Here is a 144,179-nt window from a genome sequence, read left to right as displayed (position 1 = left end):
AAAAAGTCAGTCTGGGGTTGCAGACTAGACGTACAACCCTCTTCCACCTTCTGTCTGGGATTGCTCCACCAATACCTCCTAATGGGTAATTTAAAACTGAAGAACTGTGAAGGGTGTATTCAAGTCACCTCCTCCTTTGCTTTTTCTTTATCATCTTCCTCCCAATCTTCCTCTTGGTTCTGTGGGTCAAAAGGGCATAACTTCCTGCCTGCCTCCTGAAACTGTAGTCTTTTTTACTTTGAAACAAGAATGAGCTGAAAATGAATTTTATTTTGTAGATAGCTGAGCACGAAAGCATTTGAAATAAATAGGAACAGAATTTGAGAGCTTTTATTAAAAAAAAAAAAAAGGCAGGCGAAGTGATTCCCTCAGAATACTTGCAAAAAAGAAACAGATGTGAAAAAAACTACATGTGAATATAAAATAAAATCCAGACCTGTAAACCCTTCTTTTCTTAACAAGGAAAGGCAGACTTATTAATAAGTCTTCAAAATACAGAAAACATATATTCGAAGTAGGGAAAATAAGGTGAAAGATAGGCCTGAAAAATCAGTGCGAAGAGCAAAGTGAGGATTTGTAGGGGTCAAGGAAATGTCAACATGACTTGAAAAGAGCAAATAAGAAAATGCTAGCTAGAAAAAGAAAATCTCTGCATCTCAGCTAAAAAGAAATTAGAGAAATGACACTTTCAAAGACTATCAATTGATCTTTCATAAAAACTTCCATACTAAATTCTGACCATATTGAGGCCACAATATAACATTTCTTCAGCTGATTATTTTGTTACTTAAGAGGTTGTTTGTTTATTTTTTATAAATCACAGACTACGACTACTTTGAAGTTTTCACATATTAACAACACATACACTCCACCACAGTGTGTGGGTTGTTTCCAGACTGAAAGTTTTAGAAAAAAAAAATGTGTAAGTGATCTGCTGAGCATAAAATTCTTCCTAATGAGATCTGGAAGTTAATCAATTCCACATACACGAAACTAACTTTGTTTTTTCTTCTCACTATTTTGAGGAAGAACCTAATAAAAGCCACACCTGAAAACCCCCACACAGAAAGCATGGGGTGAGAAACTTGATCCTTATCTGTGGAGTACCTTGTACAAACAATTATTAGCCTCATTTCCACTAGCAAATTAATTCTCATTCTCAGGGAATTTTGATGTTCAAAATTCAGGCTCACTCCAAAAATCCCAAGTATGTGTCTGGCTAAAAACAGGGGTTTGATTGTTATCCAATTTTCTTCTTCAAGATTTTGAGGTATGTAAGATGTTACACACACAGGGGTAGATGCTAATTATTTGAATTTGGCTTATGATATGCAACATGCTAGTGGCCAAGATACTAGAATGAAAATATGAGAACAATTTTGATTTTTTTAAAAGAGGTTTGACTAGGAATTAGTTAGGAATTAACTCCAAGGTCTTTCTGAAATGACAACCCAAAGCAGCATCTTCTAAACTTTCCTCATTTCATATCTTACAGACCAATGATTTTCAGCAACCGCTAATGCTGGCACTGGTAGTTAACTGTGATCAACTAGAGTAGCATAGACAATATAGGGCTTCCCTGTATATGAGCATTCATATTTGTTATCAAATAGAATTTCTATTGGATTTATAAGCCCACGTGCAACTACGTTTGAAATTATAAACCTTCACCTGGGATATTAGTGTATGTGGAGTAAGACGTTCAGATGTACCTGAACACAACCTAAATCCCTTGATTCCTTCTCTCTTCCACTTCCATAAAACATGCTGTTTGCTTTAAAGATCTTCAGAGTAGACCCTTTCTTTGCGTGTTGCATAGGTGGAAACTAGAGATATTAGATTAAATGTCTTTCATGCCCTTTTCATCTTTGATATTTCTTCTTCTATATCCTAGAAGAATCTCATCCTCATCTCCTTGATAACAAATAGCTTTGTCTCCTCATTCCCTGGAGCAAAAACGACAAATGACTCTTTATGTGCAAATCTTGCATAAAGTCACCCAACTAGTGTGAAACTGCTATGAAATGACAGGGCTATATCTTATGTGCTGAGAGTGCCCTCCCTTTTCTAAGCAACTTAATTGCAAAAGTTTTCATATAATGCCAGCAGCCTCAACTTTGATTTCTGAGGCTCCACCTCCTCCTTAAGTCCAAATATGTATATTTCAGACACACGGCCTCCGTTTTTTCAACAGACCCAACAAGAGTGACCATACATTAATTTCCAAATCACTGCAATAGATCCCTTAAAAGGTGAAACATTCATACATCTCAGAAAAGACTTTGAAACAGCTAAGTTCTCCATTTCTGAAGCAAAGGATCATTAACATTAACGATAAGTCATCACTTCCCAGCACCCTCCGCATGAGACCCACAAGGGCTCAGTTCCCTCTTTCATCCCACTCAGCAGTTACACACAGTGTTCAAGAGAGGTGCTGAAACAACATCTTGGTAAAAAAAAATGGCATGGAGATCTATCTCTCGAGAGCTCAATGGAAAAATAAACACTGCTGCTCGTGAGCAGCAGAACTCCTTTAAAAAAAGGGACTGAAATATGAAAATTTTAGACTTTGTGCCTAGAAGTTTATTAAATGCCAAAATCTGTACCTACCTTAAGAAAATCTGGCAAAGCTGGATGTAGGCAAGGCTGAGGTGATTCTTGCAGGAAGAAAGGCAGGCATTGTAGAAGTTGCTGCTTCCTTTACAATACCACACATCCTCAAGGGCATCTGTTTCTAGATTATTAAATTAATCTTTAGCCTGTGACTCATTTTTGCTTCTTTGCAAACACAGGCTCCCCTGGCAGCTGCTCTGCTGGACCTAGGAAACTGTCAAGCCACAAAGGAGAGCTTCTGAACGTGGGAGAGAAATGGAAGTGGAGAACATGGAAGTCACAGGGACAGATGCTGCCTTGTGCTAAATACCATGCCATGTGCTAAATGGCCATGATTTAGTGATGTGACCCTTGAGTACATGCACTGCACCAAACCAGGCTCATTGGGGAAGTCCAGGGAGGAGGAAGGAAACCCTTTCAGCATCATGTTAAATGGCTGACTCGGTTACCTCCCACAAGAGATACGAGGAATGACTTTGGCTTCACTATGTGCCAAATTAACTTGCCTTTTTGATACACCTGTCACTCCATAAGATCCTCAGAGAAACACATATAAAGATTTCTTTTTTAATTTAATAAAACTTGTTAGACTGCTTTTGTTTTGGGAATAAAGAAATAATTGTCTGGAGAGGTTTGTTATGAAATTTAAACAAATGAGCAACATGAGAATTCAGACCCAGAAGTAGCTGTCAAACCTTCAAGAGTTATTTTTCTCCAGTAAAGAGGTTTTATTCTGCTTCCAATCTGCTCTTCACTTGCATAGAGCACTGGTTCTCCCTGTGACACTGCCAAACAGTAATTCAGTGATTTAGCTATGCCAGGTACTAGCACAACCACCAGATGAAACCAGCTAGCTAAGTGTCTCATAGCACCATTTCTGCTAATGCAGAAATGATGTTTGGGAAGATAAAGATTTGCAGTTGGCCTGAAGGAAGCAGTGAGGCTCTGATGCATGTGGGTGAGCAAGGGAATTGGTTTAGAAAGCCACTGACCTGAAGACTGCCCAGGCGGATGTGCACCAAGAAAACTGTCTAGAAACTGTAGAAACTGTTCACTCAACTGCCTGTTTACTTTTTGTTTCCCTCTATAAAACTCAGCTAAAAATGTCATATCTAATACAGTTGATCAGAAGTGCAACTCTGATAAGTTAGGGTAAAATACCCATTGCTTTTGTTTTCATTCAGTTTTCACCTTGTTTTTAATAAATGCTGCTCTTGTTAAGCTCACTTTCATGTGTGTAATTTTAACCAGATGTCTCCAAGGAGTGAAGACTCCTGCAAGCTCTGGTGGAAGGTATTGAGCAGCATGCATGGTTTTTGATCATCCAGAGCACAGACCAGAGTTATCTATACCCCCTGAAATGCGGTTCAGCAAGCTTTGATAAGCAAACCAAGACTATATGGTAAACCAGAAAGACCACAGAAAAAAGATATAGAGGAGGAGGAGTCAAAGACTTCTACATCATCTATGCTTAGGTGGCATCACCCTCTAAAGTTCATGAAAGTTCATCTCTTTTCATAGTAGCCTCTTGGGCACATTAAATGAGAACAAGAATATATATCCATGGAGCTGTGCAAAACCATTTTTTTTTTTCCTAGAAGAGGACGAAACCCACCTTCACACAGCATTGACTTTTCTCAACAGGTTTTCTGGTGCCTGCTAAGTGAAAATGTCAGTTGACCCTGATACCATGGTTAAAGGATTTGGAACATCTCAAGACTGTGCAGACTCCCTGGTGTCCGTGACTTTTTGAGTTCAGTCATACTCCTCCCTGATGTAGCAATAACAGCTTCTTTTTTTCTTTCTTTTTTTTTTTTTTCAAGAGCTGTTTTTCATGGAATTTTCGTGTTATATAAGACTGTTTCTGTCAGTTTTTCTGAAACTGGAAAGCAGGCTTTCCTGGTATTAGGGAGACCTGACAGACATGTACATCCACATCTACACTCACATGGACATACATCCACGTGCACTCAAAATACTCGTGGTGCATGACCACAGAAGCCTCATTTCTTTAGGAAAATGTGATAAGACCTATATGCCTCTTCAGCTAGGACTGGGAAACCAGCATTTATTTATGTAACACCAATAATGGTCTGACATTGTTCATATTTAGTCCTAGGAAAATTCAGACCACCAACAATTTAAGTACAATTCCCTTATTTCAGACTTATGGAGCAGAAGAGGAATGGGATTCAAATGCATTAAGCACAAAGACAGAGCTTTCTAACACATTCATAAAGGCTTGTCACACTCAGAAATCTAATTCCCAGTGCTAATTGTGATCTTGTGAATTACTTATGGAAAAAAAAATACCCCCAACAATTTTCAGGGCCACTGTATCAGTTTTAAAAGTTGCCCCTTTTTTAGGGATCATTCCTTGCCACCTACTACCTTTGTACTAAATCAGTATTCTGTGTATGAGTTTGGAATTAAAGAAATAATTTTGCATAAGAATAAATGTCAAACAAGTGCATTCATCTAATGTATAAACAAGTATAATAAAATGTAAGTAAATGTTAAATTGTTATGTGCTTCTTAATCAGTTTGGTAATGAGTAAAGGCACATATTTTAAATATCCTACATCCTTATTTTGTTCTGCATATTATTCATTTCCTACAAATCAAAACATTTCCCCTTATTCTATTTGTCTGTTCTATTTAGCACAGAAAGAAAGATAAACAAACCAATAAAATATATACATTACAAAAAATGTGAAGGGGAAAATAAGCAATTGATAACTATTAGAAACTTTTGACTTAGAAAACATCATCCATTCAGAGGGATGGATTTTATTCTGAATTATTTAAAGGACATTTTTAAAAGTATCTACGTTGTCTTTCCTATGTGTTTCAATAAATGGTCTGAAGTCTTCGCATTTTTTAAAAACTCCTATTCAAAGACTTTTTTTTCACTTTGATATCCCTTGATGGATATCCCTATGGAGCATATGTACATACAAAAAACAGGCTTCTGACATAAAGAAGAACAGCAAAATGGTAAAAGTCTACGCTGTCTTCTCAGGAATAAATTCTGTTAATATTAACTAAAATTTTAAAGTTCTTGCCCCTTTTTATGGAAAGTTTTGGATTTTAGAATGAATTAAGGTACTGGAACTCAGATCAAAGGCCCTTGCTGATTTCCTTATTTATTACTGGGAGTCAAGAAATTTATCCTGTACAATTCCCACAAGGATACAGACAGAGTCTGGACTGACAGACTGGTGAAAAGTGGGAGTTAATGAATATTGCTCTAGTGTCAGACAGGTAAAGCACTCCCCCCTTCCTGTTAATTCAGTCGAAACAATGAAGAGAAAAACCCAGCCCACCCTTGTCTTGTTTGGCTTAGACATGAACCCTTGATAAGACTCTGGAAAACAAGAAACTCTGAAAAAGATTTTAGCTACCTTTGACTGAGAAACTCATATGTCATAAAAACATAAGAATAGTGGTGTACTTCTCCAACCAATGTACACTCAGCCTCATTTATTGCAGATAACAAAAAATGACTGAGATAAAGAATAATACCACATTTTTACTTGAATATTGCATACTTTATACTTTACATTTCTCTACAGAAAGGATATCCCAGCAGGAAGGAGAAAGGTGGAGTACAATCCCTGTAGCATTTCTTGTTCTGCATTGTGCAAAACTTTGCGGGGACACAGGAAGAGGATACGGAAGTTTCTACAGGAAAACGGAGAAAAGTTCAAACGTAAACAGCATCCAAAAATTTACCAACAGCTTATAACATTTCCTCTTTCTCTTAAATGTTTAAAAACACCTGCATTAAAGTATGTTCCCTTTACTATATATTTGATGTGTATATGTATGCGTTCTTGCAATTTCTCTACTGTACTTTATCTCAAAGAAATTTTAACATAGATTACGTAAACTGTATTACATGGAGTAATGTAAGCAATAATCTCTTTGGTTAGCACTCTCATTTTAACAGAAGGAGCTAGTGTTAGATTGAAAACCTGCAATTACGCTACAAGTTTGCACTACAGAACAGGTAGGATACTGGAAGACGCTTGACATTAAAACGAAATTTTCCTGCAGAGCATTTCCACAATACACATCTAATTGAAAGCCCATTGAAGTCAAAAGAAACTTCCTGTAACTTCAACAGGAATGCCATTTTTTGCATTGCAAAAAAAGCCTTTTGCATAAGGCTTTGCTCCAGCAAACCTTTAAGGATGTGCTTAAATCCAGGCTTGCATGCAGCTGAAATGTGGATGAGAGGGTTATGCTGTGGCACAGCAGAGCCCCTCTCCTCTCACTGGAGCTGGCTACTGCAGCACCTTTAGCTGGTCCCAGGAATCGGTGGTCAATTGAATTCCCTTTGCATTAAGCGCAGCATGTAAGGACATAGTTAGCTCTAAAGTTGTTGTTGAATATGGCTGATCTTAGGCTTGTGTTAATGGTATTTTGCTAAGTCTGGGTACAAAAGAACACCCAGTTTGCACCAGAAAAGCTGTCCATGTAGATGTGGCATCTCCTGATAGCACCTAGTGGACATCACACAACAGGAGACAATGAACTTAGAACAGTATGAATAAACTGGTTTCTGGAGGAAGAAGATGAAGTTTTTACCATGAGCCTACCTTACCCGAGCTTTTAGAAGAATTAAAATGCTACTCCTTTTAAATGATTGAAATATATGTCTCTACTGAAACCTTTTCCCTTTTATTTTAAATTTATAATGAAAAAAAAAACTCTGAATGAAATTTCCTTATAAATAGCTGAAGAGGAATGTGACATTTTTAATTGTACCAAAGGTAGAATAACTCTAACTCTAGGCATCTAACACAGGCAGCTGAGTTTTCTGGCTTCTCAGGCTGCTGGCGTAGTCAGCACAGCAGAGCACTCCTCCTGGTCATTCACATCAGGGTCCTAACTTACACATCCTGAATTGTTTTTTGACATCTCTTTACTGTACGGTACCTCAAGACAAATAAGTGCACATGCACATGTAAAGTATTAAGACATATTTTTTTTTTACTGCTTCATAAAATGAGACTTAGAAAACACAAGCAAAAGGCAGGTACAATTATGTTAACGGTAGCCACTTCCCATAAGAAACACGTAATGCATGTACTTTATGATTTGCATTAATAACTGATCAAGGGATAGATTTGACTTAAATAAAAAGACATTGTAAAGATCTGTTAGCTCTTCCCGAGTGCCTTTTACTTGAGGCTTGCAACTATAGTTCGTGAATGTGGGAAAAAGGGGAAATTTTTTATATTCTGTTGATGGTCTTACTTGATGGAAAATACACATCACCAAGAACATGGATAAGTAATTTTAGAACTACAAACACAGTAATGCAACTGCTGAAACATTACAATCAAATAAACCATAATTAAAAGAGAAAGAACTACTGTCATACGCACCTAACTGAAAACAGTTACAGAGAAATGGCTTCCAAAACGAATATCATAGTGGAAAACATAAAAGCTATATGGTCCTATGTTGAACATGAAATCTGCACAATTTCATTCATCACGTGAAAATCCTAGAATTAGTGTGGTCTGAACAGAAGCAGCAGTGAGTTCTCCTGCATTTGGCCAAAAGCATTTGAGAAGAGTAAAAGCACATTAATTGCATTCAGATGGTATAGTGATACTCAGTGCTAGAAATACCTTGGTTAAGTTATACTTTGAAGATTAGGATAGAATAAAATAGACAGATGGGAGACAGGAAGGAAAAAAAAGACAGATAAAATACAACTAAAGTGCTAGCTCAGACTTTTAATTAATTAGCCTGGAAAAGAACCTGCAGAAGAGCAGAAAGATTTGAGAGACTCACACTGACCTCTGAAGTAGTTAATCTTTGCAGCTAGATTACACTACATGGGTCTACAAAAATCCTTGGGATCCTCTTTCCCTGTTTTCATCTATTGTCCCATTTAGGTGCTCTAGGCTCCTTCAACACACAGCAACACAGCATTCTTGAAATGACAGAAAAAATCACAGGCAATTACATTACACACAGGAGGTAATTCCCTATAAATCTTTCACTAAGAGGGCAAACCTAATGAAATAATATATGTAAATCATGGTTTTAATCTAAACCGCTGGGTCATGTGCTCTCTGCCACAACAAAATACAGGGAAAGCAAAACTACAGGAAAGCAAAACTATGCTGGAGAAAGAGGAATGTAATGGCAGTAATTTCCCCAGATAGGCCTTCCTCATCCAACACCATCTCCTTGCACCACAGTCTTCTGCAGATGAGTAGGGAGAGGAGAAAAACTTGGGGTGCCCGCAAGACCATCGCCCTGAGGCTGAAGGCAGGTCTCTGACTGCAGCCTGGCAGTAACTCTCTGTTCTCTGAGCCTCTGCCACAAGGGATGCCAGTGAATCTGTCTGCAAGATGAGATAAAACTGAGGCACCAACCACTTTGTGAGCAGCATGGATCTCCTGGGACCTTTTCCAATAATGAAATTGTTGGTTCTGAACCCCATGTTTGTCCAGCTACAGGAAAGTGTGAAAGAGAAAAGCCAAACCTGCTAGAGGAACATGCATCAATATAGAGGCAGTGCTTGCAAGGCATTTCAGTTGTATGTTGTGAAGGGAAACCCCAAATCCTGCCTGCAGTAGGCTTTCTTTCCAGCCCAGATAAACAGGTACAGCATAGACTCCAAAATCTCTTGGAAATCTCCCTGTAACCTGTGAGGTGGTGACTCAAGTTAAAGTTACTAGGAATTAAGAGAGGAGAACAATTAACACCAATTCTGCCACAGAACACACAGTGCTGGTCGTCATGAAGGCAGGCAGAGATTTGAAGCCTCTTTAGTACAGGGCTTGTAATTTACAAAGAAACACAAAACATTTAGAGAGAGTGATACAAAAAAGGCGTATATATATTAAATGTATTTGCAATTAAAGCAGTAAATGAAATGATAGTTATTTCCATTTTGGTTTCACCTTTGTTCTTGATAATTGTGTATGATCATAGGCATCTATGGACATGTAAGGAAATAGAACATGTACTAGAAAGTGACATTACAATTATTTTATTTTATTTAATAATTTAATTATGGCAACAGTCAAGACTCAGAGTGAAATTATGCTACATCCTAGGCCAATGCAGACATGAACCTCAGCCTGAAGAACTTAACGAGAGATGGAGAGCACAGAAAATGTACCTTTGTTTTAGAATGGTTAATTATAGATGCACACGAGATTTATGAACAGTTTAAAAATACAGTAAAAACAACCTTAAAAGACAGACAAAGCCTGGTTTCTTAATTGAACCAATCTAATAAAAATGAGGCAGAATTATAGCCACTATACTCAGGAATGCTTTGGGGCAGGTTTTTTTCTTTCAGCAGGAGGATCACCAGATTTATAAACACGGGCTCTCTTACAAAGCGTGCGATCCCTGCATAAACAGGACACGGAGACATCTTGGGTGCACATGTGCGCTCTGCGTTTCCCCGCGCCACCCGACCGGCGCTCCGCGGAGCCTCAGGAGCTGCCGGGGGCCGGCTCTGCTTCCTCGGCGCCCTTTACGAGGGTCCCGGCGGTGTCTAGACCAGCGCCGAGCAACCAACAGCCGCTCATTGCCAGAGCTCAACCCCCTGGTCTTCACAACTCGAGGACGGGACTCGGGCTTTGCAGTTAGCGGTCGTAATGGCAGTATGTCCTGAGGAATGGGCATGAACAGAGCCACACAAGTCGACTAGTGACTGTCCTAAAAACATAACTAGCATTTTTATGACAACACTTACTGTGTTTTTAAATGGAATTGTTGTTGTGGCTCTACAAAAAGGCTCTGCAGAAGAGAAACCTGTAATTTCCCTCGTTCACCATAATACAATTTTACATGTGATAATTCTTCAAGATAACATAGGTCTAGATTAATTTAGCCAGGCAGACCTCAAGGATGAAAGAGTTTTAACAACTCTCATAAAGCACAGTATTTTTATCAAGCATACAGATAAAGTTTCAAAAAAGATATTTTTCCAATGATATCCATATTGTTAGAATCAGTATTCCTGGCCAAATACTACCAGCAGAACTTCGTGAAAACATCATCTTCCCAACGCATCCTCGTGGCTTTATTCAACCAAACAAGTCGCACATGCTTTTCATCCCTGGGCTAATATGAAGAGCTCTCTCTCAGAGACCATTGAACCTTTGCATGGCACCTTTATCTAGACAAAAGGGGACCTTCTTAAGACAAAGGGGTCCAGCGCTAGCAAAATTTTTCTAGTGTTGTCACTCAACTTATAGCATACTAAATAAAAGAAATGTTTTCTCTTTAAACTTTTTTAAAGGATAGAGTATTATTTTTTCTAATAGGAGAAAAGAAGTCACTGGACTAGGTTGGGAAATCGAATTTTGAGAGTTTGTCACTTCAGATGTCCACATCAACAGATGATCAATGCAACTTTGAAATGTCTCTGGTCCTTCTCTTTCTCACAAAATTAGTAAAACAGAAATGCAGACGATGAACACTGTCAGCTTTCAGTCCAATGTTGTATTATCAGCATCATAAAAATTTCTCTGGCTGCCCTTCTTTCACCAAGCTAGATCTTCAGCTGTGCTTCCTGGAAGAAGATTGACTTCTACATCCCAATGTCTTAAATTAACCCTTGGCACAAAGAATTCATCCACTCCACAATTTAATCTAGAAAATGTGTTCTTTAAAGTTATAAAATTTAATGCCTCTTTATTTGAGAAGCACAAAGTGAAGTTAGTAGACCTCACATCTGTACTGTAAAATTCACAATGACCTCTAAATCGGAGTTGTTATGGAAAATAACAAAAAGTTACCTAATTTGCTGTGGCAGTAACATGTTCTTCTTGCTGCTCCCCCTGGCACAGCAGGAGACCGGAGTGAGGAAACCTAGAAGACATGCACGAGAGACGCATGATTTGCTCATGGCGAGCTGTGAAGATGCTTTTGACTAATGCTTAGTGGCAACCTGTGACAATCTCTTCCTGATTTCAGTAGAGCGAATTTTTGCACCCAGTGACTTTCATTGTAAGCAATAGCCCAAAAAAGTGGTTAACAATAAGCATCGTTTCCATGTTGTTTCATGTCAAGTGCATTTTGAACTTCAGTTATCACAGAATGGTTTTGGTTGGAAGGGACCTCTAGAGATCATCTAGTCCAACCCCCCGCTCCAGCAGGGTCACCCAGAGTACATGGCACAGGGTGGCATCCGGGTGGGTTTGGAAGATCTCCAGAGAAGGAGACTCCACAACCTCTCTGGGCAGCCTGTTCCAAATTATGGTGTTTGAATGCTACATCTAAGGGTTGTTACAAGAAATAACAGGGAAGTGTTGATTTTAAGGTGTTTATTACTTATTGAACGTCACTGATGCACCTCACGTGGGGCAGCCCGATAAATGAGCAGAGAAACGTGGCGAGCAGATGCCACGGAGCCGAAGCACGAGCTACGGGAAGTGCCGTAAGGGCCACGAGCAAATCCCTTAGCCAAATCCGGGCATGGAGGTTGGACGCGCGGCCCCGGAGCAGAGGGTGCCCCTCGCCCGCCACCCTGGGCGCTCCTCGGCTCCCGGAGTGGCCACGCGGCCTCGCGCGGGCGGCCCCGCGTGCGCCCCGCGCCCGAGGCGCTGGCGCCGGTGGCGGCGGGCCCGGCCCCGGGGCCGCCTCGCCGGGCGGGCCCCAGCTCCTCCCCGGGCCGGGGCCGGCGCTGGGGCGCGCGGAGGCGGCGGGTGTCGTTGCCGTGGCCGCTCCGCCATGTGCGCGCGTGTGCCCGCCGCGAGGGCCATGCTGCACATGGGCGGCCGGGGAGAGGGGAGAGGGGAGGAAAGGGCTGTTTACACAGACTGCAAACCGCCTGGGGAATAATGCAGGAAAGGAAGTGAGCCGGCTCTCTGTCTGACTGCTCTGACTTCCTGCTCTCTCTCTCTCTCTCGCACACACAGACACACACACACACCCCAACCAAGAAGAGAGAAAAAAATAAAAAAAAAAAAAGGAAAAAAAATCAGGATCTCATTACAAGAGCAACAGAGCGCTTGCAGGAGGCTGTCAGCATGGAAAACCGGGGGATTTTACCCGGCTCCCTCTAAGCCGCGAGGAGAGGTTGGAAAGAAAAGTCCCGCAGGCTCTGGGTAGGTGCAAGTGCTCGTCGCGGCGGGGCTCGCCGGCCGCCGCCGCCGCAAAGTTTCGGGGCGCCGCGGGGGTGGGCAGGAGGCGTCCGGGGTCGGGGACGGCGTGTCTGGGGGCGAGCAGGGCGACCCGGCGCCATGCGGGGCGCGGGGCTCGGGGGGGCTGCGAGCCGCGCACGGCGCGGGGGGCGCGCGGGGGGCGGCCGTTGCGGGGGAGCAGGGGCCGTTGCGGGGAGCGGCGACCGTTGCGGGGAGAGCGACCGTTGGGGCGCGCGACTGTCTGGGGGGAGCAGCGGCCGTTGAGGGAGCAGCGACCGTTGGGGTCGCGGCCGTCGGGGGCGCCGGGCGGCCGCGGGACGGGGGGTGGCCGCGCCGCCTCAGGGGACTCCCGCCGTCCTGACAGGGCACCCGGCGGCTCCCCGGTCGTGTCGCGATCCCTCCGGAGCCCTCTCGGCCACACGGGCCTCGCTTGTGCGAGCGGCATCCTACGAAGGGCGCTGGGGAAGGGGGGGCCGCCCGGGGTCTGTCACCGGCGAGAGGCGCCCGCGGGGGCGCGCGGAGCCCGGCGAGCGGCGGCGGGGGGTGAGCGGTAGGGAGGAGGGGAAGGAAGGCAGAAACTGCAGAAGGGGCTTTAAAAAAAAAGTGTCGGGAGAGTTTCTGGCTTGTCTGGAAACAGCAAGACTAATTGCCATGCGCTTCCGGTTTGAAACTGGCAGCAGACAACATCTTGAAAATGAGTCACTGCAGCTCACAAAGAAACTCTGTGGTTTTCTCCTCCTCAGGTTTATATATTTGCGCGTTTTTTCAGTTTCCTTTGTAGTCTTCAGCCCTCGGCGCTGCCTTCCCCCTCCCCACTTTTCTTAGCCGCCCCCTGCCCCAGGACCCTGTGGCCAACGTGTATAGTTTCCACATCAACTTAAAAAACATAAAAAGTATTTGTAAAAAAAAAAAAAAAAAGAAAGAGAGAGAAAGGGAGAGAAAGTGGAGAGTTGTTTTTGGATCTGGCTTTGCTGAAGGTTAGAGGGACTCCGATGCTGCAGGGGGAAAAAGTTCCCTGAATTTTCCACTGGCTGCAGGAAGAGAGCCCATTTAGTCATGGCTAAGTAATGTCTGCACACACACCAACTAATCTCATTAGGAGTTTCCGTTCCCTAACACAGGAGGGTTTTGTGAAGCCCTGTCAGCCTTTCTAGCGTTGCAGTTGAAAGGGAGACAAGTTACATCTTTATTTACTTAGGGAGGTAGTGCTACAACAAGTTTTTTTACATCGCAGCATCTTTGCAGGCTCGAGGACTCCTGCTTCAGAAGTCAATGTTTCACTTAATTTCAAGCGGAAAGCCGTGGTTTGTCTCATACTTTGCTCATGCGGGTTTTTTGAATAGTTCAGATTGAGCAGAATTTAAGCCTAAATGCTGCTTTAGGATGGAGCATGAAAATGGGATGTTGGGAAGGCTGTATTAAGATAATTATGTCTTCGCATGTGGGATAATTGTATGTAATTGCATGATAAAATGACGCTCTACTGCCATGATACTGAAGGGGGTGGACACTTTTGAACTGTGTATTGATCCGGGTAATCTGGCTCTATTGGTAATGTACATATTTAATTTCTGAGTGATATTTTTCTTGTACATGTAACTTTCAAATTAGTGATTTCTGTAATTACTTAGCGGTTATTTATTTTCATGACAATCATGGAAAAAAAATCGAAATTAAAAGAGTTTTCCTTCACTCCAGTGATTTTTAATTTGAACTAGAAGTTAACAACTTAGGCAAAAAAACATGTCCGGGGCAAACAAAGAAAATGGAGTCTTACTTGCAAGTGGTTTTTGATTTAAAGAAAAGTTAAAAAAAAAAAGTGAAGAAAACTAAATAGAGAAAATAATACTTAGCTACTTACTTAAATTTGTCATGTGATACGCTTAAGCAAGTAATTGTGCAAAAAAAAGTAGTAGTTGGATGAACAAGTAATTACAGTCAACCACGTGTTTACCTTTGAGGATCTTCAGTTTCCTCTACTTTCTATGTCCAAGCTGTACAGAAAGCTTTTTCCCTAAGCTAATTTTGTGGAGTTTTGTCAGTGGATTAGTGACCCTAAGCACTATTGGCCTTTTGATTCTGTACTGGAGCAAGGAAGAGTTTTAAAATTTGTGTACGAAACAGAAAATGTCTGATCTCTGTTTCAGTCAAATGCAGTCAGTTATCAGATAGATATATTTTCTGATTTAGGAGTTTGGATTCTTTTGTAAAATTCCAGATTTTGGGGAGAAGTTGAATATAATCTCAGAAATTCAATGTCATGGGAGAGCTAGTGTGGCAGACATACAACACCAAAACTCTTATTAGAGAGACTTCCCACAGCTCTTATCTCTGTTTGAAATATTCACACTTAATTATCCTGTTGTTACATTAAATATTGCTGAAATTTCAGTGTGACATCCATTGATCAGTATAGATGAAGCATACTCATTCATACATACACATCCATATATCTACACTAAATGAATTTTGTATGTAGCATTCACTCAGCATAAGCAAAAATATCTTGGTGTCCTCACAGAAAAATAAATGTAATAGTAGTATATAAGTTAGATTTTCAGTGTATTTGAAGAGAGGATGAAAATCAGTCCCTAAATGTGTTCAAAAAGTAAGCAGTTCTGTCCAGAAGAGAAAAAATGTGAACATCAAATTGTACATGGTGTTTTTTCATTTAAATAGTGAAAATGTATTAAGGGTGTTCCACTATAAATATGATTTTTTCATTACCTGCTTTGATTTATGAAATAAAAAGTTTGTAAAAATATATATATACTATCAGCTAAAGGATGAGCTCCTATCCACAACATATATCTCGATGTTCTGAATCGACTCCAGGAGCTGTTGCTAAAAAGAAAAAATGTACGATTTTATGCTATTCGATATCGCTGTCTCCATCTGGATGCAACCGATGAAACAAACAGCACAATCTCAGAGACATAAACGGAGCTGCCTCTTTCCTTGTAACTGTGCAAACTCCATGTGTTTACCCGGCACTGCACGCTAGCATGGATGCTTTCATAGATAGAAATGAAAATACATTTCATTTCGCTCCTTGGCAATTCTTGCTGCTTATTGATTCACGGTGCTTCTTTGCTCCTTTTAATTAAGGGCATTTCATTGAACTTCAGCCCTGAAAACAAGCCTCTCCACAGAGCGAAGCGTGCCCCTTTGCTGCGCGCTGCGTGAACTGCACCTCCCCTCTGCACTGCCGGTCCTGGGCCGGGGTGGGATGCGCGCCAGCTTCGGGCATGCTAGGATACAGGTATTGTTGTGGCATTAGGGAGCAAGGGGCTTGCTATATCTGAAGCTGAAGTCTCGTTTAGTTTCAAAACATGTTACGGAGGATTTATCACAGTGTGGCTGGTATTTTGCAAGTTCTCCAAGGTTGCATGGAGCCTGTCGTTGTGCTGGGGGTCGTGCGTACGCAGGCAGGAGGATAGGGGCATGTGAAGTTATGGACACCGGGTGCTGTCAGCTGCATGAAATGCCAATCTGAGCTTTGGAAATGCAGTTACATGACAAACTGTTTCTTCAGAAAAACAAAAGAAAAGTAATAAATGTTTAAGTAAAAAGGCATTTGGCTACAAAAGATACAGGAGATTGAGCTAAGCCCGAATGTAGTAACATACAGTTATTTGTGATGCATATGAATGTATTTTAGCTGGTGTATGTCTTGTTAGTAACACTGTATGAAACTTATATACCTGTGCGGTTACCTCTGTAGGCTGAGTAATTCTATATCACAGTACTGAATAGCTTAAGATAGACTAGATAAGACTTGTTAAATTGCTAGTGATTCCCCCAAAGGCCTGGCTGGTTGGACTCATTTGTGCAGTTCAGGTGATCTGCCAGTCCGTGGTTTTCTTCTGGTGCTGATGGCTCTGATCTGCAGCAGCTGAACATTGCCTTTTGAGTCCATCGTAGCACCAGGTTGCTCAAGAACTATAGGGTTTGACTTGATGTGCATCTTATCACCACAACCAGTACTTTGTGCAACAGGCTGTCACTTACAGGCTATTGAAAATCATCTAGTACTGAATATCGTAGGATGGGTTCATCATATACTATCCTGTGGCTTTCTCCGCAGTATTTTCCACAATAGGGAATCTTTTGCAGTTTTGAATCATTAGACAGATGTTTACTTGGTCTGTGGCTTGTTAAATGAATCAAGTGATAGTCCGGAGGCTGTTGAAAGCTCTTGAAAGGCTGACTGTATGTTCTCATGTTGAAGTATTTTGCTGAATTATGTATGATTTAAGAATTAGTCATGATCTTCAAGAGAATGTCAAGGTGTAGGTGCAGGAAGTCCAGCTCACTGCATTGCAAAACTGAGTGCTGCACGTATGGGGGCAGAGCACGAGGCACACGGTGCCCCTCGAGTGTGCACGCGGCAAGAATAGCGGGCATCCTTGCACCTTTGTTTAAGTGGATGTGTTTGGGGGTTTCAGAGCTACTAACGGCTTTGTCAGGATGCAGGTTTTAAGGATTTGCTTTTAAGTATAGAGTTTAAACTTGAAGCATTTTCAATGAGACTTTTACCGCTTTTCTAATAGCAAAATCTAAACAAAATACCTGCCATAAGAATTGCCATGAAAATATCCCAAAGGCAGTAAATGCCAGCTAATTCAATGCCAATTAATATCTATGTGGACATTTTGCTTTTCATATGAATAACATGATTTTTGTAGTTCCAAGTTTAGTCAGTGTAATTGATAAGGTCCATATCTCCCAGTGTCCTGAATAACTACATAATTATTTTAAAGTTATATTATAGTTAAGAACATAATATAGCCATGCCTTAAGCAGATACAACTCCACGGAACTATATATTTTTCTTAATGCTATGGAATTACAGTTGCCAATACCACATCCGGTTTTGGCCTGCTTGCTCTAGTAGCAGTGTCGTGACTAACTATAGTAGTTTTTGTCCTCCTCAGGTTTGTGCGTCTGTAATCTTTCCTGAGTGGTCGTGTAGCTGTCCATGTTGCAGCTAAGTGGACTGTTGTGCTGCTGTGGTACTTTCTTGCCTTTTGCCATCCTTTAGAAGGAATCCACTGACCCCTGTACGCATGGGCTGCCTGTTGAAAATTGTTGACCTGTATGATGACACCTATAAACTTTGAATATAAAAAAAAATTCCAAAGACTTTGCGTGCCCCTACATGGGAGAAATCAGATAGTTCTCAAGGTGCTGAGAAGACAGCAGGGAAGAAATTCTGTAGTGTGCCACAAACTTTCTTGTTTTGGTCTTGTAAAGCACTTAAGTGTGTATTTATTTGTGAGTGTGTCAGCCCTCCTGTTAATGCACTGAGAGTAATTGCATGTTGCAGACACTTAAAGGCTTTGCTCGATTAGGCTCTGAGCGTAACCTGGGTACTGGAGTAGCTCCTCCTAGCCCTGTGCCAGCTTCCCGCTCTGTGGAAGTGCCCCCCGAGTGTCTGTCGGCCTTGCTCTAAAACCTGCCCGTGTCAGGATGTTCTGAGCATGTGAGTGACATTTCCCTTCCACGGACCCTCCCCGAGCCCGTTTCACAGAGTCATTTGAACCATATCTGGGTCTCCGAGTGTCAATTTATCATAAAATAGTTGGAGGTTCTGAGTAGAGCTTTAGAGACCAGTTGAATAATCCTTGCAAATGGAGATGAGTATATGTTAATACAGAGGCAAACAATAGAGGCTTAATTTCTTCCTCTGCAAATGTGTGTTCTTTTTCTTTTATCTTGTGGATCCCAACTGGAAGATCAGTTCAGGTAGCAGCAGAGGAAATCTCACATCATTCAGTATCAAGTTGTTACATATAATTTTAGTTGATGTTACATGATATCTTAAATCGTTTGAGTTTTAATCTTTCTGACTCTCACCAATTATTTAAAGCCAATAAAGGCTTTCTTATCATTAACCTAATTATTAAATCCTGTCAATGAGATTTCACAAGATGGATCTTCCTTTGAAAATATTAGCGAGCAAGCAAAAATAAGTTTATGTAAAATCTGCTTCACAGTCATACAAAAAAGAATAGACAAAATACATAATTTCTCCACAGAATCTAAATGTCTTCAGTCTAATGCACTCCCGTGAGTTTTCCATCCTGGCAGTTTGTCTACAAAACAGTTTTCTGTCAAGCATCCATTTGCCTCTAATGTGGTGGCAGCACCTCTTTACTGTATCTCTGTGTATCTCTTTTTTTAACTTATTTTTATTTGAAGAAAATTGATCACATGTATTTCAGTTCAGGCTTTTGGGAAAGGATCCTAATGAGCATTGTTATTGTTTCTAAATGTTTGCATTGTGGTCATGCAGAGTGGCCTCTCTTGTATCAAGTCACAGTACAACACAAACAAGAAGTTTATAGACTCAAGTAGCGCTATTACCTCTGCCCAGCAATTTACAGTAATTCATTAGATGAAACAATCTTTAAAAAGCACTTAGGAGCTTAGAGCAGATTCCTGTTTCAGTCATGGCAGTGGAACCTGGAGAAAGTCGACCGCATTGCGAGGATTTCTTCCAGGCTGTGCTCCCGCCGCCGGGATGGCAGCGTGGGTTTAGGCTGCAGCCCGAGGGCCTCTCCCAAGCCCGGTGACTCAGAGCACGTCCCGGCCGCCGCCGCGGTCAGCGGAGCAGCCTCCAGCGCCGCGACACAAAGTGTCACCGCAGCTTCGTGCTGCCCTGAGCCTGCGCTGCCCCGGCAGCAGCGCGCAGCAAAACTCACGCTGTGATCGGGTCCCCGCTGAGGAGAGCGGACGGAGCCTCTGCACTTTATTTGAGCCTGGAATCTCCTCCAGGACCTGCTGTTCTAATGAAGATAACGGCTGCTGTGTATCCTCAGCCGCAGAGACACTGACAGACCGATTTGTGAATTGATGCCATTTCCGATCCGGGCCGTCCAGGCGCTTGCTCTGCAGTGAAGTTCACAGTAATCACTGAAATACCGTCCCCCCACTTGTCTTGTCTTCATGGTTTGCCGCAACCAAGGGAGTTGGTTTAAGTACCCAGGACGCTGTACAGGAGAGTAACAAATGGATACTCTGTTGGCTGAAATCACCTGTATTTTGGATATGTTCTGTTGGGTGTTGCAGCGTTTAAAGAACGATGTTAGGGGAAAGGTGTGCGTGTGTGACTTTAGATTCCTATTGGTATACCAGAAAAATGAAACATGCTAGAAAATAAAGCAACAGTTTGTTCTTTTAGTTATTTTTCAGTTTAGTTTAGCACGTGGTAACTGTGTAACAGAGCTCTGACTAGTACTGAGGAAGGAGAAAGAGCCCAATTTTTTGAGACTGGACATGTAAGCGAGATTCTTAATTTAGGTTTTTACTACAAGACCGTTACACACAGGATTAACACAGCGTGTAAAGTGAAAAGGATGCGCCTTGGCTAGTGCTATGAGTAACTCCTCGTTATTTATGACTAGGGATCATTAAGCCTGGCTCCTGCTCCAGGAACTATTGCCGTGGTGCTGGCTTCCTGGGGGGAACGGGCCAGGGAGAAGGGCTCTGTGCCCATGCAGCTTGCTATCTGCTGAGCGGCGCTGCGCCGTTCTCAGAGTAACGCTCCAGCTTGCGACGTGACAGCGCACAGGTTAAGCGCCTTATGTTACTTAATAGTTAATGACTCATCCGGCTAATCCAGCGACTTCTGAAAGTGCGGAGAAGGCCAGCCCAGGCTGCCAGGATAAGCTGCTATCGTCTCGCTGCGCTTCAGGTCGCACAGCAGTTGGCAGCCACCTCGGCTTGCCGCAACAGAATGACCGGAATTGCATTTCCTTTCATTTTTACTCTGTTCCTCTCTATCCACTGTAGTATAAAGGTCTGCTTGTTTACCTGATTTTCTAGTCTAGGAAAAATCAGTCAAGAGGGGAAGATCAGTTTAGAAATCTAAATATGAAGGGTATGAAAAGTAACATTTGATACAGCTGGTTGCATTATTACAGTATTTACAGCGCTAGGGCCATTAACAGGAGTTACAATACTGGAAATTTTAATACTTCAGTTTAAGAAACACGTACAGATAAGGAAAAAGTATTCACATTTGAGAGTAACTGTCACCTGATACATGTGAAATGAACTTCCTAGAGTAGGCCATGCTCTTGTAGTCTCTATCCCCGGCCACCTGTGTCTTTGGTTTTTGTTTGCATGCACGTTTTTCCTGAATTCACAAAAGGGACTATTAGAGATTTTGTACAGGACAGTCAAGGAGTCGTGAACTATGTCCTACTGATGCTGGCAAAAGCATAAGCGAAGCTCATATGGGGAAAATAAACACGTAGAGCTGGCTTTGAAGGCAGAAGCCGCTCAGCTCGCAGCGCCGCGCACTGCCGCGTGCCGCAGATGGGCGCCACATGAGCGGCCGCGGGAGCCGCCTTCGTCTCGCTCCTTCCCCGGGGTGGGTGCCTGGGGCTGTTGGTGGTTTCTGTAGTTCCGTCCATGGCCAGCTTTGGAAAGAGCTGAGCAGGTTGTTCCTGAAGCCTTTTGCAGGGAGGCGACTAGCCATGTTCCCTCCTGATAAGGGCTTTTACTCTCTTCTGATGAAAACTGTTCCTTGATCTGCGTCCTTACAGAGAAACCCCCAAATACTCCTGTTTTAAGGTTGTGTCATCGCACCTCTCTGTGCCAGGCAGCCCTTCCTTCATTGTGTTAATTTGCGGCCTGTGGAGCTTTCTTCCTCTGGCCATCTGCCTCGGTCTTTCTTTGATTTATTAAGAAAAAATACTGGGGACGTAGTGCTACATCAGATCTGCCTGCCAGAAGCACATCAGGACATGTGTCCAAACGCTTTCTTTGCTGCCGTGTCACTCAGCATCATCATGCAAGATTTTCCTGGGTCTTGCCGCTCTCGCTTTTGTGCTCCTGCAATTGCGGGAGTCTGATTATTTTCTTAAACACACCGAGGCCAGCAGGTGTTGCTGCTTGAGAAGGTGACCCTGTATATTATCACATGTATTGTAAACAATCTTTTAAAATGATAATATAACTTTAGGGGAAAACTGTTAAGCAGAGGTGGCAGAGCAGGGAGCAGGTGTGCATGGAGTGGCTCTGTTAAGTACAATGATCAGTAAGGACCCTCCGTGCTTTTCCGGTGCATCCTTAAACCCCTGGATTTGTGTTGGGATGTTACTGCGGTCCCAGGGGCGAATTGGAACTTGTGTGCTGGGCAGTCTTCAGCTTTCTCTAATGTTTCCACTGGGTGGTGCTGCAGGAATTCCGATTTTTTTTACTTGAATCTGCATTTCCCAGAAAGACGCCCCTAAAATATAATAGGAGGAAGTCCTGATTTAGAAAGTTTTTGCAGTTTCAACACAATAGAAAAACTCTGAGGATGCTCTGGCAGGAAATGTCCCGCTTGCTGGGTATGGAAAAAATGGTAGTATTCTGTATCACACACATACAGCAAGTTCCCTAAAGTGCTGTGAACACGGGTTGCACCATTAGCGTGATTTATTACCATTTAGCAGAGAAAGTTCTGCATAAAATTAAAACAGATATATTTACATGCTTGTGTGTTTATTTTTTCAAAGTCACTTAAACTATCATCAGGATGATCGCCTTTGATGAATATTTGACAAAGTTTCTAAGTAAACAAACTGATATTTGTTTTTCCTCCTTTCTGCCAGAATCGCTAACTTTTCACCAACCACATCCTCTCTATCATCCTTGAAGCATCTCTGTTGAGAAAGAAAATGTGAGGACTGACTCAGAGTTTTGCCTTGTTCTTCTAAATTTTCCTTAGCAAACATTTGGATGCTTTGGGCAGTCCTCCTCAACTTCTCATGATAAACTGCATGCTACACAGGCCAGTTTTCAGCGGGAAGGATCAAGTTTTGCTGATTTTTTTTTGATTATTCTAGGATACTATTTTTTCTTGATCGGCTCACATTTGCTTCTGGAATTAAATACAAAATAAATATGCTTCAATTTTGTAGAAGCAAAATGTAAAATAGAAAAATTGGTCTGGGGCATCTGCAAGCTATTAAGACTTTCCATATGAACATTCACTTTAGAAATATGTTTAAAAATACACAACTAAAGCAACTAGTCTGTGTTATTCTGTATTTTTCTCTAAATACATAATTTTGTCTTTGATATTTGTCATTATGGAATTTAATTCTTTGGTAATTTCAGAAAACCTTTTAAAATCACATAGCTGTTTATTTTATAAATATTTTTTAATTTGGAAATGAGTGCAATTTAGCAATAGCTCAATTTCCTGTAATGAGAAACTGGTCAAAAAAATCACCTAAATAATGTGAGTAATGACAGAATAGCTGTATTCTTTCACACGTTAATTCCAGAGTCACCTCAAGGGTTAAAATGAACCTGAGACACTTAGAAAAATAAAACCAGAGCTGCTGTTACAAACTGGGACAGATGTAGGAGGCCAGGTTTCCTGTGGCCCATTTTCCAGTTTCCTGGCTGCAACCTGCAGAAACGAAGGAAGCGGCGAGCTCTCGTGAAGGAGCCCTAACGCTGCCCGGCATCGCCCGCTCCGCAGCACGTACAAAGACGGCAAGTGGACGTACAGAAAATACACACACGTTTTCCAGAGCAGTTGGAAATGGGGCGGAAAATAGCAGGCATCTCTTAGGGAGAGATGCGGCCTGCTTGCAAACGCACGCACTTCCCTGTGGGAACAGTGGAAATAGAGGGGGTGCTGCTGCAGAAAAGGAGCTGGGTCTTTTGCAGCTGCTTTGGCTACAGGAGGAATTAGTTGTTTTTTCATGTGCTCAGTGAAGGTAATTTCCCCGCTCTGACCGGTGTCTTAATCCTGTTCATGAGCAGGTCTGATCGGTCTGGGATTACCTGTATTCCCTAATGCTGGCTAACACCTGCTGCGTCTTGCTCATTTAATTGATCTCCAGCTGATTTTTTCAGCCCTTGGGCTTCCCTGGTAGTATCTCTTGCACCTCTGTCCCTCATCTTTCCTTAGTGCAATGGCTCAGTCTCATCTCTGAGTCCTAAAGTGCTCTTCTGCCCTCTTACTAAAGTGAAAGAAGGCTAGTTTTCTTTTTAATGATTGGAGGGATCCCCATTTTTCGCCTTCAAAACTTGTTCAGCAATAAATATTTATAAGGGGTAAGGAGGAGCTATGAAGAAAGAATCCTGTTACAAAACATGGTACACTGGGGAGATGGGAGGGCTTGCAGGGAGATGCAGCAAGGTCTTCTGGAAGCTGAGGACCTGCGCTGAGGTCCTGGGCCCTGCGCTGAGGTCCTGGGCCCTGCAGAGCTGCTCTCCAGCTTTCTCTCCTGCCTTCTGTTTTTTTTTTTTTTTTCTAACGAGGAGTTCTACTGAGCTCAGTGCCTCAAAGAGGCTCTGTTTATCTGTCCTGCAGTTCATGTCATAAATCTTCCTGCTAATGAGTGTTCTAGTTAGTTTTGCCTGGGTGACTCCTGCTTTTCTACTGCCTGATTTTTTAGATGAGTTGCTTATTTGTTTTATTTTGCCCAACAGGTTAATGACTTATTTTTGTAGCCTTAATGCCACTCAGCTAGCACTTTGTGGCATGGGAAGTCAGGTATCTTGTCTTGATCACAAAATGGCAATACGGCCCATCAGCATGCACGTCTTAACTATTTCTAGTGCAACTTGCCTGATGTAAGACTTCCAGCTTCTGCTAAACGGCACCCTCATACCATGAGGCTGAGAGCCAGTCTTTGGCATTTGGGCCCACAGTCACCTTACCTTGGGGAGCAATTTGGCCTTCTTTGCAGGAAAGGCAGGTCTTAGATGGGGCAGTTTTGCCCTTGGAAGTGCCTGGTCTTTTCTGCCTTTTCCTTCAGGGAGGGCTTGCAATGTTGACTTTGCCACTGTCACCTCCATCCCATCTCAGTCATGAACTTTTTAAAAGTTTGGTGTGTGGAGGTCACATTACCTCGTCCTGATCATCCAGACAGGGCCATCTGAATGAATATGAATCGCTGTTGCAAGTTATGTGTTAGTGTGCGCAACTGCCACCATTGCTTGAGAAATGGACTATCAGGAAGCTGCATCTTGAAATATCCTTTTGCTGTGTAATACTATATTTCCAAGTCTAATCCTTTTTAACTGTGCCAGTAATTATTTGGAACAAAGGCAGTGAGTGGAATTGATCAGGAAGTAAAATTACGGGGCTAATCAAGTCAAGTCAGCCTTGTAGATTTGTTTCATGGATTAGGAAATATTGATGCTTGTCAAATGTATTGTATAAATGTTTTTAAAACAGTGTGATTGCAAAGCTATGTGTGTTAAAGTTGGACCACAAAACAATTTATTTGGACTCCTTTGTCTGGATCCATTTGATTACATTTTCTGTGATAAAGTCTATATAGGTTTCCTGTCTTGTTTTGTACCAGGAATGTATGTTACTATCTAAATAAGTGACTTTTTAAAAAACTTCTTTTCTTTTAATCATTGTTCACATTTTAGAGAATGGGCATAAGTAACAGAGATTAAAGCCAAGTTTATCAAATTCAGGATAACTCCATGTGAGATGCCAGAAGTCTATTTAAGTCTATTTAAAATTCTGTATGACCATATAGGCTAAGCATAAAGCTCTCTTTAAGGTTGTTGCTAGTGTGAATATTCCTAGTTCAGCAAATCGGACCTGAAGGCCATTTTTGGGGTGCATAGAGTAAAAGAAACATACGATTCATGATCAGCTGGAAATGCAGTTTGCATGATTTGCCTCGGTTAGGACCTATACATCCAGTTGCTATATAAACTGCATCCAGTTGCTATATAAACGTCATACAAAGCTTTATACAGGAACTCAGTGGCAGATGGGGCGTTGGGATCTAGTGCAGCACTGAGCTGTTTTAATCCTGTTGCCGTACGGGCAAACTTGGGTGACATCCAGTGGAAGCCGTCTGGACGTCCCACTTAAGCGCTCTGATACTGGGTGTTTGGGTGCAGAGGTTGAAGCCCCGTGAGAGCTGTGTCCTTGCAGAGGTCAGCACAGCTCTCACCCGGAGGAGCCCGACGCGGGCAGATGCTGAGGAGCTGCCAGGGCCTAATTGCACCACCACCGTCTCTCCGGGGTGCAGAGGCCCCCACATTATGTGCATATCTGAGCTGGTTCAAAGAACTGGTCGGGATGAAGCATCATTTTCAAAGGATGTAACCTTTTATATGATAACCACTGGAAGGCACCTCCAGTGGCCAGAAGAGCCTGGACAGCCGCCGAGCGGGCGCTCCCGAGGCCTGCGCTGCCCACGCAGTCTCACCCAGCTCGCACATCTGGCACCACGCACGCGGCTCGGTCACTGCGAGGCCAACGTTTATTCAGTAAAAAGGAATCCCAAACTGTCTCCATCTGGTAAAACGAGAGCCATCAGCAAGCAGGTTGGTAACGGAAGGCACAGCGCGAGGTGGATGCAGCGTGAGCGCTCCTGGCTGGAGCTGGATGGGGATGGAGGAGGCTGCAGCAGGAGCCGCGCGTCCTGGGTGCTTCCACCTCCCTCCGTGCGGAGACGGGGTCTCCGCTGAGCCCAAGGAGACAGGGCTGCGGTCTGGAACGAGGGAGCTGCGTCTCGGAGGCGTCAGGTTGCAGCGAGGGTCACGGGGTGGAGTTTGCACTGGTGCTTCTGTAACCCTCTTCCATCTTTCGTTTCTTCGGCTAAAATTCAATGGACAATGTTTCTAGCCTGTGACCCCGTGTGTATTTTAATATGGTTTTCAAATGAGATATTTTTAATTTTCCAAAGCAAAACATGCTGCATTTGTGATTCCTTATTTAAAAGATCCATATGATACGAGCTGATATTCAAGCTATCCCTATATAAAGTACCATATGTAGAAACCATGATTATTTTTAAGCAATGCGCCTGCATATACTCACATTGTAAAATAACTTGAACAACTGAGAAGTTAATGCAAACATAGATGTGATACCAGATGAATAAAAACACTTTATTAGCTCTGATGTTATAGATAAATAATCCATGAGGGATGCTAACAGCCACAGAGATTGTCCAGTTTAAAGGAAACTGTTAGTACTGTGAAGCAAGTGGGTTACTTTTAGATATACTTAATTGCGGCTATACAATTTCCTACTCTGGGTGGAAAAGGATTTATATATAAAAGTGCTGAAAAAATTGCAATAAAGTAATTGCAAAAAGTGCCAAAACCTCCACATAAATATGTATTTACTTGCCCTTAAACACCCGTTCCTTCATGTGTACCTAGCAGCGCTGCGAGCCTTTGCCATCCCTTGAGGTACTGTGCAGTCGGCCTGTCGCACAGCTGGGTGTCATTAGATGTTTATTTCTGCCCTGCCCATTCAAGCTGGTTTCCCAGTTATTTAGGGAAATGCGGCTTTTGCATGGATAATAAAAGCATGGCCAATTTTTGCAAACTCCTTTTTGGGCAGTTTACTTAGAAATTATTTAGACCAAAGTGAGTCTCCAACTTGTCTTTTCTGTAAAAATATTTACAACATCCGCTAGTATCTTTAACTTGTTTTTACAATAGCTTTGGTGAAGCTTATGTAATTTAGTTTCATTAACCACTGTATTTCCAAGATGAGCATGCAGTGAGTTAGAAAAAATAAATGGGATTTCTTTAGTGCTCTAGCAGACTTGAATGGGCAAATCGTATTTCTGCGAGCAGCTTGTTACGTGTAATAGAATAGTTAGCAGCTTTATGCCCTCTTGTGGTCAACACACCGAAGGAACTGTGGGGCTGTAAGCTTTCTCTAACTGTCTCTGTAGTGTAGCAGGATATACAGAGTAATATTTTAGAAAACAAAATGAGTAAGAAAATTAGTAATTATCACTTTGTTTGGGTAAAGCCAAAAGTAGCCACTGCTGCATGAACTCTCAACTAATTACTCTCAAGTAATACCTAACCCAGTAGTCAATTGCTCCAGTAATACTGGCATTTTAAAATGTGCATTAGTTAGATATAACACATCAGAATTAAATATCAGAAGAGACAAGAAAAAAAAAGATTTGCTGCACTGTTAAAATGCAGTCAAAGTTATGGGGAATAATCTCAGTTTGTTTAAAAGGTCAGTTGAAGCTACATCTTTTTACAATAATGAATTGTCTTTGGTGCCAACAATTCCAAGTTTTAAGTTGTCTATGGGCCTGCTGGTATGTTGTCATTCTTAAGTTTGTTCACGTATTATAGTACAGACAGAGAGCAGGAAAAAACTATTCAAACATCCTTAACAGTGATATTCAGGCACCGTTAAAATGTATTCCAAACTTTCATGTATGACAATGAAAGAAGAGACCCTTGTTACACAAAGATTCAGCATAAACAGTGCTTACTTTACTGTGGTTAAGTCAAATGATCATTCATCATCTCTGCCAAATATATAGTATCTTTTGAGCTGGTTGAATTAGCAAGCAGAAAGACTGGGAGCTAGGAAGAAAGAGCCTGGTTTCCGATTGTCCACACCAAAAGCAATGCTTCGCTCTTCCTCTTTCCTTCCCTTTCTCCCAGTGACATAAACTGACAAGTTCAGTCCACTCATCATGAGTCAACAGCATTTTTTTTCAAATTTATTTCAGTGCGTACTTATGTCCTTTTTTTTTTTTTTTTTCCTCTATACCTTTTTTTTGAAAAGTGGCTCCCCACACTGAACTGGAGGCTTCGGCTAGAGATGATCCTGTACCACATGAACTAAATGGGTAATTCTTACGGAATTTAGTTCTCTTTTCAGACTAAAACCACGCTGAAATATGGGGCTCCAGGGCTTGCTGATCTTGTGGGGGTTTAGTTGCCAATGCTGCAGTAACTTCCTTTGCCAAATTGCACTCGTGGCAGAGCCTATTACCGAGATGAGCGCTGGCTATAACACGAGCTCTCAGATGTTTTTCACACTGTCGCCTTCCTTTGTCCCCTCTAGGTATGGAGAGTGCAATCACGCTGTGGCAGTTCCTTTTGCAGTTGCTGCTAGACCAGAAACATGAGCACCTGATTTGCTGGACGTCTAACGATGGCGAGTTCAAGCTACTCAAGGCAGAAGAAGTGGCTAAGCTGTGGGGACTCAGAAAAAACAAAACTAATATGAATTATGACAAGCTGAGCAGAGCGCTCAGATACTATTATGACAAGGTAAATTTTGTTATTCTCCTGCAGACTAAGAACATAGACACACTGCCTTTTAATATTTCATCTCTATGTGGAAGCTTGTTAAAAGTTCCCCTAATTAGCTGTTACGGTGGATAACACTGCGGAAGGCAATCACAGCAGAGGTAAGAGGGCAGCTAACACATGCACAGGAAAACAAGGCACATCTCTTTCCTAAAAAGGGGAAGTTATGACCTAGGCTTACACTGACTGCTGCTTACATGTGTTTATGCATTTGGCTACCCAATACTTTCTGTAGCTTTTGACAACAATAAAGTACGTGTTGCTAATGAAGGACTGTTTGATTATTGCAGCCTGTGTTAGATCCCCTGGAAGGCAGGAAGGTGGTAGAAAGCAGTAAAATTGGGATGCAGCAGATACAGAGTGGCAGCTTGGCCAGCAGGTATCTACAGCTGTCTTAGGACAAGGAAAAGACACACAGAAACCCCAACAGAATGGATAGCAGGGTTGAATTTCAGAGTTTTTGTGGAACACGGTCAGTTTTTAGCTAGCCTTGCCTGATCTTTCCTGTGAAACTTTTTGTTTTACAATTGCATTGGGTCCTAATTCTTTTAGTTGGCTACTATCAGTGTTCAAACAATTCCAGAATTATTATGGCAGTGCAGTTTTACTTCACGAGAATATCACTTCATTTGTTAACATGTAGTGTTTCTTAAGAGTTTGTAAGTCTTCCACTAAGTCATTTTTAGGACAAAATCTATGTCAGGTTCAATAGTAGTCTAGATTATATGTTGTTATGATTTAATTAGCAGCAAAATACACAAGTGAGCACCAATTCAGAATCTTACTGGAAGTGCAGGCTAAAAATGGCAAATAACAGGAAAAGCAGCTTGCCAGGTGGTGGGTGCCAGAACAGGGATGTATTTGAGTGTATTTGTCAGGGTAATAGTCTCACGTTGAGCTCACCTCAGGTGAGAACTATTTTTGTGATAGAATCTTAAATTTACACACACTTGTGACGTTACCTTCTGGGTATCTCATGTAAAAAATGGTAGAGTGCATATTTTGGTCAAGATTTCTACCTTAAATTTATTTGCCCTTGCAAAACCTATTTAGTTTTGCCCCTTCTTCATGTCGACTGAGGAGGTCATGGTTACATCTGTTGAAGTTTCATAGAACTAATTAGACACACGACATCAGCACAGTTTAGGCTCCAACCTTATAAATGGCAATTTGCCTGTGTTGTTTGTGCTATGCTGTATGCTCTCATAAACCGCTAACAGAGAGGTATTGTAGACATGTGTGCATTCAGCTCAGAGCCATTTTCAAACTTTATTTAAAACTAAAATCTGACATAATAATATCTTGGACATAATGCAGAACTGTTTAGATCTCTAAATTTGCTTCTGATTTTCAGAGGTTATGAACAGGCCTATAATCTAGAAGTCAGCAGAGGATCCTGGAGACCAGTACCCCTAAAGATCAGATTTCTTGAATTTACTGGCAGTTAATAAGATCCCTGTCATGACTAAATCCTCCCTCACTTCAGCAATCTTTGGACTCAGTTTTAAGTGTGGAGGCAGCAGTATTGCAGAGGACACAAAGATGAGAACAGGAAGCAAACACAGTTTGTATTAAATTGGCTAGACTAGAGTGGAAATCTCTCAGATGTGGCAAGACACTAGAAGATAAAAAAAAAAAACTGCGGCTCTGGAGCAACTAAAGTTTCTTGTGTTTTCTCCTTTCTCAGTTTCAAACTCTACCAGGTTCAAGGAGTTTCCAATTGTTTTTCCAACCCTTTTTTGGATTAACATTATGGGGTTTTTTATTAATTAAGTCATTTCAGGATTATTTCCTCTTAAGTGAATAATTTTTTAATGCTATTCCCGAATTAATTATTTTTACTAATTCCTGTGTTCTTGAAGAATACATTAGAAAGGTTGGCTCTTACAGGTTGGTATACTAAAAAAGGAAAAATACATAGTACATTTACTTGGTCTGTTGCCATCCTGATTTTCAGGAAAGAGAGACGATATTAGTCAGTGACTAACAGTAACGTTCAGCACGGTTGCGGCAGGCTAGCTACCTTCACAAGGCAGAGGAAACTAAATATATTTGTTGTTGAACTGAGTTCAAAGTATAGTTGTTTACTGTGTGTTATTTGTAGTGTACTAATTCCTGAAGGGCCAGTTTTGCTGCGTACCCAGGCTAGAACAGCGACTAAAAATATATTCATTGCCAATTAATTTTACTGAGCACAGTTTGGCAGTCTTGCTTTCTGTTGTTCACATTAGAATTAGGAAGGGCCCTTTCTAATGTGTTAGGAAAGTAGTTCTAGTTTCAGGTTTAGAGCCATAAGTTTTGAAACAAAATCTTTGGAGTATTTTGTGCGGTAGAAGTCAGATTTTGTGCTTGAGACCCTCCTAAGGTGGCTGCCTGGGCAGGCACAAAAGGATCCAGTGAGGACAGTGTAGCGGGTGTTCCAAGCAGTTAACACGGTGAATTCCCCTACACCGAGGGCTAAAAAGGCTTCTCAGCATGGGAAAATTTGCTTCATTATATCCCTCAGCCCTTCTGATTAGAGACTGGGATTGGTGCAGGCAGAGAGCCTGCTGGGGAACAAACGGCACATCCAGGCAAGCCCAAATAGGCGCCTAGTGACTGAACAGATACTGCTTGAAAATAGGAGGTAAGGTATTTATGGCACTTGTCCTTTAAGAATTGTCTCTAAAATCTCTTTTCTTCAAAACAGTAGAATGCAGTGACTTCTTACTTGAGGATCCCTTTCCCCTTGCATATCCCAGCCCTTTACCTTTCTTTTTTCTTTTGTTTTTACAGGACAGTGTTTTCAGTTGCTTTGCCCTTGCTTGTCATCTCTTTTCTCCCTGCCCTGTCAACACTGGCCACAGGAGTGGCTGTACAGTCTTTTTGCCAGGTTTCTTGCTGAGCTGACTGTTCTTACAGGCATATATTCTGCTTTTCTTGTCTTTTACTTCAAATTTTATCTAGCTATGACCCAAGAATTTTGGCCATTTTTCCTCAAGTTTTGCAGCAGGTGATTGTTCCTGCATGGAAAAAAAAGGATAAGCTCCTGCTTAGCAATTTATTGTTATCTGGGTTTGAGCCGCAGCCCAAAACATGGCTATTGCTATTTACATTGCAGGAGTAACTCCTTTAGCATAAAAAGCAGCAGCAGCCCCATGGAGGAATGGCCTGTTGTGTCCTGCAGGGTCACAGGCCACAGAGAAGGGCGGATTGTGAGATGAGGGCAGAGGGGCAGGGAGCCTGTGCAGGGCCTGAAGCACAGGGCAGCGCATGGTGAATGCAGGGGGGCCAGAGCCAGGGGCTCGGCAGCAGATTCGATCCTGAACTTCAGATCCTGAATCCTCCCCTGCCTTCACTTTGGCCAGTGCTGAGGCAGAGCAGAGGAAGACGTTGAGGAGGGAAGAAACCTCCTTGGCTTTCTCCTTTCCTTTCTGCACAACAAAATAGCAAGGGCTCGTGAAGGCAGACGGCCCCCGTGGGCTCTTGTGCTCCCTTTCCCAGAACGCTTTGCCCGCTTTGGGGGTTAGGCCGAGAGCAGGCTAAGCCCTGAGGTAGCCGGAGGGCGCGCTGCAGAACCTGGCCACCTTCCTCACCCTTGAGTGTCACGCACGTGTGGGCAGGCGGGTGTGCTGGGGACGAGCAGGGTGGGCAACAGGGTGACCACGGTGCTGGGGGGCTGCAGGAGAGATGAGACACAGGGCCGCTGCGTGAGCCCCGTGGGTGCTGGTGTGGTGTCTGGAGGGACGTCCCTACCTGTAAGCCAAGGGATCTGGCCAGCAAGTGAGTTTGAGATGGGGGCAGTGACCTTGCGGCAGCGGCACAAGGGAAGGGCATTTCGTCCCCGGGCTGCCCTCTGCATGAGGTGATGCTAACTGAGCTAGTGCCTCATGGTTTGTCTTTGCAATTATCCACTGTAGAGAAATAAAACCTGATCACTGCATAAATGGAGGTTTATGGGCTCTGCTGTTTTGCTTGGGGGGAACTGGCTTGTTAAAATTCATCATATGATTCATCTGAAGTTAAAAGTAAATTAATTCCAGGATTGGAGCAAAATAACACAATTAGGGCAAGTTCCTCAGCCTGGATTTCAAAGCAAGCATGATGTGCTGTTAAGGCTGATGGCTGGAATTATCTAAAATTCAGATATAAAGCACCCCAGGAAATGTATAGCATGGCATGGCTCAGTTGTAATTTGCTACCCTGATGCTGGTTGCTAAAGGTTTGTAGATAACCTAAAGCCTTTGCATTTCCTGCTTCATTTGTGCGAATAGGTTACCCCATTTCTCCTCACCCCTCTTAGTGCGTTTCCTCAGTTGCCGTAACAGGGCGGCCGGTCAGATCAGAGTGAGCTGGAGAGAAGGTGTCCTACACGCTCTCTATCTGCAGTGTGAGCACCAGGGCTGTTCCATTGCACACGCTGGCTAGTCAAACACTTTTGGCCAAAACAGTAGCTTTTTGTTGGTAAAGCGGCCCCACTGCTTTGTTTTTTCTGATAGCTGAAACCTTTGGGAAGTCTCTACGGGTTTCATGACTGCCTGAGGCACCCCCATGCATATATCAAGGTGGCAACACAAGAAGGAAGCTCGTGAGGTTCCCAGTGAGGTTTTTTTGAGTGGGAGAAAGGTAATGACAGGGTGAAGTCCAGGAAATTACATGCAAATAGCTACATTAATTGGATGCTATGGTTGTGAAAATCAAGTCCTCAAAATTTAGGAAATGCAGGTCTCACAGTTACCTGTGTACACTGCATTTTTAATTACACATTCATACTGTTGTCATGAGTAGTTATTTAATATTTTCGTATCTTCTTCGAATGATATGTGGCCTCAGGACTTACTCAGGGCTGTTCAGCCTCTCTTCCAAAGACAAGAATAAATCATTTTAGTTTCAGGTAATGGCTCCCTCCTTGTTTAGATGAGCTGAGAGAATGACATATAGTATATAAATAAAATGAGATTCTTGTCCATGTTTGGAGCAGCACGGGGCCAAGACCTTTTAGGTGTTTGCTCTTAGTATTCAGGGGTACTCCACACAGTTCCCTCTCTCCATACATGGTCAGACTAAATAGCCTGGTTACTATTTCATATTTTTAAAGCCCAAATGTGGATGGCAGCATGGAAGAATTGTCTGGGGAATAGGGCTTCTTGCTTGGTCTGTTTGCACAACTTTAAAAATGTGCAAGCAAGCTATGAAGTGATAGTGGAAATCACTGCTTTGCTTTTGGGAAGGTCCACCCTTGAGTTAGCTCAGGGGAAAAATCCAAGATTCTGCTTGCCTGCACACTGATGTAGACACACATCCCATTTTTAAGAGCAGACTTTGCAACCACAGCTACATCTCCTGCCAGCTTACATATTTCAGAGTATGAAGATTTCTTAGCTTGCTGTCTTGTTTTTATACAGATGACTGTAATTTTACCTTTCAGAAAGAGAAGGTAGTTATTCCACCCACAAGTTCTGGTAAATTCTCATGCAGGCAGACAGCATGCCATGGACCTGTCCTCTTCTGCAAATGTATGTTAGGTGCAAGGAGTGGAGCAGAACAACCTGCTCCCTCACAGGCTTCCCAGCCTGGGGCAGCCCTGCTCCTCATAAAGCCCTAGAAGGAATCTGTCTGATCTCTGGGACTTGCAGAGCCAGACAACTTGCAAGACATCCAAATGGGAGTTAAAAGAAGCAACTACAGCTCAGGCCCATCTCCTTCCATCCCAAGCAGGGGCCTGGCAACAAGTTTGCCCTGTTCTGCTATAATTTGGGCACCTCTGGCACCCTGTCTTTGTTGATTACAGGTCGTTTTGTAAGAGGAGGAAAACATTCCTAATCCATGTGCCTGTCTCTGGAATTTGAAGTCCCACATTAGTCTATGAAAATAGAAAGTGAGTCCCCAATCCTGGCTCCCTCCTCACATGGTTCCTGCAGGCACAAGATTTACTAGCTCACAGGGCCGAGCTAATCCACTAAAATCCTTATGTCACCTTGTCCTATGGCCAAGCCTCATCTCCAGACAGCTCAAGCAGCAAATAGGAGTCAGTGTTGATTAGATTAAGAACCAAGAAATGTTTGAGCCCCACACACACACAAAACAAGAGGAACCTAAGCCTGAGTTGCACTGATAGAAAATGGATGAAGAGCTCCCATTTATTTCTGCAGGACTCCTAGTAGTAGTACACTAACAAAAAAGAAAACAACCCAGCAGCACCACCAAAAAGCCCCAGCGTCCCACATTATAGCCTGGTTTTAAGGTGCAGGGGAACCCAGGTTTCTGAGTCTTTGGCCTGTCGGTGAGCTGGGAGGAGAGGGGGAGACGCTCCTGCAGACGGGGGCCCCGTGTGCCCGTGGAGGCTCCTGCTCCGACTCGCTGCTGGAGGTCTGTGGAGAGGAGGCTGCGGCAGGTGCCGCTATCCCCGTTGTGAGGGGTGTGGGGAGCTGCCAGTCCACGCTGGGCACCCAGGGCCTGCTGGCTGGCCCGGGCAGGTGCCGCGGGTTCATTCCACACTGCATCATTTCGGAGTCCCTCAAAGGTCTCCGGCAGCGGCTGGGGCCAGGCAGTCTCCTCTCTGGCAGTTCATTGCAGCCAGACCCAGGGCACTTGTGGCACTAGTGGATTCAGAGAGATGAAAAAGAGGGGCTGAAAATGCCATGGTGCTGGCCTGCTACTAAGCCAGGGGCTTTACCTCCCTGCAGAAGCAGTGGTCAGCGTGAGGAAACCTTCCCTAGCCTTCCATATCCAGGGTAGAAACGGTCTGATCTGTCACAAAATCTGTCACTGTCTTCCATGGGCTGAGGCGTCTTCTGTAGTTCTTGATGGTTTTGACAGACCACAGAGGTGAGGATATATATATAAAAAAGCTGCTTTTTACCTTCAATTATTTGTCAGAAAAATTCATAAATGACAGTGGCATTTCAGAGACAGTTAATTAATTTGCATCCTTATTTTCCTTTACGTGCTGATGGAGGTTTCCTCAGGCGCCACATTTAATAGAAGGCTCCAAAGTGCTCGAGGGAGCTGCTCTTGAATCGTTTTAATCTTCAGCCCTCATTAGGCAGGCCTTTGCTGCAGGCTTATGGAGATGGAGGAGCTACAATGAAAGAGAAAGACCTTCCTAAAATACAACTATATTTAATAATAACAGAGGAAATATAAACTCACCAGTCTACTTGGTTGCTTTTTATAGCAAAGGCCCCCTGTTTCAAGCCTGCACCAGTGTAAAAATGCTGCCCTTAATCTAATACACTTAATCTTTCCCTGCTGAGAGTCACATTTTCCAAGTACTATCTCTGTTCCCAGTGTTGGATGCTGCAATAGCTCCAGCTGGCATGAGCAGAGATGAGGGATTATTTTAAATTAAAAGGAATATATTAAAAAAGGAAAACAAACCCCGCTCTGGATACTTCTTTTCATGAGTGAATTGTGCTGTTTCTTTTGCATTTTTAAAGAAAAATGTAGTGTCAAATTTGTGAATGAATCAGAGTGCAGATACAGCGTGTTTATCTGGTGTTTCTTCTGATCGATATAGCAGTGCAGTTGCCTCTTTCTACAGACCAGCCCTGCTTTTGTGCCAAGCATGGCAAGCCCTCAGAGTTACATGATGTACACATAAAATAGGGATGATGTTTGTGTTCCTTTTTCTTCTTTTTTTTATTTATAAATTAACATAACAAACATTTCTTCTATTAGTCTCTGATTCTGCTAGACAGTTCCTGGATGAGATACAGTTTTTTTATTAAAATATATTAGATTTTTAGCAATATTGTGAATATTCATATTCCGTTATCTACTGATGGCAAATGTCTGTTTGCAGAGTATTAGCAGGAATTGTTGTAGATGAGTCCTGGCAGGAGAACTTGCCCCACCAAAAGGGTAACTAACTCCTGAGAAACTATTATTTTATTTTATTTTATTTTATTTTATTTTATTTTATTTTATTTTATTTTATTTTATTTTATGAAGAGAATTACAGCAAACTATACACCAGGGACTTCAAGAAGAGATAAATCACTATTTAAATCTGAGGAAATACTGCTCCATGGCACTTGGCTTAGGGTGGCAAATACTGTAGTTCTTTCATAGGCCAGGCCCCCTGGTCAGCATCTAGTGTCGTAATGTCCGAGTGAGGCACGCTGAGCCCTTTCAGATACAGTGTATGGTACCAGAGCAGCTAACGAACGGGCCCATTTTGCAATGGATAAGACCAGAATCAGGAGAGGAGGAGAGGGTGAGTAAATGGAGCAGGTAGGAGGGCTTGTTTTGTCCATACCAGACTTTCCAAGAGAAGTGTTTCATATTGTGGGGTAATTGGTCTCAGTTTTGAGAGGTACCAACGGCAACATTTGCCGTCCTTGTGAAACACGCTTGGCAGAGTGGCCTGAGTCCGAAATATAGCAAAATTGTTCTTACTAGAAGGAAAATATTGCCAAGGTGTCTCAGAGGAAGCGGGAGGAAAGGAGCCTGCCAGTGGCTCCGTAAAGCGCAGAAATGGTAATTTTGTTAGAAATCCCGATGCTCTGCTCGAGCAGAGCCTGAGTCCAGACGCACTTGAAGCCTCTCTGAAGTGTCGCCATGAGCTGGAGGAGGGAGCGGCGGCCGCCTCCCCCTCTGAAACCGCTCAGGGCTGTGATCCTCAGTGCCCTCAAAATACTGATCCTTCTGGCTGATCTGCTTTTGTGTTTGCAGAACATCATCAAGAAAGTGATTGGACAAAAATTTGTCTACAAGTTTGTCTCCTTTCCTGAGATTTTAAAAATGGATCCACACGCCGTGGAGATCAGCAGAGAGAGCCTGTTGCTGCAGGACAGCGACTGCAAGATGCCTTTGGAGAGCCGGGAGCAGCACAAGCACAGCTTGTCCGCGCTGAAAAGCACAAGCCGAAATGAGTACATCCACTCTGGCCTGTACTCCTCTTTCACCATCAACTCGCTGCAGAACCAGCCAGACCCCTACAAGCCAATCAAAACAGAAAAACTGGAGGAGAAGTCAGAAGGAAACACACCTGTCGAAGAGGTTCGGACTGTTATAAGATTTGTGACAAACAAAACAGACAAACAGGTTATGAGGCCCATTGTGTCGTTGCCTTCTACTTCCGAAACAGCGGCTGCCTCTGCTTTTCTCAGCTCTTCAGTATCAGCTAAACTGTCTTCCTTAATGTTACCCAACAGTGCCAGCATTTCCTCTCCTTCATCATCATCCTCCCGGTCCCCGTCTCTGTCTCCCACCTCGCCGCTCCCTGCAGAGCACAGGAGCCTCTTCTTTGAGTCCAGTTGCCACGACTCGGATTCGCTTGAACCTCTGAACCTCTCCTCAGGTTCCAAGGCAAAATCTCCATCGCTTCCCCCAAAGGCTAAAAAACCCAAAGGCTTGGAAATTTCCGCCCCACCTATGGTTCTTTCCGGCACCGATATTGGTTCCATTGCCCTCAACAGCCCTGCGCTTCCTTCGGGATCCCTGACTCCAGCTTTCTTCACTGCCCAGGTAAGACTTGCCCCATCCTGTGTACTCTCGCTTCAGTGAGCTCTCCCTCTGTTTGGCCAAGAGAGTTGGCACTGTGGGGTCTAATCATCATATTTTGGGGGGGAAGAAAAGAAATCATGGGACAGAGGAAAACAGAGCAGAGGCTTGAATGAAAGAATAAAAATAGGTTCCTCACAGCACTGTGCTCCTGGCTTCCCACATGAATATGGAGAAAGTCATTCCAGTTCACAGGGCGCCTGGAAAGATAACGAGACGGGCAGATGGTGACATGAGTGAATCACCAATTCAAACCAGCCTCCAGGTCTACGAAGCGAGCAGAAAAAGGCCAAGAAGAAACACACGGGATTTCAGCAGGTCTGAGCTTGAGCATGCACATTATGGGATGCTTGGTTAGCTTTCTCTCCTAGGTGTAGTATCTGTTCAGAAACTGTGACATTTTCATTAGCTGTCAAAGACAGAGCAAATTAATTGGTTTCTAAGACAAGGCTCTGAAGCCAGCCTCAATTACCAGGGTTTTGCAAGTCCATAGGGTGCTTGCAGTAGCCTCCTTTCAGTGCAGACCTCTTGCAGAAATGTTTGTTTTTGTTCTTTATAAAGCTAAGAAATATGTGATCACATATTTCAGGGTATGTCAAAGTCGAGTTCTCATTTTTGGAAGATAAGAGTCCATCAAACAGCAAGTCCATGAAAAAAGTCTAGCAATTCAGAGGATAAGAGGAAAATCACAGAGCATAAAATGGTTTAGTGTATTTTGGTGCAAATACCATCATCAAATGAAGCAGGCTGAATGTTAAATAAATACACAGATGTGTGTTAAAAGGTCTCGTTTACTCAGAAAACCCAGGCTGTCAAGGGGTCAGTCCGTATCCAGACTTGCCCTTATCTCTGCCCTATCACAAGAGCCCAGTACAAACGGAGCTGGCAGCGCGGGCAGGCGCGGGAGCGCGGGAGGTTGTGTCGCGCATAAGGAGGGATCTGTGGCCCTTCATCTGTCATTTCTGTGCATTGCCTTTAAGTGATGTTGGGTTTGGCAGGAAGAACAGAAGTGTGGCAAACCAAAACTGAGGTGCCTTGACAGGCTTTTATAACCTCTAACTGTAGCATAACCACAGTTAAGTATTTTGCTTGCAGGGAGCAAATTTGATGAATAAATCATGTCAGATGCCAAGCAGACACAATGACAGCATGAGTTATTACAAGCTTTCTTTAATCTACTATTACCCCCAAATTCAGTAGGAACAGAGCAATTTCTTTCCTCACTGACATGCTCATTTTGTAATTATTTCTTTAGACACTTTCTCATGTATCTCTAAAATAGTATAGCTACTCTTGAAACTAGCAAATGGGAGTCATGTGGATGACTGTGGGTCTCGTTTTGAAGGATGCTTAGCTAAGACATTGATGATCTACCTCTAGGTCACTGCAAACCTAGTTTTGGGAAGGTGTCTCGTGACAGAAGAAGCAGCCAGGTGGGGTAGCCCATGGGTCCACTTATTTAGACATTTGGCTGTGTAGCAACATAGCTTCTGTCTCTGTCTTAGCCTTCCGTTCAGTACCTGCTTCTTTATGGATTACTTGCACATTTTTTTTTTTCTTTGGCCTTGGCCCTCTCTTGGCCAATGTGTTCATGTATTTTGACCAACTGTTTTCTTCAGGCCTCTACTAGCATTTGTGACATCTACACCATGCTGTTTTCCCAGGGCACCTGCAACCCGTGTGGTGTGAATGTCTGTATGGTTTCCATGTGCGCTACCCAGGCCCCGGTACATACTAGTGTGCATGGGACAGCAGTTGTCCTCTATCCGACACATGCAAGGAAAGACTGTGCTCACCTGCATCCTCTTTCACAAAAGTCAGAAGCCAAGAGCGTCACTGCTTAATATGACCCTCTTGGTGCAATGAATTACTCCTCTTTAAAAATTTCCTATGCTTAGACTATAATGATGTTCTTTAAGCAGGAACTCAGCACTTGGTTTCAGATCCAGTATCAGCTATGTGGCTGTATGAGGGCAGAAAATGAAGTGAGCCCATCAGTTTCCCCATGTGTGTCCCCGTGTACGTCCCCACGGTGTAAGGACAGCCTGTGCTGGGGTCGTGTTTACGTTGCTCTTCCTCTGGGCGTTTTGGTGGCCAAACTGCGCACGAGCCGGGAATACCCTGTGTCCTCCTGCAGGAACTGCTGGCGGGTTGGAGCCGTGCTCCGGCTGCCCTTCAGGAATACCCTGTGTCCTCCTGCAGGAACTGCTGGCGGGTTGGAGCCGTGCTCCGGCTGCCCTTCAGGAATACCCTGTGTCCTCCTGCAGGAACTGCTGGCGGGTTGGAGCCGTGCTCCGGCTGCCCTTCAGGAATACCCTGTGTCCTCCTGCAGGAACTGCTGGCGGGTTGGAGCCGTGCTCCGGCTGCCCTTCAGGAATACCCTGTGTCCTCCTGCAGGAACTGCTGGCGGGTTGGAGCCGTGCTCCGGCTGCCCTTCAGGAATACCCTGTGTCCTCCTGCAGGAACTGCTGGCGGGTTGGAGCCGTGCTCCGGCTGCCCTTCAGTATCCCGCGGGTGTCAGCGCCGGGCTCTGGGGACGCGAGCGCTGCCGTGTCGTGGGCTCACAGGCCCAGGCCCGAAGGAGCACAGCCCCGCTTCACGTCCCCTCTCTGGCTGGATGGAGGTGTGAGGGAACACTCCTCATTTTCTCTATTTCTTTTCAAAGAACTCAAGAACTGCTTTCTAGTTTTGGGTATCTACAGCTTCACTGAAAAAAAAAAAAAAGGCGACAGAGTGTAGCTCATTGGACTTCTTCGTTCAGTTTGCACAATACTGTGAATGTAGCTGGGTCTGGCTGCTTGCATATTTGGCCTTAAGGCACTGCCCTTTGCGAGCACAGCTCTTCTGTAAATGGGTCTCAGTATTGGTCCTGACCTAGTTAGGCGGGCGCTTTGCCCATCTCACAAATCCCGTGGACAACCCTCTGCCAGGGCCCGTGTCCCAGCCCGCAGTGCAGGGCGAGGGCTCCCACTGCTGCTGCTGCCTTCCTGCCACGGGGAAGCACCGCGGGCCGCAAGGACTCGTCACACGGGCCTGCTCGACACGCGCTTCTTCCCACATAGCTTGTCAGGAGCTCTCACGTAACAAGATGGAGCCAGAAACTCCCTCCTCCCTGAGCCTCCTCTCCTTTGCCCTTGGGTGTCATCACCAACGTCACCAGGATCTGGGCACAGGAGCTGGGGCTTTTCCCCATCCACCTGCAGCCAAGTGCTGCCATCTCTTCATAACGCGTGCAGCACCAGCTTCCCTGGTGCCCCTGTGGCCACACTACGTATTATTTTACTGTATGAGCACCAATCTTCATCCTTCCAGGGCATCTCTAGCCTTTTGCAGCTCACAGGACAAGAGCTGCTGAATTGTTCCTCACTGAGGTGGGTGACCTTCTGTTCCAAATTTCAGTTTTTCAGTGCATCAAACCCAAGCTCTATGATCACTTTTTGAGGCTCTTCACAACCTTCCTGCTCCCTGTCCACCTGCTTTTCCAGCACTGGGAGCCCTTTGCTCTGCGAGCACTACTGTGGGTTCATTATTCCTTTGGATGTAGCTGCAGTTTCTTCGATGTGGTTCTATATTTACGAGCCACCTTCAGGACGAGGGAGCTGCCGTGTCCTTTCCCTTCACATTTCTCTGTGAACCCTGTTTCTTTCAGGAGTCCTTAGAGAAAGCAGCCACTTAAAGAGCAGCCAGGATCTTTATACAAAGCAGCCTTCCAGGTATCCTGGGACAGGATTGCTGGGAGGACCTCATGGCTGCTGCTCCCCCACTTTCACTTTCTTCTCTTCTGCTCTTGTTAAACTGACTGCCTGTACCTTGGTTGAGCCCAAGGCAGAGCCACGCTGGGGATTGCATCTGTGCAGGGCCTAGACCGACAGAGCCGGTCCCTCCGGCAGATGCAGATAATGCATCCGTCCCCTGCTAAAGTGTCCATGGCTTGTTGCACCTGCCTTCCCGATGCTGCTCGCCACGGAGCCGGAGCGACACAGCGCGAGAGCCTCCAGGGAAGCAGCTGTTAGGCGGGATCCCGCTGGCACCGCTGTCTGTGGGAGGCAGAGCTCGGGTTTTGGCCCCGTGGGAAGCTTGCAGGTACCGGAATGCAGCTACTGGTGCAAGAAAGGTCCCGGGGAGCAGTCTCCATTTACCTGGTTTAAACGCCAGGCAGCCGAGTGGAGCCCACATTGGGCAGAGCACTGAGGCACCATCCTACGCAGGGACACTCGTGCCTGCCATGAGGAGCTGCTGGGCTGAAAGGCCAGCGAGCGCTTTGCTAACTTGGACTGGTTGGGGTGTTTGGCATCCAGGCTGCGGGAGAGTCTAATTCAGCGTGCCAAGTACTTTGTTCAGAGCTGTCACATCGCTTTCATGTTCCTTTCTGGAAACATAAAAGTGACTCTGGGTACAGAATAATTCATGTGACTCTTTGCCTTTGAACACAGATTTGCATGTGATTTAACTGTAGCTTCCCTCCAATTGTGCCTGAAAACGCCGGAGAGAATTCGCAGCTCTCCTCGTGAGCCCTGACATTGGAGAGAGCAACCTCAGAGCTGAGAGAAGCCTTGGCTTCTTAGTTCTTTCAATTTGGGTTCTTTTCAAACTATTAGCTCTGTTCGCTGCAGTCCCCCGGGCACTCGAGCCTGCCCCTGGCCCTGCGAGCCGCTGCGCCGCTCGGCTGCTGGATCGGCTGCCATCGCCAACAGGAGCCATCAGGGGAGTAACTTCAAAGGGCAGCAATGGATCTTTTGACTCCACACACAATTGCGTTTATGCATCAAAAGCTGCAGTTGGTTCAACTTACTGCTGTCCTCCAAAAAGGCAAAAAAAAAAAAAAAATTCCAGGGGGAGCCGAGGCTGTGTGTACAGACATTGTGGCATGCGTGGCGTTTTACAGAGCGACACGTGCGGTTCCAATGAGCAACAACTCTGTGGGTCCATAAGCGAACCTCAGGGTAAACAAAATCAACCTGCATGTGGCGGAACACCAGGTGGGTGGGCGTGTGGTACTGCCCTCCGTGGGGACAGGACGGGAGGGACAGGAGGGACGGCCGTGCCAGCCCAGTGCAGTCCGTTGGGCATGATAAACGTCTGAACTCCTGCAGAGCCGAGCCACAAGGTGAAGTGTTGCGCTTAGCTGCTGTGAACACCCTGTACAAGGGCTGTAATCCCCAGGGACATGCATCACGGGGTGTTCTTTGTCTTGCAGACCCCGAATGGATTATTGCTGACCCCGAGCCCGCTGCTGTCTAGCATCCACTTCTGGAGCAGCCTCAGCCCTGTCGCTCCTCTGAGTCCTGCCCGGCTGCAGGGACCAAACACTCTGTTCCAGGTAGGTGTCTCTTAACACACAGGCTTGGTTTCTGAACGTGCACAAAGGGAAAAAACACCAAGGGAACATCTCCTCGCAGTGGTCTGGAGGTTTTCAGGCAGTTTGACAAAACATGGGGTTTTTAACAGGCATTTTCAGAGCCTGTACCTACTCACCTGTGGCAGCACTGTAGACCCTAATAAGCTGTGGCTGTAGCATGGCGAGCACATACATACTGCATTTAGAAAAAAGAAAGAAATACTGAATCCCTGTGAGAATAAGTAACTGAGCCCTCAGAGCTTCAGAGCCTGTGGGCCAGAGAGGGACTGACTAGGAGAGCAGTGAAAAATGGACTCTGGAAAAATCAAGACCAAGTTTGGTCTTGTGCAGTGCAGATTGAGCCTACGGTCTCACTGAGACAGGTAGGACATTTTAGTATTTAAAATAAGATAATTTTAAAATAAGGTCTGAAGATTAGGGCTCTGTTTCCAGCTCTTGTGTAAATCATCAATGTGTCCTCAAAAAAAAAATCACTTCATCTCTCTGACCTCCGTACATCTCCGTGTGTAATTGGAGAAAAGCGATGTTGTCCTCTCTCGTACAGGTACCATGAGAGTGAAAAATCTCAAGATTTTGTAGAGATGTGTTAAATAGAAACGGTGCTAAATAAGCCACAAGGGTTGCAAAGCTCAGCTGCAGCTTTGGAAGAGGAGCACGGGGATGGACGGAGGGTGCAGCAGCTCCAGCTGGAGCTGCTCTAAAACAGCTGACTCAGTAAGTGATGGGAGCAGTTATGTGGATCAGTTAATAGGCAGGAAGCAGAAGAAGCTGATGGCCATTGGGGCAGCTGAGGAATGCAGGGAAAACCCCTGGAATGAAGTCCCCGAGCACTGTGGCTGGCAGCACAAGTGCAGCAGGGGGCTGACAAGCAGAGCCCATTTCAGTCTCTGACGCTCTGGGGGGACTGTCTGTCCTGCTCTGGGTTGGGCTCCAGCTCAAGCGCTCGGCTCAGATATGATCTCACTGGGCTACTAGGTCATTCTGCCTCCAGTGGGACAGCTGAGTGGATTCCTGAGGCTGCACTTCACACAACTCATTCCTGCATTTCTGACCGTAGTTTTGCACGTGTGATTAGCACCAGGCCCACAGTTCCTTAGGGAGGGATATGTCGGAGGCTTGTCCTGGGATGAGCCTGTCAACACAAACGCCCAGCAGCCCTCCGCGGTGCCGGGAAGCGAGGAGCAGCCCTGGCCCCTTCACGTCGGGAGGGCCCAGAGGGCCTCGTGGAAGTAGCGCAGGACGCGGGCGCAGGCCGCGCGCCCCTGGCCGCTCAGCGCGAGCGCTCGTAACAGCCGGCAGCCGCGGCAGCCACCGGGGAGGCCCGAGCGAGGCCCAGCCCCGGGGCCCTCCGAGCCCAGACGTGTCCCGCGGCACACGGCAGGCGAGGGGAGCTGGGGGTGCCCGAGGGGCCTTCGCTGTCCCTGGGCTTTCCCGCTGAGGGTCTGGAAGAAGATCAGTTCCTTCAAAAGGAGCCAAACTCCTGCGAGCAGCAGGAGGCCGGCGCAGCTCCACAACCCCTGCCTGCGCGGGCCCCCGTGCTGCCCATTTGCGGGCAGGTGGGTTTAGATTCCTGTGTTTGTTCTTTCCTCCCAGGGGTGCCCTGCTCCTTGCAGAGGAGCTGTGTTTGCCTTTGGCTATCGGTCTTCAGCAGCAGTGTTTCTGCAGCACAAAACCAGGGTAAAATGCACTTGAGTCTGTGGCCCCACTAGGCCCAGGGCACCCGATGGGAAAGTTTGGTGCTTGCCTTAGAGTTGCTGGGTGCACCCGTGTGAATGCTCCCTCACAGAGCTCGTAGGTGCTTATTAAGTGGGAAAACTCTCCTTCAGTGCCTGTAAGGAGAAGGCAGATCCCATGCATCTGTGCCTACTCACCCTGGCAGTAAATGCAAAACACCTCTGAAATCCACCGTCTCCTTCCGCACAATTTGCCTTGATACACTGACCTACCTGGAAAGTCTTCCCTTTGATGCAGTACTGCTGTGTAATTAAGCTTATTTTAATGTTTCATCATTAGTTTGAGATTACCACATAAATGGAAGAGTGAGAGACTTGCACAGGGTTGGTTAATCTAAGAAAGTGCAGCCAAACTTGTGAATTATCAGCTTATCTTAAATATTGAATTAAGCGTATATATTTCCTATGGTAGTGCCACACTGGTGGTAGCGCTGAGGGCGTAGGCAGGTGCCGGGCTGCATCGCAGCCAGACGCCTGAGTGAAGAGCCTGGTCGTGGGTCGCTTAAGCAGCCTGGATTAGAAGGGCCGGAGTTCATAATCAGGTTCCGTGTTTTCACGAGCGCTGGCAGAAGCAATAGAAACATTTCCTGAGGATTTGTTTGGTTGGAAGAGCGATCCCTGGCACTCCTGGCTCCGTGCTGCAGCGTGAGTGTGGTGTCCAGGCCCCTGCAGCCTGGCACATCAGCGGCCGGCGCGAGTTTCAGCCCGAGGCTGGATATGGTGCCGAAGCGGAACAGGAATCCAATCCAAAACAGATGGTGCAGAGATGGTTACACCACAACACTAGATTTAAATGGGCATTTGCTGTTCAAGGGCTGATCCAAAGGGGTGAGAAGAAATACACAACTTCACTGGAAACTGGGATTTCTGCTGTTCAAGTCTTAAACTGACTGGTGCTTAAACTGACAGTACCTGCTGGTGCTGTGATACTGCTGGTGCTGCAGTACCCGCTGGTGCTGCGGTACCTGCTGGTGCTGTGATGATACTGCTGGTAGTGTGATACCACTGGTGCTGTGGTACCTGCTGGTGCTGTGGTACCTGCTGGTGCTGCAGTATCCGCTCGTGCTGCGGTACCTGTTGGTGCTGTGATACCACTGGTGCTGCGGTAGCTGCTGGTGCTGCGGTACCTGCTGGTGCTGCAGTACCCGCTGGTGCTGTGGTACCCACTGGTGCTGTGGTACCCGCTGGTGCTGCGGTACCTGCTGGTGCTGTGATACCACTGGTGCTGCGGTAGCTGCTGGTGCTGCGGTACCTGTTGGTGCTGTGGTACCCACTGGTGCTGCGGTACCCACTGGTGCTGCGGTACTGCGGTACCTGCTGGTGCTGTGGTACCTGCTGCTGCTGCAGCAGGTTCCCCGTCCCCACTGCCTGCCTTGCTCGGTACCGGTCCGTACCGGCGCTGGGTGCCGGTCCGTGCCCGGCCCTGCAGGCCGGCGCCGCGGTGAGCCGGGCCCGCGCTGCCTGCCGCAGTGCAGAGCGCTGCTGACGCGGACGTGCAGCCTGCTCTGCTGCACGCGCTGAAGGGCCCGGCGGGTTTGCAGCCTCGCAGCGAAGATCCAAACTCTCATTACTCGTGTGAGAATAATTTTGGCAATTTTATGTATCCACAACTGTGTTTCTTTTCTGTCAGAGAACTACTTCTGGACTTCCATTTTTGCCACTATCTTTCTTGCTTAGCCTTTTGAAGGGCAGATAAAAAGCACAGACGCAATTAATATTTTGAAAGCTGAAAAATATTTGTGGATGCAGGATGGGTGACAAGCATTTCTTTGTATTACCTGTTTCACCAGCTTGCTGGCAGCTGTGTAGTTATATGAACTTTTATATAAGATAGACCCGTCAGTACTGTCAAACCTTACACGTTTGAATTTTGTCCAATTTTTGCCCTCTGTTTTACACTGCTAGTGCCTGCTGCACACATTCGGCCTTCGGGGCAGAACGGCTGGAGCTCACCCTCAGTATTTGCCTTTTGGTCTCTTCCAGTTTCCCACTCTGCTAAATGGCCACATTCCAGTGCCACTTCCCAGTCTGGATGGAGCCTCCTCTCCAGTCCTGCTCTCGCCAAATGCCCACAAATCCTGATGATGCCTCAACACGTCAAGGACTCACTGGTGGATTTAACACTTCATTCCTATGGGCTCCTTTTTCCTGTGTCATGAGAAGGACATTGTGAAACCCTCTATTACTTTGGTTTGCACTTTTCATTACATGGATAATCTACTTTTATTATGTTAGCATTTTAAAACAGTGTTTATATATAAAAATATATATAAATCTGTTTTGCATTAAATGAATTATAATTTTTTTATATCATAGCTCTCAAGTGTTGAACACTTCTGTTGTTGATGAAGTACTTCTCTTAATGGATTGCAACAATGTATCTAATAAGGATGTGAAGCTTCTTTTAATCCCTTTTTCTGCATATTATGCATTGTGCTTGTGTAAACTATAACCGGCTGTGCCTTCTTTTGCATAATGTCATGTAAATGATTTATATATTTTCTAGTATTAAGATAAAAAGTTGAAAGACAAAACTAGTATTGAAGAGCCCTATGGTAGTATTTCAGTATTTTCTCCACAGATAGGCCGTATGATGCAGTGTATTCATGTAACTTTGTATTAAGTGCTTTCAAATTGTATAAAAATAGCCTTATAACTTTTCTTTGCTGAATTGAAAGGCGTAATAACTGTTACAGTCAGGAAGTGCATTGAAAAGAAACAGAGCCACGTTCACCCGCTCGTGCCCAAGCACCTCTGTGGAGTTGCAAAGGGAGGAACCGGGCTGTGGCCATTCCCGAAACGCTTCCAGCACTGGGATTTGCTTGGCATGTGCTTCCTGCAAAGAGCCAGCGTTAGAGCTGGAAAGGCTGCAGGCCATCGCTGTTCTCCCAGGGAATGAGGCCCGTTCCTCACAGACCATTTCAGGTGCTTTGTTCAGTCATGCCAAGTGCCTTCTACTCTTTCCCTTCAAAGATTACTCTAGCTCAGAAGGTCACATTTCCCCCTTCTTCCAAAGCTGGAAAAGTTGTAGGACTGTAAATTAATGTCTGGTGCTTGTGAAGAGGCATGCTGTACCTGTGGGAGGTTTATACATAAATATCTGAGCGCTGGATTAGAGCACAACACTGTGTTACTCTGGGTTTGCAACTTTAACTTAGGAGGTATGTCCTCTGCCTTGAGGTGATGGGTTTAGTCATCTAAATGTCAGGTTAGGATTAGGCTAGACTCCCTGGCACCACAGATTCTAATCTTGGCAGGGCTGATGCAAATCTCCACCTTTTCTGAGTCGGCTAAATGGGATTGAACACAGTTTTACCGCGCAGGTCTTTAAAAAAGAGACCTTAAAAAATGAAAAAAGAAAAAACCGCCCCCCAAATCAAGCTCCTTGCTGCAGATCATTAAGGACTCGACTCCGCTTTCTGGCCAAGCCGCTGGTAAGAAGTCCATTTTTTCCTGATTTTTCCACAGTGAGTTGTTTGCTGATTTTCTGCCTGGATGCGTTTCAGTGATGATGTGTGTAGTTAAGTTGTAAAAGTGCTTTTGGATCCCTCAACATGAAAGGTGCTAAATAAACATTTTATTAATGCAGCTGTGCTGTTTAAAAGCCATTTTTGGGGCAGAGGTAGTCTGACAAAAGACAGCAGGAATTTTCCTCAGGCTCCTGGGTTGCACAACCAAAAATGACTCCTCAGTTTCACTTAAGAGTAATTGAGTGACTAAAAAACTGCCATATCTACAGGGAGCACCGCTGCTGATAAACATAGCAATTAGATGCAAGGGATGAGAAAAAGAATAAAACAAACAATTTTTCCACTGGATTCAGCACTTTAAGATCTCCAAGATGTCCCATCCCGTGCATTCACAAAGAGCCTATGCAAAATTTATGAGCAAAAGGAAATTTTAGACCTAGTAAACTCAAAATAGGGCGGGAGACAGCACGTAACCAGTGGGACTGACCAGCCTAGTGGCAATTAAATCACAAAGACCTGCAGATCAAACGTTGCCCTTTCAACAGATGTATTCTCTCAGGTACCTGGAATTTTCCTTCAGTAATGACGTTACATGCAGGCAAGTATTCCCACTCCAGGGCCAACTATCTCCTCATTTTTTCCAAAGCTGTAACTCTTGACTGCAGTGGAGTTGCACCTTGCATATCCTGCTGAAGTGGGGAGGAGAACACAGAGAAGATGTGTTTCTCACTGAGTTCAAACATATTCATGCAGTATTTGGTCTTAACCTTAATAAAAAGCATTGACGAACATCACACTGCAATTAAAGAAAACCCCACACATTAAGATGAGAGAGTGTTTGACAGAAAAAAAAAAGATTCTTACAGCAAAAGGCTTCCAGATTCTCCTAATTCTGTTGCTTCCAAGGTTTTACTCTTAATAGTAAGGCCGAATTTTCCATTTTAAAAGGCTGACAATCTCCCCAACTTTTTCAAGATGGCAGAAAATAGCAGTGCTAGGAAAAACAAAAATCTCAGTAGATTACTCTAAAGGATTCAAGAGAATCCAACAAAAAAATCCCCACAGAAGACATCCAGAAACAGGAAGACGCACTGTCTTCTCATCTTTGTGTGAATAGAAAATAGGACATCTTCTTTTGCTGGTAAACTTCACAATTAAAAAATAGGTTGTCAAAATAAAATCTGCCTTGTAAATTGATCAATATGGGGAACAAAAACTCCGACTGTTGTGGACAAAACAGAATTTTACAGGGTAAGTCCTGCCTCTCAAGTCAAACACTTATCCGAAACACTAGGTTACTGTGCTTTAGGCTTCAAAGGAAATATTCTACTGGTAATTTTCTATTGAATTTTGTTAACATATCTTTTTAACTGTAGAGAAAAAAAATCAAATAAATGTTTGTAAAATAAGAGCTTTGAAAGTGTATTTCTGTGGCAGTGGAGACCTCCAAGACCTGTTACTTGGGGAACAACACTAGGGTTACCCTTCCTTAGGTATTATTGTTATGAATTGCAGTTTAATTGCGCTGGAAGGTATTTTTTTTTTGGATATTTGGATGTTTATGTGCACTTTATTCCCAATTTGGCAATCTGTGGAGGTTTCCATATTTGACGGGCTGTGTACTAAGTAGTCCACTGCAATCCCATCTTTAAACTGGTTTTCCAGGGAAGCAAAACAGCCCTGTGAAGGACACGGCTACCGCTGGTTTGGCAGCCGGTGACACGTTCCTGCTGGCTCCCAGGCAGGAGGGCTGCAGCTCCGAAGGCACTTCCAGAGCGGAGGAACAGTGACAAGAGATAAGGAAGCAGAGAAAGCGAGAGGGATTCGACACGTGCCCTGTTACATCAACAAAGGACAATTTGCTTTGCGTGAAGAAAATCAGCCTCATCAGATCGAAGTTGGCCGCGCTGAGGAGAGCTACCAAGGAAGCAGCTGAGTGCCACAAGATGACTGCTTAAAGGGGAAAACAGACTGCACTAAAACAAACTCTGTAATTTTAATTCTAAAAGAAAAGAGCCTCTGAATTGAGAGACTGTGCAAGCTTGTGCCTGAGGGAAGTATCTTTAGAAGCCATCATGACCACCAAACCAATTTAGAAAAGGCACAGTAAGTGTGGACAGCCTTTTATGTAATGACATTGCTGCTCCCCTCTGGCCTTGAGGCCGGCTGGGTGTCCTGTAGGATAAACAAACAAAGGCCATTCTGAAACCTGCCTACGAAGTCTTCAGAAAACCAGAACTTTCTAAATTGCTTTTAGCCCCAAACAGTGACTGCCCTTAACAGCTAATACACGAGCGAGCGCTCTGCCTGAGGCGCTGAAGCACAATCCTATTTCTTGAGGGCTAAGTGACTGACAGCAGTGTTGAGAAGGAAGATAAATTTATCAAGATGGAGGAAAAAGAGAGCGAGCGCCCGGCGAGGCCTGCAGAGCACTCGATCACAGAGCCGGCCCCAGGGCGGGTTGTGAAACGGCTCCCTAGGCAGGGCGGGCTCCAGGGGATACTATTGCGTGTTTTGTCCCCAGTAGATTCCTATCATTTCATTTTGTGCCCATGCCGAGAAGGACACACAGATAAAATTAACCGTAATTATTCCTAATGGGGCTCCAGGCCAGCTTCCTCCTTTTGTAAATTAAGGAAAAGGACATGGAAAAGGAGGGGGAAATAACCTTTGAGAACAAGCTAGCAGCAATAGCTGCATTTAGCCGAGAACAAGCTCATGATGAGAAAGAACAGCGGGAGGCCTGGAGGGAGGCAGGGGGACAGGGAAGAGCCCCGAAATCCCCAGCAACACCCTGCCAGCCCCGCCAACCTCAGCAACATCTCTCCTTCCAGCCCCGCCATCCTCAGCGACGGCGTTCCAGGCAGTAAGCGGATCCCTCTACAACAAATGAAGAAACTTTATAGCTCTCCGGGGGATAATTTGCTTCAAGGTATGGCATGTGAGGCTGAGCGAGGCTCTTTCATATCAGGAGCACCCTGAAAGCAATCTCCTTAAGAGGGCCTGCTTCTTAAATGAATTGAGAGGGTAGAGCCACACCAATAAATTAAGCAGCTATTTAAATCAGTACGTATGTGCATGGGGGTGTATTCATGGTTGAAGTTGGCTCAAAAATTATGGAAGTTGAACAAGGCAAGGGATTTTAGAGAACACGTGAAAAAAATCATGGAAAATTTTAATGCATATATTTTTCCACTGACATCTATCTTTTACTCAGGGAATGAGAGACAGTGTTTTCACACACACAAACACACACACACACACACACACACAATGAAGAAACATCTAGAACAGCCAAACTCTAATCCCACCTCTGACAAAACAAACTGTCCCACTGCGGCCTGGAACAAGAGTTGGATTTCTGTGTTTCAACTCCACAGATGAAAGAGCTACCTGTAGGAACTACAGGGCAGGAATTACAAAGCCCACATATCTATTTGGCAATTCTGCTTTTCAAAGTAATCCTACCTGTGTAGTCAGCTCTACAATATATCAGGTAGCTAAACAGAGTGCTTCCAATATTTTTAAAAATCGAAGTTATTTTGTCAATCTCTTAGACTGGTCTGACATAAATGGTGAGATACAAGTGCTGACCCGTGTGTGTGCACACGTAGCATTAAATCTGTAACAGCCCAGATTCTGATTTAAAAAAAAAAAAAAAAAGCTCTGAATGAATGTATGTTTGTTCCTATCAAAAATTAAGTAACTTAGAAACAGATGTAACATTTCCTTCAATCATTGTCAACATTTCAACAATCATCATCAAAATGTCAGTATGGGCTACAGCTGTACCTTTCCATACCCTAATTTGTTTGGATTTCTTTCAAGTCTGACCTTAATTCTAGGTATTTCCTGGATTTCTAATACTTCGCTTGTGGATGTTTACAACATGTATTTCATGTATTTTGTTCTCAATAACCGAATGCACTCTTAACCTTAATTCCATCTGAACAATGTCAAAGAGAAACAATATACTTTATTAAATTGAAAAACTCATGCACAAACAGCAAGCAAGCAGCGCAGAGAACGCTACCTTGCATTCTCCGTTTCAAATGACTTGCAGATACAAAGCACATCAACTCTTTCATTTCGACTTTTATTGCCGCGCTCAGGGATACACTTGGCTCCTTCACGCGGTGGCAGAGCAGCCCCAGCAGCGCGGCCGTGTCACGACTCCGCGTTTCCCGAGCGCTGCCGGCAGCTCCTGCCTCCTCCTCGGCCTCCCGCCCTCCGCGGCCTCCTGCTCCTGCCGCGGCCTTCGCCTCCTCGCCACATGCTCCTCTCCTCTCTTCAGCCCCAAATTCTCCTCCTCATGACTACGGACACCCCTCTGGCCTCCCTACAGCCAGGTACATGGCATTCCATAGGTACCTCCTAAAGGTGATCCGGGGATAAGCAACACATGCGGGCCCCTGCTCGCTACATGGCTCCCACCCTGGAGCAGGGCCCGTCACAGGGGCCTCCCAGGCCATCCATGTTCAGCGGCTGCTCCAGCCACATGTTCCTTGTAGTGGCGCCTTCTGCCTCGCTCCCTGCGTCCTCAGCGACAGCCGCGACGGACCCGCGGCACCCGGCGCCGCCGGGCGGCAGGAGGGAACATGGAGTCGCGTGGAAGCGACGCCAGAAACAGGCCCGGCGCCCCCGTCTCGCTGAGCGCTGCGGCCACAGGCCCGTCCCGGCGACGCGGGAACCTCAACCGCGGACAAGGCAAACACCGCGCCGGCCGCCGCTGCTCAGAAGCGCACGGTCAGCGTCACCGCCTCGCGAATTAAACCCATTCACCCGCCGGTTCCGAGAAAAATCACCTTCTATTCAGAGCACTGCTGCAATTTCTTGTGAGACCTTTTCATCTGTAACAAAAAAGCTGAATTCCTGCTTTAAATGGAAAACTCCTTTTGTCAGCTGCAGCTGATCCCAATCTAAATTTGTTAATGCACTCCATTTTAGCAGTTAAACCTCCAAGTCCTTTACTCATTAATATCACAGTACTCCTTTTTCTTCTATGACCTACGAACGAAATGTTACTGCGCTAGAAATGCTAAATCCCACATTTACCACCAGTGAACATTTACCCTGCATCGTCACTACTTCTGTAAAAAAGCAGCTGTTTCTCTGATACTTGCTTCTTCAACACTATCACATCTACGACGTATTTCCTACAAAGTTAATGAGTATAAAATCTAGATCAGATCCATATCAACTATACAAAAATATATAACAGCTATTTCAGGACAAGGGTTTTTTTCTTCAGCACCAAATCTGCCTCTGACACACAGGTAGCACTCACTGGTATGGGCAGCAGAGCCATGCAAGCATCCGAGACACGTGCTAGCCCCTATGGACCTAGGCACAACCCCGGCACCGCGCGACATGCAGGACTCGCTCGCTAGAAAAGCGACTACAGACCATGCTCCTGTAGATCCCGAATGGCCTTGGGTGCACGTGAGGCATCTGCTTTCACTGCCTCCACTTCTGCGTTGCACGAGTTAAGCAGCTGCTAAGTTCAAAACCGATGACTCCTGAGCACACAGATTTCACTAAAAGGTGCCAGCAATGCCCCAAGAACTGCAAGTTCACTAAGTCTGTATTTTTAACAGCACAGGGCCTTTGTTGTTATAAACTTCAAAACAAAACCAAGGAATTCCACATAATATTTATACTTTCAAAAGTACAATATTAATACAGGTCGGTCAGTTAGAAATAACAGCAGTTTGTTAGGTCTACAAGATTTAACGTAAAACCGGTTTACAAATGCTGAAAAGCAGTAGTGGTCCAATAGTCACCGTTACACATGAATTTCTCTCTTCCAGAAAATAAAAAAGTCCCAATTCAAATTTACCAGTCTCAATGAAATATTAATAAAACACCCCCAAACATGCCACAATCACTATTCACAAATAAAGTTAAAATGAAATATACAAAAATTCACTTAATACTGTTAAATAACAATAAACTACAAGATTTCCTGAACAGAAATGGTAGGACCCCTGAATGTTTTACAGTGAATGTCAGGAAAAAATTAAGTTATCTATGACTATTTTCATGATATACCAGCCAAAGATTTACATGACCATTTCAAAATATACCAATAAAGATTTACAGTCTCTTTAAGATGCACTAAACAAATAAGTTCATAAAGGTGAACACAAATGCTTAAAAATACTGTAACCATCACCAAGGGTGTACTTATGATACTCACTGAGATGCATAAGCGTAGTAGTAACATGTTTACTATCGCAGGTAAACAGATAACATCTAAGATCTGAAAAACTCTCCAAGTTCCCATTTCAGAAGTTCTGTAGCATAGTGAGTTCTTATCAAGTACAAACTTGCATCTTTCCAGTTGATTTCAAGTGAAAAATGTAAAAATGGGTGGGCAACAAGATGGGAAAAAGTGACATTATTCCCATACTCTTGTCACTAGTCATCCTGTTCTTCTGTAATGAAGGACAGGAAAAGATTACAAATTTCAAAAGTAAACCTGGGTATAATGTGTATGAATAATCTTTTTATTTAACTGTATTTTTTAGTTAAAAAAGGTAAAAAAGTCATTGCTTCTGCAGGTCCCATATGCACAATAACGTGCAAATATTGTATGCTGGAGTAACCGTGACACAATTTATCATCCAGTCTCCATGCTCTGATTTCTCAGTAATTAATATAGGATCTGAGAGCAAAAAACAGTTAACTGTTCACTTGTTTGAATCAACTTTCACACCATGTGCTCTTCAAAAACATAATATGCTTCATAATTTTTCAACTATTTTAACACATACTTCCAATGTTAAATAAGGAATTAAGTGCCATGAACTTAGAGCGTTAAAGATGGTTCATCTATAGCCAAGCAAAGCTATGTTTACATTCCAGGAAACACTGCAGTTTAAGAAATACAAAAAAACCCTGCAGCAGTAGAACATTTTATGAAGAGAAACAGATGCATTCACATATTATAAAGCCATTGCAACTTCTTCAGGCATGGAACTGTTGTGTTAACTATACAGACAGTAGTTATTTAGCAGCAATGATTCCGCAATAAATAATGCACTGTGTTTCTCAGTCCTGCACAAAAATTGCAGCTACAGTTACATCAACAGCTGTAACCTACTGGCTCTAGTGGCAGAGGAGACCTTAAAACCAACTGTACAAAAAATTGTCACACTGTGACAACAAATATAAAAACATAATCTGCAGGTTGGAAATAAAAAGACTCCACTGTGAAGAGGACAGTGTAGACAAACTGCGATTCCAAGTCCACCAACAGAGAGAACTGCCTTCAGATCCGAGCCCTTGGCTGCCAGGATGGCCTGGGCTTGGCCTCCCTAGAAGAGCATGCTCTGCCTTCTGTTCTTCCCGTGTCCTGCAACAGAACAGCACCGTGGTGAGAGACCCAGCACATGCACAACCCAGTGGCCAGTCCCTATCCACCTCGTCCTGCGCCAGCAGAATATTCCTTGTGTTTGATCCACTATCAGGGTATTTTTTTTGACTGCACTCACTGCATTTTTTTTTCCTTTGCCACAATTCAGCACCCGCAAACAGCCCCTCCGCCCATCTCTCTTTCATAACTCATTTCCTCCTGTACATTCAGTGTATGTTTCCAGAAGTCTCTAGGCAAGCCATTTTCAGGATGAGTTCACTCAGACAGACCAATTTGGCAGAGTATTTTTCAGTTTAGAATGTTTTCATGGATGTTTTCAGTTCAGAAAATACTGAGCTTCCCATACCTGTCTCTGGGTAAGTGGAATTTCGAAAGCCAGGGTCTTTTTGCAGCTGAATCTCTTTTAGACTGAATATTGAAACACCTGGAAGAATAACAGAAAAAAAAATCACATCCATGCACAACTCTGCTCTACTGAGCAAAGTTCTATTCTCAATTGTACAGTTTAAATAAGGAAAAATATTTCCTATTCTCAAATACTTTAAAAATATATACACCAGACTGTTTATGGATAGACTTTTTCTTTTTCTTAAGAAACAAAGTTATTTTTAATGTATCATCTTAACAATACTCTGCTGTTTTATGGCTCCTCTTACTTTCCGGCAAAGTGTGTATCCTTGTTCCAAGACTTCTGAAGTATGCATGTTTCATAGCCTCTTCCGCTGAAATTCTCTTCTTTGATTCATACTATTAACATAAATGGATATATGCACATTGTTTTTTATTAAAGAATTATTTGCATCAAGTGATTCCTCAAAGGAAGGAGTTCTACTTCTCAGTGTTTCCCACCAACTCACTAGGACATCTTTGTTGTCACTGCTTTCACTTCACACATGAAAACCTAACATATGTTATCTAAATTAATATTAGCAACATGTAACAAGATTGCTAAAATAGTCAAAATAATTGCTCTAAATGGATGCAAATGTAAATCAAAAATATGCTTAAACTTTATTTATAATTTTAGCAACAATCAGAAGACAGACTTCTGGCCTCTTTACACTGTCACATTAAATTGCAATAAAGTGCTATTTCATGAGATTAAAATAATTTTTCTAATCAGAATGCCTTATGTCGCAACAGTTTGCATAAAAAGGGCCTTCGAGCTATGCTCAACACCTCTTTGGGTTAGCATCTCTGAACAGCAAAGATGCAGACATGTCATTAAAATTACAAAAGCAAGAATCAACTTCAGCCAAGGAGCAAAAGTACTATTCTTGCAGGTTGTGGAGACAGATGAAGGACTCGCATAAATTTAAAATTTTGGTAAATGCACTCCATCTTAAATATTAAGAACTTGTAAGACGGTGAAGCTATAGGGCTTCTGCCATCCACTCAAGGACTTACAACAGGCCTTCCATCTTGCTTCCCAGTACATGACTCATTTTTAAAGTAGATTAAAAGATTAAACACACATACTACTTAGCCACCTGAATAGAGACGGGTGCAAGAGCAGAGTTGCAGTACACCTTAGTAACTGCTTCCCTAATAGTAAACTACGGCCACTGCTGCAGAAATGTAACATTAGTACCTAAAGGATTTTTAATACCTTATTTCACAAGAGCTTAGATTTTCAAGAAATTATTAGAGGCCAATCGTAATCTTACAAGATCGAGTAAAAATACTGCTCTTCTGGCAGAGCAATAGTTTTGCTCTCCTTTCAGAAGAAATTAAACATCGGCTTTTAAGTTCCTAGATCAGGTAGGTTAACAATCACTCTTCCCAAATCCATCTTCCACTACGGACTCAGCTGCATATTCCACTTTGAGATAAATCTACCAGATATTATAGCTTGCAATAAATTTTAGAAATAGTATATTAAAAGCTCTAAACTGGCACTTTTAAAAAGCAAAACTGCAAAAAAGGTCTTACTTGAAGAAACTTCGCTATCAATTCAATTCCTTCCGTGTCTAGCCTAAAAATAAACATACGTTAAAAATTAAAATTTTTTTTTGAAACATATTTTCCAAAGCAAAGTTGCAAAATAGCTCATTTCATTAAACAATAGCAAAATTGAAAATAAAACTTAAACAAAATAATGTTTTCACTTGAACATCTTTCTTGCAAGCTAACATGTATCTGTACAAATGCCAGTGTCTCATAACCTGACTGCCAGCGGAACACTGGTCAGATGTGAATCCTGAGCTTTGGATTGTGATTTAATAGGAGGATCAGGTCATTTATTTTAGAAGTTTTTTTTTTCTTTTAATAAAGCCTAACACTCCTCCTTTGTTGGAGGACAAAATATCAAATCATTTTCTGTAGAGTCAAATCATTAGGCTTTGCTTCTGAGTTTATTTATGGTAACTGTGCTGTTAACAGTACAGTTCAGACCTTTCAAAATCTCATAATGGCTTTAGCATTATCTCAAGAAACTGCTCTAGGAAATTCTGCCATTCTAACAATGAGCCTGTTTCCTAACAGGAGAGATCTGGGCTGTTTAGGAAGTGCTATTCACACAGCACTTCCTACCATGGCGCAGGCAGCATTAATCGGAGCTGACAGTTCTGCAGGTCATTATGGAGTGGCGGGGCCTTGGGTGATCTACCCACAGCAATCCTCGAGTACCAGAATTATGCTTTGCCCACAGGTAACTGCACAGCGATGTGCAATTTTCCAATTCACTAACACACTGAACTTAGAAACATGCTCACATTTACAAACAGCCAAAGCCAGAGATGCATATTTTCTATTAACAAAACAAAGTACCTTGGTGCATGGTTGATTAGGGGCTGTGGTTTATATTTGGGAAAGTTGTAGTTTCTAAATTCATCACTGGAAGAAATGCCTGGCCATGTTTCTTGACATGGAGTTCCTACATTATAAAAGGAAGGAAAAAAGAACTCGATGACTGTGCTGTACAAATGCAGCTATGTACAAAGTGATTAAGAATTCAGATACTCTCATTCACCTGGAATAGAATGGAACACAAAATGTCACTGTTTATGGATAAAGACCTACAGCTCTCAAGGAAAAGGTATTTAGAAGAATAAAGTAAATGTACAGATAGCAACATGGCTGCTAAAATCATTCACTTACCCAGAAGTCTGAAAATTAAGTGCAGTTCATCTTCAACAGTCGAACCAGGAAAAAGAGGCCTTCCTGATGCCATTTCAAAAAATATGCATCCAACACCCCTTCAAGGAGAAAACAAAGAAAAAGATAAATAAAACACAATCCATCAATTAAAATGATTAGGTCTTCAAGACTTTTGTGATTCCTCTTAAATTAAAACAAATGATTAAATTAGTTGTTAACCACATGCTGTTATTAAAAATACTGTTTTGAAAGAAGATAAGCAATAGCAAAAAGTCACAAAGGACTAGACAAAACCTGTCATAGCTATATTAGTTCTTCCTTCAGAAGTTAAGTTTACCAACTGCACTCTACGAAGTACATGCACTCTAAAATACCATGTGAAATACCTGTGTAGCAGGAAGACTGTGAATTTCTTTTCTTAATGCAGTGGTCCTGATGCATGCCTACTCTAAGCAATAAAAAGATACTCTGCATTTTCAAAGAGCAGAGCAGCACCTTCCTTGTGGGCTAATCCTATCTGTAAAACCCAACCCTTCTGTATCTTTCAAAAATGCAAAGGATTAGTATTTCAATGCTGCTCTCTGACACTTTTCAATTGTTGAGAACTAAAATTAAAATTTAGCCAAACTATACAAACCACATGTCAATTTGAGTTGAATACTCTGAGGATCCCAGGAGAACATCAGGCGGTCTGTACCACAACGTGACAACTTCATTGGAATAGGTCTTTGTAGGAACAGACTTTGCCCTCGCCAGCCCTTGGAAGAAAGGAAATAAAAGGTAATGTGCTGTTTCTTGGCATAATTACTCCAAATCTAGTACATCTCTGCGATTTCATTTTGTTTAAATGAGGAAAAAGTATCCAAAACTCTGCATTACTCGCATCTTTTTTTTTTTTGGGGGGGGGGGAGGGTGCATGGAATTAACAAAACATAACTTTTAAAAGACAAATTTACCTTAATATTCTTGCTAAATACCTTTAGGATTATAACAGAACAATAAAGCATCGGATTAACAGGATATCTTCCCTCACAGACTCTGACACCCCCCTTACACACTATTTCCATTTGAGAAGTGTGTTGCAAGAGCCAGAATGCAATAGATGAATAACAGATGAATAACGAAATGGTGGAAACGGGCCAAAGCAGTGTTGGACTGACAAGGGTCTTCCAGCAACACTGTCATTTTATCAGCCATAACTTCAATAAAAAATAGTTCCATTTTGTTACATGTAATCTTTGGAGCAATCCCTGTACAAGCACAACTCTTCCCTGGAATACAGTACAGAGTAGAGCACTAAACTCATCCACACGAGTGTCCCACCCCATGCCAAGGGCTTGCTAGAAATCCCAGAGGAACTTGGTTTATCCGTGACAGAGGATGCAGTAACATCTGGCAGTTCAGCACGTGGACAGACCCCTTCTGTCCCCCAGGTTACCCTGCTTGGGAGTGATTTTTAGGAAAATTAAATGGGATAAGGACACAGTGCTTCCTAGGCTCCTGCTTAAGGGTTTGACCAAGCGCCAATTTCAAAGGAAGCTGTAAAAATTACTTGCAAAACTCAAGCTACAGCACTGAGTGCTACAGCACTACCTATATGCATATTATTCTGATTACTAATATCCTGTAAAAGGTTGGCTTTTGCTGAAAACGCACAAGACTACAGAGATGATGTCCTCCTCTTGCCTTTCCCAGTGTAGCTGCATACAGCAGTTACAGTTCTATGCAGCGTATAGCAGTAGATTTCTCTCCTGCTTCTTCAGATGAATTCCAGAATCCATTATGGCTGTTTCCACTAATTCATACCAAAGAAACACAGGAACCAACACAATGGCTTGTGGAATATTTCCGTGTGTCCAAGACTGAAATTATAAATAGACTAAAAACACTAACTTCTACCGAAGGTTGTAAAACTTAGGGAGACTTGTGTTGAGACCACACGCAACAGATTGAAAGCTACTGAAACAGTTCAGCAGTTACTAGGAAAAAAGGCTACAGGAATCTGGTTTATAACAACATTCAGAAAGCAGGCTACGATTCACTTGCAGAAAAAAAATCCTTCAAAAGTGATAAACTATGGCAATACCTAGTGCAGGAAAGGTAATTAAAATACTGAAATAAAGAGCACAAAAATCATGTAAGAAGATTCCAGACCAGACTGAATGGCAGGACAGCTATTAACAGATGATGTATGAGACTAGAATACTTTGAAAGCACACACACACAGAACAGAGCAGTGCGTCACTAGGATGAATTAACTGAAGTCAGAGTGCTGGAGCTAACCAACATTTGGAGATTCTTCATTTTAACATGAAGCATAACTTAGGCTGAAAACTGAAATAAGCAAGTGGAAAAAAAAATCTTTACCAAATGAGATTCACGAACGAAAAGGATTTAACCAGAAGCTCTGAACCCCTTTAAAATCCCCTGTAAACCTAAAAGTCTTTTAGATTAAGGCCTATTCATTTACTACTTCCAGCACCCTAGCTAAGAAGGGGCATTCAAGATGTCCTACACACATAATTTTTTTTTCCATTCACCTCTACTCATGTCAGCTTATGCTCCAAACAACTCAAACTCTGATAAAGATAGCAAGAACTACTTCAAATTACTGACACCAAGTTGTTACCTGGCAATGTTGCCTAAATAACATTTTACTTTTCCAGTTACTGATAAAGCAAAAAGCAGCAATAATGATGACAAGTTCTCACTATAACCAGGAAGATCCAATACAGGTTCTGCGTCCCAGTCTTTTCAATGGGTGAAAATGTAGAAAAAAAAAGATGTGCTAATATATATCTTAATGTTTTTGCTGATGCTTACAGCGGTTTGCAAATGCATATTCCCCATAGCAAAGGATTTCAAAGTTCAGTGAAACTTATTTTCAGGATTTCATTAATGCTGAATGAAGAAAATGGTTGTTACAGAAGAATTCCAATCCATACCAAAATCTGCTAGCTTCAGTTCTCCTTTTTCATTAATTAGTAGATTTTGTGGCTTCAGATCTCGATGTAACACCTTTCTCCTATGACAGTATGCCAAACCACGAAGAATCTGGTACAAAAATAGCTAGAGAGAGCAAAAGAGAACATTTATGTAAGTTAGACTGAAAATATGGATTTACAGATTACCTATCATTCTGACAGCCCATTTGGGGTGCTGGAGAGTTACATCTCTGCATTGTGAGCAAAACAAAAAATCCATCTCAAAAGGTAAGTTTTCTCCTATGAACAGATTCCGAGTATTTTCATTATTGCTTAGAAATCTAAAAGCCTTTTATGCTAATGCATTATTTTTACTCAGTACTTTAACACAATGACTTTAAGAGCAATTTGTTCTGCATAACAGAAGAGAATCAGAGCTGCTTTTTTTTTTCCCCAAGTCATCATTTACCAATGCTTCTTCCCACACTACTGTTAAGTAATGGTCTCTGTCTAGAGATTCTATTCTGCTACAGAGTCCCTTCTTAAAATGCAGCTCAGCATCCTTATCCAACTGTGCACAGCTAGGTAAATAACACTTTTGCAGGCTACTAGAAGCATACACTTGGATTCCTGAGTTCACGACAGAGACACCCGAGAAAATGAGGATTACCAAAATAGCCTGTTTCTAGCATTCATGTTCATCCCCTCACCTTGACACTTGCAGGTTTATTTTAGTCCTCTGGGACGGCAAGCCGACCAAGAACTGCAGTCATGCATATTAATGCTGCATATATACAGACACATACATAGTAAGGGCATGGAAAAACGCTTTGCCAAGGCAGCTTGCTATACCACTGCTTTAATAAACAGTACTTTGCAATTCCTGAATGCATAGAGGGCCTGCCCTTGAACTCAGGACTCTGGCATCATATACAGCACAACAGTCCAGAGCTGGCAGAGGTGAGCAAGTGGACAACGAACCACTGAACACAAAATGCAGAGCCTTAACAGTTGTAAGTCTACCAAGGTGACAAATGCACCACACAGTCGGGTTGTTGAGGAGACATGTTGCAATGCTTTTCCATCATCATTTTCTAGCAAATGAGCTTATTTTTGAACCAGATGAAACTCCCAGATTCTTTTTCCTAAACTACACAGATACACAGCAGGTATATTTTATTTTACATCCAGCTGCTCCCAGGCTGCTTATACGGGGTTTATCTCCTCCAGGAGACCCAGACTGCAGGGGGCAATCATTCACAAGCGACCTCAGCAGCACAGCAGTGGGAATCGATGGCCACCTCTGCGCACGGTCACAGCAAGGGATGGTCAACGAGACAGAGCAGAGAAACCAGGACCTTCATCCTAGTTAGCACGGGTCGTTTTGGAAAGGCACAGGGCAATACGTGGGAACTCACAATTCTGACTGAAACGGTAACACCTGCAGACGTCACACACACACACAGTACTGCCCACCGTCATCTTGTTAAGAACTCTAAAGCTCACAATAGCTGAGGAACATAAATGATGGGATGAATGGGAAGGTCTCTCAAATATTAATAACTAACTAATAAAAATTAATGGAAGGACAGGAAGTGGTCAAAACAATTATGCATTTTTTTAAGAAAATGTAACAAAAATGTAACTTCAAAGAGAATGAAATCGGATGAGAAGTGATATAATCTCTTTTTTTAAAATGGTTTAAACACTTAAAAGCTATGGCAACTAAACAAAATGACTCCCCCGACATGAAAAGTAGGTGAACCAGACCCAGAGATGAAAATGTTTCTTAACTATTTTTTTAAAGTCCCTACCACTAAAAACACTCACCTTTACATTGTGCATACTCATGATGTTACCACAGTCATCCATGTACTGCTTCAGATCCTTATCCTGTGAAAACACCACCATCATTGTTCAGGGTTATTTTGGACAAGAAATTATGTGAATATGATTTCTTGTTAGAACTGGCAAGAAATCATACATTAGAAAGCAAATTTTTTTTTTAATCACATTTTTGACAAGCAAAGGCACAAAAGCTGGAACATGCAGAAAACTGGCTTCACAAAGGCTAGAAATACCACCACCCATGCTTTCCAGCAAGTTGCATTATCCCAGCACACATTATTTGTTTTTCCCTTCCCTTCCACCTTCTGCATCAGCAATCTTCATGAAATGTTCCCCAATTACACTGAGCTTCATCCCTCTTAGTACACATATATTCCAGCATATTATACAAAAATAGCATTACATAATGCTTCAGAAAGCAGCTATGATGGGAGAGGCAAGCAAGCAAGGTAGGTAATCCTGGACACTTGCTTGAAAAGGATGCAGCATAAAATGGTTACCCATGAAGTATGCATTTTTACTTAAAAAAAAAAAAAAACGTGAAAACTGTATCAGAATAGAAAAAAAAATCATTTGGATAATAGTGTAATTGTTTTTGTTCCTTACTGAATTTGGCATAAGAAGACATTTTCCTCAGAAAGAGGTAGGGTAGCTCACAGTAAATTGCTACTCATTGGAAATTATCAGAACTATATCTATGGTAAAGGTACAACTGAACTTTCTGCTAACTCTACCTATAGATGAAAAATTTTAACAATCACAACATTTTTAAAGAGATGCCACATGCATATGCCTGTATTACTTGGAAGCGATATTCTCTAAGGAGATGCATCAGTTAGAGTAAGCTCAAGAGTTGTTTCAATGCTTACCAGGTATTCAAAAACAAGAGTCAAAGACTTCTCCGTGTGAACGATATCATGTAACGTAACAATATTGGCATGTTTCAGATCTTTCAATAATGACACTGCAAAAGAGAATTTTAAGTGGAAAGTGAGTAAATGTGAGACAGATTAAAAGCAAATGCAGTACATGTAGCGCATTTGTACGTATAAGGTATTTGTTTATTTTTTTAAGGTTAAGGAGATATACTAGAAAAGATACTATTCATATAGCAATAAGGTAACTGATACAACAGGTATTGAACTTTAAAACATTCTGAGCAACTTGTAACCAGAGAACTGCAAACATTTTCTAAATCATACATTTCAGGCAGAAACAGCCATTTCCTAAAATGTATTCTGAATCCCTGAAAGCAGCTTACTACATGTATATAAATCAGTATAAAACCATCCACACTTTAGATACTGTGTTTGAGAACACAGCGATCACCATGAAATAAATACACTTGAAACATTAAGAACTGTCTCAATTTCAATTTTATCAGAAATTACATGAGTTTCTTGTAGTCTGTGTTTCTCTACCAATAGTACTTTGGACAAATAGAAAGCCAGAAATATCTGAAATTCTAGTACGCACAAAAAAACATTATCACCTTCTCTTATGGCTGTGCATGGTGCTCCCTCTTCGTGTTCCAGACGGATTTCTTTCAGTGCTACCAGGTTCTCTGTCAATTTACTTCTTCCCTTATAAACTGTTGCATAAGTACCCTAGGCAATGGGGGAAAAAAGGGAAAGAAACTCTTAAAACCTGTTTCTTCATTGAAAGATCAGTTAAAAAGAAAATATAAATTTGTATCTGAACACATTTTGGATATGATTAGTGTTTGTTTTCTGTTTTTCATACATGCAAAACAAATATTATCTTTTGCAAACACAGAAGGCATCTATGTATCTACTGAAGAAGTGTGTGTTAAGCTCCCCTGGTTCACCGCCGTGATAATTTACTATCTTGGAAAGCTGTATTTTGACTAAAACTGGCTTAAGTATCCCTACCTTTGTTATATATTTTCTCTAATAACTTCTTTTTTTTTCCTCGGGCGGGGGGGGGGGGCAGGGAGAAGAATCAAATTTTTGTTTTTGTTGACAAAAAGAACATGGAATATCATGAGGTTCATCTTTTTCAATTTGCTCTACTTAAGGAATAGAAGATTCAAAACTCTTAAGACAGTTTACAAAATAACAAGAAATAGTTACTAAACAATAAATTTGTGCAACTAACTTCAGCAATTGCAGAGAAGCAACAATACCAAATTACAAAAACTGTCCTGCTTTAGAGTACATATCTGGTATTATTTGTTACATTTACTCAGTAATGCAAATGAGACAAAATTCATCTACAAGTAAGACTCAATTAATATTCCCCAAAGACACACAACACTACACCATGCCTACTGAGCCATCTAACAAGAAATAGAGGCAAGACTTCAAAATAATAATAATAAAAAAAGCATTTTGGAAAACAAAAACCCACAACAAGCAAACAGAAGAGTGCAAATGGAGAAATAACTTGGAGAACTAACTGCAATATTCACAGCTCATAGGCTGATCATCCCCGCTTCCTTCTGCGGTGCCTGGTGCCTACAGTCCTGGTGCTCCTCGCTCTTCTTAATCAAACTGGATAGGTGCTAAACCCACACCCTTCCTACCTCTTCTTTCCAAAAATTCCACAATTTCTCTGAAAATCCATGTCTATCTGGAAGAAAAGCCCAATTTCTGCCCTCCCAGAAGCAGCTTTCCCCAGCTCAGCAGTGTTGTGCATGCTTTCCTTCCTCGTTATGTGTGTATAGAACATGTGTGTGGCTGTGACACTGCCAAACACAGCAAATATGTTTAATCTCCCGAAAGGAAGACAAATCCAATAGGTATTTCCAAGCATGCAGATGCATTCTGTGGACTTAAATAAATTATACACAGAACCCATCAAAGCAGTAATCGATTCAAAAGAAAGCTATACGCACCTCTCCAAGCTTTTCTAGCTTGATATAGGTCTCCATTTTTCCAAAACCAATTTCGGACTGAAATAAAAATAAACGGTAAATTACTCACTGACAGTAGTGACAATTTATCAGCAAGCTAGACTTCCTTTTCAGAAAAATACCCCACAGTACATGGTGTAGTCTCTTCATTGTTGTTGTTCACCAAGAGTAAAAAAATTAAAGTCTTCTTTAGACCATAAAATCTTACAATATTTCTTACTCAGAGAGGCCAGATATTCTTTACAAGCTGCCTGCACATATGTTTTCACAGCATTGTTACATTTTAGTTGACCACCATTCAAAAGGAAAATCTTGTTTTTAGACTCCCCAAACAAGTAAGGTTTTATTTTTCTTTCAAACTAATTTTTCAACATGTTTTTTTTTTTTCTGCCATGCATATCTGGTCACCTCAACTTACATAGAAACATTAATACAGCTTTTCACATCTCTTATTCCTAAGGGCTGATGTGTAAGAGATGCCTGCATTCTGCTGCATATGTAGTACTGTACTGGCACACACAAAATGAACAACTACCGTAAACACTATTTTTTTTGGTTATATTTCAAAGAAATACACCAGACCTGAAATATCATAGGTCCTCACTTGACACATTTTAGTGTTTTTTTGCTTTCATTTCTACTAAACCTTGGAAAAAGAGAAGCCTTTGAAGAAGAGCACAACATTCATATATCATAATTACTCGTCTGCTAGCAGCCTTTCAATCACAAGCCAACAATAATGAGTTTGTTTTTATTTTTTTTAAGTTAGTTTGAAATAATAGAAGAATCCTGGAGCAAATGCCTGCCTGCCTGCCTGCCACAGCGCTGCAGATAGGTTTTATTTCAATCCCTAAGCCCTGAAAGCATTTCTGAAAGGCAAAACAAAATCTTGTGACAGGAAGTTGATTCTGTACACAGATCGCATTCATTAGAGGGCACTGTTTTTCTTTCTTTTTTCTAAAATACAAGAGAAGGGAACTTCAACTGCCGTCACTTAGGGCTCAGTGGTAAACGAGCAAGGAAGTTTAATCACATGGGAAACGCCTTCTACCCCCAAACGTTATGTTCCAGCACTGAAATGGTTGTATCGAAAAGGTTACTTCAGCACGTCGGAGCCCAAAAAGAGAAGTTCTGAAAAATACATTCTTCAATTCAGTGCTAATGCACTAACACAAATACGTGGCTAAGGATATCCAAAATTCCGAAAAAAAGAAACATTTAAAACTTGCCACATTATTACTATTACTTTCAGTACTTTAATCCAATCTTTTCTTCTCTTAGAATTGTTCATGTGAAAGGTAAAATACAAATCAGAGCTTCAGTCTGGAATTGCTGCTTATTCAGAGGAAAGATATACTGTAAAACACATAACCATTGATTTGTTATGCACATTATAAATTCAGGAAGAGCAAAACAAGGATATTTTACAGTTAACTAAATTAACTCTGTATACATATTTGCTGAAAAATAAATACGAAAACAAGCCATTAAATCAATATGACAGAAACCTAAGTGGACTTTATAAATATGTTTTTTCTATACAAAGCAATGAATTCTCACCAATGAATCTGCACAGAAAATAAGTTAATGGGCTATTAATGGGCTAGATTATCCAGATTATAATTAGGAATGATGATGGATCAGTTATGATTGAAATTTGATGATTTTGGTGAGAATAGTTTTGAATATCTAAGAAATACTTAAGAGAAGCATCATAGATTTCTAGTATTTATATTGTAATCAGAAACATAAGGCTCCTCCTCCTACAGTCTACAAGATGAAACTTTCCTTTAAAAGAAAGTGAATTGGTAAATATGAAATAACTAATATCCTAGGAATTCATATAGACTTAGCCCCCTCCCCCCCAACACTACCATACCAATGGCAAACTAAGAGCTCAAAAGAAAACTGGTTATCAAATACAAACAGAAAAAGGAAGAGTGCCCTACAAATCAAGCTGATTTAGGACCTTCCTATCCTGACTGATGACCTTCCTACGACAGCACACAGGAGCTGCAGCCTTGATCTATGGCTGTGCAGACTGACCTTTTTTGAGACAAACCATCCCTGCTCCAAGGAGCTTACGGGTCTACGCATGCACTTCTGGAGTTGAGTTTTGCCACTCATTTCAGTGGACCCTGACCTCTCATCTGGCAAATGACAGGGCTAAGTTTGCAGAAGCAAAAGGAAAGGAAGGGAGACTCTCCAAAGGATTTTGGCAGCTGCTCAGTACACGCTGGACATGCTCTACATTTCAGGGCACAAAACCCCAAGGTGCTAAGGTGTACTTTACAGGCCACAGGGGCATCCGCACTGAATCGAAACCTATGACACAGAAGAGGTTGATTTTGCAAGGCAGGTGCATGAGACTTACCAGAGATGCTCTACGAGAGCGCCGGCTCATCGGCTGGTCGAACGGCGGGCTGTTAATCTGCAGCTTTTCCAGGTAGCCGTCAGGTATCCTGATGTCAGCAGGCAGCGACAAACGCTTGTTCAGATCCTGAAGTAAACAGCAGGAAAAGGAGAAGGGTCACGTAACTTAAAAAAAGAAAGTTTTTGTTTTAATATATGTAGTGTCATTATTACTACAGTATTATTATTTGAAAATATTTGGATGAATGAAAAATAAGTAATCTTAGAGAAATTTTTTTAATAGATTATGTACCCGTTACCAAATTGCTTAAATAATAAGTTCGGAAAGTTCAGTGTCTTACAATCTCATTACATCCTCATTAGAAGGAGGAATGGAAACTATAATTAATTACACTGAGCATAAATATATTAACTTGAACACTTATAAATATCTGGAATACAGAAAATTGAGACATCACAAGTTGGTAAATACATTTTTTTCCATACAATAATTAAATCAGAATAACAAGAGATCTTCACAATCCAAGATGAACCATTTTTAAAAAAAATTTCAAACTCTTCAGTCAAACTCAAAAGACCTTTATAAAACCAATCTGAAATTAACATAAATGCAATCTTCCCCTAAAGTTTTCAGTTTTCATCAGGATTTTTTTCAGCAATATGTATCATCTCTAAGACAAAAGGGAAGAAAATGACTTTAGCTTTCAGCAAACTTGAAACAAGACACAAGACTGTGGGGCTGCACATTCTCACCATTTTTATATTTTAAGGTGAGCTTTCCTCTCAATCATGTGAGAAAATGAAATCCCAAATATTCTCTTCAAGTGGCCAGTTGCCAACACAAAGCAACGTGGAAAACAAAGCCAAACTCAAAAGAAGGGAATGTGATGGTTAAAACTAAGGGCTTGTTGGTCAGCAAGGGCAGTTAGTCCAAGTAGCGTCACACTCAGTACGGAACTGTACAATCCATCCACACAACGACTAAGAGAACATCTCGGAACCACCTCAGCTTTTGCACTTTTCTCCTGCAGACAAGGCAGGACAGCTGGCAGATCCCAGATTTAATCAGTAATGACCCAGTGGCAGTAGGGATGCTCTTGATGTTACTGTTCTCTCTTATCTATCATCACAAGCCTTGATTTCTGGGCATCCTAAACTAATCTACAAGGCTGGCAGCCACAGGCTCATGCCGTTCCCCCCAGTCTTGGCCATGTGTTCCTACTGCTGTCTCTGCAGCAGCTTTGAACTATTTCAGCACGCTAAATCATTGGGAAACTATCTCGCACGGAGCGCGGAGCTTCCTGCCAGCTTTCTGCTGGGAGCAGGTTCAGCGCGAGGTCAGACGCGCTGGGAGCGGAGCGACGGCGAGGACAGGGAGAGGTGAAGGAGGCAGCAGGGCAGCCCCGGGAAGCGGCCGCTCCGGGGCTGGGGCCGTCGGGGACCTGCACCATCAGACTGGTCAGGGCTTGAGATCTCTGTGGAGAGACTGGCAAGCTCCCAGCGTCCGCACTGCACTGAACTGCGTCCACGCACAAACGGGTCGTGTGCCCGAAACAGCTGCTGAGCACAAAATATGACTTTAAAATGTATTGTAAAAGTGAACAGAATCCAGCAACTCATTGCAGGTTCTGGTAGGGTGGAAGTGCACTCCTCGAACGATGGGTGTCCACACGCTATTCACCATCACCACTGGCTACGGACAGAAATTCCTGGACTGAAGCCACCGAAGCTTGAACTTCTGGCGGTTGACTCTCCTGTTTTTAATTTCACTCCTCATAATTAAGTAAAGAGAATAAAATCTGCTAGCTTGCTCTTTGCAGCCCAGCATCAGCTTCTCTGCCTAACGGGAAAGTTCACTGCCATATTGTATTTTGTGTGGAATTGTTAAATTCGGAACCACAGCCTTTAAACAAAAGCAGTACTGTTGCCATGCAGACTGAAGAACAGAGAATGGCAGTTTTGATCACCATTTTGCAGATCAATTAAGGGAAATCCCTCAAGTTTTGGCAGCTTCCTATTTCTTTACTCATTTTCAGTTTCTGCATTTTGCAGTATTTGAATTACTGACAATTTTAAAAGTGCCTGTGTGGTTTTGGGCAGAGCGGAGGAACTGATTAATTGTAAGGAGAGCTAGTGGTAACTCCTTTCTTGAAACTTTTTTTCATTACAGAATTTGCCTTTCTTGCTTTTTGGAAAGCTTGTTAATGCAACAGGCAATTAAAATTCAGTACAGTTAGAAAAGTTAGAAAGGAGAAATACCTTCCCCCCTTCCCCGGTGGGCTCCAGAATATGATTAAAAAAACAAGAACTTTATTAAAAAGACACCCTATTATGTAGCACATTCTTCAGAAAGTTCATGCAGCATGTCAGAACACCCCAGCTCCAAGGAAGGAGCTCCCTATTGCGGCTGGATCCCAACACCGCTGTGGCAATTCCCATGAGCTGTTGGGACAAGTCCAAGATGGCTGAAAGGACCCCCCTGATCCAAAAGCTGGGCAAGATCCTGCCTTTCTTTCTCACACTCCTCAAGAACCTGAAGCTTGCCAAATCCCAAGACGGCAGAAGTAAAGAAAACTGGGCTGAGTTCTTCAAGTGCAACCTGGACATGGCAGATACCATCATCAACCTATATATCCTGTGGCAAAATAGCCATCTCCCACTCCTGGCTATTATCTCCAGTAGCAGGGAAATGTGTTCCATACGACTGTTCCATAGTGCTAATTTGACAGCAAGCATACTAAAATCAGGGACTGCGGTGCAGGGGCCGCACAAGATGCCGACGGGGCAGACGACATCCCGGAGCTCCTTCGTGGCCGTCTCCTCCTGCCCTGCACCCGTCCACAGGCAGAGAGGGCAGAGGGCTGCTCCCTGACGAGCCCATTTCCACTAGTGAGGGTGAATGGGATGTAGGAAGAGAACGTGAAAGTGGCTTTGAGCCCTAACGGCAGCCCTCAAACTGTGAGGGATTCGCGGCTTTGGAGCCCAGAGAGCACCAGTATAAAACTGCTGGTGGAGGTAACTGTACAACCTGGAAATAGCTACACCTTATGTACAGGAAAACATATAAAGAACATCTAAGAATTACTGTCTCTTCATCTTCCCTATTACTTACTTCAGAATTCCCTGTGACTTACCCTCAGCTATGAGCTTACCCTCAGCTATGAGCTGGCTTAAGCTGTGATTTGCTGCATGTGGTGCCTCGCAGAAGATGTGAAGGACAGTGTTTGAATGCAGGTACTGACCGATGGTAAAGACCAAACCCTGACCAAGCCTGGGGGTGTGGGGGGAGTTAAAAAGCTTTCTTTATGACACCAATATCCCGAAGTATAGATAAGGATACTTGTATGAAGTCCAGTCCATTAGCCTTTAGCTACTTAAAAATGGTAAAACCAAGGGAAATGTTTTAGACTGTACACAAAGTATGAGAAAGACAGGAAAACTGCATTTTGCTTGTCTGTGCTACCTTATTCCTACCCAGTTTTTGTAATAAATGAAGCAGCATTCTAGTGGAAAAAAAAGCAACTGGAATTACCCGCAACATGAAAGGGGACTCATTAGAAGTGCATGGCCAATAAACACAGTGTTTCCTAGCAGCTAAGTAGCAAAACTGGAAACTAAAATTACATCAGTTTGGCACAGCTGAAAACCCCAGTAATTTAACAGAAATTACATTAAAAACAAAACAAAACAAAAGCCTGAAAGGAACTCCATATCAAACACCAACCAGGTTTGAACCTGAAGTGTTCAAAGGCTCTGCAGCCTGTCGACACTTACAAAACTCAATCACCTGAAAGGCCATAAAAATTTCCACAAAAGGTGAAGTGTGTGCAGGGCAGTAAAGCCAGCTGGAGAAAACCACCGGGTTCCTTCGCAGGCTGGAGGCCTCTTTTCGGAGGCGAGGGCACCCCGGCACGCAGGGCCCAGCCTGCCCAGGCACCGCACCGCGGCGCCCGCCCTCCCTGCCGCCCTTCCCGCTCCTGGATGTTCCCGTCCCCGTCCGGCTCCGGTGGCACCAACAGGGCCCTCCTGAATGCTGCTGTTCACGGTCACCTCGGCACGATGCCCGGCTGCTCCAGCGGAATGCGAGCAGGAGGAAATAGCATTTTTTTTTTTCAAGAGTTTCTAATTCTCTTAAACCTCTGTGGAATGCCAGGAAGCAAAGGAAAAAGGGGCTTCTTGGGACAGAGAACTTGGTCTAGCCTGATTTCAATGATCAATCGATCCTAATGAAGTGTTAGCAGTGCTGAAGACACAAGTGCACAAGACAGCATTTATCAGGCAACTTAAACATGCGGGCTGTTACAAGATCCTGCTATGATGATGTTTAAAATAGTAATAAGGAAGCACATGCAAAATTAATGACAGGATTATTTTCACTGTCGTCTTTAATTTTTGATAATTAAGATTTTGACCTTGCGAATACTACACAGTTAAGCATACAATTTTAACACAGAAATAAATTTTGCATCTCTCTATCTTTTAAAAACTTTGCTTCATATTTAAGTTAGGAAATTAGAATTCACTAGATTGCTTTATGTATTAGTTTTTAAACACAACAGGTGGGTTCTTAATATATACATGATATTCCCTCATCTACACAGATGGAACCTGGGTTCATTTCTTTGAAACTGAAACAATCAAAGGTTTACTGAAATGCAAAATCTTTCCCTCACCCCAGAGCATAAAACACATCACCTAAAATAAACCACCCAAAAAACAAGTTTTCTATATATTATTTTAGACCTCATTTGGAAAAATAAAAGTTTAATTTGTGGAAAAAATCTTGTGAATTCGTAACATTTTCCAGTCTGACTCTTTAATGGCTATCTTTAGGGTCAGTTTGCCACAAGATAAATCTAAATGTTCAGTGGATGTAGTACTGTTAAATGTCCAAATGCCTACAATTAACCATACTGTTTAATGAACTTCTTTTTGATCCACTTCCAAACCATGTTCTGCAGAATACATTCAAGAACACATTCAATGCATTCAAGCAGCTTTGCGAGCTAATCGGAATGCTCAGGTGGCCCTTCTTCCCTTATACTTTCAAGAACACATTTGTCTCTCCTCATGTATAATGCTTAACATGTAATCTTGCTTTATCAGCAGCAAAGAAATGTATACTATTTTTATAACTTGTCTGAAACCAGAATAACATGTGTTCTACTCTGCTTGGCTGGAGATAAAAATGACAGCACTTGTGACTCTAATATCAGTTTCTTGCCTATGGAGATTAAAAAAATCTTGACTTGTCCTAATCTTTGTTATTTCTAACACGTGCTGTAACAAATGCCCTGGAAAAATCTGGACTTTGTCAAGCCATTTCGTTGGTGTGGCTAGCATACAACTGACATCATGTAACTTCACATGCATCTCAGCTCTATCTATCACAAACTACTTTGGGGCAAGAAAAACTCGGGTAGGTTTTACAGCTTAAACCCTGCAGGTTCTGTGAGCTAAGTATTTTAACATAAGTAAACAAATACAGCTTCTAACTCTAAACACCAAACAGCTCCTGTTGTTTCACATATATTTAGAAGTAAAAAGGAAGTCTACTTTTCAACTTCTTCACCTTTTGGTGCCCTTTTGGACATCCCAAAATACCCTTGCGAATACCAGCATCTTCACTTGCCATCCACAGTAGACCCTTCACAAGGGTTTAGCACTAGTATTTTGCTACCACATTTTGCTTTCCCATTCAATTCTATAAACTGATTCCATTTCTTTTCTACCTACCCAGATCCGGCCTCCTGTTCTCCTTAACACAAGCTTACTGGATACTCCTTTTTCTATTTGGTAGCCTGGCCCATAAAATACTCTTTAATGCCATGGCATGAGACTTTCCAAAAAGTCTAATTCCTAGTTAACAGATCAATATTCACTCCTCTCCAAAATCCTGTCAAAAATATATTTGCACAAAATGTATCTATTCTCATTATCTGTAAAACAAGCACTGTTCACTTTTTAAGTGTTGAACTGAATACTAAGAACAACAACTTCTCGTCACTTAATTCACCACCGGTATTTTGCACTATACACTCCAGTAAATCCATGTGTAAAATAAAGATACTCATTCGGGATATACAATGTTTGAACTCTACAGATTAAACATAGTACAGAAAAAAAGCAATTTCATATAACACGCTTTCAAGTCTGTCTTCTGATGACACAAGTCACTGATTCATGCAATGCACATTTAGATAATAAACACTAATGTTTTGCACAAAATAGAAGGCCAGTAATCAAGAACAGACAAAACCAGTAAAGACCCAGGAAACGCTCCAGCAAGGAATCTGTGGAGGTGTTCCTGCACTCAGTTCTCACTACGCTAACATAGCAGCAGCTCAAGTGGGAAAGAAGTAAAACTGAGACGACTTTCATTTTTATCATTCACTAATGTGCCAGTTTGCAGACTGCTGCCTTCTTCCTGGAGTAGCAACAATCTTTCCCTGTATCTATTGGGCTGCAAATGCCACTGCTTTTTTTTTTTTTTTTAGCCGCAAGACTATTTCTAGCAGTCCTATAGTACTAAGCGAAGTCAGAAAAATCAGTAGGAAAGAACAACATGCTATACTGACTGACACATCATCCACATCAAATCATTACTCCCTCCGTGCCAGGCTAGGCATCCTGAGCATCTGCAGCCTCCAGAAACCAGCAGTCCCCGGCCTGCGGCCACACGTGCCCATCTTGCTCCGAGCTGGCGACTTGGTGACGCCGTTCCACAAACTCAGGGACACAAGACCGCGCCTCCAAAGCAACGGGAGGCACTGGCTGCAGGTGCAGGAGCAGGGGACGAAGGAGGCCGCTCTCTCGGGAGCTGCTCGCAGGGCACCGGCGCAGGCGGCACCGTTGGGCGCCGCTCCTCGCTGTGTCATCCCCTCAGGTCACCTCGCAGCCAGCAAGCTCGGACCCCTCCTCTCTCCAAAACTTAAGCTCGTCTTTTAAGAGGCAAGATTTTTCAATACCTCCCCCAACGTCTTGTAAGATCATCATAAAGAAAAACGACTGCCAAGTCTGAAGTCATCATCTTGACGGCCCAATAGTCCACTACAGATCAGATGAAAACAATTTGCTCTCTTGTGCAAGCATGGGCCTGAACTAGCCTTCTCACTGGTTTCAGCAAGCACCAGAGAGACTTGTCAGCTGCAACCACAAGGTGTTTGCTAACAAGCCGCAGTGCTTTTGTCCCCTGCACAACGCTTAATGAGACCTTAACGGCTGCATCTCAACCCTCTATGCAACACCGTTCAACTCCGGCAGGCTTGCCAGAGAAAAAGAAATCTTATACTTTTCTCAACGTATTTTGAATAAAAAATGTATATTATGTGTTACTTAATAACATGCAAAGGAAATAATTTGAAAAACACTTGGATATGCTTATGAGCATAAGGCATATACAACCTTAAATGCATGTACTTACTGTGCTGTTTTAGTATCAGGTATCATATGGAGATGTTTTCTGAAGGCTGCCTTATCAAATTTCAGTGCATTTTTGTCAAATGACAAAGTTAGCATACTTAAAGCCAACTGGATCCTCTAAAGAATTCTGTCATATTACAAGATTGCTAGAGGCAAAAGCAAATAGAAAGAAACAACCTCAAATCACAGAGCATGTTTATAGAGAATTCTGCTGTTCAGTTACAACACTGCAGACCTGGAGACCTCCAAAGTCTTGACGCAAAACACAAGCTCACACATCCACCCTAAGATATCTACACAAACTCGGCATCATGTTTTTTCACATCCTTTTAAACAAGACTCTAAACAGGACTCGGTGATTTTAACCAAACTCACTGTTTTAACAGTTGGACTCAGTTATTTATGTCAGTTCTCTTTTAGGTATATAAAACCAGTTAATGTGTGTATGTGTGCACGTATGTATGTGTATCAGTGCACTTCTTTTTCACCGTACCATGAGATGACAGCCTACTGAGATGTTTTTGCATAGTTACTCGTATCTTCACACATAAAATGTCCTAAACCAGAAGACATGAAAAGCCAATAGGAATGAAATCTCCTAAATATGTCCGTAATGCAGAAAATAAAATTGAGATATCACCACTTTTTGTGAAGCTACAGAGAGCAAGCATATGAATAAAAAATATCTGGAACACGCTAACACTTATGTTCTAGTTCCACGGCACAGTGCGGACAAAATTGCTTTAGGATTAGGGGAAAAAAATAAAAATAAAAAAGCTAACCCCTATCTAATTCCAGGCTTCCCGAAAGGCTCCGTGCTGCAGCGTGGCTCACACCGCAATGCTCCTCTTACAGCAGGCCTGTACCAAGCGGGTGTAACCACTTCATCGTGATGCAGAAAAGGGAGTTTTTCCTTCCTCTGCAGAATGGTTTGTACCTGAATGTTATGTATTGCTTCTACACCCAAATGTTACGTTTTCATTTTACTGAAAACATTAAATCACAATAAATCAATTATGATTCTATTAAATTTGAGAAAAGCGACAAAGAGCCTTTTCTTCTACTACAAGTAGCAGCAGTGAAAACACAATTTTAAGCCCCATCTGCAACAGATCACTGCTACTTCTCGCTCCATAAATCCAGGCTGTTCTTCAAACCGGCTGCCAATGGGCAACACAGTTCAAGAAAGGATCAGTTTCAAGTATTCAATTTGACATGCCTTTTTGGAATCAGGTGGCTTGAAGCTGTGTTTCTTCATTTCCCAAGGAATATCAAAAGGCGTGGAATTCATTAATCGATTGTAAGATTTTTTTTTCTCCCTCCAATATACAAGTCAAAACAAATATTCAAAATATTTTCAGGAATTTTGTCATAAGGCCGAGCCCACAACCTTCAATCCCAACAAACAACTTTCCAGTGGCAGATGTAGGGGTGTTAGGAAAAGATGAGGAGCTAAATGTAATCAGTGAAATACGGGTATTACTATGAATTCAGAGCCTTAGTCTCTATTTTGGCCTTAGGAGTCAGATTTTCCTGGGCTATTACAGCTACTACCATTAATCAACAAAGCAAGGACTTTACTGCCAGAAATTTTAGAAAGTTATCACTTTAGCCACTCAAACAAGAGATACATGGAATAACATAATAACTCAGAAGCGTAAATAGCCAGCTTTTGTTCTATTTACTTGAGCATAATGAAAACCTTATAAAAATAAAACTTGTCAATAACTTCCCAGGAATGTTCATAACAATTATTTTTTTTAGTTCACAAAGTGAGCATCACAGTTAAACAGGTAAGAATTTATGTCATGTAAGCAGGTAAAAATGTGATTTTTAAAAATACTTTCATTTCCAAATTGCTTTCGGCAGGAATGTTAATGTTAAAGGCTGTTTAGACACCCAAATATCCAAATAAAAACTGTTCTTTCATTCTTTTCTTCTTTTTTTCCTGGCAAAAACAACACATTCAGTTTTTGAATTTACTTCAACTCTTTCAGCAGTTTTAAGGTGATGGGTTGAAATTCTTTAGAACAAGTATTCAAAAACTGCGTTCCTGGAGCTGCTATTCACAACCACCCAAATGAACAAAAGACTCCCAAGATTTTGAAAATTTTGAAAATATTGAAAAATCTGAAAGATGATAAATAAGACTCTAACATTAGAGATATCACTTTATTTTTGTTAAGTGTCTAATAAATACACTGAAGAAATGTTACAAATTATGCCAGAAATGCTTTGAAATTCTTGGGGGTTTTTTTTGCAATTATTTTATTGTTCTTCAGAGAGGCTTATAATGAAGTAAACATAGAGATACAGAAAAGAAGGGAGGAAAAAAAGTAGTATTTCTGGATTTTGTTTCTCAGTGTTGATCAGCTGAGAAGGCACCGCTCTAGGGCAGCCCTGCAACGTGAGCCCGGCTGAACCCGAGCCTGACGGCTGCTTGGGCCCGTGGTAGGTGCTGGGCAAGGACAGATGCCACCAAAGCGAGCCCTGCCCTCACTTACTGCCTCCCTTGGATTTTTAAGTGTTGGTTTCTGAACATTTTGAGCAATTTCTCTAAAAAAGCCAGAGGAAAAACTGACCCAAAGTAAAATGCAACATCATTAGCTTACAAGGAAGAGCGAGACAGGGAAAGGGCACTGGAAAATAAATGTGATGAGACACCAAACAGAACATATCCCCAGTAAAACAGTAAGAAGCCTGGATAAAAGAGGCAAGCGTCCTGAAAGTCAAGATCAACTCTTGCCTCTCGAGGCCTTTCCTGCAGGTTCTCATTTCTAGGTAGCTAGAGCACAACAGATAACTGAGGATCTCTCCCCAGAATAAACCAACGAAGCTGCAACGAAGGCAGCGGCGAACTCAAAGCCCACAACCCAAGCAGTCTAATGTCATGATTCCTCACACAAGACACTCACGTCAACACAAAGCTGCAACTATCCGGTAATTGAGGAAAACGTCTGGAAATCAGGAGTCTGGGCCTGTGACATCCTAGACACAAAAGTAAGGCTGGAGGTAACAGGGTACGAACTGCGCCCAAGCCCTTCGCTTCTCCTCTGCTTTGCAGACTGCCAAACATTGCCAACGAGGCAGATTACTTTTAAAGGGGACTTTAAAAGACCACAAGAGGAACAAAAATTACAAAACATATGAAACAAAACCTCCAAATTAAGACAATCTTTATAAAAAATATATTTATTTTTTAAGAGAAGGGAAAGCAAGAGACTTGGTAGAAAGAAAGTAGGAAGCTGCAATGGAAATGTAAGAACCTTTGGCATGATGCTTACAGATGTCCCTAATAAAATGACATAAAAAGCATCACTAAATTATCCTTATTCCCCCCAAATCTAGTAATAGGCAAGTTCAGAAGTCTGCTTGCTATCTAGTCTGAAATAATTTTTCTTGTAGCAGCAACAGTAACAGTGCTTCCCGCAGGCACAACGCATTGCGACGCAAACCAAGTCATTCGATCTGTGCCAGCCAAGATTGCTGAAATTTGGGCAACTCTGCTAAATGTGCTCAACTCGCCAAAAAACACATTCCCAAACTACAGTATATTGTTTTCTGAAGGTACCCAGTAGGACACATGCTTGAAATGACCTCTTGGTACTGCTTTTAAGCTCGAGAGAGAGAAAACACAACGGCCAAACCTGCAGCTAACCATCTCAGAGGAGAACTGTACCCACAAGGAAGAGGCCTGACCTAGAACAAGCTCCTGTAGCTAATGCAACAACCATTCCTCAGGATGAAATATCTGGGAAACAGGCTGGTGAACAGCAAGCTCTGGCCCAAGGCCAGTTCACGTACGAAGGTGGCTTACAGACCTCTGACTTCTGGGGAGGGAAGGCAGATGTTCAACTTGCCCTTTTTTTGAATCCACCACAGTTCCTAATGAAGCAGCCAGTATCCAGCGCATGGCATGAGGCCTCCAATGAGCACTTATTACCTCCAACATATTTATATTAGTATATTACTGTCCAGGTCTTCTTTTCAGCAAATCAGAGTGAAAATGCTTTAAGCTGTAAATAACTCCATGATCTGGAGAAGTGTTTCTCATTATACGATGAAAGCATCTACACTTAAAATACACATATACACACACATACATATTTACGCTTAGGCTATATTTTTTCTTGCACTTGACAGATTACATAAACAGGTTTTGATAAACAATTTTACTGATTCACTGAATGATCATTAGTATTAATATGCTACAAAGATTTTTAATTAAACAAGAACTGCTGTTGGAAGCCAAGTTCCAAGCATAATAGATGTTTGCAGCAACTGTCTATATAGCTGCTGAATGAAAACATATATAACATGAATGTAGAAAAAAGAAAAAAATAGTGCTTTATAGACCATCCATAGCCTGTGAATTACAGGCAAAATTACTTTTTTTCTGTACAGTATCGTGCCATTCTAGTATGTTCTTTTTCTTTTCCAATCATATACCAACTGAGATTGGTAATTTGGAAAGAATCTAATTCCGAAACTGCAATGTTGTCGAATGCAGAAGCAAAAGCAGATCATTTCCCTGTTTATACCAAGCATGCTGGCCTAAATTTCATGTCATTTGTGGCGATAACCCATTGAAAGCTGCCATCTCCACAGCCACTACTGTGGCTGGAAAATATTCATCCCAGATGATTCTGCACTACAGATCAGGATTCTCGATGCAGTGAAACTGTTTATCTAAAAAATGTGTCAAATTTAGGCTACACGCAAGTATGACTATTTCCTGTCTAAAGTGGGTCAATTTAGGATTATGAAATTTTAACTTTCCATCGCTAAGAAGAGTCCACTAGTAGGAAAGGGGAAAAATGTAGCTTCTAGACGTGTCTGTGTTGTGCATCTTCCATTTCTCTACTTTTCATAATGTCTGTGTGGGAAAATTTTGGAAAGACTGAGGTTTATTTCTTAACAAAATATTTCAAGTGCTCTGGATAAGAAAAGCTGCCTGCTCTGATTTAAAGAAAACAGCTTTATTGTACGATACACTGCAGTGCACACTGACACTAAGGATCAAGAACCACAACAGCATAAAGGAAGGGATAAGGACTTGTGATACTGGACTTTGAAACATCGCAGTCATCGTTTCTTCGTGTGCTGATCAAAGGAAAAACTGTCACAGTCGGCCTTGTGGCCCTCTCAGGGCTATGCTTGCTAAACTACACATCATTCAAATATCTAACAATTTTATGTAAAATAAATTTGCTGATATACATTTTGGGTCAAAATGTGTATTCTGAAATATAAAACATCCCTGGAATATTCAGTATCAACAATTAGCTCTTAAGTTTATGGCATACATGTTTTTAGAAGGTATGTAATTTCTGTTTTTTAGGGGGGGATGCATGGCTAATTTGCATAAAAATAGTCCACAGACTCCTAAAGGAAGTTCAAGTGAAGCACAAAAATCACTGTTATATCCAAAAGTCTAAAAGGAAAAAGGGATATTCCAAGTTCTTAGCTTTACCTGATTAGTTATCTTAATATATATATATATATGTATGTAATGTACATAAACTTATTAAGTTTATCTGACTTTTCATAGAATTTTAATCAAGTATCCCTTGCAATGGATTTGAAGTATGACTGATTAGCAAAAATCAGCAGACTGCATCAAATAATCATCAGGCACATACTAACTGACTGCTAAAACTATACAGACAGTATACGGTATATACAGCATACAGCACCCTAAATGAACTAATAAGGAATATGTCTTTAGACTACACAGTGATGCCTAGAAATGACAAATCCCCATACTCCCAAGTGCTAACAGCTCGGTTCTACATAAAGACTATTTTTCCTTCCCTTTACATATCCAATTCCTGAACCAGCCGGGGCAAGGCACAAAGCACTCAAGCCAGAGGAGCACAACCAACAAAACCCGCATTCACGGCCCTCGACGGCCACGGACACAGCAGTGCCCGAGCACCAAGGGCAGGACCAGCGTGCGGGCGCTGCTCTGCACGGACGTCCTCCTCGAGACCGAGCTCGCGCACGGCTGCTGCGGCGCGCAACAAAGGCTGCAGCTTTTCTAGCAATGGATGCAGTAGGAGTTTCTCCTGATTCAGAGGGTGTTTTTCCTCAGAAATCAAGAGGAAATTCGTATGTGAGGTTTCCAACATGGCTGAAAAAGACGCACAAGAAGACTGGAAGGAAGAAGACAGGGAGACGGTGTAATCCCTCCAACTCTTCTCTCTGGAAACCAGCTACATTGAACACTACACTGGAAAGATTACGATTTGGAAAATATTTTAACCAAAGCTACAAAGATAGTTTTTCCTCTGACATGAACTAATAGGTTAAACAAAACACACAAAAAAACCCTCAACCAACCAACCAAACAAAAACGCATGAAAATCCCACAAACCACTTTTACATAGTGAAACTTCTGTCAACTAAAAATATTTATTGAAGATACTGTTCTAAAATTCAGAAGTGAGAGTGTTTTCAAATGTTAGCTTAAAACCTTACTTTGGAAGTCATCATGCCAATACTGAAGCAATCTTGGAGAAAAACTACAGTTCTCCCAGCATGTACAAGAATAGCTGCCAAAGGGCTGCCGTGCTCGTCAGCTGAGCCAAGCAACAAAGAAATAATGTTAATTTTGAATCCCAGAAACCAGCATTTCAAATTTGGAGAATAATGAAGAAATTAACACTGGGCAAACACAATTTACATAAAAGAATTTTCATTGTCTCTGAAGCAGCAATTTTAAAACTGTTTTACAATGTAAGCAGCCCACTGAAAAGTTGTTTTTATTTGATATCTATCCTATTTTTTAAAAATTATTTTATAGCTCCTGTCAGAGTTTCATGAGCTAAAAACCTAATCTAAAAAGATTGTAACCCCGGCTCTTAGCCCCCTCCGGAAGACTTGACACATTTTCATTTCAGTTTGCTAATTTCATTATCTACCATTAACTTCCTTATTTCTTTCCTGTTCTAAATGCATGTTTCAAGGCAGAGAAAATGGGTAATGAGTAAAAGGAAACCCATCAGGAAAATAATTTAGACGATTTCAGGTTTCTCTAGCACACATTCTGATGTACAATCTTGTTTGTTCATATTTTAATTTAAGCATTCTACAAAAATGTCAGAGAGACCCAAGCCAACAGTCCAACTTTAATAGGCTTTAGTTCAAACCTGAGGTTAGCACACAAACGCAGACAGCTTGAAGACAAAAAGCACAGGTGCTAGAAAAGATATAAATAATTAATACAATTAATTCCTGCATTCTTGGAATCTTACCAGCATTTCATGCTTGGAATTTTGGAATTACAAGCATAACTGAACTCCTTACAGATTAAAAAAAAAAAAAATTGGCATGCACAGTGTACTGTAACTTATCCAGATTTGCTTCTCAAATCCTTTATTTGATATCATACTTTGAATAAAGATTTTGAAGTCTTACAAAGTGTGTATGTTGTACGTGTTATAATGCGACAACTACAAAATTCTACGTGCTACTCGAGTAGTATGTAAGGGCTCCAACATAATTATAACTTTTGCACACTCTAGAAGCAGGGAAGTGTTCTGTTTTTTTTTGCCAAGGGAAATGACAACAAAGCAAGCACAAGGGTGGTTGGTATTCGTAATGAGACTCATAAATAAAGGAAATTATGTGCACAGTTATTCAAAAGGTACTTTTCCTCCTTTTGTTTACCATCCTGTAAGGTTCCGTTCATTAAAAAACAGGAAGAGAGAGAAAGGCTGAAGCAGGCAGTACCATCTCTTCTGTAGCATTTGTTTTACAAAGATTAGAAGCAGTTCTACGTGAAAATATGCAAATACTACCTAAGTTGAATACCTTAAGTGGCACAGAATGTGAAGCAAAGACACTCTTGACTAAATTCAACAATGCCCGTGAAAATTCTTGCAGAATTCTACCATACACACATTACAAACTATACTGCTATACTTCCAATTTTTCTTAAAAACTGTAGTTTCAGAACTTTGTTTTTCAAAATGGAACAACTCAAAACAATTAAAGAGAATCAACAGATTTCTGTGTGACAAATGGAAACAAAAGTTTAAACCATAGCATAATAACGCTCTCCACACTAAATATATGTCAGCCTGCTTAAAGTTAATTGAGAGGAAGACAAACAGTTATATGGAACAATTAAAGCAATCCCCAAGTCTCTTGTCAATTTAACTGTTCCTTATGTGAAAAGTGAATTACCTCCATAGAGATTCGCCTGTGTATCCGGTTTCTGAGACAAACACCTGTGGGAGACTGAACTTCATCGGATGATGTTCCAGAAGCTTGGTCACTTTCACCATCCGACCCCATTTTCAGATTTTCATGAACAATATCTAACAAAAAAAGCAGCAAGTCAATTGTCAATCAGTAAATCAGCATTCCACTAATGTCTCTCAAACATACACAGAAAAAAAAGTATCTTTATTATGAAGTACTTTTTCGTGTCAGCATCAGAAGTCCATTGTAGTCTTGATTTTTTTTTCTTTTATGGCTCAGGAATCACAAGAATGAAAAGTATTAAATTTACAGAAATACCTACCAAGACAGAAGTTATACATAAATTTTACCATTATTTTATTTGGTTTGTAGCACCACTTAATCTCCTGAAACAGATACAGTTAGTTAACCCACAATGTCTAAAAGCCACCTTTTCTTCAGGTCTTCAGTTCCTGTACTCCTTCATTCCACCTTTGCAAAAAGAAAAACCGAGACTCACAGAAAAATATAAAACAGTTTTGAGAAGATATGATAAGATTTCCAAATTAGGCTACCTGATGTTAAGACACTTAAAGATTTCCTCAGAGAGGTTAAAAAAAAGAAATCCTCAAAGTGTAGGTGCAGTATCTTTTAAAATGCCCATGTGGCACTCTGGGGGTCAGGGGCAGGAGATGGGGATGTTTTCTGGTTGCCTTAATAGAGACCGCCAGTGCAAAAAGGGATTGGACAGAGGACTTGACTCCTTTAATTACTGAAGTCAAATTTAGAGTCTTTCAGAAGAATTTATGTAACAGCCTGCCCCAAATGTAGGGTACTGCAGAATTTTTATGTGAACTGAAATTCATACTTTCATCATAATCTTGCAGAATGATCCACGTAAATGAGTTTACGTATACAATGTTTTACTTTTTTATATTACTTATTATCATATTTATATTACTTTTAAGCACTACAGGGCTCCAGAAGATGCATATTATAGCGGATGAAGAAAAGAATCAAGACGGTGTCATTGAGAGGCAAGACACACAAAGAGAAAGCGGTCCTACAAAATGATCCACTATGATTAATGCTCCATCAACATCTCTGAAAAAATCAATCCAAAATCCTACAAAGACTAAATACTTCAAATTAGGGAGGGCCTTCAAATGACACCAATATCCCTGATCTCTCCTGTTCCTAGATATTATGCATGATCTTGTATAGGGTAAAATTGGGACCTGAGGGACAACTAGAATCCCCGAAATCTACTCACAAAAATACTAATATTAGCAAAATATGCAGCACTCAATACTGTCTTACCACCAAGGTACCTGAAAATGTCATTTGCACAGAACTGCGACAATAAAAAAGCAGAATAGAGTATGCAAGTTTTATCACTGCTCAACCAGCAGGAAAACTTGCTTTTCTAGAAAAGAGCCTTCAGGCAAAAGTTCAGTCATGAACACACCTTCTAAAAGGTTTGCCTACATTGGCTCATAGAACCACGCAGACTTCAAAGGATCAAACCCTTCCTCAGTACAAAGAATTTCCCTTTTACAGAAAAAAAAAAAAAAAGGATATAAAAAGATGAGCTCAAAGGTACTGGCAGCACATAATTCAACTCAAAGCCCATTAGGTAAGCACACGATCTGAGCCTGTATCCTACACACAAAGTTTTCAGAACGCATGGAGCAGCAATATGGATCTAAATTGGGTTCTAATTAAAAATCCCTGTTGCATGAGTAACTCATTGCATGAGTAACTCACAAAATTGGACTGAATGAGAGACAAAAAGCTGCATGCCTGTTATAATAAGGAGAATCTGATGATTTCAAACAAGATAAATCCTCGTCAGTGCTTCTAGGGGCATGTTAGGCTGAACCAAAGGAAAAGATCAGCCAGTTCAGCAACTGGCTTCTAAAGGTCAGCCTGAACCTTAAGCTAGGCAGACAAAACGTTAAATTAACCTTCTTCGCAAAATCTGAGAGAAATTTGTCTCATTCTTCATTCTAGCTATGTGCTTAAAATTCGAGGCAAGTTGTATGAAATTACTGCTCATAATACAAAAGTGTTATTGAAACCATTATCTGCAGCAAAGCTCTTGATCTCAGCACTGCAGAGTGCTGGAAAACAGCACAAGTGCTAGAAAACAGCACATTCACCATTTGAGTTCTCTTATAAATACTCTTTAAAAGATTCCTCTGTGAGTCATGGTATCCATTTTAGCAACTACAGCTCTCAAGATTCTGTCCTATAAAATTATGTGTAACAGCTACCGCTGTTCCCCAATCTCAGTTAGTGTAAGGCCCCTTACAGGGCTCCAAAGCCCTGCGAGTCTTTAAAAAAGCTAGAAAAACTATTAGGTGAGCAACCTCACAAAATAAAGCAGATAAAAAAGCATTATATTCTCAGGAAAGAAGTAATTATGTCATTTTTTGAGAGGACTAATACATAAAACAAAGGAGTCATGTGCCTGACACCTTCATACAGTTCAACATAAATGTTCAATTCACAAAGCATACATATTATGGAATTAGTGTAAAATTACACTTCTTTGAAATGTAACATTCAGAACTAAAAAGAAGGTCCCACCTGACAAAGACAACTCTCTACTACAATGACTCAATATGAACAAAAATATACAAGTAAGTAATATTTCAAGAATCAGTAACACAGAATCTTACATTTGGGGCAGATAATGTAGATGGGCAAGAAGATTCCAAATCATGAATGAAAAAGCAAAGTGGATCTTGATCTGTGCCCCACGAGTCTATATTCTAGTATCTTCAACAAGATCTAGTAACTTCTAGTAACTTATCTAGTAACTTCAACAAGATGAAGGTCAATCTAGTAATACTGTAATATAACTACTTTTGATAATCTGCATATAAGCTGTATACCCATAAGGGACCCAAATAAATATTATGTATGTAGGGTATATCTTTATATATATATATATATACACAAAATGTCCTATGCAGGATACCACTAGTAGCATCTAAAATCAGGAAACTCTTGCCTGAATTTTTAATGGGCTGAATATCCAAGTGCTCCTGTCTACAAGGGTTTTCAGATGCTTTGAACATTAATTTGTTATCTAATTATGGGTACTTTATGATTTTTTTTTAAATCTTGGTTGTGTTACCACCTAATATAAACATGTCCTTTTATTTTATTCAATTAAAAAATGTATTAGTTGAGCCATATGTTCATTATTTTAATAGTATAAAAACTGGGAACAAGGCATTAACCTAATCATTTAAATCGTTTTACACAGGTGCAAAATGATAATGCTTGATCAAGCAATGGTTAAAAAAAAAAAAAAAAAAGCAAATACTTCCCTACTTTCACTAACTTTTTCTCTATAGACAAGTTCACCTGCACCAAAGCCAGACTGCACGGCTATAATGTCTATAATCTCTAACGGTTCCATAATGTACCGAATTGGTCTCACTGAATACCATAACCACTCTCTCATGCAGATGTTTCATGCACTCTCATTCCTAATTAAACACCCTGGGTGCTCTTGCAGTCAGAAGGTGGAGGTGACTACAATGAAGCACGAAAACTACAGAAGCACATTTGAAAGAAAATGTTGCTGTTATTTCAGTTATGAGGAATTCAGAACAGAATAAATTAGAAAATAAGGAATCCTTAGTGCAGCAAATGAAAGCTCATCCAAGGGAGCTAGGATAACACCCCCTGATCAGTGAGGATGTGTGCTCTTTCAAACTTACTTTGAACGCTTACAGAAAAACCACATGGCTTGCGTATTTAATTCCTTGCACTCTTCTAGAGCTTACTTTCCTATGAACTGAATAAACTTTATCATCAGTTGCACTAAAAACACTCCACATTGAGGCAGGGACTGGTGCGAAACTCCCTTTGTTGTTAACATTATAAAACTCCAAAAACAGTATGGAAAACTAATCCTTTCTCATTTCTCACAAAGAAACAGAACATTGCCATAATCATATTAGTGTAACTGGGAAAAGCATGGGCAAACTGCACTGAGGCTGCTGCTCACGCTCCCTGGCATTTTGCTCCCTGTTTGCTCCAGTTCAGAGCTGGCCAGAGTTGGCTTTGCTTATTCCAAGGGCCTCTTCAGCATTCCCAGTTACACAAACAGGGAACAAGGACATCTCACTTGGCTCTGCATTCAGCCAGAGCAGGCCTCATAAGGTTTTTTTTTTTTTTTTTTTTTTTTTTTTTTTTTAGCACCGGCTCCATCTGGACTGCAGCAGGGAAATGCTTCTGGGGCTGCAAGACTCTTGAAGCTGTACAAACATACAGGAGCTTTAAAATAAATAAATAAATAAATGCAAGTCTGTCAAGTGCATCAGCAACATGGCTGATTTGCAACTTTACTTGAGACATGGACATTATGCAGTATTACAATAATTAGGGAGTATTAAAATAAAAATGACTGCAAAATTTTAAGTAAAGATAAACTCCTTGGCCAGAAATTCTTTTTTTTCCTTTTTTTTTTTTTTTTTTTGCCTTTAAGAGAGATTTATCAAAACCTAGAGTCAACAGAAACGTTTCCAAGAAGAAAAATCTTAAAAATATCTTGGGATTAACACTACAGTAGAAACTCAAGTTCAATACTCAAAAAATAATCCTGAATCCCTTATGCTCCTCAAGCAATTTCTGCACTGAAGATCTCATTCAAAAGCAAGCAGCATAAACCTGCACCTGCGGCAAGTCTTGTTTCATTTTTATTTTATTTTTAAAGCAAATAACCTTTCTCTTACTGCCATCATTTTGTGCTACCTCAAGGATTTCTCTCTGATTGCATGTTCCCACCACCAGAATACAGGAAAAAGTGAAAAGAAAAAGGATGAATGGAGAAAAAAAGTTGTATGTAGTGTGGAATATTTGACCATTTCTGACATCACTATTCCCATGTAAAAAACCTCAGCATCCTGCTGAGTAACGAGCATTCCCATATGGCAGAAACAAAGGGAGGAAAGATGTGAAAAAGGAACAGAAAGAGCACTAGTGATTTGTGTTTGTTCACATGCATACCACCCAGCTAACACACAAAACTGATTTAAATTTTCATCCTATGACAAAGGTTAGAAGGAAAAAAAAGAAACCGGATAAAGAACGTAACACATTATTGCAAAAGGATGTTCTAGCAGCAACTGTGTACCCAAAGCAAGAAGACGTATAAATGTTTTAAATCTATTTCTTTCTACTTCAATGAAACTTCAAATTCTTCAGGAATATAAGGCTTTTAAAAATAATATAAAATATTCCAATTATGGGTTTTATTTAGAAACACTTAACTTGTCCACCTAAATGAAATAAATACCATGCTTCTATAATACTTTCACATCAGAACTTTCAGTTGAAAAATACTGTTAACATAAAATATTAAAAAAAGGAAAAAAAAAAAAAGGAAAGTCAATTTCTTCTTCTGCAAAGCTGATTTGAAAATCACACTGAAAGTTTTAAAAGGAATAACTTATTGATAAATTTGCATTAAAACATTTATAGTACGATACTTTTTAGGCAACACAAAAAAGGAGCACACAGAAGCAAACAACTCTCTTGTATACAACTTTTATATGCCTGATTTGACAGAAAATCCATAAAAGACTCAGTACTTGTGACCAGAAACATAAAGTACACAACTTTTTTTTTTTTTTTAAACTTTGTCTCTTCATTAGATTCTTGGCGATCGCTACCTACGCAAAGCTTGGCCAGGCAAAAAAAGGTCAAGTGAAGTGTGGAGAACCCGGTGAAATCAGGAATTGAGACTGTACCCAAAATGTACTCTGTCAAACTCTGACTGGAGTTTAGCAACGGCTGCTAAACTCCAGTCATGAGCAGGGAATGCTCTTTCTGCTATTCTGACTGAATAGCAGCACAAACAGTAAAAAGGTCTGGAACAGTTTTGAAATTGATGTGCGGTATTGTAGTTGAGGACATCTATAGCGGATATCCATAAGCGATTAGTAAAGTTTGAGAGATCAGCACCTAAAAACCGAAGGAGCTCGGTCGAAATATCACCCATTTCTAAAGGAGGGTGTAAGACTGCAAAACTCACAGCATTCTAATTAAACTGTGACTTGCTCTCATTTTCTACGATCAATTAATTAAGCATAATTTAACATAACACAAAAACAGGGTAAAACATTATTGGTGACTGGAGGCAGAAACATGAGAAATTACTTGCAGGAGAAAAAAAAAAAAAAGTTTTAACTGTAATTCAGAACCACAAATATAGCTCCAGACCACAACAAAAAGATAATTACAGTTGAGTGGCCTTAATTTATCACTGAAAGAAGGTCATTTTTTTTCATACTGCTAAAAAAAAGGCTAGAGTAATACACCATTTTTAAAATTCCATATATAAGATTAAAAAAAAAAAAAGATAATTTAACACAATTCTAGTTCCCAATGATGCTTAACTAAGATGGACATTCAGGTTCCTTACGTGCCATTGCAAAAGAATAATATTTCATTTATGCATGTCAAATAGATTTATGGATGATTTCCATATGCTCTTTTTAACTGGCCACTTAAGAACCTTAAAGAGGCATTCAGCACCTTAGAGTTTTCTGTAACAACCTTATAGTAAAAATTATTGCATTGCCAGAAATCTCTTAAAAGCATCAGAATAACCATACATCTTGCTAAAGGATCAACACAGGCATTATTCTTTACAGAAAAGAAAACGAAATTAAAAATAACGTAGCAAATTACCTAATCTGCTCCCATTTCTAGGCATTGCCATGAAAGAGCCGAGGCTTCCCCCTATGACGCTATGTGGTCTCCGCAAAGGGGGCTTCTTGAAAGATCCCGTGTACTGGTGGAGGAATGAGTGCATGCTGTGAGACGTTGGAGGCCTGCCATTCTTCACAATGGGCTCTACAATTCCCAAGGACCAAAATATTCATTCCCACAAGCAAGCAGGAGGGTCAGGAACATGCCAGAAGGACAAAAAAAAAAAAAAAAAAGAAAAAAAAAAAGAAAAGAAAACAAAAAAAAAGAAAAAAGAAACAAAAAGTTACTAGACAGGAAATCACCACTTTGGTAAAATTCTTTCAGCAAATTAATACAAAACATTTCATTAAAAGCTACAGAAGTTCCATTTTATTTAGATCTGTCACTCTGAAGCTGGATCAGTGTATGGTCCGACACATTAGATAATCTTCCAAAAAACCCCAGTAAAACCAGAGAGTAGCCCTTAACATTGGCAATTTTTCTCTCTTGAAATAGTGTCTTTTGGCACAATGTTTCACCTTCACAATAAGTTAAATAGACAAGCTGATACATCAACTCACATGAAGAGCAACTTCATCAGAAAGTATTCATAGTCTTTCTCAAAAATGTTGAGGGTCAATAGTAGTGAGGTGTTGCTAGGGGAAGTCCTTAGAAGGAAACATACCTGACAATACACCCTACAGCAGTTCTGTCAAAATTAAGGTTATTAACTTAAAGCATACTGGAACCATGAAAGATTCGATTAATTATTTGGGCTTTTCCATTGGTTTGTATCTGAAACAGTTCACAGTTCCTAGACTCAAAATTAGGACTGTAACGCTTCATTACTGATAAGCATAAAATAATTCTTAAAATCAACAGACAAAAGCATCAAGAAATTATGAGCTAGGAGGTTCTCAGCAAGCCTCGCTCTGCACGTGCGAATAGCTCTAACACTGCTCTGAGACTGGAAGCAGTCTCACTATAAAAGCACACAGGATTTACACACAGGTTTATGTTTTCTGTTGCTTGCTTGGTTGATAATTGTTTTTATTCCATGTTATCCCATGCTGCCACTGCAGGTACCCTTCTCTTGGTGCTACAGAGCAGCTGGAGGAGGCAGAACCCAGGGATTCAACAAGGCCAGTTCCGAGCCCTGGCACTGTTGGGCTCTTCCCTGAAGCCACTTGCTGGGACAAGGAGCCACTTTTATATAGACACACATAAAAGACATAAAAGACGTATCAATATCTTTTTGGAGATATTCTTCTGACTGCTCTAAAGAAAAGTACATGGATAGAGATACCCAGGGGCAAACCAGTAACTTTAAAAATAATCATTCAATATATTTGCATATACACATGAATTATATATTAAGACAAAAATAACTTTCACCCAGCTGATGCAGGAAAGAGAAGACTAAAAAATTGCTTTAGGCAGAAAGCAGAATGTGAAAGGACACGTTGGCTCTGCTGCAAGCCTGCCTGCAGCTCCCAGTTCACATCCTTCATAAACAAAGCTTCAGACAGGGCGAGTAACAGTAAAAACACACCGTGTGTCTGTGAGCAGGCACATGCAGTATGATTGGTGTCTTCACTTGCAAAGCTCTGCACATCTCTATCCCAAACCTTTATTCCGGTTTCTAATATATTACATATCATCTCTTTTGATTTAAGAGCAATACCAGCTTTCCTGTCCTGCATCTTCAACATCAGGTTTACAACAGTGAATCAGATAGTAATTTTCTATCTCATCATTTTTCTGCTAAAAACTACTGCTTCTGCAAGACAGGAGACCCACAGATGCACAAACAGCATCACTTCTATGGCATTTTTTCCCCAAAATTATAACTTTATTTCTGCCTTTCAGATCCTTACTAACCTCCAGTTTGAATTTCATCTATTTTTGAACTAAAGACTAAAAACTTCACATAGGTTTTACATGCAGGACTGAACAAATTAATGCTAACATTGACAAGTCAAAAGTTGGGTTGACTGTTTTCAGAGAGCGTCTACAACTATAATGTTTCATGAGTTTTAGTTGATAGGCAGCATAATTTTCAAATTACAACTTTATTCTTTTTTTGCACATATATAGGCAATATATAACATTTAGCACACTTCTTTTGCTTTGTTACAATTGCTTCTAAAACTAATTACTAAGAACAAAAAAGTCAGCTAAACATTCCTTTATTCCACTGCAGATTTGGGAAATCTCCCCCTCTAACCAAATCTTGCTATATTAAGCACCTGAGAGATCATTTACTTATTTATTTACTATTCTGATGGAAAAAAGCTCTCAGAACATTTCTGAATGTTGAAGCGTACTGTTAAGATCACTTAAATAATTTTAGCTCTGCCGCTAGTGTCAACGCTTTCACCTTCTGGAGGACATCTCTGACAAACAAAAGGCTGAGACAGCCTGAAGCATAGCGCGTGGTAGATGAAATAAACACCTTGCATGTAAAACAAAAAACAAATTCTGCCTTAAAGGCCACCTTGCTTTCCCCCTCCTGCGGTGAAACTGCAGCTGCCAGGGCGCAGTTCAGCAAGGGGCAGAGGCTGGAAGCATCGAGGGCCACCACGCAGCAGCGCACGGGCACGCCGAGCACGGCTACGGCCGCGCGTGTGCGCGGCGGAAACCTGCTTCCCTCGCATGTCTTCTGCCTGCCGTGCTAAAATTAACCGCTCTCAACCCACTGCACAGCGCGCGAGGAAGGCCGGAATTTGTGACTGCCGAATGACTAAGCAAGGACCAAGCCTTATGTTCGTTATTAGGATGGAAGGGTAGTGAACGGGGATATTTATTTCAAAAAAATTGTTTTCCTTATGGCTCTGGCAGATTTGCACATATCTTAAGGCTGACCACTATGAAAATATAATTCTTGAAATATTTGTACATATAAAAATGAATATAGATCAATGATGAGGATGGACACAGATGAATTATTAGGAAATTTATATAAAAATTAAGGACATATGGTTAGTATATAAAGATACAGTTATACAGGAATAACTTTTGCCGTCACAGCCTTCCTGCATTATCCTAAGTACTGTTCTAAATTAGAGTCCTTTTTAAAATTTAGCAACAGTAATTTAGGTCATGTAGTAGGCCAGGCCAACTGCTGACACAATGGAATTAAGGTTACAAAAACTCCCAAATTATTAGCACACTTGTAATGGAGAAGTATTAATAGTACTTGATTACATTCTTTTAATTCTAACATATGTGTATTCTAATATATATGTATACATATATCTTAATTTGCAGAAAAAAGGTATTATATGGTATTCTTTTTTAAAAATGTTAAAATATGCAGATTTATGGTTTGAGAATGTACTTTTGCTATACTTTGCTAAGTCTGCATTGCGGCAGGCTGCAATCCTTTAAAGAAACGGTTATACATATATTTTTGTTTCCCGTCCCAAAGTAATAGCAACAGCTAAGAGTTGTAGCAAATTTTCCAAATGATCATCAAGCAGCCTGTTGCTGGAAATGCACTTACAAGATTGTTTATTAATAGCATTTGGGTGTAGCAGACTTAAAGAAAATGATTAAAAACAAAAATGTCTCTGGCAAAAAAAAAAAAATGCTAAGTACCTCTTCCAAAGTTATAATTTCACTCCATTCACTTTAAGAATTCAGTTTTTTGAGGCTTATTAACATTGTGAGTCAGTACATTTGAAGGCTAATGGTGTAGTCCTCACAGTGTAGATACAGCCTCGCTGCTTTGAGCCAAAACTAGCTGTAAAAGTTACATACTTTTGTTATATAGATTCACTGACTGCTTTTATAATTTAATCTCCAGTCTTATAGATTTGGTTTGTCTTTATAAAGAAGTTTCTCTACATAAGTTGCTGACATACCTAAAGATAGTCTGCTTGTATCCTACTATTCTTGGTAAATGCGAGAGGGGAAATATTGTCACATTATGAGCTCTGGTCTTGCGCTTTCCCTTAAGCTCCCCACCAGAGAGCAGGAGGAAGGCTTTCCAGACCTCCAGCAATTCTTCCATCCCGAGACTTCTGCTACATCTTTGTAGTTGCTTGCACTTTGCTCCTGTTCTCACAAACCAGCTGGGAAATGTCTTATCAATTATTTTGCTGCAGCTCCCTTCCATCCCTCCATTTAATTGTGTGTAATTCCAAACTGATCTAAAGTTCAAAACTTTTTGAAATACGAATGTCCCTCTGCTTACTTCTTTTTTCCCTCTGACACAACCATGCAGTCTAGCTAATTTTAATCTGAAAGACCTTCAACAGGTCTTTCAGATTAAAACTCAACAACATGCTGGGACTGTACACCACCATATTACTGTGACTGTAAGCCATGGTATCACTTGGTTTTCAACTCTGGTGCAAGCTGAGCTACAATTCTGTTTTGTTTGGATGATTTTCTTCTACTTCTTTGCTCTCTACCACTCAAACTTCCGTTATTATTGGCATAACACAAAATAACTGAAACAGCACCATTCAAAGAAAATAGACTGCATTACTAATATCTAAGAATTGCTAAACCACATTGCTGAATATCTTTTAAACATGCATCTTTCAAGAAAATAAAATATCCAGTAAGGTATTACTGTCTTGCTAAGTTTGAAATGATGCCAAGACCAATGCTAACAAACATAAGAACTGAAAATAGCTCAAATGAGATGCTGAAATTCTTAAGCTGCAAAGTGACAGAATTTACATTTGAACATAAATGGAATTGATTCTGCTATGCCCTAATTAAGAGAACTGCCAGACTACAGTAGAACAATAGCCTAACTAATCAAGAAGTTTAAGGGATTAGATAAAACTAAATGCTTCATAATGTTATAAAGATGTCTCCTCATTCTCCTGTAGCCATAATTTAAATAACTGCAATATTTGGCCTGCAATTACTCTCAATTTAAACAATTTTTTCAATGCTCTCTAGCATTCCTTCTCCCTGCCCATCTACCTTGAGAGGGTCAAACTACGTTTTCTTTCCTGTGTTGGATTCACTTAACTGAATTTACTTAAATTGAGTTTTGGCAAGATTGCAGAGTTGCCTGGCATTTCTATGGAAGGTCTCAGCAAGTGACACACTGTCACACATCAGTCAGGTGGTGGATTAAAGAAAGAAAGTCTTTTTGCTAGGAGTACCACATATTCAACTACTATTTTTTTTTTGGTCCTGTTAAGTCTCTCTCTTACTTGAAAAAAGCCTGTGCTAGCTTTCAGATCTCACTGTGTACATTCTGGAATGATATTTGCTTCAGACAGCTTTAATAAAGAATCAAAATCACCTTTGTAGAAGATGACATTTTCCACTTAAATCACACATCTCTGAGAGCCAAATAAGCGAACTACCCAGTCTGGAGAGGAAAATATATATACTGTTTTATTTATTTTTATTTTATATATACATTTTTAAGAGTTTCATAAAAATACAAACCAGGATTTTTTCTCCTAATCAAGATAGACAGGTGTTGGAAACCTAGACGCAAGCATCTGTAACTTCCCTGAATAAGGTATACTGGGGTAAGATCTGCCAACATTCATTGCAACAATTGTCCTAGGTTCTCTTCTCACAAGAAGAGAGGTAGTTTAGTTTAGATCTTTGAACTAGATCATCACAGGACCAGCAGAGTGCCGGTGCTGACACAAGGGACGAGGGGCAGGACCTCACCTGCCACTTTTCACTCGCCTTTGGCTTGGCCAAGCATGACATGAAATGTCACTGCGTGCCCTGAGAATCAGCTTTTTTTTTTTTTTTTTTTTTTTTTAAGGGAGAACTCTACAAAGTTTCTTTTTTTTTTTTTTTTTTTCTTTTCCTCCCACCCTGGTTTCACTCTAATTCCAAGAAGCTTTCAATTTTTTTTTTGATTTCTTCATTCTGATAGAGAATGTGGGGAAGGTGTTAAAACTCAACATATGTGCACCTAAATCTTTATTTTCTGGACAGCTCGGCATTCATGAAACTGGTGATCTGTCATCATAACCTTTTAAGTAATTCACATCACCTGCCTCAGAGTCATAAATGCTACAGTTGTATAGCTTAATCATATTTTAGCATCATCATCTAGTAGACATTTATTTAATCATGCTGGATGTAAGCTCTTCTAATGACCAATTTTTACATGTCTATTGGCAATAACATTATTAAGAATGTTTGATACTGCAAGGCCCTTTCTCCTACCCTCCACCGCCTCCCCCCCCCCCCCAAAAAAAAAGGAAAAGAATCTGAACTGTTTTCCTGAACAAGCTCTTGAAAAGAAGCCCTTTTTTCCTTCAGAAGTCTTCAGATATAAACATTTGACTTTATGGCAAATCAGAGCAGATATCTTGTACTGTAACAATACTTGATTATACTGCAGCCCTGTTCAGTAAAATGAACAGCTGAGATTGTAGGTGATGTCTCCCACAGAAGACATATTAAGTAACCTGAATTAGCTACACATTTATCTGTATTCTCATGAAGCTGCATTGGACTCCATTATGTGATATTATGAGACACCCAGGAAAATAAATGGCTCTAAAAATAGAGCCACCATTCAAAAGCACTTAAAACTATTCATTTAATAATAAGAGGCAAGCTTTGGAATGATGATTATGACACTAAAAACAAAGCAGAACATCAAGGAACTCCTGCTATTGCTCAAAACAATCCACAAACCATCCACATGATCATGTCTCAAGCAAACCCTCACTTGGAAGACACAATAAAAGGAAATGGTAGACCCACAAAAAATGAAAATCATACGAAAAACACACACACGCACACACACCTTTCAAAACTAAATATATGTACAATGAATTCTTGGCTTTACTGTTTAGGTAGCAAGAAGATCACAATCAAATTAAAAATATTCAGAATCACAAATCTGTCTTTAAGATTTATGTATTTCATATTGTTTAAAAGATAGTTCTCTTTTGGACAACAAAGATGTATCTGAGCATAACTCCATCATGGTAGTCCTAATAGCTCCTCTCCTATAGGCGGGATAAAGGAAAAATCAGTAACTGATGGTTAAAAGGCATATTTTGAAAAGACATGATACTACATTAAATAGCTTAGACCACAGCTGCAGATGTAACTTAAATCAACGTATGTCAGCACCATAGCCAAGCTAACAGCATCGCTCTCCACCTTCCCTACGCTTCCCAACCCAACCACCGCTGAGGCCACAGCGACCTAGTTGCAGAAGAGCTAGAGCCCTTCACCCCTTCTTTCAGTGACACTATGTTGACTAGCTAGGTTCATTTTGCTTTTCTGTACTTAAATCCACCAACTATCCATAAAAATATAGTCCCTGCAATAGGAGTGGCTTACTAAAAGCAACGTGTAATGCTGGACACAAGTTCCTGGTACAGGCACAGTTGTTCTGTGACGGTATATTACAGCTACACTTCCCAAAACAGAAGCAGCTGCAGTGGTGCAAACACACAACACACCTACTTGTGGTATTGCCTCTACAGTGACCCACTTCTGCTGGCAAGGGTCAGTCCTAGGATCCAATTTCAACAGGGCCCGTGAGCCACTGCTAGCAGAAATCGGTTGTTGTACCAAGCCCCCGTGTGCAGGGGAGCACCACGTTCTCCCGCTGAAGCGCTAACGTGCTTGGGAAGGAACATGCTGGCAAGCTGAGAAAGAACAAACCTACGGCTCTCTGAAGCGTGCGCTCAGGCACTGCATTTTTATGGTAATTTCTCTTTCTAAGCACCTCCACGCATCAGCAGAACCTCTGGCTTTGTGGGAAGAAGCGAACTGAAGCAGAAGGGAGGAGCGAGCGGGCTGCGCAGCGGCCGCGGGCCCAGCCGCCCCTGCGGGGAGCGTCCGCGCGCCGGCCTGTGGTAACGGCGCCGGCAGCGCGAGGCGCAAGCGGCAGCGACGCAGAGCCGTGCCTGCTCCTGACAAGCTGCTGGTTAGTTTTACTAGGCTCTAGCTCGAGAACGAGGGAAGGACCCCCATTGCTTTGGGGGATTCTTTTTTTGAATGTTTTTATATTGCTTTTATATTTTATTTGTATTTACATACACAAATATAAAAATATATTTTATATATAAATATAAAAGCATACATATGTATATCTACTTTCCTCCACATGTTAAGAGGACCTATTGATTTAGGATGGGATGGTTACTTGTGTGCTCATGTTTTCAAATTGAGAATCATGTCCTGAAGATCTGTTGCAGCAGACTGTTTTCCTTGTACATCCAAGGAATCAAACACAGCAGATGGGAGTTTCTCAGCTGCACTGAAGATGATTTCTAATGACCTCAGCTACAAAGATATTTGGATGTTCTGGCACAGTTTTGTATTGTGTCAAATTTTAAAAACACTCATTCCTCTTATCAGAGTAGTAACTAGTCACTAAGGCCTCAAACGCTTGCACCCATTACAGCAGCTCATCTTTCCATTACTATTCACACATGTAGAATTAAAACAAAACTATGCAAGTGTGAGACTGTATCCTATGAACACACATCAAAAGGAGATTCTATAGATATGATTCTATAAATTCATGAAATGCATCCATCCATTCTACCAAAACCTCACCTGTTTTTGTTTAACATGTAGGAAATCCATCAAATAATGGTTTTCCTACTCAACTTTTACTTACGTATTGATGTAAGAGTTGTGGATATACTTATGAACATATCCTGTAACTATTCTTAAAAGCATACTTTGAGCTTATGATAATGCATATTAGAATATTAGACAATATATCCCTGTTTCTCACTCTCATTAGAGAGAATATTCATAAGTATTCAAAGTATCTGCATAAATTTGACAGCTAATTAGACTTTAAATATGCATGATTTGGATGTTACTTCTAGCCAAATTTCATTAGTATGTCAGTGGCAAGAAAAAATTTCAGAAGCAAATTTAGTTGTCAACTGCTACAAATTGCCATTTAGTACTTTTAATATTAATCTGAATGTATACATTAAATTAAAATATGGTATTAAAAGAACAAGCCGAAGCAACATTATCACACTTGAATCACAAGAGAATTATTTTTTTTAAAAAAATCCAACCAATTAGTTTTGTATGCTGAAACCTTGAAGGCATGAAAGCTTCTGTACTTGAAAAAAAGAATACCCCAAAGTATACACGGTACAGCTCACAAGACTTCAAATGTTTAAGTATTATTAGGCATTTTGTTTTTTGCTGTATTTTTATTTTTTATGCATCTAATTATGTGATGCTGCCTCACTCAGAAGTTAATTACGATGAAGCCAATTTGTAAGGCAGATATAATCATATACTGGTTTCCGGTCAAAAAGTAATTTGACGTTGCAGGAAAAGGTACTGTTGACTATTCCACTCTCAGTAGACAGCTCTGAGCGCTACTGCCTTTGAACAATATGGCTTGATCCCTGTTAATCCCATTCTGCTGCTGCTCAGTAAGCGCTGCAAGCTGAAACTGTACTGACATAACACGATGAAGGAGGCTGTGTGTGAGAGCAGACTCCACACAAAAGATCAGCTGATTTGGTAGTATCAGTGCACTGTGAAGAAAAGTTATGTACCTATTTTTATACCTGTGACCCACTCGTAGGATCATTTGTTCTCGTTTAGGAATACTGTTCTTTAAAGTAAGTCTTCGAATAACTGAGTTGGAGCTAAGACACAAGACGTTACTGAAAATGGACAGGCACGAGGAAAAGTCTCTGGTACTTTGTGCATGCACATAAATGCACATTATACAACTAAAATTGCACTGCTGAACTCCAGTTCACCTTCTAATCAAGATTTTACAGGTTATGCATGTGAAAATCAGGCAGAAATGAGTGTGTACCCTAGGCCAGCACAGGTCTAGATTTCCATCAACACAGCTTCTACAACCTCAGAGGTTTGAAAAAGGGCAGTTTACATTTTCAGAAAGAAAAAGCTAACATACAAAACATTATCTTCTGGTGAACATGGCTATGAGAATGGAACAGGCATAAGACAAAACAAATGAAATCTCTAAAAGAAAAAAAAACAAAGTAAAGCTGGTCAAAAAACATGGAAGAAACATTTCAGAATAGTTATTCCACCAAGTAAGTCTCATAACTGCTAAATCCAGTACCTCTCAGGTCTTTTGACTTACTTCTCAGGCTAATATCGAAGTACTTTAGTTAGACTTTAGAAATGTACACATCTAGCATAAATGTGAGCTGGGCCTGTTTAGCCTGGAGAAGGGAAGATTGAGAGGGGATCTGATCAACATGTACAAGTACCTGAGAGGAGAATGTCGGAAGGATGTGGCCAAACTCTTCTCCATGGTGGCCAGTGACAGGACAAGGGGTAATGGGTGCAAATTGAAACTCAGGAAGTTCCATCTCCATGTGAGAAAGAACTTCTTTCCTGTGACGGTGACAGAGCCCTGGAACAGGCTGCCCAGAGAGGTTGTGGAGTCTCCTTCTCTGGAGATCTTCAAAACCCACCTGGATGCCACCCTGTGCCACGTGCTCTGGGTGTCCCTGCTGGAGCAGGGGGGGTTGGACTAGATGATCTCTAGAGGCCTCTGCCAACCTCAGCCCTTCTGTGATTCTGTGAAAGTCTCTATTTTCACATTCTGCCATTCCTGCCCCTCTGACAGGGAAGTTTAATGATATCCTGCCACATTTTTAACAGTAACTTAACCTGTAACTATGTCTCCATCCCACTGGAGCCTGTGCTTCACGCTGTCAGCAGGGACAAAGCTTTGCAACAATTAAAGTCTCAAGTTTTAAATGGAAACAAAACCTAGCACTACATGTTTATGCTATATTCAACGAATCACCAGCTAGTTCTTTTTTTTTGCTGCATAAACTAATTTCTGTTTTCTCCTTCTGAAATTAACTGCTAGATATATTCATGAACAAGGCATCAACTCTGAATGGAATAAAGCTGCCATCAAGCAAAATCTCCTTATATGACTTCAGTATTCAGGGCCCTGCCATTTGGCACACCAAGAGCAGTTGCAAATTCCCTTTAGTATCCTCCCAGTTTTGCAGCCCATGCTGCAATCCCAGTGAAGACAGACAACGTATGAAGAATTACTCTGCAAAGACTTTTCATAGCCCTGACATCAATTCTCTGTCATTATGACTTGTCTTTTTTTTTTTTTTTTTTTTTTTTTACTAACCTGTTTTCCAAGTTCCTTTATGAACAGACCCAAGGACTGCAAAATGGGCACATTTACATCTAACGTTCCACAGGATAAAGGAGATTTTTATTCTTAAAAGCAAAAACTAGGGAGACGACTGCTCCAGCCTTCTGAGACCAGTACTATCATAATATGTTTTTAAAGTTCTAATTTTTAAGGTTTTAATGCATCTGCGATCTTACAGGATACTCCTAAAGGGTATCTGCTCATATCTTTGATACTCACAATCAGCACAGGCTTACTTGCACTCTGACTTTATTAAAGTAGAGGTATATCTTTCTCATAATTCACTTTTAGAACATCCACTGAAGGTTTTTTCTTTTTCTCCAGGCTATGTTGTCTAAACTTGACTTTCTCCAGAAGAAAAAACTCATCTCCTGTTTGGGTTATCCATCAAGTCCAAGCTCTGATGCTCAAAATTTGTTCGGAACCTTCTGCTTCCAGAACATCTCAATCAGTGGGAATGTTAGAACTGCCTTTGGAAAAGCAGGGCTAGCAGTGACAACAAGCATTTTTCCGATCCTACTTTCTAAGGGTTCTCAAAGGAAAAATAAAAAACCCCAGGTTTTATCATGTTCATCTCTAGGAGATAGTACTAATACTGTATTAGCATTCTACACTTTTTTTTTTTTTCACAGAAAACAGTAAGTTGAAGACTATTCACAAGGAACAGTATACTTTATATTTTCCATCCTTCCTCTTTGAAGAGGATCGGCAACAGTTTAGTGCATCCAAACCAAGATATTCTATTAAATCATTCACAACATTTTGCAGTTGTGAGCACAATATGTATTGTATCACACAGTGTTAGCACATAATCCATACAAACCTTACTTTGGCTGGTAGAATAACATGGAAAGCAAAATATATATTAAAAAAGCAGTGAAAGCTAAATAATGAATTTACAATCAGAAATATCTTCTTATGTTGTATTTTTTATCATTTTAAATATCTAAGGATAAATCAAGTTTGTAATGCTTTTGTGATAAGCGTGTAGGAGACCTCTAATGATTGCCTGTTGAGATAATTCTCGGACAACTATTCTAACCTGAGAACAGCCTCCCATGCTGTTTAAGATGGTGTGAGCTCACACTCCCACCAACCAGCTGTTGCAACCTCTCTCCCCTGGGAGATGATCACATTCAGGATATGATCCAAGTTAAAATAACCCTTTTGATCTTTCCTGGATCCAGTTCTCAGCTGAATCAATGCAGTGGTCTGGTTCACTCTGTCTACCTTAGGCTGCTGATGATTTTTGACACTTATTTGCCAGCAATAATCTCAACACTTATATGAATAATGAAATCTGTCAGATATATATAAAGGTCTGAGGAAAAAAACGCATCAGTAACAAAAGTTAATGCAATAGAAACCATGTGTGACAGCTTGCCAGAAAATCTCAGAAAACACCCTCTATATGATACCACTGTAAAAATACTACAGTAATTACTTCAGAGTATATCTGCTGTATGAACACACAAAAGCTTGGTTTGTAAAAACACCCGTCATTTTCCAAGCTATTTGGCATGACTCACTGATGAAGACAAGAGAAGAGTGATGAACAGACCAACGACTAAGGGTAAACATGAAAAATATGAATAGTTCCATTCTGCCAAAGGTAAATTCAGCTTTCTGAAACTCTCTCTGCAACAAGTCTTGGATGGGGTTTAAAAGTCTACAGGGCAAATTCCATTGCCTTTCCTGCTGTTTTCAGTGCTGACAGTTTTCAGTGGGGCTATTCAGAATCATTTATCAGAAGGAAGTTATCAAAAAAATCAGTTTGCTTGAAACTTGAGAAAATCCTAGGTGTCAGCAGAGCAAAAAATAACACCTGTCAGCACAAAGGATGAAAAAGGGATTTAACTGCAGAAGTCAAGGAGAAAAGGCAACAAAATCTCGCCTGGCTGTTACTGCTGCAGCTTGCGTTCAGAAGCAGTAGCATCACTAATGGAGACTTTATAGCAGCTTCACTTGGAGAAGATGACACAAGACATGCTGGTTACACTGGATGTTTCTAGGTGCCTTTGCATTCCCAAAGCAAACTACTATTCCGTGATATGAAGAAGTGGCAGAATTTTCAGACTAGTAAACTGCATCAGCAATGAGAAGATAAACAGTTTTATTAATTAGTTTTATTTATAATGTTTAGAAATTACTATAAATTGCATCACTGAGTAATGACTTAGGAAAATAAATTGAATTTAAAGCCATACGAAACTGATGGTAGACTCCCTGAATTCCTGTCATAATGAATATGCTTACTAACAGAGCATCTATGATCTTGCTAATCATCACATTATCAAAAGCTACATAAATAGATCCTTTAAACAGCTGTATAACAGCTTGATATTGAAGCGAGCCAATAAGTGACAATGTATCAGCTCACTAAGGTAGTAAAACGTAAGAAAAGAGCAGCTTTTGTATGGAAATTCCTTGCAATTATGAAAAACGAACACTCACTCCTGTGAGCAAACCTAGTAATTTTTTTAGATTTTGGGGAAAATGAAAGATCCACTTACCGTTATCTTTGCTGCTGTTTTCTTCAATGGTCATTTGTTCTGCTAGCTCAGACAGTGATTCATCAATGGTCTGGCTTCCACGCAAGGTTAGCGAAAGTCTCCTCTTAAACTTTTTCATTCTATCAAGATTAATTCTGGCTTAAAGAAGCCTGAAAAACAAAAATGAAAAGAAAAATGTGAGAAAACACTTAGTTCATCAGAAAACTAAATTAACTCACTTAAAAATGCAGGAAGAGTGAAAGGAAGTTTAGCCAATAAGTGATCCTTAAAACAAGCTAAGATCATTCTATCGGACCAAAGACAAAATGAAATTAAAAGAATGATATGAAGAGACTGTCAAAATCACCATGATGATGTACTGTCTGGTGAAACACTGCAGCAAGAAATCTAGATTAAAAAAAGTACACTCCTAGTATCTTCAAAAGATAAGAACCAATTTAATATCTTTAAAAATTAGGATATTTTAAATTTATCTAAGCAGAGAGATGGACAAAATCAGTTTCAAAAATATCTTCACAGAACTATTCATTTCAAATATTTCCAGAAAACTATTTATATCTGGCTAAATTATCATCTGCATTTTCATATAAATCACAAATTCTGCATAGAATGTTACTCTGCATAGAAATATCTGATTTTTTAATGTCTCACAGGAGATTTTTTTGAAGCTAATACACAATGCGGGATGACTTATTACAAAAAGGACCCGATTTTAAGTTAGTTTTACTACTATGCATTATAGGAATACAGTGCAATATTAGGACAGTAGAGACTAGAGAGCAAGGTTTACTGCTAAAATTTGGCTTAGAATTTCTTAAAGTTACTGAGTTTCTCTATATTTTGCCCGTATTAAGAAAGTAAATAAGCCAGGGCCTGGTAACTATAGCCAGAGGGAGCTTCCCTACAGCGGGGCAGGGAGCCTGAGTTAGGAAGGAGGCAGGAGGCACTGGCTCTGCAGAAAGCAGCACACCCACCAAAAGGTACCAGTAACTAAAGTACAGGAGACGAGCGTGTTGCCACAAGTCTGAGCTGGCACGTGAGCTTGCAGAGTGCCCTGTGCTTGCCCTTACATGACAAGGGCTCTTCTGTGCTTCGCCATCCCACACGAACAATTCACCCCATGTTGTTGCACAATAACTTGTTCAACTGCTCGGGGCCCCAAAGAGTCACGCAGGCAGCGCCAAACATACAAGCACAGCAAACCTTGAATCCTAAGCTGCTCATGTACATTTGCCTGCTTTTATCAGCTTCTTTTACACTGCACAGTGCAGAATTCACATATATAATAAGAAAATCAATTAAACGCTTCCCTGATGTCCTCCTCCGAACAGAGGAATGCAAGAACTGCCTACATTTAACAACAGGTTGTGAATATGGTTACTTTATTACAGAGGCAGCATCCCGTTAAGTGTACACCTTTCAGCCACACACCTTACTCCTTACACACCTACGTTCAGATGCTACGTAAGAGAGAACAGCACAACTTGGGCAGAAGCTGGAAGCGGCTGCTGGTGCCCGCATTCACGGGCTGAACAGCCATGAGACTCGATGGCACATTGTGGCAGGTGACACCAGGCTGGGCAAACGCAGACACAGCAAGGTCATCGCTGGCAAAGCAGGAATTGCATCCAAGGGCAAAGACACAAACTGGGAAACGACCTTAGCACCATCACGAACGGTCAGAAACACATAAGTGGGAAACGAGAACCAAAGTTATGGAGAAACAGCGATGCCAGCACTTTCAAAAATGTCCCTTTTTCTTAATCCAGTTAATCCACGCCAGACCTCAGCACGACGGATTTTGGTCTCCCCCAAAAGCGGGATACTCTCATAATTACTCTCATGATTAAGAGAACGGTCACTGGAATCAGTGACTGGGAACAGTCACTTTTCTTCTTCCGGGCCTGCTTTAAAGAAGTTATCTGGAACTGTTGTGATTCTGGGTTTAACTTTTCCAAATGGATGGCCTATATATCTGTTCATTTATTTTTCTTTAATGTAAAAGCAAATACCCTTTACAAGTGGATTTGCTCAGTTCTCTTACTACCCTGCATCTTCCTTCATGTATTGTTCTCAAAAAGGATACAAGAATTTTCACTTATGTAATACCACCATAAAGTTACCTGACTGCACAACAGTTTCCTCCCAATTTTCCACTTGGGCAGCTACTGAAAATAAAGATGCTTTTATAGGGAAACAGACTGTTCCTGGCTTTTAATCCTGCAAATATTTAAGCCTACACACTTTTAGTCAGAAATGCCTACTACAGAAAAACATTACATAAAATTGTAACAGACACATGGATTACAGAATCCAAGAGATCATCTAAATATCAAGCTTAAATATAATAAAATATTTTGCTATCTATACATAGCACATTTTTATTGTTAGGAGAGGATTTCATGGAGTGTTGAAGCACTCATCTTTACTAAAAATATTTTTACTGAGATTCCTGCCAAATACATAGCTTAATTTTGAAAAATAAAACAAAACAAAACAAAATCTACAGTAAAAAAAAAAAAGAATCAGAAGGGGGAATCCATGTGCAAATGAATCCCTTGCTTCTATGGAATGCAATGGAAATGGTTTACAGGGAAAAAAATGTTCACTAATACTTTTTCCCCTTAAAGCATCATGGTTCTTGCTAATCAAACATATACATAAATACGTAAGTGTGTATATATATACACATATGTGTTGAAGGCAAAGCAGAAGGAGTGACCAGAATATAGCACTTGGAAATATCTGAACTTCTAAATTCCTTCATTCTCACCTGGGCTAACATGACAGACACCTACTGACTGCTGAGATAGGAGTCAGGATTGACTCCAAGGATAGGACTGCTGCTCTGAAAAGGCAAGAATTTCGGAGAAAGTCTTTTTTTTTTTAATTTTTTTTTTTTTTTTTTTTAAGAACGCTTTGATTTCCCCCAAATTCATAAGATGAGTACTCCCCCCCCCCCCACACGTAACAGTAAATTTGATATAAATTCAAAACAGTTACTTGATTACTAACATATAACTAAGGGCCATAACTACATGTTCTAAAACTCTCCCTTTTCCTTAAGCTCTTACCGACTTCAAGAAGAATCTGAGATTTTTTTTTTACCTGAGCTTTAGAACAGAGTGCACTCTAAACAAGCTGTATCCACCCCAACTAAATGTCACGGTAGAGAGAAGCACAACTGAACATAACTAACGGAAACCCCACTTTTTTGTAGACAGAATGAGGACAAGCTACTCTCTGATATAACCCAGAAAAGCTAGCGAAGGCATACTACTTCAATCCATATTCTGATATGAAATGAAAGAAGCAACAGAATTCTAAACACTGCTTCTTATGGATGATCTTCAATCTAACCCTGAAAATTTGATATTTTGTCTTTGGGAGTAACACAATAGAGTGCTACAAAACCTTTGCTAAATCTAAGGCATTTTTCTCCTTAAAATCTGCAGAAAAAGTAGTTCCCAATGTTTACATTGTCATTAAGTTACAATTAAGCTTGATAGTCTCTCACTCCCACTTAACTCTCAATGTCATTTAAAAACAAATTTCTACAATAGCGTATGGAAAATAAACCTTACAATTTTTAAATGAGATCTTAACTAGATGATTTAAATGAGTGGGTTCTGCTTCCCTTGCTCCATGTCAAATTTATCTTTCCTGTAAAACTTGTAGTAGAGCACTTTACACTCAGGAAAAGCTCATGTCTATGGCACCTCAGATACACACTAGAAATGTCCCAGCGCATTTGGATACCACAGTAACAGCTCACCTAGAATCTGCATCCAGCTATTCAGCACAACTCATAGGCCTTACAACACTGAAACGATAGCTAAAATTCTCAAAAGATTCTCAAACTTCCCAAGCCCTCAGATGCTCTATGTCTTTAAAGCAGAAAGGGTTTCTCAGCGTGACCAGCTTATGCTGGGTGATTCACCTGAGCTCAAACATCAGTTAAAATTCTCAGAAATAATGAAATTATTTAGGAGCTTAAATTTTACTTGAGGAGGGTCACCAAGTATTTAGTGATAGTTCATCAAGATCTTGCTGATGCAGAGCCCTTTGAAGTCAATGGGAACCTGCCCTTCAGCTTCACAATAAGCTTTGGATCAGACTAAACGCCGACTCTTCTTTCTGCAGACCTTAAGTGCATTAAGGCACACCTAGAGAAGGAGCGTTTTGAAATAACTTTTCCATTTAGACATGCACCAAAGTTGCTACGTAACTGCTTTTAGAAGCTGCTTTACAATCTGGTAGGCGCTTTCCAAACATCTAAAGGCAGTTTATGTTCTGAAGAAAACAACGTTATCTGAAGACTACAGCTAAAAAGATAAGAAGAGATGGGCTGTTCAACAAAGCATGCAAGCTGGGACACGGCAGGGACCTTAACGGTGCGACACCAAACCGGAGCCTGTGGCACAGGAGAGCAGGGCAGGCAGACATCAGCACGGCCACGTCGGCGCTGAAGGAGGGGACACGTGGGGGCAGCTCCACGTAAACCCGGACGCACGCGCAAGGATCGTGTCTGAGAAGCTGCTGCCAAGCAAACTGGCAGATCTAAACAGCGCTGGGAGATACTGTGGAAAGGCAGATTACAAACTGGGGATGGCATGGCAGAGTTTTGAAGGGTCTGACAATTCACAAAATGGCTGAGGTTGGAAGGGACCTCTAGAGATCATCTAGTCCAAACCTCTGCTCAAGTAGGGACATACAGAGCATGCGGCACAGGGTCTCATCCGGGCGGGCTGCATTTTTATAGGACGCAAGACGGAAAATCAAGTAGGATGCTACCAGTTGCACAATAAATATGGTCCACACAACTAGGAAGAAGCGAGAATTGTGAAATTCTCTCTCATAGCCTGGGCCTCAGTATTACAGTTCTTCATGTTTCTCAAAATCTATTTCCACATTCACTGCAACTTTCAGAACTGAGCAATTCATCACCATCTTGTACTGGCATTTCAATTACATCAGTTATATGTCTGTTAAACAACCTCTTGCTTTACAAATATTTTCAAACACGTTACAAACCATGCATTGAATCAAAGTGTTTGGCTGCATTAATAATTTTTCATGTGTCTAATTCAAGACTAAGTGTTTCTGAAGGTGATAATCCAAGATATGTCAGCAAGAGAGGTCTGAAAGGCTAAGAATACTGTGAACATTAATTAAAACAGAAACAGGAAACACCTGGCAAGGATATTGTCCCCTTAATCTAAGGAGAAAATCACTCTTCCATAATGTTTACATTTAGTAATCTACTTGAATTAAAAAGGTATTGATCACACAAGCATCTTGTACATGACTTGCTGAACAAACTATTAATTACACTAGGGAGAAACATATGGCCTAGTGTATTTAAGATTATAAATCAAGAGTTCCAAAATCTGTGAAATTCATAGCTAACACAGATCTAACTTCCTTACGATCATGATTCCCCTATACAAGAATGGAATATAAATACGGCATCTTAGTCACTGCATCTGTTCTTTGTTTTTTTTTTTCTCCCTCTCCCCCTTCACATCTGTTTGTGTCAGTGAAAGAAAAAAGGTCTTTACCGCGTTTCTGAGTGCCCGGCCCTGGGAAGCATCACAGCTCCGGGCAGACGGACTCTGCTCCCGCAGAGCCCCGAGGTCCGGGGCTGCGCAGGGCCCCGGCGCTGGCGCCGCGCAGACACGGCCCACGCAGGACAAGCCGATGCCCCAAGGGAAGACTGACCTTGCAGGGACACGGAGCCCCTTACAGCTTTGTCCTTACTAAAAATAAAGAAGAATTACAAAGGAATCAATAAGGAGTTGTGCCTCTGAAGCGCGGCCTTCCCTTGTTTATTTGCAGACTCGCAGCCCAACTGAGCCCTGGTGAGAGAGGCATTCACAGGGATTAACCTGTTAGCAGAGGCCTTCCGAGGTAACGGGGGCAAAGAGGTTCCTGCCGTGGTGCTCAGGAGCACGTATATTCCACTCCTCAATTGAACTGGCAGCTCGAAGGCTCTCTGGATGCAAAGGAAATCTATGGAAATTGAATTTAAACTGGGAATACCCTGCTGTCCCCTCCCCTCCAATAATCCCTTTGCCTTGAAACAGTAATAAATTGTAAGAAGCTTTAAAATAAACCCTTGAAAAGTTAAGGACTACATGATTCATTAGCATATGTGTATTTAACTACACTACTGGTACAGAAAGTAAGGGAAAAAAAAATCCAGCAAGAGGGCCACATTTTGCAGTTGCTACATATACCACATCTTGATCTTTCTCTCAGACTGAAAAGCTTTACTTAAGTAACCACAGTAAAGTTAAATTCACAAAAAGTACACATGTATTCACACGTATACAGGTGTGGATCTATGCAATACTAAATACCAACATCAGTAAAGAAATGGCATTTGATAGCTCCCTAGGTTATTGCACCAATTAATAGCCCCATATTAATTATCAAAGGTTCTGTTCTCTCGACGGATGACGGGGAAACCCAGCATGGCTCTGATTAAATTGGCTGACATTTAAGCCGACAAAATGAATGGGCTGACTGGCCAAGCTCGTTGCATTTGCTCACAGTCCCGCGAAACTGCAGCTCTCTCCTCTCACCAGGGAAGGCAAAAAGCAGAAGGCTTCGTGACCGCCCCACATGCACTACCACTGAGCTGCACATTTTTCATCTCTAAAGGATATGACGAGCACTGGAACCTCAAAACAATGTCCGTAATTTTGCTAGTGTTGATAAATAAGCATGCAGACACAATAAGGCTTTGGGAAAAAAAATCCTTAAGAGAAAAAAGAATCAGCTTCTGCTCCACTAGCGTTTTGTTAGTGAAGCCTCTGTGAACAGTATTAAGACAAAAAGGCGGCTCCCTCATACTGAGATTATTCTAGAGTGACAGATTTACAGGGATGCAGTCATCACTTCTGAGATCACCTTCCCCAGGCTAGCCAACAGTCCTCCACCAAAGAGCGGCTCAAGTGGAAAACCTCGCTCGGACACGAGAGGACCATATTAGCTCAGAGACTGCAGGGGCGTCGCGATCTCAAGAGCCTCAGCAGTTCTGTCGTAAAAAGCCTGGACTTTCAAAAGCTAAAGGCTTTCTTCTTATCTCGTGATTCAGGGATAAAATGAAAAATCTCATACGGAAATAGCTTCTCGGGGAGGTCTCCGTACAGAATCACCACCTGAACTTTCATGAGCAGAGTATTCACCATTTCCCTCTTTTTGCACATAGTCTCTAAAATATAAAGTCTCTAAACTAGGACAAAAAAATAGACACTCTGATTTGGTGAAACAATCAAAACAACAAAGACATTTATTAAAAAAAAAAAAGTCAGAACTGAATGGCACTGGGAGAGCTGTTGAGGAAGCCTTCTTATTGCCTACTTGAAGATTAACCATAAAGGATCACAGAGCTGATCACAGAGACAGCATAAGCTATTTCTCACAGTTGGACCAAGCAGGCGCAACACCTGCATAGACCTATTTTATAGACAATTCCAGAGGGGCAGTAAATAAGCCTTTTTTTTTTTTTTCCCCTCTCTCAATAAACAGACTTTGAACTACAGCTCAAGAATTTCTTTTAATTAGTGAACATCTTTTCCCTAAATAAATCTGTAAGGTGCCTCAATACTTTAAGACTTGTAAATTACTGTTTCTTCCTTCCCCTCCCCATCCCTAACTGATACAAACTCAGAGATTCCCAACAGAAAATCTCCCCAGAGGAAGCCGATCCGAATGTTTTTCTGCTGTACCCATCTTTACACGGCAGTCAAGATGCCCCAGCAAGGCCCCGATTTGCTCTGTCAGAGCAGGCAGACAAACGTTGCTGCATGTGTCTGCAGGGTTGTGTGCTGCCATTTACTGGTTTTCCAGATACACGCACAGAGTGCTCCTTCTCACACCGCAGCGAAGATGCGGATTAAGAACTACCCAGATTAAAAAAAGGGTAAAAGACACTACCCCTTGTGGAAAGGATGATGCAGCTGACGACCTGGGAAAGAAAGAAAAATGCTGCCCTGTTTGCAGAGCAGTTTCACAGATAGCTACGCTGGCACCCGAAAGGTGGAGGCAATATGCAGTCCGGGGCAGACGAGAGCGAGAGCAGCAGCACCCGCTGATCCCAAACGAGCACCTCCACGGAGCAGCAGCGCCGCTCGCTCGGCAGCACGCACGAAGGCCCGGGCGGGCGCCGCGCCGCAGCCAGTGCCACACCGGGCACCGCGCGCGCGGGCAGCGGCCTGGAAAACCGCGGAGGTTTTGCCTTCGGCTCATTAGTCCAGCTACACAAAAACTGAGAGATGACATAACTGCAGTCTGAGAATATAATGACGGGCAACAGCAAATGCTGTTAGGGAAAGATGACACGGGGGAACAAGAACAAATGGATATGAAATAGAGCGTAAGGCTTCAGCGCAAGTGCCTGCATCCTCTGCAACAGCTCAGGCTGTTGCGATTCTCACCGTGCAACGATCACGTCAGGCTCTTTTTGTCTCTGTTTTGTCACTTTTGGCTTGGAGATGAGAACCCGTGTGTGCAGATGGACAGATTTTCAGACCAAACATTGGTCCATGGATGATCCTTTTCCTTCCCTGTGCAGATAATTCTTCCCTGCATAACTTTACTCACATCTTTAAATATTATGATTTCTTCAAATAACCCACTTGTCAAGCAAGGCTTCCCAAAACCAGAAACTGGGTAGAAGAACAAAATTACAAATGTGTAGTTTGGGTGAGCCTGGCTAATCAGTCCAGGAGGCCAGGGTCCTTCCAGACTGAGCAAACAGTACAGCACATCAAAGGAGGCTACCCCAGCCTTATACTGCCTTTTCTTCGTCGGGGCAATTCTCTACGTGAAACTAGCCAAGCAAGTTTTCTAGACCTTGAACAGAGACAAGTGGAGGATTAAACAGCAACAAAAACAGATTACGCAGGGCTGAAACAATGACAAGATGCCAGCTCAACTCTTTAAAGAAGAGATAACCAGTCAAGGTGGCAGAATACTGGTCTGTAAATAAGTGACAGACCAGTAACAGCATTAGCTAGTAGTAAAAATGGAAAACACAACATTAATAATTATCATCAATGCTACTAAAGCAAGCAGGAATACTTAGCAGACAATAATGAAAGACAGTCCAATTTTACACGTGGAGCAACTGTGACTAATATGAAGCAAGCAACACTGATATTGTCCATGAGCCTGCTGAAAGACCCCGACCCAAAGCAGACACATGCGCAAGCAGCATTTCTATGCAGTCCTTTAATCTCCTGCTTAAAGACCAAGTAAGGAGAGCTGGGTACTTTACTATGATGCATCTGGACAGAAGCAGTTAAGAGAATCATACGGCAGATTTAGAGCAATGCTACTAGATACGTCATTGTGTTGGGCACACGTATTTGTCCTCTTCTGTTCTTGGGCAGAGGAAAGCAGTAAAACACTACGTTTGTCTTCAAAACAATTTCCTCTGAATTACTAAATTAGTAATGCTATCATCTTTGCATTGCTTGAATCTGATGCACTCCCATCCTGTCATGAACTGACCATTGCTCAATACCTTTCCCAGCAAACTAAATAGCTTTCTGAATTCTAGTTGCACCGTGGAGACGTATCACTACTACTGTCCATGACCTGGATAATGCTGCCAGACCACAAGATCTTCTCTTCAAGTTGTTAAGACCAAAAACAAAAAAAAAAAGAAAAAGAAAAAAAACCCACACCCCAAAGTGAAAAGCTTTATGAAAAAGTAAACTGTATTACTGCTGATAGAGACACTGAACAATGCCTGAAGCATTTCTGCTTTAAAGCTCCAGAATAATAAGCCTTAGCTGTTATTATAATGTCACATAGATGACAAGTATCTGCATCTTTCCCCTCCTCCAGACATTTTGTGTCTACTGCATATTAATTAACCCCCAAAACAAGAACAGGCAGAACCTCCAAAATAACTCAGTGCTGTTTAACTACACAGAAAGAACCATCCAAGCTCCCTAAATCCTCTCCACTTCCACTCCATTCTTTCTGAAACTTCTGTTTTCTGCAATGTTTTTCTTTTTGGAGTCTGGGTGTTGGAAAAAAGATTCACCTACTGCAATGTACCTATTAAATCACCTTTAGACTCAAAATTAATGGGCAAAGATTAAGGGCAGCAGCTGTAGTCTTAAGCAATTAATTTGGAAGGACTTTTTTTCCCTCCTAGTACCTGCAGCTTTGTTTCTTAACTTCCTTTTGCAAACCTTGCTCTATTTCATCCTCTGAAGGAGAGAGAATTACAAAGGCAAATCTACTGTTTGTCATCTCAAAGGGCAAAAGATTAAGTCCTGTTCACTGTAAGTTAAGGCCTTCTTCTCCAATGTTTTATGGTATGCTATGTCTTCTGCCAAGCTGTTGTTCCCATGCCATATATTTCACCTGTTCTAGACCTACCCAGTTCAACTTGCAAAAAAGAAACAACCCGGGAAAACAGTTCCTTCTACCAAAATATTCTTTATACTAAATTTATGTGCATTACAAAGGAAGTTTCTATCTGTTTTACCACCCAGAAATGCTGCTATAGAAGTGTTATCAAAAGGCTCTCTTCAGTTTGTTTCCTTTTGATAAACAGGATCCCAAACTTGGAATTAAACAGCCCAAGGAGCTTCTGTGGAGCAATGTGATTTTTACTTCAAGGATTATACCATGCTGCAAGTCAGTAAATTCTTTCTAAAAAAAAAAAAAAAAAAAGTTAACCTGTGTTTCTGCTTAATAAAGGGGAACACAATAAAACTTCTGCAGAAATGATCTGTGTCTCATTAATTATTTGTACACAAAAGGCACAAAATACTCAAGAACTATGAGAGCTCGTGATTTGCACTTAGTCATGTGCAACCAGAATATGATTTTGACATAACATCTGATAAGTAGATCTCTAAACTAAGCAAAATGAGCTTGAAGATTCTTTATGCATAATTATTTCACTCTTTCATACTCACGAAAATTTCAGCATAACAGTTTGCCCAACTGTTGACACGAAGTGAGCCTCAATTTTTATCTTCCCTAGCTGCATGTTTTTAGTAGAAGTACTACCTTTTTTGCAAGGTTAGAGAATTAAACTTCTCAATGGTTGAACAGCAAACCCAAAAGGACGAGCATTTTGTTGTATTAATTATACTTTTACTTAACACAGAAACAAGATATATATTTGCAATTAGATAACTTTACATTTGTTCTCAGTAAGAACAAGCAAACTGCAGCTGCTGCTAAAAAAGAAAATATAGTTTTAATGAACTCTTTTTTGTAATAACTCTAAAACACGGAAATATAAAAGTGATTTATCTGTCTGCTGAACCGTGCATGCTTCCTTCTGTTGAACTGTGCAGAAGCAGCCTTTCTGTCACTTCTGGTTTTAATCATATGAAAGGAACTGCTTTTTCTTCCCAACACAGTACAGACATAGATGCTCTTTGTAACAGCTGTCCTGTAGACATGGCCATTTCCAGCACTAGAAGTGTCACTGGGCCAAAGTGAGAAGAAACTGGAGATTCTACTTCCAGTTCCTTTACTTCGAAATTTAATAAAGGGAGACATTGCATTAAGAAAGTATCAAGCATCAGGTCTATTGATTGAATTGGTCCCACAGTCTCTTTTTGGTTATAATTTCAAAGAATTAGGACTTATCTTACTGCTTCAGTAAGTCTTCGGTATAACTTTTTTTTCTATTGCTCCACCCTTCTTCCAGCGGCCATTCCTCCAGTGTCAATCTCCTACCCAGATGTCATAAGGAATATTTTTAAGGTGTTTTTTTTTTTTTTTTTTTTTTTACATGGCATCATGAAGATGGTATTGAAATAAGTGTTCCCAACGAACCCTGGGGAGTTCTAGCTCTTCTAGTTCTTCATTCCCTTGACACTCCAACAGGATTATACCAAGGATTCCCCATCAGATATCCCCCTTCACACAGATGTGCAGAACTTGTTTTCTGGGCTTCTGCTTATTAGATTTATTTCCCCTGTTAAGAACTTGACATTTCATTTTCTTTTACCGTATTCCACACCGAAAAAACGCATCGGTTGACACAGCTCTCTTTCCTTTACATGGGCAGACACACGTGCACTAGTCGTCCACCAGTGTTCCTTCCTTCCCTCTCCCGGCCCACATTTCAGTCAGGAACACCTTATCTTGGGTTTTGTTCAGGATCACCACCCTCTGCTGCATTCAAATCACAAGTGAGCCAATTTCAACAGCTCTAAGGAGGCACTACAGATACTTCTATGGTCAGATATGTTAGTTTTGGAGACAATCCCAACAACCATATTTTCCACCTTTGTGAATATATTCTTGTTTCTGGGAAGCTGCTCTAGCAAAAATGCAGATGAAGTACTCAAGGTATTGACTAAAGAATGGGAAGCTAAAGCAGAGAATAAAGGTCAACCATGTAACTATAAAGATGTCAAAAGGCAGTAGGGATATTTACCAAGTGTGTATTTCACTTCTTAATCCAAGTAGGGAACGCTTACTTAAGTACTTTGTTTTTTTCTTACTTACCGATCATGAAGAAAGAAATAAGAGAGGTGCAAATCATTATCTGGTTACAAAAGATCTCCCCTTTGAATTCAACAGCTTCATTAGAGCTGCATGAGAAACTCTATGATGGCAGCAAACTTGGTCCATACAAAGTGCCTTCTGCCTCACTAAACTTTCAGTAGGAGCACATTCACTTCTGCTTTATGCTATGAATACACAACTACTTAAAGAAAAAAAAAGTGTTTCAAAGAAATGTGACTGAACTTACTAAATTAGAGGAGTAGTTAGATAATTATTTATTCTATTTTAATTTCCAGAGAAATACCTAATCAAAATACATATTATATCTTGGTACATGGTTTCTGAGGCATAAAAGCACACTGCACACATAAAAAATCTGATAAGTCAGAAAAAACTGATACTGAACACTATAATAGTGCAAGCAACATATTAAAACTCCATAATTAAAGATCAAAACACAAGCCTAATCCCATTTCAACGATTAACAGCTCTAATCTGTACTTCACCGTTCACATTATAATTTATATGAAAGTTACTTCACCTATCTGTGCAGCTTATCGGTCTTCAATTATGCTACAGCATATGACCTATTGAGAAAAAATGAAGTTTATTATCATGCAGCACTAAAAAAAAAAAAGTTTTGGCTATTTCCAGTACTAATATTTACTAATATTTCAACCACCACTTACAAGACGGTTGTTGGCAAATCAGCAATGCATAAAAACTTGCTTTTCTTAGGGAAATCACGCAGGAATATACAATTTTAAAAATTAGAAAAAAATAATTTTTAGACCTAAAAATAATTGATGTTTCCATGGCAAAATAGCTACAGCCTCTGGAGGCTGAAGCTTCTGCAACGAAATGCAGCTGAGAATCAAGGACAGCCACAAAGAACCTATGAAGTTACAAGCAAAGAATCAGGAGTAGAAAGGAGATTCACAAGGTATTGAAATCACTCGCAGAGTAAGAAAGGCCTAGAACGAAGCCCATCCAGCAGGTCCTCTCAGAGGTCAGAGCCGAAGCCGCGCGCGGCGGCCCGGCCTACTCGCCAAGCTGGCGCACGGGGCTGCGGGCTGCCCAGGGACCCACTAGGCCAAACTCCCATGGCGGCACCGCGCCGAGCGGCACCGCGCCGAGCGGCGGGGCTCTCCGGCCTGGCGGCGCAGATCTGCTGGAAACGCTTTGCAACTGCAGCTCTGTTCCGAAGCCGCGCTGAACAGACAGGCGTCTGTCCTACCCCAGCCGGCAGAAAGCCGAAGACCGACAGCTCTGCGCGCTCCGACCAGAGCAGCAGAAGTGCTGCTTGCTTGTCCTTGATCTGCACCCAATCTGTGCTCAGGAGTGATCCGGCAGCGGGAGTAATGAACAAATCTGCTATTCCTGAAGGTGAAGTTGCCATCTGAGGCACAGGCAGTTGGAATCAGCTGGCTGTACTAAGAGATTCACAGATATCGACAAAAGCAGAAAAGCCCTAAAATGCTCCAAAAAAGTCTTACTCCAGGCATGAAAGAAACAACTGTTTTCAAAAGTACAGTTACAGATTAATACTCTATGTGTTTGGTTTAAAAAATCTTGTTCACTATGTCTGCATTTATTAACCTTACTTTATCTTGTTACTTTCAAAAAACTACCATTGACCCATTTACTGTCCTAGTTCAAACCATGTTCAAACTCCCATTTACTTCCAGGAGAAGCATTAGTCAGCACCAGGCACCTCTGAGACCAACACCTTGCCTTGGATTTCACTTACTAGTAAGTTTCAGAAAAAGAAAAAAAAACTTGCATAAGAAAACACACAAGACCAAGTGGATTTATAGTCAAACTAGAATTTTTCTACTCTCCTCCTAGCCTAAACTTCCCAAGTTCAAGCCTTTGAAATAGATGTTCAAGAACAGCACCTATTTTTCCACTGGACCATCATGAAATTAAGATTTTGTCCCACATAGGACCAAAAACTGAAACACTTCATCAACATACCATTCTTTATTCAATGTCATGATTCTTTGTGACTTTTTAGCTTAACTTTACCAATCTTGATCAGAGATCTGGCCTCAGGAGGTTATTCCTTCAGAAGGCAGGTTAATTTGGAGCTACAATCTTCTCATGAAAATAATGCAACAGAGGTTCAAGGTTTAGCACCACTTCTGCTCCATCACGAAATATGCCAGTGACTTGCAACATTCAATCACTGGACCCTGAAGCACATAAATTAGCTTTTAATCTTTAAAGCGAATGAAATACTAGAGTTCCAGAGCTTAGAGGTCTCTTATTTTACAGCTATACACAAAGCCTCATATCAACCTAAGTCAGTATCTGCGAATTTCCTGAACACTTAGGCAAAGTAATAATAACTACTGAGAACATAGGAATTATTCCAATTTCTCAGAAACACAAATGCAACCTCTGTTTCCGTATCTTGCTCATTTACCTCATCCTAAAGGAAGATGGACAGACCACAGATGTGGTGGAATCAGAAAGGAGGCCAGGAGAAACTGTAGTAAAGAATACAGATTTATCAAAAGAGATCCAAATATATATGCTAGAAATAAGATAGGATCAGAGTGGTTCTTTAACTGAATTAATTTTTAACTCAGCCTCAGTATGTAGTTCAACAATACATTTACTTTTGACAGACCGCAGAACATAAAAATACAGTGATTCACGTAAAGCTGCAGCCTAAAAACAAGTAAAACTTACACAGAATGAGCAACAGAACACTCTGCCAACTCATATGGTGTGAATAATTTTCCAATGTGTGTGTGCAGCAATGCAGGAGAAAAATACTATCTTGTTCTCAATGTTTCTAAAATCAGATAAATCTTAAACCAACACTGAACCATTTAAATTACAAATTTGCTTGCACTAACAAAGTTTTTATCATATATCCTAGTGATTTTGGTCATCCTGCTATGAAAAATTTTGGCTAATTGCTCTAGTCTGTATGTTTCTCGAACTGTATTTTCTTGCCCCAAAATGTGAGCTGAAGCACAACGAAGCAGAGCGGTACCCAGCCACTACTGCCATCAGTGCTCAGCCCCTCGCGCTAACATGGCCAGTCCCAAATTCATGCAGCTGAAACTACTCAAATAAAAAAGTCTGCTATTATTTCTAATTATCTTGTACTCTGCATGCCAGTTTCTTCTATGTGAAATAGTTTAAATAAAAATTAAATAAAAGACAGAAAATGTGACTCAGCCAGCTTGATAGAAAGGTTTGATATTTTACATAATTCAGAGCTGTCATAAAGCATATTCGTATCTGATTTTTGGCACAAATGCACCTAAAATTTCAAATACTATAGATTACTAACTTGCAGAAGATTTTTTTTAAAAAAATCCTTTAAATAAGAAAAATATGCATATATCTGTACAACATTATGGTTCTGAAGCCTAAGGGTTCATGACAACTGCTTCCTGGGGAGCAAAAAGGATTATTATGAAAAGGCTGTGTTCTATAGTTAAAGGCTTCATGTTTTTCAGTATTGATTTTCTGTTCATTTTTCTCAATGCTTAGTATTTTTCAGCAGTTTTTAACTTTAGCCAACAGCATAAGTTTGCTTAGATACCAGTTAGGTATTTTATTACTGAGGATATAGCTATTTAAAACATTTACATTACTTAACTATACATAAGAGCAGATACAGCTAAACAATCTAATCCCTAATAGAGTATAAAAAATATAGCAATACGAACACATTATAGTGATACTAAGAGCTACTCAATGCCCCCCAAGGGTGGGGGCATTTCATCCCAAAAGGATACACTGCAAAAGAAAAATATTTACATGAATAAAAAGAACCACCATATCTGTCCTTTTTACGGTTGTTTTTTAAAAGTACATAATCCAAAAGTAGTATTTTTGGATAGAAAAGTATTAGGTAAACAGTGTGCCTGTACACTAATGCTCTGACAAGGATTCACTCTGCCAAGATGTGCATTAGCTACCTTCAACCTTCAGGGATCATTTAAGTTATGCATCTGTCAAACTCAGATTAAATGCTGGGGGCAAAAGCAGTTCAAACACTAAACATTTTCAGAACAGTTAAGCATCAAAACCAAACAAGCAACAGCATAAATTGGGTCAGTAATTCAACAATGCAGAAATGTACTCACTTTCCTCATGCTTTGCAGGAAGGTTAACCTTGCTCCAAGCTGAACTGAAACACTGACATAACAGATTAACTTGGTTTTAGCACCTGCTTTGCCATCTCTTTCCCCGATATAAAATCTTTGATTATAATATGGACAAATACTAAATCAATATTTAGAACTTCACATCTTGCTATTCTAAGAATGGGAGAAAATAAATTCTGGTCTAACCCCGAGTCCATTACAATGGACAAGGCTCAGTAAAGCACTCAGGGACTTGATTATTCCTTAAAGGTACTGGGATTTTAGGAGGGGGTGGGTGAAATTACCTTAATACCGCATTAAACAAGGAAAATCTGAAAGTTCTTGCAAACTGCATGCAAGATGAATCTTGGGTCTCTTGAGAACAAAAAAAAAAACAAACCAAATCCTACCTTTTAAGTAATATAGGACAGAACAGGGATAATGGATTTTGTCTCTCAATTTTCCAAGATTTCTACAGAAAAGACTCATGCTCGATATCAGATTTTTTTTTAACTGCTTCAGTTTACAAGATCATAAGAGGCCGCTTTTCTGTATCGCTATACCAGTATTCTCACATAATTTAGAAATACTCTCCTTACCTAAGTATGCTTTTTAGTAGGCGTAACTGTTCCCTTCAGTTTACTCTTCCCTGAGGGACAGGACTTATTGCTGATTGCACTAGATATGTTCAAAAAAAAAAAAACAAAATTGAGCTTTGTTCAAAGTCATCTTTTTGCATATCAAAAAATACATACTTGCAATCAATAGAAAAGCCACAGTGAAGATTTGAAATCTAAAAAATAAGGTAGATATTTAAGACTGTGGTCTTTATTGAAAGCATCGGAAATTACCTACTACAAAAACTTGTGTTAACTGTCTTGACAAATACTTTTAGCATTGATTATTTCCTTTTCTAGTTTTGATTTTTAAGATCTCCAGTTTTAAACAAGGTTAAACTTTGCTTAAATTTCACAAGTCATTTTTAACCTTGAGAGAAGTGGTGTGAATTACATAGGAAAACTATTCTTTTTTTGAAGTTCCCAGACTTGAGGTATCTCAATTAAGAGGTAAAAAAACCAAACATGGATCAATGTGTAAAACGTGTAAAATCAAGCTCTTTGAAAAATTAAGATAATATCTTCTTCAGTGTTCCCTACTAACCTGTATAATGTATGCATCAGAAATGAACCCAAATCATTGACTCTTTCTTCATAAACATATCATCCTAGCCCTGTCAGTAAGGAAGTATATATCATACAGACTGCAGAATCAAATACAAAATTGTTAGTTATGCCTTAAATTTATAAGATTTTTCAAAATTCTAAGATTTTAAGTTTGAATCTAAACAAACTTCATACTCTCTACATTTACTGCATTACTTTTTCTTTCATCTCTTCGATGAGTATTACATCTTTTTTCTATATCTATCTTTTTATCTATCTCAATCGTCTCAAAAATCAATTAATAAGTCAATTAGCTCTAACTGTCAGTGCTCTTTTGGGCATCTGGTGCCTAGGAAATATGCGGAATAATAAAGTCATTTAAGAAAAGAAAAAAGAAAAGAAAAGAAAAAAAGGCGACTTGCTTGCTAACTTGCCTCTCTGGATCTGCAAATAGAGGAGGCTGCGTGTAAAGGCAAGAAGTTGCAAGTCATTTTCTAGTTCAAGAGGAAAACATCAGTAACGCCATACAACCTGTTTTATACCATAAGTCCCACTGATGATTCACGTAGAGATCATGACCACTTAATCTCACATTCTTATCTGAATACATAAGGAAGTTACCAGCTGTCTATCCCGCATGAAAAAACACTGCTAGCATGATAAAAGGTGAGTTGTTTTGTATTTTAATACTGACAATGGCATATATTTATTTGTGAAAACTCATGCAACATGACAACCCGTGACTATACTGCAACAGGACATCCGGTTTCAAAGTAACTTCGCGCCCACAAAGTAGCTTCAACAAACATGTCAAACGTCTGAACTCCAGCCCCAGCTGCACTACTTTCATTCTGAACATCCACATTCTATTCTGTAGGTAAGAGTAGCAAATTCCTGGGGAGGAAGGAGAAATTAAAGTTCACTATCACTTATGATTAGACAGAGGAACAGATTAATTGTTGAAAAAAAGCATTTACTGCAATCACTGAATGTTAAACAGAATGTGGAAAAGTGAACAGGGAACATTTTTCCATCTGCAATGAACTAAAAAGCTTCAAACCATGGAAGCTGACAGACTTCATAGGAAGTTTTGTAACTTTTTTCAGAATTAATTCAAGCAAACTACTACAGAGGATAGAAGTATGGAGACCAGGTACTTTATAGCTACCTGTTATATCTTTGCTGCTCTGACTGCAGCACAGATAGATTGAGAGATAATGAAAAAAAAACAAGCAAGTCACCACATTCAAGTTGTGGCAAAATACTTCCTTCGGAAATGTCCTCTCATGGTTTTGTCTGAAGTGTTGTACCTGTTCTGTCCCAAGAATACACCCTTGTCAGAGTCCAAAGGTCTCTGCTTGCATTTAAGGCTTATGTTTTTATCAAATTTTAGGAAGCACCTTCGCTTTCTGCTGTGGGCAAACTAGCGTATCCCATGCAGCTGTTTCTGAACTGCAGATCCCTGTCCACCTAGAGTGGGCAAAGAGATGTTAGCTAGTCCAACTACTAGGAATGACTTATAGGGAAATATTCTCTGCCCAACAGTATCTCTATTATCTAGCTCTCTGAAGGTACCATTGTGAAGAAAGAATTATTTTGTCACTTAAAATCTAAGGAAAAAAAAAAAACACTTACTGAATTAGAGATGAATCTGGCCTATTTCTTCTCAAGTTCATTTTAATTTTAATTTCTATCACTATCTAATTTTCATGTATTCTTCTTGGGTGTAGGAGGAAGTCCTACCCCCTGCTGACAGAAGAGATGGTAGGAGGCAGCAATTACTGATGAACTAGCAAGACAAGATCTTCCTTTTAAAGCAGCAATTTAAGAGACTCTGTCACAGGAGAAAAACCAACACTTCACTTGGGTGGCAGGGAGGAAGGAAACACATTTGGACCCCCAAGAGCTTCAACTGCATTCCCAGAACGACGCTCCTGCAGTCACATATCTCACACGCTAATAGTCTGGTCAAGACAGTGCAAATGCTTGCACATGGATTTGGAGCCTGTTTCCCAGACTCCTACCAACTAATCCCTTCCATTCTGTTTCCTATCAGTTGAACAAAAACGCTGGGAAAGATCCGAATGGTGACATTTTGACAGTGAGGAAGCACAAGCATTCCAACAATACCAATGCAAATCTTAAATGAGCCAGGCATGGAGACACCTCTTTCCCAAATACCTGTTTTCCTGCCGTATGTTTCCACAATCACTGATCAAGTCCTTAACAAAAAACTCCCCAAACTTCCCACGTGCTTCTCACGAGCTGCAGCAGCTCTGTGTCTGATAGATCAAGCACCTTCCTGGGAATCAGCCTACAGCTGGAACAAGCTTAGGAAGTGCTAGCGACCAGACGACAATATTGACTGAACACAAAGCCACACAGCTCACATGCCTTCTCACACACTGGACCTTCTGCTGAACTAACATGGGCCAAGACATTTACACTGCACCTGACTAGGTAAGGTCTGAAGCACCTTGCCCCTTTCATGGGGCTCTGGTGAGAAAAAAAAAAAATCAAGAGATTTGCACATCTAAATTTTGGTTGAGGTAACTGAATAGAGAGCTGCCCAATAACTTGTAGAAAATACTTAATTTGGAAAGATCTGAAGACACATATGGAACTGAGCACATGTCCCCAGTTAAACATGAGAGGAACAAAGTGCAAAATTCCCATGTGGAAAGACAGTCACACGCACCCACACATCCTCAACTCAGGATGCCCCAAGGTTGAGCATGACTGATCTACACGAGCTGTCCTACTTCCTGTATCCAGCATTCAAAACATGCTAAGAAAGCCGAGCAGAAGCACTGTTTAATTGATTAAAATCTTCAATATAAAGTTAGTACTTTAAATTGCACATGTACATCACAGCAGGGCGCTATAAAGAGTCAAAATACAGCAGGCCAAATTAAACTTCTTTTTTCTTTGCTAGAAGGAACAAAGCTTTTAGGGGAAAAAAAATCAAAGTGGAATTTAAAGACAAAGACATCGCAGCGCAGCTGGTCTAAGGAGAGAGAGGCCCAGTACCCTTGGCAAGCAGAACATTAAGAAGAAAAAAAAGGAGGAAAAGACTCAGAGACTCCTAGCTTTCATATTAGAAAATAATAATAAAATCTAATTAATCTTTCTGTTTGCAGGTGTAGCAAAAAGCCATGCAAATGCCAGGACTGGGCTGAGCCCCTCATACCAGAACATTCAGTCTCCAGAAGGAAGTAAAAGCGGGAGCACAGATCAAAGCCGCTCTGGTACTATCAAAATAAACACGATTTTATTCTACCTACTGCTCAACAAACTATTTCTGGAACTTTGTTTCTGCTGCAGTTCACTTTTTGTAAACTATCAGCAAATGCTGTTATTGAATACATTTCCTTAAGAGAGCCAAATAAATTCAAAGAAACTTATCAATTTGGCTGATAATGCATCTATTCCATCCGATAACTGAATGCATTTCCAGGGTAATTTCTTTCGGCAAAGTTACCTCTATGTGAATTACCTAATTCAGTCATCGAGTGAAGTGAGAGAGACCTAACCCTTATGTACATAATAGATGTATTTTTGCATAAAACCTTGCAGAACTAACTGAAAATGTGCACCTTTTTGGAATACACAAGTTTGAGGAACCTCTCATCAATGCAGACATTCAGCGGAATGCTTGGCAGAAAATATCACAGGTAAGAGGAAGAGATGACTGATCGGTTACAAGGAGCATTTCGTCTTTCATGAACTCCGACTAATGGCATTAAACAAAGCTGTAACTCAAGGAGAAAAGCACGACACATTTGCAATCCTCTTTACAGCCCTACCACGGGAAGTCTCCTTAGGCAAAGCTTGCGGAGAAGGAAAGCTGCCCTGGAACACCAGGCCATGGAAAATGCCATCTTTCTATTCCAGTCGCATGACCACTGCACGAGGAAAACACCGCGCAGGGACAGGCCGGCAGGAAATGGAGTCAGCGGGATCGTGCAGCTATTCCTAGTTTACTTTTTCAAGTCTCCCTTTATTTTCAACTCCATGCACAGGGAAACACGTTCTTCCATTCCACACCAGTAAAAGCTATTCTGTATGTGTATTACTTATTGCTGGAAGAGGAAGGAAAGGAACAAAGCCTACCCAAGGGTTTTCAGCATAAGAACAGCCTGAGACTGAAAACACAAATTTATTCTGACCTGATATACAGACATTTACCAGCACCACGAGGGCTGGCTTAAAGACAAGTTTTCCCATTGACCTGCAGAACAGAAGAGTACAATTAATGCTGGGCAAAATTCTTTAATTCAAGAATCCTCTTTAATGCACCAAAGCAAACCTTCTCTTGTGCTTCACTTCACAGATCTGAAAATTGAAAATAACTGTCAGAAGCACCTTGAAATCTACTAGCTTTTATAAGGACATGTAGATGTAATGAAGGAAATATACTACCAAAATATACCATCCACACTGGTATATGATCTATGGTAACAATTTCTCTTATTCTGCTCACGGAGCAGAGTATCAGCTTGACTTGCCTGTAAAGAACACTGCGGGAAGCCTAGGATTGGCTATAGGAGTTTATAGTGCTTTACACAAATGTTAGCCAGCATCCCAAATACTCAACAGAAACAAGATTTGTTGCAGAGAGCATGGCTAACATAACATTAATGTTATTACTTTTTTTCCTTCTATTTACCATTTATTCTGTAATGCTTTCCTAGGGACAGCCTCTGAACTGCTATGCTGAATATTCATTTAAACTTTGTCTTCTTTGTGTTACCTGAATCATTTCACCAAACTCGCTTCAGAATTTTCACCTCACCAGTCTCCAGCATTTGGCACCAGGGTGGCCAGGCCCTAACTCTGCAGCAGCCCATGAGAATGAACCGGTCACTTCTCTCTCATGAAATGACCTGAACTGTACTCTGAAGCCTTTATGACAAACATAAAAATTGTCGTCTTTTGTAATTTTAGATTGTTTTAAATAGGCTCAAATAAAGGGCAGCCTAGCAGTTACGCACACACGAGCGCTGTTTTCAGAGGTGACCATAAATGGACAGTTATGGAAATAACCCCTCAAAGCTTCTTCCCCCCGGAGAGACAGCACAAGTTGGAGAAACACTCACTCTGCGGGCGAGCGGCATGTGCTGCTGCCCGGTACCTTGCATCACAACCCAACCCCTTCCCTGGGGGCACAAAATTGTATCCTGGGACCATCATTAAGGCTTTAGAGAGTAAAAGTGTGGCACTCGGGTAGGCCAAATGACCTGATTAAGTAGAGACTAGAGGGGAAAACAAGACTTAATTGTATACACACCTTGAAGGTACTGTCATTTCATTAAGTGAGCCCAAATCCTAGAAGCTCATTGCCCTTACAGTGCATCACTTCAATAGAGCATCACATTCTACCAAACATATCAGAAATGTTAGCATGCCACCTGACGCAGAGAAGGTTCCCTTCTCCCTCTCCCAATCAATTAAACATTAGCTTAGAATAATTACAAAGCACTCAAACAGCAACATTCACTCTTAACCCTAATAAATTATTAATAATGCTATTTGAAACAACACGCCTAAAATTGAGACAGTTTAGTGATCAAAAATAAGCAGGATTTTAAATTCATTTACTCTATTATTTATGATAAACTGGTATTTTAGCTCAATAAAGTCTTGAGTATTCTTTTTTTTCCACCGAATGGATTATCATTTCAAAACATGGTCCAAGCATGGCCCATGGAGGCCAGAATGTTAAGAGGGAGATATTGCTGATGACAGCACTCAGGTCTTAAGAGAATTCATTTACCCTCTCAAGTGCTGCTAGAAGATTCTGTGTAATGAACAGTGAAAATACTGTATAAAGTATTTATGATTTACACAGTATAAATCATACTCTGATACGCCCAACATGCATTCATAACACGCCCAACACGCATTAACTAATCATGAAGTGCAATGAAAATAACTGCAGAAATAGCTTACAGCACATGCTCCTGCATGCGTGAGGAAAAAGCACGGCTACACCTCACTTGCTACATGAAGATTGTGCCCAGCCATAAAACTGCAATTATAATCCCCTTCCCTCCATATATCTGAAAGTTCTACTAAAGAAATAAGTATCTGAAACTTTCCATGCCTCTTTGAAGTAAAACAGGTTCCAGGCACTGTATGTAGGAGTTAACAGTCCAAGCGGCAAACTAAAGCTAAAAATAGATCATGTTTATTACAGCTATTTACAGATCTTTCGAACAATAACATGAAGGCCTACAAAACAGAAAGCCTTCTACTGTCTACTATAACTCCAAATACCTTTTGTTTTCTGTAAAATCAAAACATTCTTCCACTCATCAGTTGCCTTCTTCTTTGCTATGAATTTAATTTACATTTGGATTGTATTTTCTGTTATTATTTCAGTCTCAGCTCAAGTTAGATTGCACAATCCTGAAAACAGAATTTCAAACTATGAAAGAGTTCAATATAATTGAGAAACTGTTTCTAAGAAGAGTCTCAAAAATGATACTGATTTTAATTATTTTATAGGGCCATTTTCCAACATTTTCAGGAGTAACTTTACCATGTCAGGAAATTATGGAAGCAGAAGAAACAAAAAATTTCTGTACCACATATGTAGTAAGGATTTCCAAGATATGGAAGAGAAAGGAAATCCTGGGCTGAGTGATCCTATGACTCGCTTTGCCATTTACTCATTCAGTGATCTGGGATGCATAAAGTAACATCAAAAATGTCAGCTCTTCCCACTGAAGAGCCAGGCTGATCTTGATTAAAGGCCTGTTTGTTTTAAAGAGCCCTCAGAGTAATCTTAAAATCAAAACTAAATATTAGTAATGTCTAGCAGCAAACAAATTAAAAAGACGAAAGCACAGATATGCAGCAGTGGTTTACACATATAAAAAGAACAAAACGTAGCAACGTAGGCTGCATCCTGTGATATCCCCTAGTCGCATATTCAAAAAATACCTCTCTTCTCAAAACACTGATGGACAAAAAAAGCACCCCCATTATACCCCAAATTGAGGGCAAAGGCTGCTTTCTGCCTTGAGGAAATTTAAATCTGATCAATGGAATTCCCTGTTTTTAATATTCATATGCTTCAAGGTATGTTCAAAAAAAATGAGATGGGGAAATGATCAAATCACCACTCAGCTCAATAACTAAAATGCAGCCACACCTGCCAATTAATTCAGATGCATTTTCATAAGCATTTCATAAGCATCGTTCTGAAAATAGCAATCCGCTGAGGGGTACAAGGGCAAAGCCAAAGCAGTGCTCTAGCAAAGGGCTGAGTAAAGAAAAACGATGTCAGATGCACATGCAAGAGTAAACCAGCAGCACCAGGACACAGATGCTGGGACATCTGAAACAACCTTTAGCTTGAGCTCAGTCTCCTTTCTATTCAACTTTTGCTCTTGTGGGCACACGCTTGACAAGAATGAAGAGCAGCAGCCAGTTACCACACCTAGCTTTTCTCAAGCGTCATCTCATTCAACCTGTAGTGTTTCATGACTGGAATTTTAGAAAGTGAACACATCCCTCTGGCCTACTGAACTTGGAAATGTTAAAATATTTTTTAGAATAATTATCAGCACATACTATGAAAAACACTGCAATTAAAAATCTTGCAGCACAGATATTCGGAAGTGTATATATGTATTTGGTATTGGAGCAGGCAAATAAAAATGCCTTAATCTTTTTGGATCCAAATACAAAAGTATTTGTATTCTGTATTCTGATAGGACAGAAAAGGATGCCCTAAGTTGTCAGCCCACACCTCCCGCTCCTCTAGCATAAAGCACCAAGCAAATGGAGCAGATGTGCAGTACTTGGCAAGGCAGCAGCGGTACTTGGCACTTGGTAGCCAGATGCCAACTGAGAAGGGAGATTTGTCAGGAGTTAAAAAAAGAAAGAAAAGGACTATCAGAAATGTCGCACAATTCCGAACAAAAGAGTACACCAATTTATTTTTTGAAGCCTCTTACAGCCATAAATAAAGATATAAACAAGTCACTTAAAAATAAAAAGCAACACCACAAATAATATGGCAATTACCATAAATAACTGAAAGGATATTAAACCATATAATTTTCTTTATCCCTTTTAAACCTCTAAACACATGGAAAAAACATTCTATTATGTCACTAGGTTCTACTCACAGTAAAATATATTACCTTTGGGGTGTGGCTCTTCTCATAAAAATGACTATACGGAAAAGGAATTTTCTCCGTCAACAATTTTGTTTCCTGGGTATTATCAGAGCCCTTCTTCCCTCTCCCTCCTTAAATGATGGACTTTTTTATGTCTGTGTACTCAATGCAGAGAAGAGAGTGTATTTCTTACAGTACAGAGCGCAGGGATGCTTTCCAAGTCTGTGTTTCAGAGCTGTCTCACAGCACTGAGGTTAAATATGTCTTATTTTTGTCTCCGTACAACAGGAAACGGCACCAGTGCAATTACTTTGAGATGTAAGGCAGCAATGTGGCTTAAATAGGCCAGGGCAGATCCACTTAACACTGGTATAAAAAGATTTACAGCAAGATACCACCTAACCACAGAAAAGGGAAAAGCTATTCTACTCTGGTAGCATAAAACTGACTTACCAGTATTCCATAAATACAGCACCTTCTTCTCCAGTTATTTCTTAGAAAACATCTAAGAATGTCTCTAGCAACACAGACTTTGCTAAAATTCTAGCCTTACCAGAGGCCTTACTTCTGTTGACACCTGTCTACAGCTGATATAGCAAAAAAAGTTTGATTTTTCAAAAAGAATTTTAGCATTCATGCACTGAAGATCAGCGTCTTTACAGAGCCTCAAGTTAAGGACAAAAAAAATGAGATCAGTTCCTAAGTACTACTTTGGCTAGTCATAAACCATTTTCCGTGACAACTGACCAGCATCAGTGCACACGACTTGCTGCAGACATACCCTAGAAAAACACCTTCAACAGATTACCTGAAACAGCATATAAAACACCGAATTAATATTCAAGAACAGATTTTCTTATCTTCCAAGCAGAAGCAAAAAAGCATCTCTGTGAAGACAATTTCAGTTACCAAGAGTAGCTATGACAATCCAGTAAGGTAAAGATGTAAATTTACAATTAACCTTATGCATTGTAATGTTGTTCTAAGTCAATAATGAATACCATCTGAAGGTTAAGTACACCCTCAAATCTTCACTTGGCTTCTTTTATCACGAAGCATACACATTCTAAGCACCAGCTACACACAACACAAAAAAAGTATCATGTGCATCTTTTCTTGCAACTCTAGTTTCTGAGACTATCATAAGATATAAAGCAGGGCATTCAAGTAGTTATTTCAATATTAAAATAGAGCCTTGTACTACTGGAATTGTAATTTATGCTCAGCATCTGCAAGCAGCACTGCAGAATAATCAGCATGTTTTATTGCTTACGTTTAAGGACCCAACTACAAAAATACCAAGGGGAGATTCACGTCATTCATCCTTAGACACATACATCTTTACCAATGTTAAGATCACTCAAGAGCTTGCTACCACCAGCAAGAGAACGCAGGGCTTCAAGTCTCCTCTCCTTTCTTCACTGTCAAGTGTGCAACCTTCCCTCCCTTCACTCAGGACTTTCCAGATACTGGAATCCTATTCAGTTTAGTGATGGCTGTACAAAGTTATTCCGAGGCAAGCCCTTAATTCAGCTCAGCCTGCAACGTGGTTGTACAGCCTGTGACAGCCTCGCTCTATGGCACACGTGGAAAAGAGAGGAGTCCTGTCCTACATTCGCACCCTGGATGGGACTGGCCCCTAAAAGGAGCCTCTCTGCTGACTGTGGAGACAAGCACAGAAAACACCACACTTGGAATCTTGCACAATTCCTATCCTGGATGAATGTAAACTATTAACCTAAATAATCTCTAAACTTAAATCTACACGCTCCAAGAAGCGATTAAAGGGCATTATAGGTGTTCTGCTGAGACACAGCACAGGTGCAAATCATCACTGGCTATCCAGTCATCCCCCAAAATAACTTGTAGCAATGACAAACACCGCAACTTAAATCCTGTTTTAAAAGCCTACCTCTTCCATTAACAGAAGTGTTCACAAATACCAGAAAAAACAAAATTCCTACCACGTAAGAACGCTGAAAAAACATCTACTTTTAAAGGAAGTTCAGAACACTCAGTTCAAAACACTTAGATAAAAACACTTTATATTTTATCCACACACTAAAAACAAACACAATAAAACACCACACATTTAAAAATAAGCGTAAGCTACTACCAAAGCGCATCAATTCCTTGCTTTCAGAACACATAACTTACTTGGAATTGTTCCTAAAATAGTAAAATTGCATAATTCAAGAAGAAAAGCATATACCTGTAAAGCAAATTAATTACTATTTATAATTATGCTATCTTTACTGCACTGTTCAGAGGGGAGAAGGAAAAAAAAAAAAAAAAAGAGCATGCTTATACAAAGGGCCTTTTTCTACCTAAATACATTTTAACACCACTTTTTTGACTTACAGATGAAATGTTTTGCTTTTAAGAATTATATCCAGATGAATCAGAAACAAGCCCCAGTTAAACATTTAGGTTAACTGCATTCTCTGATAAACAACCTAGTATTACAAGAAGTAGGTTTAAAAATACAGTGACTTGTGCAAATGGGAACACCATAAGCTGTTTATCGTGTTTAATCCTGAAGGTAAATAGCATAAGCTTTAAAATATTTGGCTTTGTTGCTACAACCTCCTGAATCAGGTTGACAAAGGTCATGGAATACAATGGAGAATCTTAAACTTTTGGTTTTACCTCTGAAATTATGATATTTGAATAACATGCTGATTAGAAATAAAACTGTTTTCAAGATTTTGCAGTATAAAGTTCAGTGATTTAGATCCAAACTGTAGCTTGAGCAACCCCAAAGACTTCTTCTTCTCTCTCTTGAGGTGATAACTTATTCAAAAAGGACATGAACCTGGCAGCTTCTCTATTAGGTGCCTTTAAAATATGAACACAGCGATAATTGGCTTTTTTTTTTCTTCTATGCAAAGTATATACAGAGATTTCTTTTAAATTCTTGGCATATCTCAATTTCAGCTTATGCAGCTCAGCTTTCAAGTATTACTTTAAAGAAGCATTTTGACTTTCAACTTCCTTAGACTTCTTTCCCCCTACACCAAGAGTTTCACACAAAAAAATCCTATTTCCTAACTCCAATCTCAAAGATTGACACATCTAATAAGATATTTTCAAGCAATTATTTCTCATTGCCCTTTCTTAATCAGGCATTGCTATTTTACAGGTCATTTTTATAAGACTTCAACTCAGCATATATGTCTGATATATTTAGCAGCTGATGACCTCCTTTCCTCTTTGTACAATAGAAAGTTTCCCCTCCCATCTGCTCAGGATATTTTAAAAAATAAATAATGACAAACTTTTGTTTTGCCGCTGATTCTGCTTAAAATGCCTATTAGTAAAAATAGTTGAAAAACTACTGAAGTTTTTTGAAGTTGAAGCAAAAACGCTGCTCCTAATCTCCAGCAGTTCCCCAATATGGTCCTCGAAGGGCCCCAAGTCACCTGTTGATACAAACAAAGGCAGGAGCGCAGGGCCCAGAGCAGCCAGAGGGGAACACGAACCGCTGCTTTAGGCAGCGCTGCCAAATTTATGCCAGGTTCAATTGTTTATGGAGCGACGGAGTCATTCCCAGGCAGCACGAGCCCAAGCTCAGTCTCCTACAATCATACACAAAGGCTAAGTTGTATATTTAGTTTTCAGGGTTCATTTAAATAAACTCAACTATGAAATACTTTTACAAGCAGATACTTAACCAGGATAGTAAGATATTTATGATAAAGCTTTAAAGACTCACTGGTACTTAAGAAAATGTCTCTCCTACATATTTAAATACTCTATTACAGTTTCTGACAACTGGATCTTGATAAACAGAGGAAGAAAAAAGGATGATGTTTTTGCAGTAAACTAAAGACAGATGACAAAATGGCTTTTTATTTTTTTCCCTTAAACTTACATAACCACAACTTAATTGTTCTACGCAGTATGCATATGAATTCTAGATTTAGGAATTCATTTTCACTTTAAGTATAGAAAACAGGCAGATGCATAATAAGGAGTAATTATTTCATAATTGATTCTCCTCCTCTTTTATGAGTGCTATCCTTTTGAAATGAGGTTCCCTTGAAATCATATTCTGAAAGCAGATCAAAACTTAATACCTATCCTCAGTTATATGCGAGAAGCTATTTCAAAGCTTTACAAAATAAATTCCAAGGCAAAAAGCCAAAATTAATAAGCAGTTATATTTGATTTTTTTAAACTAGAAAAAAATCATTGTCTAACTTTAAAAGCTAACATACCATATTCAACCTTTTTAGAGCCTGACATAAAATGTCACATAGAGTGAACACTCAGGAAATGGCCATTTTTCTAAGCATCCCTTCTGCACAAATGACCCATTCTGTGGTATCTCATTTTCTTGATCTTGTGCATTCCAGAAGTCTATGAGCAGTTTTCACTTCCTTTTGCTTCATTAATGGACACGTCCAAGAGCACGCGCAAAGCAGATTTCCCAGTATTCCTTCAGAAACATACTCAGACAATGAGCGATCCTCTTCATATATAGTTACATAACTGTAACTAATTATAGCTAGCCACATTATCACCCATGTTTTAAACCTTTCAATATACAGACACACAATCTACTATTGTATTTTCTTAAACAATATATCACATAACCAAATAAAAAGTTTTACACAAGTCCGTAATCACAACATTATGTCACACAAGTAAGTAATCTCATCAAGAGAGCGAAAAGTTAATTTGACAGAATGAATCTGCTAGAAATCCATGCTGAAAAAAAAAAAACTTAAATTCTTGTTCAGTCAAGATTCATATCCATTGCTTTGTGTATTGCTAACTTTTAAAAACACTGAAAGAAACCTGAAGTTGTGCCAGAACTCCTCAGTGCTCTAAGACACACTGAAAAACCAGAGCATCATTAATACTTCAGAAGGTGCCTGTTTTTACTATGCAACTTCAACAGCTGCTGCTCAAAGCTCCAAAGGTTTCTTAGAAAGTTTCTTAGAAAGACTACCATCTCCTTTTACTCCTGAATAGAGAGGTATTTCCTGAACATTGACTTTTTCTGAACACCATCAAATACTAGCTTTTTCTTTAGCATTTTAATGGACTAATAGCCTTGTTAGGAATCATTTTCTTGTTAAAATGCATCCTGCCTTACTGTCAGTCTGTGACAGTGTGGGTTTTTTCCTTATCATGGCCTACACTTTCCCTTGTCACCGATATTCATGTATTTCAGCTTCAACTTTTTCACATTTTCATAATTCAGTTTCTTTACTCCCTTATGCTACCTGAACAGTTTCCTCTGAATTACTGAATGATAGGTTTTCCACTAAATAATATTCTTCTTTGATAATTCCCAGTCATCTGTGTTTCCTATAAATCTTTAGTGACCATCAATTAGCATCCTATTATACTGTAAACGTCAATAAATGTTACCTTTAATGAGCGCTGCATAAAAACATTTACTACACATACCTGAACAAACGCAAAAACATCCAGATAACTCTGTACCAGTAATACAAGCAGAGTAGGAAGTCCAAAATATTTGGAAAGAATCATTTCTGAAGTAGGGCTGTCTCAGTTATGGAAGTTCACTGTGACGTAAGCTTATCAGTACAGCTACACGCCTGCAAATTTCCCTAATCCGTGCAGTCCAGAAGAAAGAGCCACGATCCTGCCAATTCTCCCAGAAACTGAAAGCACACAAGTATCTTCAGTGAAGCCGAGTACAGCAGCTCAAAAAAAAAAAAAAAAAAAAATTTAGAGATTTTCAGACACCTCTTCCAATCTCAGAAAACAGCAGCAGCGAAAGGAGAGCAATTGTGTCGATCAGATTATGATTAAATGAAACGTAATTAGAGAGAACACAGGAACATTCACTTATAGCAGATATCTAGGAAGACCAATCTAAAACACAGACAGGCAAAAACTGTGGCTACAAGTATAAACGTAAGACTGATTTTTGTCCTAGTATAGTAATAATCTTGTACATCATAATATATGCACAAGTTGTTCCAGAGAAGACAAATAAGGAAAAAAGATCACTGTCAAAACCTAGAACAAACTGTATTCTTCACCTTTGTCTGCTTTTAAATTACAAGAGGAATAAGCAGGCAGAAGACATGCAGTTATTTCTTCATCTTCCGCTACATTTTTGATCATGCTGTGTTTTCTTTTCTTTTTCCTGTATGCCATTTGTGCTTATACATAGCATCCTATATTATGAACCTGAAGTTCCCTACTGGAAGAAATTTCTAAACCTCTAATCCTTTAAAAATATGTACTAGACCTCAAAAGCCTAAATATGACAGTAAAGCACACACAATGATTTCCAGTAAATGCATCTACAATATTTTATAGCAGAGTCAGACATAGGGTATAATGATCTCAAGGAAGCAGCAAAAGCCTCTTCATCTGTGGACTTTAAAATAGACCAAAAAAATGCATGAGAAAACACGCAATCGGGTTTCTGTATAGGCAGGGAAACGATTAAAAGACCCAATTAACTTCTTCTGCAGTTTCTACAATCCCATGTAATGGCACAAAATATACCCTTCCACAACATGGCCTAATTCTAAACACAAATCTCTATTCCTGCATGACTTCACACTTTCTTCAATAACAACCGATGTTTTCCAACCAAATAGAAAAACAAAAATACAGTAAAGATTGTATTAGGAATCACCTTGTTGACACTATGTCCTTTCTTCATACTGTCCATATTCATAGCCTAAGCCTGTAATTCTCCAACATTTTAGACTATCATTTTCATCACATAAATAGTATTCACCAGTTCTTTCAGTGAAACTTCATTGACTATGCATGGGAGATTACACTGTACAAAAACTAGAAATTAAACATTTTTTCTAAAGCTAATTGATGCAAATTGCCTTGTCTCTGCTTCGATTAAAGCTGCTGTTTTCCATACAATTCTATCATGGCATTAAAGTGGAAATCTTTTTTTAATAGTCTTGTGCTCCAAGTTGGCAAGCTAGACCAAATTCCAGTTTTGTTTATTCATTGTGACTCTCCACATCAATGGTTAAATGCTTGGGGTTGAAACTGCTGTTTATAGATGCTCCGATTAGCCATTCTCATTGAACTCTTAAATTGATACTTCCCCTAAGACGAGACCAACAAGCCAAAAGCTCTGTAAGAATTATCAATCCATCAGGTTAAGTGAGAGTGTGCAGATATGAATTTGTATTTGTTACACACCAAATGAGTACTAGCTCTCACTCTTCACAGAAACAGTTAAGAGGAGTATATCATGCACTCTTCACCAGACACACACACAAAAAAATCCCATACCACTAGTGGTCATTTCAGGGAACTTAGTGTTTTCCGAGGGAACAGTAACTGCTCTTTTGTCGTCAACATGTAAAAGTGTTACTAGGTCCCTGAAAGGCATATACTGCAAGGTATTTATTAAGATACCTAGAGACTTGACTTAAAAAAAAAAAGAAAAAAGAAAGAAAATAAGAAAAAAAAAATTGGTCACTAGCCAATCATTTTAAATGTGAACACCAAAAGAAAATAATTTTGAGCACAGATTATAATGTGTGTGAACTGTCATGAATTGTCATGAAAAAAAACTCTCTTCTCACTCTAAGTCACTATGGACTTTCTACAGTTAACCGTATTGCAAGAAAAAAAATTGGTCACTAGTGATAAAGTGTTTTAACTTGTTATCTAAACGTGAGGTATAAACACTACAAATAGAATAAAAACAAACAAACAAAAAAAAAAACCCCATACAACTCCTGAATAAATATTTGGCCTTTTAAAAAGCATTTACATGCTCAAGTTGTGGAGTCATGTTTTACAGAAAGTCTGAAGTGTTGCTAATTACTTGAAGTGGTGTCCAGCTGCATCATTAGATACATATTGAGAGCTTGCTGAGCAAATATCCAGGTGTTCGAAAGAAGGTCATAGCTAAAACTTAAGATACTTGTAACTTAGAATCCCAAACAGCGTTTAGTGCCTTTCAGAAAGTGAGGCTGCACTAAAAAATATTTATTATTACTGAGCTTGATTTTTGGACACGCTATTTCCAAAGTACCAGATTACATAGTCTGAAGAGACAAAATGAATATATGCCTTAAAAAAATAGCTAAATCATGTTCTTAACTAGCAAATAAAACCTGATCAGCAAGTGAAAAAGCAACAGATTCATAAAAAAATTAGAGAAAGGATAGAAAAAAATTAAGTGAGATTTTTAACACAAGATGTTCACTAAAATAAGTCTCCAAGAACGCTTTTCCTAAATGCACTTTTTAGGTGGGTCTACTCAGATACACCTGCAGTGAACAAACACTTTTTAAGACCAGAGAAACAAATATTTTTTTTTCTTCTAGCAGGTAATTAGAATTTAGAATAATTTAAACATTAATAATCCATTCAAAAATACTGCATAGTTTTAATGCAAGAGCTCCACATTTTAACACTAACACAGGCATACAGAACACCTGGGTATACATGTCAAAACCAGTATCTTAGTATGTGTGTCATGTTTTTTTATATTACAATGTTATGAAGAAATTGAAGTCTGAGCGATTGAAGAGAAAAACAATAAACATACAGTGTCCTGCTTCGTTTTCTTCAGTAATTCTCAAGCAGATTACATTTGGAATTATATATTAAGTATTTTGCTACACTTTAGTAGTGTTTACCTATTAAAAAGATAAATTAATGCACTACATCCTTAGCCAAGCTTAAAGAGATGACCCTCTATCTTCAGACTGTAATTTAGTTCAGACAACACAGAATCTCATTTGCAAACTCTTCAGTATGGATATGAGCAGACCCCACCTACCTGATTTGTGTAGAATGCCATTCTGGGTAAATATGAGGCTACACAAAATAACATGCAAAAATCAAGGCATCCTTATTAAAAATTGTGTAAGCCAGACTCTATATTGACAAAGTGATATTTAAATAACGTCATCAAAAAAAGATGCTTTCATCTTTCAAATTTAAGTGGCCCTTTTAAAGCCAGGTTAGCATCGTGTAAAGATTTCTGTATGGTGGAGGAATTAATTCTGTTTGCTCTTTCAAGTATATGTAATTTTAAGGAAGTCTTTTCCTCTGTATTTCAAACGTATGTTAACACATTGTTTCGTATCTGTTGTTTTTGTGTTTATTATTCAAAACAAGTTCTCTCATCACTTACGGAAGTGCATACATAAATAACATGAGCTGGGTAATGAGGATGCTGAATATCTACAATAAAGCGACACCGCAGTTTCTTTAGTATCTTAGGCATATGAAACATCAGGTTACCTGCTTTATTTTCACACAACTCCAATATGGAAACAAACATGAATTTGGTACTAAGCCTCGTTTCTAAAACGCTTTACCCGGTCCCAAACCTTCCAAGCATTTAACCTTTGGTCGACTAGTTTCCAGTTCAATTAATACAATTAAAAAGGAAAGGGACGGGTGGAGGAGGGTGGAAGAATGTCAAACCAGGCTTCCCTTGCTCATGCCTACAGCAGGATGGATAAAATGAAAGCTGGCTGGCATCTTCAGTTAAATTATGAAAAAAAAAAAAGTAGGTTATTAACCAAAACAAAAGGATGTAAAAAAAAAAGTGAAGTTTTTAAAACCGGGTTATTTGGTTTGCATCACGGCAAACCTTGGCCCTGCTTCCTCACAACACGCACGACGCTGCCCACCACCACCACGAAGGCTCTGCCACGGCCAGCCCGGAGTTCAAACCAACTCCGGCGATTTGGAGCTGCCCAAATCGCTGCGGAAAAGGCGAGACAAAGAGGAGCCGGGTCAGCGCGGCCCGGAGCAGCCGCGAGTCTGGCCTCGGCACCGAGAAGCACCGCGAATTTCCCCGCAGTACCGAAAAAAGCAGCCAACGCCGACCAATTTCCACCCTTGTCGTGAGCGCAGTTTTACCTCCCACGTAACCCCTGCCATTACGCACGTGGGGGGAGCAAGCGGAGGGAGGACAAGGATAAATAAATCAAAGGAAGGAGTTCACAGAAGCTCAGGGTCAGCGGGCGCCCGCGTCGGCTGTCAGCGGCGCGCGACGCGCTGGGCGCCCGCGCAGCCCCCCGCGCGGGGGAGACCTGCGATGTGTCACGCGCGGGGGCCCCCGGAGCTGTCAGCACAAAAGCCGCCTCCGAGCAGCAGGAGGAGGAGGTGGGAAAGAAGGTTACGTGCACAATGCGGAATCACAAAAAAAAAAAAAGAAAAATAATAAACCAAAAAAATCCATATATAAAGAATAGTAATAAGTAATAAAAAATAGTAATAAAAACAACAAGCAATACTAGAGCAGCAGGCCGAGGTGCTGGCTCCGCGCCCCGCAGGCCGAGCCCCCCCGGGCGCCGGGGGCTCCCCCGGCCCCGCTTCTTCCCCCGCGGCCGGGGCTCCCGCCGCGGCCCTGCCCGCGCCCCCGGCCCCTTCCCCGGCCGCCGCAGCCCCCGCGCGGCCGGCAGCGCCGCTCGCCCCGCGGGCCAGGCCCCGGCCTCCCCCGCCGCCCGGGAGACAATGAGCGGCCGCAACTCACCAGCAAGCGCCGGAGCTCCGAGCGGCCGCGGCCGATTCCTCTTCCCCCCTTCTTCTTCTTCTCCTCCTCCTGCTTCCTCTCCTCCTCCGGAGGCCGCTGGGAGCCGAGCGCCCCCCTCGCTGCCCCGAGAGCCGCGCGCTCACCCCGACCAAAGTCACTTTATCCCGCGCTCCAACATGGCTGCTGCGCCCGCCGCCGCGCTCGCCTCGCCGCGGCTCCCTGTGGCCGCCGCCGAGGAGGAGCCGCCGCCGGAGCCGCCCGCGCGGCCGCTCGCGGTGCCGAGAGCGGCACGGGGGGCGCTGCGTCAGCGCGCGGGGAGGGCCGGGCCGCGCCGCGCTGCGTGTCCGCGCCCGCGCCCAGGCCCGCGCGGAGGCAGCGCCGGCGGCAGGAGGGGCCGCGGGCGAGGCCGGGGCCCGGGCGACACCTGGCGGCGGCCCCGGGCGCGGCGAGCGGGGCGGGCCCGGGCCGAGGCTGCCGCCGTCCCCGCCGCGCTGCCGCGGAGGAGCCGCAGGGGCCCGGGCCGCGCTCGCCCCTGTGCTGCCTCCTGCCCGGCGGGTGCCCCCGCTCGCCGGCCCTGCTGCCCGCACCGCCGCCCCGTCCGCGGCACGTTTCCCTTCAGCGCGACCCGCGCTGCGTTTCCTCCGCCCTCCCCGTCCCTAAATCCGTTCCTTAGCTTTCTGCCCTACAGGGCCAGGCCTAGGCGCTAAAAACTAAGTCCTTCGAGACACTGGGTCTCCACTACCTGTAGTTTTCCAAAGTGCAAAGAACAAAATATTACCAGACACCCAAATCTTAGGTGGTTTTAGTGATGAGTGCTTGAACGTCAGGTACCAACTCATTTAGACACATTTAGGGCTGTTTTTGTTGTTGTTTGTTTGTTTGTTTGTTTTCTGTTTAGGACATACTGGTTCTTGTTGCTTGTTTCCTCCCTCTCATATTGTTTGGCACAGTCCAGCACACAGGGCCTCCCCTCAAAATGGGTTTCAAGCTGCTCTGTGGACCGCAGTGACTGACCGTTGTGGGCCACCTGGTCCAGCATCACGTTCCCTCGAGCGGCACCCACGCTCATCCCCCTCGAGCAGCACCCACGTGTCCTTCCAGTCCACGCTTTGCCAAACCTCCACGTGGACACAGAGGGAGGCCAAAGGTCCGAGGTGCTGCAGGCGGGTCCGTGCTGCTCTGCACCTAGGTGGAGGCTGGAATCCTCCTATCTGGAGGATTTCCAAAACTATTTTCCAAACCTGCAGTGACTGGCTGAAGATCTGCATGTGCAGCCCAGTCAGGTCAGTCATCCTCTGCTCCAGCAGCAATGCCTGCTGCAGATTCCGCTGTTTGCAGCTCCATTGCTCCTTCAAGGTGCACGAGTGATCCAGAAAATAGGAGAGATCGTTTCCCAGTAAACAGACGTAACTTGCTCTTTGCCTAAAAAGGGAGTACAAGCACTCAAACCACTTCATGCATGCATACAAACTCACTTTGCTCATGCTGGTGTGCTTTTTAGGATAAAAAGCATTGAATATGACTCAGAAGCACATTGGAAATTTACAGAGGCAAAATATGATTATGGAGCTCTTTTTGAATTTGTTTGAGACGTAGGATAGCAAGCTTACTGTTGCAAAACTTGTGGGATTTTTAATAACACAGAGAAAGCTGACATTCTAGCTTTGAACTTTTTAGCAATGCAAAGATAACCCTTATACCATTCTCCTTTAAGCTCAGGACCTACCAGTTTGTGCTAGATCTACCAGTTCTCCTGATCTTTGAATGCTAAGAAGTTATCTTACTCAATCTGAAGACTACTTTGAGTAATAGCATTATAAATGAGTATGTACAAGTTGGTTATTATATATATGATTTGTAAAACAAATTCTCAAGACTTTACAGTAATAGTATATTTATTACAGAGCATCCAAGTAAATTATGTTCCATAAAGGAGGTACAAGGGAGAAGGTGGGTTGGAAGTTGTGTTTTTATTTTCAAGTATCAAAAATATTAGTAAGGTAGTAGTATTTCTATGTTACTTTGCACATATTCTTGCCTGCCATGGACATATCTGTTATGACAGGAAAAATAATTATGGCAAACAACATAAGAAACTATGTTAGGGTTATGGTTAGCATGAGCAGTTAGGATGAATAATAGCTCAGTCCTGGACACAGTGCAGCGAGGGTATTTTAAGCTTGTCCACTTGCAGGGAGGAGAATGACAGGCTGTTAACAGGGAAGAGGCTGTTAAGAGTGCAGCACTTGATATCTAGTCGGCCTTTGTATCCTACCATTATATGGTGAGCTCAGAGAAAGATTTTTCACATCCATGTCACCAACTACAAAAACAAGGTGCCGTGACAAACAAGCTTAAAACATAGGAGCTGATTTTGATTAGTTTATCCTACGAGACTGGGTTTACAGCCGTAGCTATTGATTTGTCTTATCATTTAGTGGACTATGTAGCAATCAATCATTTTTCCATCTAGCTAACCATGGTTA

At 41.1% G+C, this 144,179-nt stretch overlaps 2 protein-coding genes across 3 annotated transcripts; one reads left to right on the top strand and one right to left on the bottom strand.

Annotated features, from left to right (window-relative positions):
• The first annotated feature begins 12,327 nt into the window (after positions 1-12,327).
• On the top strand, positions 12,328-47,936 carry ELK3 (ETS transcription factor ELK3). Its single transcript, XM_088532883.1, has 5 exons — positions 12,328-12,710; positions 28,573-28,781; positions 37,476-38,270; positions 43,504-43,626; positions 47,382-47,936. The coding sequence occupies exons 2-5, from the start codon at positions 28,575-28,577 to the stop codon at positions 47,478-47,480; spliced, it is 1,224 nt and encodes a 407-aa protein (XP_088389009.1). The 5' UTR covers positions 12,328-12,710; positions 28,573-28,574; the 3' UTR covers positions 47,481-47,936.
• A 6,573-nt stretch (positions 47,937-54,509) lies between these two features.
• Positions 54,510-141,943, bottom strand: CDK17 (cyclin dependent kinase 17). Of its 2 annotated transcripts, XM_088532924.1 has the most exons (17): positions 141,694-141,943; positions 105,315-105,463; positions 91,689-91,853; positions 84,978-85,111; positions 69,367-69,492; positions 66,975-67,031; positions 65,610-65,724; positions 64,987-65,081; positions 64,100-64,162; positions 62,291-62,414; positions 59,983-60,103; positions 59,346-59,443; positions 59,016-59,121; positions 58,179-58,221; positions 56,903-56,993; positions 56,593-56,670; positions 54,510-56,225 (listed from the first exon to the last, which is right to left on the bottom strand). In XM_088532924.1, exons 2-17 carry the CDS (start codon positions 105,430-105,432, stop codon positions 56,188-56,190), a joined length of 1,572 nt encoding a protein of 523 aa, XP_088389050.1. In that variant the 5' UTR covers positions 105,433-105,463; positions 141,694-141,943; the 3' UTR covers positions 54,510-56,187. The 2 variants fall into 2 exon arrangements, with proteins under 2 accessions (XP_088389050.1, XP_088389051.1); XM_088532925.1 differs by lacking the exons at positions 91,689-91,853; positions 141,694-141,943 and having other exon boundaries at positions 105,315-105,483.
• Between the last annotated feature and the right edge of the window lie 2,236 nt (positions 141,944-144,179).

The sequence above is a fragment of the Tinamus guttatus genome, unplaced genomic scaffold (genome assembly GCF_059628265.1).
Source record: "Tinamus guttatus ecotype Peru unplaced genomic scaffold, ASM5962826v1 Tinamus_guttatus_pri_ptg000472l, whole genome shotgun sequence".
NCBI lineage: Eukaryota > Metazoa > Chordata > Aves > Tinamiformes > Tinamidae > Tinamus > Tinamus guttatus.
This window is presented reverse-complemented; position numbering and strand designations above follow the sequence as displayed.

What these genes read in the sequence shown, in the direction of transcription:
- CDK17 (XM_088532924.1), bottom strand. Translation starts at nt 105,432, where the DNA reads ATGAAAAAGTTTAAGAGGAGACTTTCGCTAACCTTGCGTGGAAGCCAG. An exon ending in AAACAGCAGCAAAGATAACG is followed by an intron (nt 91,854 to 105,314) that starts GTAAGTGGATCT and finishes TGGGAATTGTAG; the next exon opens with AGCCCATTGTGAAGAATGGC. An exon ending in CTTAATTTTCAGACTTCTGG is followed by an intron (nt 59,122 to 59,345) that starts GTAAGTGAATGA and finishes TTTATAATGTAG; the next exon opens with GAACTCCATGTCAAGAAACA.
- ELK3 (XM_088532883.1), top strand. Translation starts at nt 28,575, where the DNA reads ATGGAGAGTGCAATCACGCTGTGGCAGTTCCTTTTGCAGTTGCTGCTA. An exon ending in TCAGATACTATTATGACAAG is followed by an intron (nt 28,782 to 37,475) that starts GTAAATTTTGTT and finishes TTGTGTTTGCAG; the next exon opens with AACATCATCAAGAAAGTGAT. An exon ending in CAGCTTTCTTCACTGCCCAG is followed by an intron (nt 38,271 to 43,503) that starts GTAAGACTTGCC and finishes TTTGTCTTGCAG; the next exon opens with ACCCCGAATGGATTATTGCT.